This window comes from Hippopotamus amphibius, chromosome 15, assembly GCF_030028045.1.
Source record: "Hippopotamus amphibius kiboko isolate mHipAmp2 chromosome 15, mHipAmp2.hap2, whole genome shotgun sequence".
NCBI classification, from domain to species: Eukaryota; Metazoa; Chordata; class Mammalia; order Artiodactyla; family Hippopotamidae; genus Hippopotamus; species Hippopotamus amphibius.
Window position 1 is genome coordinate 16285172 of NC_080200.1, and position 139309 is coordinate 16424480.

Genomic DNA, 139309 nt, shown 5'->3' on the forward strand with positions numbered 1-139309 from the left:
CAACCTTCCCCTCCCACACAGAACTGGGCACCCAGGAGGTGTTCCAGCCAAACTGGCTGAGCCACAGGGCACAGAGTGAAGAGAGGACAAGAGGGGACCGGAAGTGCTTGAAGTCAGGATGTTCCTGTATTGAAACAAGGCTCAGAGAGGAGCAGGGCTTTCCCCAAGGCCATTCAGCATTAGATGATACCTTTTGGGCTTTCACCACTTCAGCTGAGGTTCCTGGGGTTCCGAGCCCAGTTGGAGTCTTGGGGTTGCATTTGGACCTTGCTCCATGCCAGGAGCTCGCCCCAGGTTTCCATGGATCAGGGAAAGGATAAAGTAGGTTCATATTGGGATTGGGGGGAGGGATATAACATTGAGGGACATCTTGGACAGAGCCAATCCCCCCTCAAACAGGACAGGGGCACAGTAAGAACACAAAGAAGAGCAGGGAGGGAAGGAGAGAAAGACAGACAGACAAAGGAAAAAATCAAAAGGGTAAGATCATGCCCAGATAGGGACAGCCAGAACTTTGAAATGGAGAGACAGAGATTCAGAGATGGGGAGATGCAGAGACAGAGAGGGGAGAAAAACCAGAAACAGGTTTCTAGAAGGAAGAGGGACCCCCTGCTCTCTCTGGGTCTCACCAGTCTGTCCTCGAAGGATTTACCTAAAATGAGGAGGCGCCCGGTCACATCCCCCAATCCTCTCAGGCTCCACAGCCTGAAACCTCACCATGCCCCCATCAGAGATGCAAAAAAACAAAACGAAACAAAACAAAACAACGTCGCCAACTAGAAATCCTTGGGACCTCTCTTGGCTGGGACCTCAGAGACCTTTCTGTCCCCCACCTCCAGTGCTGTCCATCTTACAGGTGGGAACACTGAGGCACGGGGCAGAGCTGAGACAGCCCGGAGTTGCCCCAACTCTGCTGTGCAGGCAGAAAGGGAGGGGCGCTCACTGGGGGGCTGGTCCACATCATGACCCCTGCGGTCCCCTGAGCATCCTTTCCTATGAATTGTCAAGGACCAAAGTCGTTTTCACTGACATGTGTTGCTTTTCTCTTTGCCTTTTTTTTTAAGAGACAAATCAAGTTGACGGTGTCAAGTAAGACCCCCCCCGTCCTCCCCCCACTGTCCCCCCTCCCCTTGGCCAGCCTCTCGAGGCACAGGTCACAGGTGGAGGGTCCCTATGCATCCCCGGCCACACAGCCAGGGGGACTCAGACCCCAACCCTGGCCTTGGTCCCCTGAGACCCCCAAACCCGGCCAAGCAGTCCAGGGAGGTTCTTCCTCCACACACCTTCTCTTAGCATGTGATTGCAAATGTGAACACAAAACACTGTTTGTTTGTCTGTTTTAATTCCATCCCGTCGGTCCGGCGTCTGCACAGATGCCCCCATTTCTCTGTAAATATGTGACTTGGAACAAATGTTTAAAATCAACGAGAAGTGGTCACGAATGCATGGTGTTGAGATGTTTTGCACTATTCTGACTTTTTGGTCTCTGTAAAAATATTTTATTAACAGCAGACATTAAAAAAAAGAAAAAGCACACAGCCTCGGATTCATGGTGCCCTCCTTTGCCTTCCCATATTGGCAAAAAAAAAAAAAAAAAAATCATGTAGCACCTACTATGAGCAGCCACTGTTGAATACACTTCCCACCCATGAACTCAACTCCTTCATAATTACCGTGGTCCCATTTTACAGAGAAGGAAAACAGGGCCAGAGAGGCAAGATATTTTGGAAGGGGCAGAGCCGGGCTCTGAGTCCAGGATACTGGGCAGCTGTTGCTCTTAGCTCAAGTAAGCTAGGACACAAATGCCAGGGCACACAGATTCCACCCACGCCCCCACGTTTGGAGGTTTTTTGTTTTGTTTTCTGATGTAGCAGGTGAGAATCTCATTTTGTAAACTTGGATGTGCAAGGAATGAAGCTTCATTTTTCTATAGCTGAATTTGACTTCTCTGTCGAGCCCCCATCCCACCAGGAAGCAGAAACAGAATCTCACTTGGCTCAGGGTTTCCTTGATAAAGTCAGGGTCTCCCCTCCTAAGGTCTGGAATTGTTTCTGCCTTTGAGTGGCCAGGGCAGGGGCTGTGGGATCCACCACTGGGAGTGAGTTTGATGAGTGCTTTTGGCTGCAAGTAACAGCCAAAGGGCTAAAAGTGAAATAGAACAGTAAGTGGCTAAACCACAGGGGGAACCTATAATTCAGCAACTCTGCCCTCAAGAGTCTCTTGCACGTGGGCAAGATTGGAAGCAGCCTCAGTGTTGTGAATCTTCACACATGGGGAATATTATACAGCTGTGAAATGGATAAGCCACAGGTGTCTGCATGATGTCAGAAGAGGCAAGCCCACAGGTCCTGAGTATCCCTGCACATTCTTGCTGACTGAACTATATTACTCCCAAGACCAAGCAGTTAAGCAGTTTCCATAGCTAAGCACATAGGCTATTCAGCATGACTTTTTTTTTTTTTTCCACACACTGTGCGGCATGCAGAATCTTAGTTCCCCAACCAGAGATCGAACCCGTGCCCCCTGCGGTGGAATTGCGGAGTCTTAACCACTGGGCCACCAGGGACCCTCCCACAGCATGACTTCTGCGTAACTGTTTGATCTCTGATGAAGGGAAGCTGGCTTGTTTGCTGCTTTCTATAAAAGGGGCTCAGCCCTTGACCCTGTGTCCCTCAGTATGTGGGGTCCATCGTGTTACCCATGGGGCTTGGGGACTGAGGCTCGCGCTGCTTGCTGCCCTGCGAGGAATAAACCGTCTTGCTGTGATGCACTGAGTCCCACAGTTGAATCCACACCTGTGGACGAGGGACAAGCTTACTCCTGCCATTCTCTAGGACATGAGCTGCTTCATTCTGACAAATGACATGAATGAAGTATGATGCTGAGTGGGAAAAAAAAGTCCCAGAAGGCTTCAAAGAGCATAACACTAAATTTATAAAGCTCAGAAGACGTACAAGATACACCCACAGAGATTTTGTTTAAGGATAATTAAGTGTGATTAACAAAAAAAATAATAAGCGTAAAACTAAGGGTTAAAAAGATTGAGGATTCTACCTCATACGCATCAGGCTACTATCAAAAAACAAAAACAAAACAAAACAGAAAACAAGTGTTGGCGAAGATGTGATGAAATTGGAGCCTCTGTGAGCTGTAAGTGGGAATGTGAAGTGATACAGTTGCTGTGGAAAACAGTATGGTGATTCCTCACAAGATCAAAAATACAGAATGTAAATTGGTGTAGCCACTATGGAGAAGAGTATGGAGGTTCCTTTAAAAACTAAAAATACTTCATCCCAGCTTTCCCTCCCCACCCCCACCTGTGTCCTCAAGTCTGTTCTCTACATTGGCATCTTTATTCCTGCCCTGCCCCTGGGTTCATCAGTACCATTTTTTTAGATTCCATATATATGCATTAGCATACGGTATGGAAGTGAGAGAGTAGCATTGACATATACACACTACCAAATGTAAAATAGATGGCTAATGGGAAGCTGCTGCATAACACAGGGAGATCAACTTGATGATGGGTGAGGACCCAGAGGGCTGGGATAGGGAGGGTGGGAGGGAGGCTCAAGAGGGAGGGGATATGGGGATATGTGTATAAATACAGCTGATTCACTTTGCTGTACAGCAGAAATTGGCACAACAGTGTAAAGCAATTATACTCCAATAAAGGTCTGAAAAAAATTTAAAAAATAAAAATAGAGTTACCATATGATCCTGCAATTCTACTTCTGGGCACGTATCTGGAAAAGAAAAAATTCTGATTCAAAAAGATACATGCACTCCAATGTTCATAGCAACACTATTTACAATAGCTAAGATATGGAAGCAACATGTGTCCATCGACAGATGCATGGATAAAGAAGATGTGGTATATATACACGATGGAATATTATTCAGCCATATAAAGAATGAAATAATGCCGTTTGCAGCAACTTGGATGGACCTACTGATTATAATACTAAGTGAAGTAAGTCAGAAATAGAAAGATGAATACTGTTTGATATCACTTATGTGGAATCTATAATATGACACAAATGAACTTATTTATAAAACAGAAATAGACTCACAGACATAGAAAACAAACTTATGGTTACCAAAGGGGAAGGGGGGGGGTCAAATTGGGAATTTGGGATGAAGAGATACACACTGCTATATATAAAATAAATAACAAGGACCTACTGTATAGCACAGGGAACTATAGTCAATAGCTTGTAAAAATCTATAATTGAAAAGAATCTGAAAAAGAATATATATATATATAAGAATATATACATAACTGAATCACTTTGCTGTACACCTGTAACACTGTAAATCAACCACACTTCAATTTAAAAAATTAAAAATAGAATTACCAAATGATCCAGCAATTCCACTTCTGGGTATATGTCCCAAAGAATAGAAAGCAGGGTCTCAAAAAGATATTTGTACAGCCATGTTCATAGCAGCATTATTCACGGTAGCTAAAACATGGAAGAAACCCAAGTGTCTATCACCAGCAGAATGGAGAATCAAAATGCTGTCCATCCAGTCAATGGAATATTATTCAGCCTTAAAAAGGGAAGAAATTCTGCAATATGCTACAACTGGATGAACCTTGAGGACATAGTGCTGAATGAAATAAGCCAGTCACAAAAAGACAAATACTAGGGCTTCCCTGGTGGCACCGTGGTTAAGAATCTGCCTGCAAATGCAGCGGACACAGGTTTGATCCCTGCTCCAGGAAGATCCCACATGCTGCACAGCAACTAAGTCCATGCACCACAACTATTGAGCTGTGTGCCACAACTACTGAAGCCCGTGCGCCTAGAGCCTGTGCTCTGCAACATGAGAAGCCACCTTGATGAGGAGCCCCCACTTGTTGCAACTAGAGAAAGCCCGTGTGCAGCAACAAAGACAAAACTCAGCTAATAAATAAATAAAAATTATTTATATATAAAAAAAAGACAAATACTGTATGATTCCACTTTTATGAGTTACTCAAGAGTAACCAAAATCATAGAGACAGAAAGTATAATGGTGGTTTCCAGGGGTGGGGGGGAGGGGGAGAATGGAGAGTTAGTGATTAATAAGTACAGAATTTCGGTTGTATAAGTGAAAAGAGTTCTGGAGACGGATGGTGGTGATGGTGCCACAACAGTGTGGATGTATTTAATACCACTGAACTGTATGCTTAAAAATGGTTTTAGGTTATATGTATTTTAGGTTATATGTATTTTAATACAAATTTTAGGTTATATGTATTTTAGGTTATATGTATTTTAATACAATTTTTAAGAATGGAGGATTAAAAAAAGAAACACAAAACCAAGGGCAGTTTTTGCCCTGGGGAATGGAGGAGGCAGGGAAGTGGGAGCAAGGAAGTGTGTGTGATGATATTGATGAAGACCTAATGCTGCAGTAGGCAATGGCTTTGTAGGAGTTAATTTTATAACATACAATATATATTTTTTGTGGTAGAGGTAGCTGGTAACGCACCCCACCCTCATACTTTTGTTCCCTTCTTCAGTATAACAGGAGCATCATTTGTGGATAAAAGTAGCCAAGCAGAGGCTATATTTCCCAGACTCCCTTGCAGCCACATATGGTCATGTGACCATTTCTGGCCAACGGGATGTGAACAGAAGCCAAATGGCCAAAACCAGATCATACCCTTAGAGAGGGCTAGGTCGATCCAAGTTTGGACAGAGTTTGCTATCTTTTCTCTGTTTCTACTGGGCTTTTTCTCAATCTCACGATGGCTGTCAAAGCTCCACAACTCCATTCATACACATTTCTTTTCATCAGGCAATTAAAGTTTTCCAGAAATCTCCTTTTGCACACCATTGGCTAGAACTGAGTCACATGCCCACACCTAAGCCAATTGCTGACAAGGGAGATGGGTCACCAGGGTTGGTATAGACCAATCAGGGCTCACCTTAGGGCTGGTTCCCATCTCCCACAAGGCTACCCAGCCCATGAAGCACACGGTAGCTCCTGGGTAAACAGCCCCCAGCGGCAGCCATGTTCATTGTCCTTGCTCCGTACTGGGATAGCCACTGTATTAGTTATCAACGGATGGCTGTGTAACAAACTGCCCCCAATGCAGCAACTTAGAACAACAAAGATTTATCATCTCACCATTTCTCTGAATCAGGGTATGCCTCTGCTTTGAAATCTCATACAGGCTGCAATTAAGACATTGGCCAAAGCTGTGGTCCCATGTGAAGGTGTAACTGTGGGAGGAGCTGCTTCCCAATTCACTCATGTGCTTGTTGGCGGGGTTCCGATCCTTGCTGAGCATCAGCTGGGGGATCCCCTCAGTTCCATGCCATATGGGCCTAAGCACAGGGCAGCTCACAACGGCAGCTGGCTTCATTACAAAGAGAGAGACAGAGACAGAGAGAAGTCCCAGTCTTTTGTAACCTAATCTCGGAAGTGATATCCCATTACTTTTGTCATAATCTATTGGTTAGAAGGGAGTCACTACGTCCAGCCCACATCAAGAGGAGAAGATTACACAAGGGCTTGAAGACCAGGCAGAGATGATTGGGGGCCACCTTGGGGGTTCCCTAACTATGGCCACATTCCCTTCGGTTTCAAATTCCTGCCCTAACCTTGAGGCCTACAGGACTTTGGTTTTTGAGCCTGCGGCATTTTGGTCTGCTTTTTCTGCTGGAACAAATGCATTGGAACTGAATGACAATAGAGCACAACCTGACATCAGAAATAGACTGGAAGGATAATCCTGCTACAGGTTTACAAGGGCTCCACTGATGATTTTCATTAAAAAAAGAAATGAGTTTTCTCTGTCAAAAAATAAAAGTAAAGCATTTGAGGACCCTGGCCTACCTAAAATGAAACGCTACACAAAGCCCAACTCTGAGCATATTAAAGATTTAAATGTGGAAAGCAAAATGATTAAGATTTTAGACGTCAATGTAAGACTAGCTTCATGCCTTGACACCAGGAAAAAATTTTAAACAAGACACAAAAGGCATAAAAATAAAATACAGGAAAAGAGGATCAATTCAACACCATTAAAATGAAGAATTTCTGTTCATCAAGACACTGTAAAGAGGGAGAAAATATTTGCAAACGAATCAACAGACAAAGGATTAATCTCCAAAATATATAAACAGTTCATCCAGCTCAATATCAAAAAACCAAACAATCCAATCAAAAAATGGGCAGAAGACCTAAATAGGCATTTCTCCAAAGAAGGCATACAGATGGCCAAGAGGCACATGAAAAGCTGCTCAACATCACTAATTATTAGAGAAATGCAAATCAGAACTACAAGGAGGTATCACCTCACACCGGTTAGAATGGGCATCATCAGAAAATCTACAAACAGTAAATGCTGGAGAGGGTGTGGAGAAAAGGGAACCCTCTTGCATTGTTCATGGGAATGTAAACTGATACAGCCACTATGGAGAACAGTATGGAGGTTCCTTGCAAAACTACAAATAGAACTACCATATGACCCAGCAATCTCACTGCTGGGCATATACCCAGAGAACACCATAATTCAAAAAGACACATGCACCCCAATGTTCATTGCAGCACTATTTGCAATAGCCAGGACATGGAAGCAACCTAAATGTCCATCAACAGAGGAATGGATAAAGAAGATGTGGTACATACATACAATGGAATATTGCTCAGCTGTAAAAAGGAATGAAATTGGGACGTTTGTAGAGACATGGATGGACCTAGAGACTGTCATACAGAGTGAAGTGAGTCAGAAAGAGAAAAACAAATATATAGTAACGCATATATGCCGAATCTAGAAAAATGGGACAGATCAACAGGTTTGCAAGGCAGGAATAGAGACACAGATGTAGTGAACAAATATATGGACACCAAGCGGGGCAAGTGGGGGTGGGGGAGGGAGGTTGGGTGGGGACGGAGGTTGGGTGGGGACGGAGGGTGGGGTGGGATGAATTTGGAGATTGGGATTGCCATATACACATTACTAATAAAAAATATCAAATTGTGCTCTTTAAATACACGCAGTTTGTGGCATGTCAATTACATCTCAATAAAAGTTCATAAAAAAGACACTGTAAAGGGAGTGACATGACAAGCCAAATATTGGGAGAAGATGTTTGCAACACATGTGACCAAGAAAAGAATAATATCTATAAAGAACTCTGAATCAATAAGGGACAGATCACATCCTGTAGAAAAATGAACTAAAGCACGAAGAGGCATTTCCTGAATGGCAAACTTGATGGCTGATACACATATGGAAAGACACCCACCTCTCCTGGTTATCAGAGAATGAAAATGAGAGCCACAATGAAATTGTATTACCAGGGCTGACGTGGCCACGTGGGACCATCTTTCCATCTTGCTTCTTCCACCTCAGGGTCCAAGATGGCTCTTCCAGCTGGTGGTAAAGGGGAAAGGCCTGAGGGAGGCAAATCTTGTCCCTCTAGGCAAGACTGAGAGGCTGACCATCACTTCCGTTAGGAGTCCTCAGACCAGAACCTCATTAACTGCGTGTGCCTAGTTGCAAAGCATGATGGGAAATGGTACTCTTTGCCCTGGGCAGCCATTTTCCCAACCAAAGTTATAGTTCTATAGGAGAAAAGAATGTTTATTGGGGCAAAACTAGAAGTTTCTACAACAAGGTCCTACTGTATATCACAGAGAACTATATTCAATATCTTATGATAAACCACAATGGAAAGGATAAAAAAAAAATACTGATTAAAAAAAACAGCTGAAAGTTTCTGCCAGCCGACCTAGCTCTCAAACTCAACCATCCAGCAGTCAACAAACTTTTTCTGAAAAGAGTCAAATAGTAAATATCTTAGGCCATACAGTTTCTGACACCACTCTTCAACTCTGCCAGTGGAGCATGAAAGCAGCCACACATAACTGAACAGCGGGGCTCGGTGCCAATAGAACTTTACTTGGAAAAACAAGCAGCTGTAGTCAAACAAATCCTTGTCCACACATGTTCAAGGCAGCACTGTTCACAATAGCCAAAGGTTGGAAACAACCCAGGTGTCCACCCCCAGCGGAGCGGATGTACAAAATGCAGTCCATCCACACTGTGGAATATTACTTGGCTTTAAAAAGGAATGAAGCACTGATGCATGCTATCATGTGGATGAACCTCAAAAACATGATGAGGGACTTCCTAGGTGGCGCAGTGGTTAAGAATCCGCCTGCCAATGCAGGGGACACGGGTTCGAGCCCTGCTCTAGGAAGATTCCACATGCCACGGAGCAACTAAGCCCGTGCGCCACAACTATTGAGCCTGTGCCAGAACTACTGAAGCCCATGTGCCTATAGCCCGTGCTGCACAACAAGAGAAGACACTGCAATGAGGAACCTGCGCACCACAATGTAGAGTAGCCCCCACTCGCCGCAACTAGAGAAAGCCCGTAGGCGGCAACGAAGACACAACACAGCCAATAAATAAATCAATTTATTAAAAAAAAACAACACATGATGAGTGAAAGAAACCAGACACAAAAGACCACATAGTGTATGATTCCACTCATATGAAATGTCCAGAGGAGGAGACAGAAAGCAGATTGCCAGGGGCTGCAGGGAGGGGGAACTGGGGAGTGACTGCTAATGGGTACAGGGTTTCCACTGGGGTGATGAGAATGTTCCAGAACTGGATAGAGATGATATTTGCATAACTTTGTGAATCTATGAAATGTCACTGAATCGTACATTTTATTATTTTTTAAATATTTATTTATTTATTTATTTATTTATTTATTTATTTGGCTGCCTTGGGTCTTAGTTGCAGCATGCAGGATCTTCATTGTGGTGTGTGGGCTCTGTGGTTGCAGCACTCAGGCTCTCTAGTTGTGACCTGTGTGCTCAGTAGTTGTGGCACACGGGCTTACTTGCCCCGTGGCATGTGGTATTCTAGTTCCCTGACCAGGGATTGAACCCATGTACCCTGCACTGAAAGGCGGATTCTTAACCACTGGACCACCAGGGAAGTCCCTGAATTGTGTACTTTAATTGCATAACTTGATATGATGTGAATTTCACCAAAATAAACGATAATAAATAATTTTTAAAAAGACATGTAGCAAGTATGGAACGCTGGATGAGAGTTCCTCAAAGACTTAAACATAGAATTACCATAAGATCCAGCAATACATTTCTGGGTGTATACCCAAAAGAACTGAAAGCAAATATGGAAGAGATACTTGTACACCTACGTTCATAGCAGCTTTATCCGGAATAGCCAAAAGGTGGAAGCAATCCAAGGGTCCACTGACGGATAAACGGGTAAACAAAGTGTGATTTATACTTACATGCAATGGAATTGAGGCAGGAGCTAAATGGGCCTTGGGCTGAGCAGCTGAAGTCTGAAGAGTATCTGTTCCCTGTGGACGGATACTCCAAGTTAAAGATAATGGCAGGGGCAGAGAGGAGCTGAGTTCTGCCCAGATAAAAGATAAAAAGAGACCACATAGTTCTCATTCTTGAGGTCAGGGAGACCTTCCAGACTACACATGCACAGAAAGCGTCCTCGGAGGCTGAAAGGGAGGGGAGCGCCACCTCATAACAGGTGGTGTCAACCTTCCCACAGGCCTCTGTGCTGGAATCCATCTTGGCTAAGACATGCGCCTGCACAGGGGAGGACCCTCAGTTATACCAAATACGGACTCAGAGCCAGGCAAAGCAAGATGATTGGCCAGAGAAAACCCGGAAGAAATGCCCCATGTAAGTGATTTGAACTACCACGAAGGCACAACTCTCTCTGAGCCCACCCGTGTGTGTCTATTCACACATACTGTTTTTTTCCTCCCAATAAACACTTTACCTGTTTGACTACTTTCCATCCCATTGTTGAAATTCATTTCTACAAAGCAGACACGCCAGGGCCTTGTCACTAGTCCCTGGTCCTCATGGTCTAGTACTTAGCATTCAGTGCGCGTGCGGCTGCGGCCTGGCTTCAATCTCTGATCAGGTAACTGAGATTCTGCTTCAAGCCACTGCCGACGTAGGCCACCCGAGATCAGAATATTATTCAGCCTTAAAAAGGAAGGCAGGGACTTCCCTGGTGGTGCAGTGGTTAAGAATCTGCCTGCCAAGGCAAGGGACACGGGTTCGAGCCCTGCTCCAGGAAGATCCCACATGCCTCGGAGCAACCAAGCCCGTGCACCACAACTACTGAAGCCCATGCACCTAGAGCTCGTGCTCTGCAATAAGAGAAACCACTGCAATGAGAGGCCCGTGAACTGCAACAAAGAGTGGCCCTCACTCTCCACAACTAGAGAAAGCCCACACGCTGCAAGGAAGACCCAATGAAGCCAAAATCAATCAATCAATCAATCTCTAAAAAGAAAAAAGGAAAGCAAGGAAGGCAATTCTGGCTCCTGCTACAACATGGATGAACCCGGAGGGCATTATGCTGAGTGAGAAGCTACAGACAAAATGACAATTACTGTATGATTCCACTTATATGAGGTCTCTGGAGTCATCAAATTCATGGAGACAGAACCTAGAATGGTGATTGCCAGGGGCTGGGGGAGGAGGGAATGGGGAGTTAGTCTTTACTGGGGGACAGAGTTCCAGTTTGGGAGGATGAAAAGGTTTGGAAATGGACAGTGGTGATGGCTGCGAAACAATGTGAGTACACTGAATGCCATGAGGTTGTACACTTGAATGTGGCTACTTTTATGTTACCTGAGTTTCACCTCAATAAAAAAATTTTTTTTTTTTTAAACAGCAAAACGTGGCTAGCCAGATTCAGGCCATCATTTGCCAGTCCTGACTTAATCCATTTTTCTACAACGTCCCCCTCTGTTTCTCCACACTTCTCCCAACCTTAGGCTAAACTCTAGCGCCTCCCTTATGTTTGCCCCACTCCCCCCTCCTCGACCCGCCTTAAACTACCGTACTTCCACCCCACCCCCCATTTTCCCAAGCCTCCCTCATCACGGACACCTGCCAACGTGGCAGGCCACCCAGGAAATGGCAACAAAATGCACACTCAGTTCCTGGAGGGTGTAACCCAATTATGTGATTCATGATCTACATAAGATTCCATTCCATTCCACAATTTGTCATATTGCATCCAAATTATTCTGCTCCTAATCCTGCAATTACATAGAACGATTTCTATGATTACGCAGCCGGCAGTTACACAACCATTCTTACCATCCCCACAACGTACGGTCATAAACGAGGGGGTGTGGTGGATGGACATCGGTCCCCACCCCCACCCCACCCCTTTCTGGGCAGAAGCTGCAAAACAACAACCACGCTCCCCTGCTCGAAGAAGTCCCTGCAGCTGCGCCAGTGCTCGGACCCCACTGGCCAGAGGTGTCCTAGGGTGGGGGGGGCAGGGTGGGGTTGGAAGGCAGAAGAAATCGGAGCTGTCTTGGTTTTGCTTCCTCTTCGCTCTGCCAGCAGCGGGGCATGGAAGCATCTGATATTTTGGAATCCAGATTCCCTTGTCCAGTGACGTGCTTGGAGGGCATTGAAGAACAGTTGTGATGGAGGCAAAGGCAGCATCCTATTTCTGAATCACAGGTACAGGGTGTGTGCCCCGAGCTGGAGGTTTCAAGGACCTCCCCGCTGCCCTCCTTCTGGGAGTGTGGGGAGCCTCAGTTCCCCTGGGGAGCCAGTTCTGTGGCGTCATTCCTGTAGGAACGTTCTAGAAGGAAGGATGCAGTTCTCCCGGACTTCCGGAGCGCAAAGGAGAGGTCAGAGTTAGATAACTGGATGGGGGCATCGCAATAAAACTCAGGTTCCCAGGCACCACCTCCAAGCTTCGACCCCTCCAGAAGGCAGAGCCTGAGAACCGACGTTTGAATGAGACATTTCACAGCAAAGCAAATTTCACTCATGCCACGAAGACTCTTCTAGAGATTCACGTCCTCAAGAGGCTGAATGGAATTGGGTGTAGGGACTGAAGATTTTGGGGGGCCTGATCATTCTTTGTTATGGGTCCCCCCTGTGCCCTGCAGGACGTTTAATTTCTGTCCACCGGATGCCAGCAGCACCCGCCCCCAGTCATGACAACCAGAAATGTCTCCAGACGTCGTCGCCAAACGTCCCTGAGGGACAAAATGCCCCCAGCTGAGATCCACCAGCTTAAAATAAAATTTGGAAACATCACATGTAACACATGAGAAACTACTCTAATGTCTATCAGAGGGGACTGGTTAATAAACTGTTATCATGCACCCTCACAGATACATGAGGGATAGTTAGGATTTAACAAGAAGAGTAAATAAGGCAGCCTCTACAGAAACTTCAAGTGCGCATTTCTGTTAATCCAGCAATCCCACCTGTATCAGTTTACCCAACTGAAACAAAAACTCCAGGAGGAAAGATGTATTTATTGTATAATACTGTTCACTGCCTGGCTGTGATATCCTTCCATCAGGGTGACCAAGTAAACGCTGGTCCATCCTGAACTCGGCATATTTTACTGTATGTAACATCCAAAAAGAGCTGGTAGACATCTGCGCTAACTAGAATGGCCACGATATGTTGTTAAATTTAAAAAGAAAATTGCTGAAAAAAGCCGGGTACAATTTGATCCAGTGTTTGTGAAATAAAAATGTGTTGTGTGGGAGGAAAAAAAAAAGCAGGTTGTAACAGAGTTTATGTAACACGAAACCTCTTTTTCAAAACATGTATATATTTGTACCGTGCAGATGGGTAAGACTGAAAGGTTTGTCACCAAAAAGTTAGGAGTTGTTGTCTCTGAAGACGTGTAATTTAATTTTGCTTTTTTGTTTGCTGAGCTGTATGTTCTCATTTTTCCACAAGGATCACACGCCATCTGTTATTTTGTAAAAGCCTCGGGTACGTGCCTGCACACTCTAAAAGGGCTTATGAATCTTGAGAACCCTTAAATATTTGACCAAGAAAATTCAAATGCTGTTGAGGGTGGATAAATGCCTCACCTCCCTCGCCCCTGGGGTGGGACCACTTTGAGGTGAGGGCTCTACACTGCCCGTCCCCCAGGTCCCCAGCTGCCCGCAGTCAGCTGGTCACCAGCACCCCCTGCAGGGCTTGCTCCCTCTCTGCCTCACGTCCCCACCGCCATCAGGGCTTCCTGGGGTCACCTCTTGGATAACTCAGATCGTCATCTTGGGGTCTGTTTTCTGGAGACGCCAAACTATGACAGCCCCCCTCCTCATTCTGTCATCTGAGACAATCCTGCAGTGGACCCCTCAGGACGGAGTGAGGTTGACCATCTGTCGTCCCTGGGCTATTCTGGGTAAGTTTTATGGGGCACGCTGGGACACCAGGCTCTCACTCCATCCATACCACCTCCTCCACTGGCTTCTCACCAGCACCTGGTTTCCTCCCATATCTTGGCCTGAAGCTGGGGTGGGGGTGGGGTGGGGAGTGTGGGTGGTGAGCAGAGCATCGGACCAAGAAGGGAACACAGATGTATGTGAAAACCAACCAGAAACATTTAATACAAAAATAAGCAAGTTATCCAGGACCCGACTCGGTCAGCAGTTAGTTATCCCTCAGGGAATGAGGCACCGCTGGCCGGCTCTGACATTCGTTTCAGGCTGAAGACACAGCTCGTCCTCCAGCCTGTGCCGGGGGACGTCCTGCCCAGGCCGTGGGTAGCGCCCCAGTGCAGCAGAGCCCGCGCAAAGCCCCAAACACATGATCCCACCCAAGGCTTGGACAGAGGAACGCCATCAAGCAGGCAGAGACCACACCTGAGATGCAGGGCAGGGCGGTCAAGCAACTGAGACCAGGGGTGGGCACGGGAGACCCCGCCTCCAGCTTCACCCCTCGCCCCCTCCAGGGGGGCTGGGTCTAGGGGGGCTTTGCCTGAGGACATGGGGTTGCTGGAACCCACGGCTGTCCCTGGCGACGGAGAGGCCCACAACTCCCTCTACTCCCCTCACCCCACCCCCGCTCCTGGGTGATGGCAGGCGATGTTATCTGCACACATTTCAGGTGATGGGGGCGGGGGGAGGCTGATAAGGAATCACTCAGTCAACCCCACTGGGAGTCCACGAGGTCAGGCACACAGCAGGCCCTCAATAAATGCCTGCTGCACGAAGAAATGAAAGGACTCATTCATCTCTGGGGGTGATCACATGCGGACTGAGCAGCTGTCATCCTGTGCTGTATCTAGTGCCCAGCACGGCACGCAGGAGATGCTCTCTGGATGTGTGGGCAGGAAACCGATTAAAAGAGTGGAAAGCACCTTGTTTATCTTCAGCCCTAGCACCAAGCTCAGCTCCCAGCACTCAATAAATGCATCGAGCCAGTATGAACTTTTGTGTCTCAAGTACCAGGCACGTAGTAGGTGCTCAATAGGTGTTTGAATAAATGAAAGTTTACCTCACTAGTCCCAGAGCCTGGAATGACGCCCAGTATAGAGTAGGCACTCAATAAATACCCGAATGAATTCAAACAGTGAATGTGTCTCACTAATGCCTGCTTCTTCATGAGGGATCGATACTGCTTGACAACTGGATCCCTCACTGATGGAGGGAATGATCAAGCCTCACTCACCGCCGGAACACAGGAACCTGGTACCCAGGAATCGCTTAAAAGCATTGGGCGCGCGAATTGTTCCCACCCAATCCACCTGTTCCCGGCATACAGTAGGCACTCCGTTAATGCTGCCTGCGTGCACGTGATTGCTGAGCAAGAGCTGGCTGGATGCTGCCCTGTGTGGGGAGCCCTCCTTGGCCTGCCAGGGGTCCACAGGGGCCCCGCTGTCCCCGGCGGGCGTGTGGGGGCCGGGCCAGCGACGGCTGCTTTGGCTTCGTGGCCACCGCCCCTCAGAGCTCTCAGAGCTCGTCCCGGGCAGTGCTGTCCAGCGGGGACTGGAGCACGTCTGAGTTCTTGGCCTCGCGGCTCAGGGCCTGCTGCTCCCGCATCTTCTGGGATTTGGCCCGGTCCCAGTCGGTCTTGACGTGCTCGTTGTTCCACACGACCGAGGTCTCCGTGTCGCTCACGTACCCGTCGTCCCCCGTGTAGTGCGTGGGGAAGACCAGCAGGGGCTCCACGGAGAAGGCGCGCAGGTCCCGAGGGGAGAAGTGGGCCTTGTATTCAGACCTGCAGGGGAGGAGGGGCGGGGGGGCAGCGGTGGGTCAGAGGGTCAGAGACAAATGGAGACACGCGTTGGCGGCGGGGTGGGGGGCTGCAGATGGAGACAGACGTGGGCGGCGAGGGGGACCCATGGAAGAAGAAGGAGGGAGAGGACAAGCCTCCTCCCCGGGACCCGCAGGCCTCATGCCCCGACCCAGGCCAGCTCCACAGCGAGACCCCAGCCCGCCTGCCCACTGCCGCCCCCTCTCACACTGGGTGCTTGTCGAACATGACCGGCAAGAACTCGTCCACGGGCAGCATCTTGGAGAGCGGCTGGGCAGCGAGCAGCTTGTGCGCGCCTTGCAGGGAGATCACGTAGGCCAGCGTCCAGTACGAGTAGTCGGCCTCCACCAGGTTCCTCACGCGGGGCACAGCCTTCTCGGGGTGCTCCACCTGCATGCGCTTCCGGCCCACGTAGCTGCGGTGCAGAATGGGGGCTCTGTCACCTTCCTCCCGCCGGCCCACCCGACACCACTAACCCGGAAAGTCGGGGATCCACTGAGCCCCGGTCAGGCTCTGGGGGGTGGGGAGCAATGAGGGGGCGGGTGCAACCAGACCCGGTGAGAGCAGGCCCACAGGAGTCTGGGGCCCGCAGGGAGGAGAGTGGACTTCTTCTGAGGGTGCCAGGGAGGATGTGGAGCTGGGGAGGGAGGGGTGCTTGGACATGCTCTGAGGCTGTGCCACGGGAAGGAGAGTGGGGCTGAGAGGGCAGCCGCTCTGGGCTCAGAGGGCTCTGGGGCAGGTGGGCAGGATGATGGGTACGGTGAGCAGTCGGGCGTGAAGGGAGCAGTCACTACTCATATCAGTCACATGGTCCTGAGTCTGAGGCCCAGAACCCGGATCAGGGCCCCGCACATGGGAGCGGAAGGAGGGGAGGAAGAACCAACCCACGTACGTGAGATTCCAGAGGACCGTTCCAGAAATATGCTGGCCACACTCCACCTAGCACTGGTCTAAGACCCAGGTTGCCTTGGCCATGCCTCACACTCAGCCAAGCCCCCAGGCTTCAGGCCCAGCTCCCAAGCCCTGACCACACCGACCCCAGGCCACACCCCAAGTTCCCTAGCCACGCCCACAGGCTTCTGGATCAAATCTCAGCCTTACTCTCCACCTCACAGGCCCCAGTCGAGTCTCCAAGCTCTGAAGGCGCGGGCAGGCTTCCACCAGGGCTTTAGACTTTCAGGTCAAGAATGTATCCTCCTGCCAAGCTCCCAAAAGTTGGCCCAAATTATTACCCTGCAGAGGCCCTCAGACCTAGAGGCTCTAGGCCACACCTCTGACTTCTGACCCAACCCAGGCCCCACTCACATGAGGTCCCAGTCCAGACCCTCCTGCTCCACATCCCGCATAAGGTTCATCAAGCGCCTCTTGAAGAAGATCTCGAAGCGCAGGTCGTCCTCGATCACGAGTGATTTCTGCAGCCCGCGGTCCACGACCTGAGGGAGGAGGCCCCGCTGAGATCTTGGAGAGATCGAGGCTGGGCCTGACCCCAAAGCCAGCTCTACTTAAGAGCTCTGGGGCACCAAGAGAAAAGCAACCCTCCTCGCCCCTGCCCCACCCCACTCTCTCTCTCTCTCTCACACACACACACACACACACACACACACAAACACACACACCACCACCACCACCACCAAGTTCAGATCTACCTTCTGGCCAAAACCTCCTGCTCACAACTTGGCAGCAGATTCTGCAGCCTCAGCCTGGCTGCTCCTTCCCACCCCAGGGACTCTGACCCAGAGCACCCTTCCCCCACACAGCAGCAGGTAGGTTTCCTCTCACCCTTCTGGCCTCAGCTCGCATGTCACCTACTCAAGAGGTCCTCCCTCTCATCCAAAGCTGTTAGTTGAGGATAATTCATAACCCTGGGCCTCTAATGTAGGTGCCTCTCACTTCTTTCATTGCTGTTCACTTCTCTGTGTGGATTACCATCAGCCTCCCCACCTCCCAAGGCTGTGAGCCCGCTGTGGTGGCTGGGTCTATCTTGGTGGCTGTTGTGTCCCCAACACCAGCAGTAGGCTGGGCACACAGTAGGTGCTTGACAAATGTTCCCTGAATGAATGAACTTGAGAATCTTCATGACTGCCCCTGAAGTTGTGACTCCATCATCTGGGGAAACTGAGGCTCAGATTGGGAAATGCCTTCCCTGCTCACAGAGTTCACCCCTCTCAGAGGCAGGGCTGGACTTGAACCTGCATCCCCTCTGGCTCCACGGCTACCTGGACACCGCAATCTCTGACCCATACTCTCCATGATGAGTATCAGAAAAGGAGGGCAACCTGGCTGAGAGCCCATTGCCTCAAACACCAAGTGCCCCATCTGGTCTCATGCCGGATGTTCCCAGGTTCGAGTCCCCACCTGCCATCCTTGTCCATCACAGCCCTTCCTTCCAAGGGAGTCTGATGAGCCGCTGGGGCGAATGCGGTACCAACGTGTGGGGTCTGCGTCAGTTAGCGTCACCATGGCTGTTACTCCTACTGGTAAGGTTTGGGCACAGTGCCCAGGCTCTAGATATCTGACAGTGACTGGGTGCAAAGAGGCTTCACTTGGAGGTCCTGGGCCTCAGACCCCACCTGTTTCGAGAGTCAGGCTCACCCCTCCCCAGATTCAGGCTCCACATCTGCACAGTAGAAGGACAGCAGCTGACCCACTCAGGAGTCAGGTGACACATTCACTAAAGAGAGGCCGGGTGTCCTGCTGTGGTTTTGGAAGCTTGTCTGGGGTAAGAGCGATTCCCTCCTCGAGCTGTTCAGAAGGCCAAGGGAGGCCCTGCCCCAGTCGGGGACCCACCTCCTTCCAGATGTTATAGTGGCTGAGGAAGCAGCCCAGCTCGCCCTTGGTGAGGGGCCGCCCATGGTAGGGATCCTGGTAGCCTGGCAGCATCTGGATGCCCAGTGCCTCCACCTGGCTGGTGTTCATGGCTCTGCAAGGGGGGGGAAAGGAGGGGTCCGTGGAAGCCTCTCTCCGCCTGCAATTCCACCATTAGAGATACGACCCCCTGCCACCGGCTCCACCCCGACCCGCACACCCCTCTTGGACCCACGTGGCCTGCCAGGGCGTGGCCTACAGCCTGCCTGCGCAGACCTGCCAGCACCCCCCATGCAGGGTTAGACTACTCCCTCCCGTCCCCCGCCCCATGGCCGCCGCCAGCGTGGTCTACACCCACACGTGGGGGCGCCCCTCCCCCACCGGGGTCGGACGCACTTGCCGTCCACAGCCTCCACCAGCCGGCACTCGATCTCCTGCTCCTGCAAAGCCCGCAGCATGCGTTCCCGCCGGTCCTGCCGCCGCTTCAGGTTGATCATGAAGACCTGCGGCCCAGAGCCTCGGTCGGACCCTCCAGGCCGGCCCCGGCCCCCGCCCCCACCCCCGGAGGGAAGGCCCGGCCTACCTCATCAAAGTCCATCTTGTCTGGCGTCTTGGCGGGCAGTGAGATGAACTGCGAGGGCTCCGCTGGGGGGTGCTTCACTGCGCGGCAGAGAGAAGCCGAGGGGTCACGGGGGTCATGGGGAAGGGGGGGCTCCAGCCTCTTTCCAATGTCCCCTCCCCACCCTCTGCGCGGCTCCCTGTCATCCCGAGCTCCTCAGCCTGGTGCTGGGGACCCTGTCTGACACGGTCCCACCCGCAACATCAGTGCTGGTCTCTCTCCTCCACTGCCTACACACTCTGGCTGTTGGCCCTGCTCCAGACTTACCCATCCCCCATTCCTACCTCTGGACCTTGTCACATGCTGGGCCTCTGCTGAAACCCCTTTCCTCCCTCCCCTCCTCCCCCTGAGTTATCAGCTGAGATGCTGTCTGTGCAGGGATTGAGGAGGTGCTCACAGCAGAGGAGTCTCCTGACCTCTTGAGGCTGAGCCAGGTACCACTTCCAGGGCCCCCACAGCACCTGGGCTTCCATCAAAGCCTCATCCTGCTGTCCTATCTCTCCGGCTCCCTGATTATCTCCCATGCGCTCCTCCAGACAGATAGCAGGCCTGTCCACTCACACTGGCTCCCTAGTGCCCAGCACAGAGCTCGGCACAAACTCATAAAATGAACAAAGGAATGACTTCCCTCATCTATAAAATGGGCTAATAAATCTCTCAGAGGTTGACGTCATGAAAAGATGCCATGAAATCACATACGCTGTTTTGGCTTAAACTGTGTTCCTCCGCAAAAAGATACTTTGGCATCTTGACCCCCGGTACCTCAGAATGTGACCTTATTTAGAAACAGGATCTTTAATGAGGTTGTTAGGGTGGGCCCTAATCCGTATGACTGGGCTCCTTATGAAAATGGGAAATTTGGATACAGAGACACACACAGAGGGCAGACGGTGTGAAGATGCACAGGGAGACGATGCCCATGTGACTGGAGTGACACATCTACAAGGTATGCCGAGAATTTCAGGGTGGTCATGACTGTTCCCCTTTTAGCTGCTGTGAGTAGCGCTCAGACCACTTCCCCGGGGCCCTGTCTCGGCACATCCCTGAGAGTTTCCCACAGACGGATCAGATCCACAGGAGACTGCGAGCCTGGTGAGGCTCCTGGTCGTTTACCAGGCTGGCCCAGAAAAGCCCAGACGGTGAGTGTGGCATCCGCCTCCCCAAGAACAAAAGCCCTGTGTCCACCTGAAGGACAGACACTGACCCGTCTGTCTGGGAGAGGCCTGGGTGATGGCCAGAGTCAACCTGGTACCTCCCACCTCGCAGCCTGGACCTCCTCCAGGGACACCATGCCCTGGGGTTTCTTCCGATCCAGGGCCTGTCACAGCTCCCTGCCACCCCCTGCCCTCCTCACAGGAGCCAGGGACCCAAAGGCAAGGCTTTGAGATCTGAAGACTCGACTTCAAATCCCAGGTGCCCTTTCCCTCTCTCTCAGCCTCTGCCTGACCCCTCGAGGTGTGGATGGTGAAAGGACCTGCCTATGGAAAGTGAGGGTATCTTTTCATCCCTTTTTTTTAATCAGTTCTGGGGAAACAGAATATATTAGGGTCCAGAAGGAGTAGCACACTACAGCCTTTCCAGAGAGCCACGTCACAGTGATGATAAAAATGTAACACCCTTAGGGGCTTCCCTGGTGGTGCAGTGGTTAAGAATCCGCCTGCCAATGCAGGGGACGTGGGTTTGATCCCTGGGCTGGGAAGATCCCACATGCCACAGAGCAACTAAGCCCATGCACCACAACTACTGAGCCTACACGCTGCAACTACTGAAGCCCGTGTGCCTAGAGCCCATGCTCCGCAACAAGAGAAGCCACTGCAATGGGAAACTGGCACACCGCAACGAAGAGTAGCCCCCCACTCGCCACAACTAGAGAAAGCCCGCGTGCAGCAACAAAGACCCAACGCAGCCAAAAAATATTAAAAAATAAATAATAAAAAATAAATCTTAAAAAAAAATAGTAGGACAATTTGAAAAAAAAAAATGTAACACACCCTTAGACCATCACAGAGTGAAGAATTAAACTTGACTACAGAGAGGTCTGGCATTTGCTTCTAGCTCCTGGGAGGCTGAAGCCCTTGGAAATGTCTTTGCTTATCTCAGGTCTTGGGCCATACTGCGTATGTATGCCAACAGTGTGATTTAGGGTGGGGGTCTTGGGCTACTTTGTATTGGCTAAATCTCCGCAGGGGTTGGAAATGGAGGTCAGCCACGTGGCAGTCAGCTCTGTCTCCCTGGTGGCGCAGTGGTTAAGAATCCGCCTGCCAACGCAGGGGACTTGGGTTCGATCCCTGGTCCAGGAAAATCCCACATGCCGCTGAGCAACTAAGCCCTTGAGCTCACGTGCCACAACTCCTGAAGCCCGAGTGCCTAGAGCCCATGCTCCGCAACAAGAGAAGCCGCTGCAATAAGAAGCCTGAGCACTGAAATGAAGGCTAGCCCCTGCTCTCCGCAAGCCTGCATGCAGCAATGAAGACCCAATGCAGCCAATAAATTCAATTGAGCCAGGTTTATGGGGTAGACTGGGAAAGACACCCCCATAGTCCACGAGCAGGTAGGGAAGGATGCAAGTTGCTGGGTTCCCTAAACACAAGAAGGCATCATTCCGAGCTTTCCTATAAGCTTGAAATTTCATTGTAAGAAAGATTTTTTGGGGGGTGGAGGCAAACTGTGTGGCTTGCAGGATCTTAGTTCCCTGACCAGGGATCGAACCTGTGCCCCCTGCAGTGGAAGCACCGAGTCTTAACCCCAGTGGACCACCAGGGAAGTCCCGAAAGACTTTTGAACACGTGAAAAATCACAGGCACAGCCCGGGACCAGGTACCCACACACAGGTAGAGAGAAAAGGTGGTTTTCACTAGAACTGCAAGGAAGGATTTGCACAAATAACTGAAACCTCCAGACCCTCCATCCGTCTGTTCTGTGTGATTTGCTCTGGCTCTTGAGAAACAGGAAAATATTCACGCTTCTGTTGTGCTTCAGCTTACAATGGCAGCGTGAATGGTTTTCTGACCAAATATAACAACAGAAATACACATGAAGATCTAAACTAGAAAAACTACGGCAGGCTGGAGACCCTTCTCAGGGTCTAATCACCCACAGGAGTTGGCAACAAGCAGAGACCCACTTCTTGTGACTACAGCCTGGTGGGGTCGCCTGGCTGAGCCTGGGCAACTGCATGGGACAGACACTCGGGTGTCGTGGGAGGGTCTTCACCCTGATGACCTTGCAGCCTCCAGGTGTCACCTCAAAAGACCCCAAAGCCCCCTCAAAACAAAGAAGGCAGGGTGTCATTCCATCTTTAGCCACAAGGGGGAGCCACAGACAGAACCTTCTAGAAACAGATGGGGGGTGGGTAGTGGGCAAGAACTCAGCCCCAAGGCAGGGGCCTGGCCCTCCAAGTGCCTCTCCACCTGTGCAGTGGGAGGAATGGCTGTGCTGCTTCACAGGCCTTCAGAGGCGGCTAGCACAGGGCAAGGTGCCCACGGAAGAGGAGGCGGTACCACGGTCCGGTTGCTTCAGAGACCCCCAACCGCGGTAGCTGCCCCCTCCTCAAACAGCCTCAATGGCAGCTCGGCCCTGTGCACTCAGCCCATCTCACCAGAGGCACAATTGCTAGTTTTAATAGTCTATGGGTTTATTTGTATCTGTGTTAGAAAGACACAAGCTTGCAACCACAGTAAAAATATGTAGTCTCCTTTTTAAAATGTATTCAAGTATTAATAATAAAAAAAGCATCCGTTAAGAAAGATATTAAACAAACAGCAGTGGGTCTGGGGGTTGGCAGGGGTGACAACACGGCCCCAAATGGCTGTGCCCTAGACACTGCCACGCACATGCAGGGCCATCAGTGAAACCTGCTGCTGTCCCTGCTCCCACACCCTCCATGGCTCCTGACTGCCCCGGGGAAAAAGGCCCACTCCTCAGCCCAGCGTCTGAGGCCCTGGCCCTGGCCGTGCCTGCCAGCCGTGCTGAGCTCACCAGCCCCACTTCTGCCCCGCTGACCTCTGCTGTTTCCTGAGCTCACAGCTCCTCCAGCCTCCTGGCCTTTGTATGTGCTGCTCCTTCGGTTCCAATCCTCTTTCCAACTAACTCCTCCTCACCCTTCATTTTAATGCCACCTCTGCCAGAAAGCCCACCCTGATTTCCCCACAAGCACGCCATGCACAGCTGCTTGCAAGCCAGTGCTCTGTGAGAGGGGGAAAACTGGCCACCTGTTCACGCTGGGTTCCCAGAGACCGGCGTCCAGCAGACACTCAGTCAGCGTTCACGGATAGATGCGAGATGGCAGGGAGAGGGAGGCGGCTCGGCCCTCCCAGGGTGGCGCGGGCAGACTCACCCATGACCTCCAGCTGCACGTGCATGAAGCTCTCGGCCTCATCCTGGAGGGTGCTGTGTGCCCGCAGTGGCACCGGCAGGAAGCCGTACACCTCCTTGTTGCAGACGTACATCTGGACCTCTGGGGCCGAGGAAACAACAGTCGAAATTGAAAACGGAGCAATGAGGCAGCGGAGGCAGCCTCCAAACACAGCAGCCGCCTCACAGCCCAGCGTGGGGCCGGAGCGTAAATGGGTCCAGCTGTTCCCAGCGATCGGCAGACCCCCGTGGCGCTCCATCTGGGAACTGGAGCCAGAACAGGGGTTCACGGCGCCAGAGATTCCAGAACTGTTAATGAGCGCCGTGCACCAATACTGACTCAGTCCCTGTAGGATTCCATGACAAAGCAAACCGCGTAACAGCGGGTGAACAGTAAAGATGCGCGTTTACGCACAAAAATTAGACGCAGCTGGACAAACCCTGAGTAACGTTACCTCTGTGTTTGTCCTTTTCTGAATGGTTTCAAATTTCATAATGAGTATATATATATTTTTAAAGTGATCAGCCAGGCGAAAACGATTTTCATTAAAGGGCCAAATGGTAAATGTTAAGGTTTGTGGGCCAAACAGTTCTGTCTCAACAGCTCAAGTCTGCCTTTGGACGGTGCCCAGAGAGGGTATGGAAGCTCTGCGCTCCTTTGCCCACACCTTGCCCTGTGCATCTCTTCCTTTGGGTTGTTCCTGAGTTATAATCTTTTATAATAAACAATAACCTAATGAGTAAATGGGTTTCCTGACCTCTGTGAGCTGCTCTTACAAATTAGCAGAACCCAAGGAAGGAGTCGCGGGAACATGTGATTTATAGCCATTTGGTCAGAAGCACACGTGACAACCTGCACTTGCAATCAGCATCTGAGGGGAGGGGCAGTTTTGTGGGACAGAGCCCTTAACCTGTGGAATCTGATGCAATCTCCAAGGAGACAGAGCCAGAACTGAGTCAGAATTGAGCTGAATTCTCAGACACCCTGCTGGTGTCCCAGAACCGCTTGTTGGTACGGGGAATCCACCCCGCACTGCCAACACACACACATGGGAATTGGGTCCAGGAACCCAAAAGACATTCTTAGCTTGTGTCCAACAGATGGTGGGCCGGATGTGGCCCATGGGCCACAGTTTGCTGACCCACGGCTTAAAATAAATGACAGGTCAGCATATGGCTATGTTCTCTTCCTCTTTCAACTTTTTTTTTACCCTAAATATACAATTAGGGAACAATTATGCTCAACTACAGATAATTGGGAGAAAACAGGAAAATATCAAGATGGAAATAACTTTCAATAAGCAGGTCTTAAAGACCTGGGGAGTGAAGCCACCCAGCAAAGCCAGGGCTGGAGAGAGAATGGGGCCTGGGGATATCATCTGAACACCTGGATGCAGCTGTACCTGAAGTCATTCCTGCACCCTGCAGTTTTGGTTCTGTGAACCTTCTCTGGGCTCAGCACTGGTCCCAAAGAAGCAGACAGACGCCCCATGATGGCAAACCCCCGTGGGCTCACCTGCCTGCTTGCAGGAGAAGGCAAAAACAATGATGTCATCGAAGGACCAGGTGTAGTCAGGGTGGGGAGGGTAGAATGCCAAGTTCCTGGATGCTGCCTTCCGCAGGTCGATTAGGAAGGTTGAGTGTACCATGGGGACTGCAAAGCAGCCCCGGCGGTCCCGCTTGCGGATGGGGATGTAGGCAGGGGTGCGCTTGTAGTAGCCCTGTGGGGAGGGGGGCAGAGTTCTGCACGGGGGTCTCTCAAGGTGAGGCTGGAGGCCTGGGACAACAGGAGGCACAGAACACCTGGACAGTAAGACTGGGTGCCAGCTTCTGGCTGCAGTGGGTATTCCTGAGAGCAGGGCTCTGAGCAGGGCATGTCAGTCTCCAACCCCAGAGCCTCAGTTGCTGGGCAGTGGCAGAGAAACACAGGGAACCAGTCACTCCTTGCAGACCCAGCTCAATACTTCTGATCAGAAAGGCAGCATTTGAGAAAGGAAATGAAAAAGCTGAAAAAGGGACTAGATATTTGAGATCCTTTGATTTTAAAATTAAACACAGAAGCGGGATTTCAAGAAAGCGGGGGTGGAGGGAGAGATCTTTTAGAAGAGAAGTCTTAAAAGCTTCTGGAACAATCTGGAGTTGTCTTCTTTCTTCCTTGTACCCTTTACAGATTGGAATTGTTAGCACGTAACATTTAGATTTCTATGACATACTTTGAAATATAGAAATCACTGAATTATTCACTTTAAAATGGTGAACTTTATATTCTATGAATTACACATTAATTCAAAACAAAAAGACACAAGGGAAAAGGATGGGTCAGCATCCTGGCTCTAACCAGCCAGCCCCCTTTCCCTGGCACAGCCCTGCTCTACACCAGCCCCTCACTCCCCTGGCTTTGCCTACAACCCACCCTCAACCCTGGGGCGAGACAATCAAAGTCTGCCACTTTCCTGGCTTCAGTAACTGGTTCAGGGGTAGGAGAAGACTGCACAAGGTTCAATCAGAGTGGACTTTGGCTGAATGCTTCTGGGATCATTCCCCAGGAGTTTGAAAATGAAGCCACCCAAGGGACAGAGGAAGACGAATGTTGTTTAAACACCTGGATCAAGCCATGCCTGAAGTCCCATTCTGGCACCACCACTTCATAGCTATGTGAGTGTAGGCAAGACACTTCCTCTCTCTGTATTTGTGTGTCTGCCTCAGTAACAAGTGTTGGTGGGCGTGGGGGGGGCCCACAATCGTACACCATCCCTCAACGGACTATTTAAGGACTATCACGATGGTGTTTATAAAATGTTCACCGTGAGGCAGTGTGTGATGACAACTTAGACTCCAAACCCAGCCCACACTTGCTCAGCCCAGCCCCTACCACCCCCAGTCCCCTGCCCTACCCTGGTAGCCCCCTGACCTGGGAAGTCATCCCACACCAGAAGTTGGAGTACGCAGCCCGGGAATCCAGCATTGGGGCCACCACTGTCTTGTTCTCGGCGATGAGCAGGCTCAGTGTGTCAGGGTGGAGGATCAGGTTGTCTGCGTCCACAAACTGCAAAACACCCGACATGGCATCAGCGTGGGCCACCGGAGGAAGATGGGCTAGGCCACGGCTTGGAACAGCTGGGGCAGAGGCCAGAGTCCTGGGATCTGGGGTACCTAGAATAGCACATGCAGCCCTGGCAGCCACCTGCTCTGCAACAGACAGCTCTGCCCTTAGTCGCCAGCAGAGTTCTGTTCACACAATGGAATACACTACACGGCAAGAGAAGGGACAGACCACACAGCACGAAGCAGTACAGATGGGTCCCACAGACACGGCGCTGGCAAGACACCGGAAGTGACAGCGAGTGCACCTCGTGGCTCCACGGAAGGGAATGTTTAAGATGGGCAGTGCTGGTCGATGAGGGGAACGGTCGGGGCAGAGGCCACCTCTGCAGGGAGTGACCAGGAGGAATACACTTTTTTTTTTCTATGTGAGTTAAATGCCAACAAAAAAATTCATAAAACTAGGAACTTTACATAAGGCTTTTTAACATCTTATATGTTGGGATAAAAAGATGGTAAGTTGTTTGCTGCAGCCTGGGTGGAAATTTACCAACCCGTGAACAGAGTCATTGGGGTGGGGGTGCCTGTGGGTCCCCCCAAAACTCTGTGTCACCAACACCTTCCAGAAAGGCCACACGAGAATATTCACTGCAGGACTGCTCACCACAGGAACTGGAAATGACCCAGGGGTGCAGCAGTGGAGAACCAGCTAAAGAAGTTCTGGCCCCGCCCCGCCGTCCCGCTGCAGAACCAGCCATGACACTTGAAAATCAAGCCGCAGAACACAGGTAAGAATGTTCCTGTCTACCAGGATGTGAAAACACACAGAGCACAATAGATTACAGAACTAGTAGGAGGTGTTTTTTTGCTTTGTTCTGTTTTGTTTTCTTAAATGTATCTGGTCCACCAACATGCTTTCCATTACCCATGCAGGGTTTTGTTTTATTTTTATTTTTTATTTTTATATTTATTATTTTTTTGGCCATACCACATGCCGTGCAGGATCCTAGTTCCCCGACCAGGGACCGAACCCAGGCCCTCAGCAGTGACAGTGTAGGGTCCTAACCACTGTAGCGCCAGGAAATTCCCCACACAGAGTTTTTAGAATGTTTGAATCACCTGGTGTAAACAACAGCAGAAACTAGAATCCCAGCCCTCTCCAGCAACTTGGGAATGGCATTCCCACATGGCAAGCCCCAGGTGGAGAAGGGAGGGGGCTGTCCCTTGGGACAAGCCATGCGGTCCTATTATGTTCCCCGCCCAGCCCCTGTGGATGTGTGAATTTGTGACCTTGGAATATATACGCAGTGAAAACAGCCAGAACACTCTGCAAGTTCCTCAGGAAGTGAAACATCGAGTTATAGCCACTCCACTCCCAGGTACAGACCGAGAGAAGTGGAAACAGGGTCTCGAACACACATCTGCACACCATGGTTATAGCGGCCTTATCCACAGAAGCCAAATGGTGGAAACAACCTACGTGTTCACTGACAGATGAAGGGGTAAACAAAATGTGGTCCATCTGTACAACGGAATATTACTCAGCCAGAAAGAGGAGTGAAGCCCTGACACACGCTACCACACGGATGAAGCCGAAAACATCAGGCTGGGGACTTCCCTGGTGGCGCGGTGGTTAAGAATCCGCCTGCCGGCACTATGTACAATAGCCAGGACATGGAAGCAACCTAAATGCCCATCAACAGATGAATGGATAAAGAAGATGTGGCACATATATACAATAGAATATTACTTAGCCATAAAAAGGAATGAAATGGAGTTATTTGTAGTGAGGTAGATGGACCTAGAATCTGTCATACAGAGTGAAGTAAGTCAGAAAGAGAAAAACAAATACCGTATGCTAACGCATATATACAGAATCTAAAAAAATGGTACTGATGAACCCAGTGACAGGGCAAGAATAAGGATGTAGATGGAGAGAATGGACTGGAGGACACGGGTTGGGGGCGGTGTGAAGGGGAAGCTGGGACAAAGTAAGAGAGTAGCACAGACACATATACACTACCAATAGTAAAACAGATAGCTAGTGGGAAATTGCTGTATAACAAAGGGAGATCAACTCAATGATGGGTGATGCCTTAGAGGGCCAGGACAGGGAGGGTGCGAGGGAGTCACGGGAGGGAGGTGATATGGGGATATAGGGGGATAGCTGAATCACTTTGGTGTACCTCAAAAACTGGTACAAGAGTGTAAAGCAATTATACTAATAACGAGCTTAAAAAAAAAAGGAATCCGCCTGCCAACGCAGGGTACACGGGTTCAAGCCCTGGTCCGGGAAGATCCCACATGCCGCAGAGCAACTAAGCCTGTGCACCACAACTACTGAGCCTGCACTCTAGAGCCCGTGAGCCACAACTACTGAAGCCTGAGTGCCTAGAGCCTGTGCTCCACATCAAAAGAAGCCACCGCAATGAGAAGCCCACGCACCACAACAAAGAGTAACCCCCTGCTCGCAGCAACTAGAGAAAGCCGGGGCAGCAACGAACACCCAACACAGCCAACAAATAAATTTATAAAAAAAAAAACCATCAGGCTGGGTGAAGCCAGGCCCAGAAGGCCACAAAGTTTGTGATCCTGTTAATGAGAAATGTCAAGAACAGGCAAATCCACAGAAACAGAGAGCAGATCAGTGGTCACCAGGGGCTGGGGAAAGGGGGATGGGGAGTGAGTGCACATGGGGACAGGGTTTCCTTTGGGGGTGATGGGAACTAGTTTTGGAACCAGACAGAGGTTGCGGTTGCAAAGCATGATGAACGTACTAAATGCCACTGAATTGTACACTGGAAAAGGGCTAATTTTATGTTGTGTGACTTGTACCTCAATTAAAAAACACAGCCGGGGAGTGAGCCTCTCTGGGAGGTAAGATTACAAGGTATGTTTTTTTCTTTCTTTCCTAGGCTTCTTGTTTCTTGCATATTTTGTTACAAGTAACACCCACAGTCTTTGTAAAAAGAGAAAGAAAAGAGGCCTTTTTCATAACAATTTAAAAACACTAGACAAATGATTTCACATTCCAGTGTGGATAACCAAAGTCCCCAATTACAGAAATATATCAGTGTGTCAAAAGCTGCTTTGAGTTCTGAACCAAAACCTTGAGTCCCACCTAGATTTGCTGAGTGATAAAAAGTGAAAACCAGCCAAGCTCAAACCACGAAAGCAAAACCCAGGGAGGCAGACAAGGTGACCCTGGGCTGGACGGTTCTGGGAGGTTCCTCTGTTCCTCACTGTTTCTGAGATCCCACCCAGCAGGCTGTCACTTCCCTCTCTAAGCCTCCACTCTCCCATCTATAAAATGCTCTGATGAGGCACCAACTCACAAGGAGCCCAGGAGAAGCCTGTTCCATCCTTCCTCCTCCTTCCGTCCTCCCCACAAGGCTCAGGCCAGGATGTGAGATCCTTCCAGCACCCACACATCCAGCAGGGCCTGACCCTTCAGGCTCAGAACACATCCTGAACCCACGGCCTCATATAGGGCCCCACTCTGGCCTCACACTGCCCCCACTCCTGCCCCAATACACCCTGCTCCCCGCAGCAGCCACGGAGACTTCTGAAAATCAGAACTCACACAGCCCTCCCCTGCTCACACACCCTCCATGGCTCCCCATTACCTTCAAAGTAAAAGCCACATCCCTCCCTTGGCCTGCACAGTCCAGCCCCCGCCTACCACTTCAGCATCACCCCCTCCATCACTCCAGTCTGGCTACACGGGCTCCTCACCAGTCCTTGAATGCCTCAAAGCTTGCTCCCTGCTCTGTTCCCTCTGCCTGGGACACTGGCCCCCAGCTTCCACTGAGGCTGGTTCCTTTGATCCTTCAGATCTCTGCTAGGGCCCCCTCCTAAGGGAGGCCCCCAACCCCTGGTACCTGGGACCATGACCTTATTTAGAAATAAGGTCTTTGCAGATGTAATTAAGATGTAAATGAAGACGGAGTTCCTCCCTCCTGCGCTGCTGGTGGGAATGTAAGTTGGTGCAGCCACTATGGAAAACAGTGTGGAGGTTCTTCAGAAAACTAAAGAGAGAATTACCATATGATCCAGCCATCCTACTCCTGGGCATACACCTGGACAAACCTATAATTCAAAAAGACACATGTACCCCTATGTTCACAGCAGCAATATTCACAACAGCCAGGTCACAGAAACAAACTAAATGTCCATCAACAGAAGAGTGAATGAAAAAGATGTGGTACACACAGACACTGGAATATTACTCAGCCATAAAAAAAGGAAAGAAATAATGTCATTTGCAGCAACATGGATGCAACTAGACCATGATCAGACTAAGTGAAGTCAGTCAGAAGAGAAAGACAAATATCATGTGGTATCACCTATATGTGGAATCTAAAATACGGCACAAATCTACAAAACAGAAACAGACTCGCAGACCTAGAGAACAGACTTGTGATTGCCAAGGGGGAAGGGGTGGGGGAGGGAAGGACTGGGAGTGTGGGACTAGCAGATGCAAACTATTATACATAGGATGGGTAGACAACAAGGTCCTACTGTAGAGCTCAGGCAACTATATTCAATATCCTGTGGTAAACCAGAATGGAAGAGAAAATAAAATAAACAAAATGATAATCACTTGAAAAAAGACAGGGTTCATATTGGATGAGGGTGGGCCCTAAATTCAGTGACTGGGGACCTCATAAGGAGAGGAGCCCACGTGACGACAAAAGCAGAGATTGGGGTGATGCGGCCACAAGCCAAGAACACCTGGAGCCCCCACAAGCTGGAAGAGGCAAGGAAGCATCCTCCCCTAGGGCGTGGCCCTGCCTACACCCTGATTCAGAGTGCTGGCCTCCAGAACTGTGAGACAACACACTTGCGTTGTTTCAAGCCCGCCAGTGTCGGTACTTCGTTACGGTGGCCCCAGGACACTGATATACCATCAAGTGCCTTTCACAGCACTGGCCGCCTTCTGATCTTTCCTCATTCAGTTTTGTTTGGTTTTTGGTCACATCCACCTCTCCTGGGACGCTAGGAAGGTGGGGCTCAGCCTGTGCTGATCCTCGCTGTGTCCCCAGGGCCTGGCATGAGGAGGGCACAGGGAGTGGATGACAGACATACGCTAACTAACACACTGAGAAGGTAAAGACCAAGGCTTGGGGTCTGGTAGATGGAAACCCACCACAGGCACTGTCAGGCTGGCATCACTGCATTCAACCTCCATGGCGAGCCAGGCTCAGCTGTCAATGCCTTGCCCATCGCACCAGGGGAGGGGACCATGCCAGGTCAAGGAGTCGGGCTTTAGGAGCTCAAAGAAGACCCGTGATCTGTGGGCATGTATCCCAACATTGCATTCAAACCTCAACCGGTCCCTTCCTCCCAGGGGCCCAGGAGGAGGAAGTGAAAGTCAGGGCTCAGCAGCTCCGTGTTGCCAATATCCCCCCCGCCCTGCCCCATCCTCCTGGGAGTGACCCAGAGGCTACTACTGTGGCTGCACAGAGATCTCAGATCCCTGGTGATGCTGATAAAAGTGGAGATGACCCCAGTGTCCAACCACAGGAGCCATCAGCTGGGGACACAAAAGCCCACTCGTTCCTGATGATTAAGAACCCAGGTAGCGCGGGATCGAACCCCAGCTCCTCCACGAACCAGCCGTGTCACCTCTGACCACTCACTTCCCCTCTCAGAGTGTCTCCCCCTCTGTAAAATGAGGTTAACGCTGGTCCCCGAATCCCGCCGCCCCGCCTTCCCTTGGATACCCCAGACCCTCTGCTGGGGACCCACGGGTCGGCTGGCCGAGAAACTCACCAGGATGTAATCGGCCCACATGTCCCGGGCCGATTTCAGGGCTGCTTGGCGTAACTTCATGACATGCTCATAGCGGGAATCAGACCAGTGTTTGGGGCCCTCCTCGTCTGGGTAGGACCTGTGGAGAGGCAGCTGTGATGTGAGAAGCACAGGGTACTGTCGGAGCCCAGAGAGGGTTGGAGCTGGCTAATGGGGGTGGTCAGGGAGGGCTTCTTGGAGGAGGCGATGATGTGTAAACTGGATCTGAAGGCTGGGAAGAAGCAAGGAGAAAATAGGAGGATGGAGGTGTGTCCCCAGTAGGCAGCACAGCCTCTGCAAAGGCCCAGATGGAAAGAAAGCTTAGAGAGGGAGGAAGGGGCCTCTACTGTCTTGCAGGGACATCCCTGAGGGTGAGGGGGAGCCGCTAGGAGAGAAGACGCAAAGCAGGAGAAAACTTGGAGCCTGTCCTCCCAGACTCCTAATCTGGTCTGAGCAGTGGCCGAGGAGAGAAATAAATCCTGAAAGAGTGAAAGGAACCGAAGTCCACATTACCCAGGGGCTCATGGGGAAGCAAAGCAGCAGAGCTGGTGTTGGGGCTGAGTGAGACCCGGAACAAAGCAGTGGGCGCCCACCAGAAAGACCAAGGAATGAAGGAATTCCAGGTGGAAGAAACGGCAGGGGTAAAGATTCAACAGGAGGAATATGACCCATTGGTGAAGCTGAGGTGGGGTCAGATTAGCCAGAGCCACTGCTTAAGGCTACAGTGCTGGGCTGGAGCATCAGAGGCTGAGGGCTGGGGTCTTGTCCCAGGATGATGGGGAGTCGTGGAGGGTGTGTGAGCAGGAGCACAGCCAAGCCCAACTGGAGGCGGGGATCAGGGCATCCTGGCGCTCACCTGGGCTCCTCTGCCGGCCTCCACTCCACAGAGTGGTACAAACTCTTCACGGCCACCAGCCATTCCCGAAGCATGGCTGACGTGTTGTCTGAGTTGTGGTCCGTGGCCACCCTGCAGACAGAGCAGGACAGTGAGTGAAGTTAGGGAGACCGAGGCAGGACAGACAGCAGCAAGGCAGCAATGGAACCCACGCCCCAGCGGGGCCTCCCTCCAGCTACACAGTCCTGGGCAAGACACTTCCTCGCTCCCTGCCCCAGTTTCTTCATCTGTAACATGGGGGTGAGGACAGGGCCCACTTCCCTGGGCTGCAGATGGGATTAAACATGCTAATTTTGTAAAGATACATTAGATGACATTAGTACTCTGGGGCACCTAGGATCTTATAACCATATTCACTACTAAATATGCAAGATTTAACAAAAATACATATATATCATGCAATCCTGCTCCACCTTCAACGCTCTCCTATGAACAATACCACCTTGGACTGGGCTGTGGTCACTCATTTATTCAACAAACATTTCTTAAGCACCAACTGTGTGCTTGGATTACCCTGGCTGGAATGAAAAGGAGTATTTGGGAGTCTAGCCTGACCATCAGCTGAGAGCTATTCTCCCAAATGGTTATTTAATCGACAATAAAGATAGGAACGATGGCAATAATAACAGTAATAATAATACCCACAGCTCCGGTCACTGGTGCCAGGCACAAGGACTTCACAGTCATTAACTCATCTTCAGAGACAACCCAATCAGAATTATATTAGCATCCCCATTTTCCAGATGAGGAAACTGAGGTAGGAAGCGGGAAGTCAGCAGTCAGACTTGCCCATGGCCCTGCCCCACTCTGCTTCTGGGAAGGATCCACTCCCCTTCACCCTCCATAGCCGTCCAGTACACCCACCCACCCACTCCAGCAGTCAGAAAGCAGGAGGGCTGATTCCGGCTGGGTTCAGGGACCGACACAACAGCAGGAGCGGAAAGACTTTCAGTTAGTAGAAGTGCAATGTGGGCCAGGGCAACGCCCCAATGGGGGCGCTGGGGTCTCAGGCTTGCCTTCCTCGAAGCTGTGTGCGCTCCCAAGTGGGTTAGGGGGTTAGTCCCAGGCAGCCCGGCGCGGGTGATCCCGGATATGCTCTAAGGAGGGATGCGGCGGGGGGCAGATGGCAGAGCAGGGGCCCGCCCCACCCTAAAGGGGCCAGCAGGCAAAGCGCGGTTCCGGCCGGTGCTCTTGGGACAGGCGGAAGGCAGGCAGGAAGGCACGCGTGGGTCTGGCCCGCCCTGATGGGGGGACAGCAGGCAGAGCGCGCGCGTGGGTCTGGCCCGCCCGATGGGCACAGCAAACGGAAGGCACGCGTGGGGCTGGCCGGCTCTGCCCGGGGCCAGGACGCAGCGTGCCCCCGCCGCGATGGGGTCAGCAGGCCGGATGCGGGGCCGGCGGGCGCCGTGCTCACCACAGGGCCGTGCGCTCCCGCGGGTGCCGCAGCCGCTCGAGCGCGCCCAGCGTGGCAGGCAGCGCGTGGGCCGCGTTGCGCGCCAGCAGCGCGATGAGCACGCGCGGCGCCTGCAGTGGCGACTCGGGGCTCCAGCGCTCCTCTGGGAAGTAGGCGGCGGCGCCCGGCGGGCCCCCCAAAGGCGGCAGCGCCAACAGCAGCAGCAGCAGCAGCGGCGGCACCGGGAGCGGCCGCCCGCGCCCCCGGCCCGCGCGTGGGGTCGCCGCCATCGCGCCACGCGTCGCCTTTAAGCCGCTTTTCTGCCGGCGGACGCGGGCCGCGCCTTAAAGGGGCCGTCGGGACCCCGCCCCTGCCGCGCGCCTTAAAGGGGAGGAGAGCTCCTGGCGGAATCGGCCGTCAGGGCCCGCCTCCAAACGGTCTTAAAGACGCAAAGTGCCTCCTACCCTCCGCGGCGGCCCGCTTGGAGTGACGTCACTCTGCAGGCCGGCTCGGGACGCCCCGCCTCCCCCCCCCAGCTCCGCCCTTCGAGACGCCCAGAGCTCTGAACTTGGGTTTGTACGCTAAAGGCGCGAGAACTCAGAATCTGCTCTGCCTCTGGGCAAATGCTCCTGCCAGGATCGCCGCCAGATTCGCCGTCCAACTTCCATTTGTATAACACCCGGCTGTGTCAGGAGGCGGACCTGGATAGTCAGTATCTGGTTTGGGACTCGTAGGGTCTGAGCCTCAGTTTCCTCTGCTGCAACATGGGTTTTACCATCCTAGTTCTCGACCTACCTGGGATGTCCTCAGGGGAATTGGGTACTAAGCGCATGGGCCCTGGCGTCCCCAGACCTGGCTTCAAATCCAGCCCCCGCGAGGGCTCGCTGTGTGAGCCTCAGTTTGTCCATCTCTGTAAAATGGAGTCCTAACAACCGCAGGGTTGCGTGAAGATGGAACATACTGAACTTGCGCACCGGAGGCGAGGTGGGCGTTTCCACAGAAGTGCTATGAGGGGACTGTTTTCCAATAATCTAATGTTTTCTAATTGGTCTTTTTTTGTGTCATTCTTAAAAATTGTTTTAAGAATGATGCTCAGATGTCTATTAACGTGAGCCGGGACGGGGCTCAATATTGTTAAGTAAAATTCAGGGCACAGATAGTTTGTCCTCAGCCTGCGCAAGGGACAGTAGAGCAAAAGTTAGGAAGGAAAGGCGAGGAAAATCTCATTGTCTTAGGGGAGGATGAAAATTCCAGAGCAGAATGGGAGGAAACCATGGAGTGTGCATGCCCTGCTCTGAAAGCTGAACTGAGAAAAACACTGGGGAAATCTCTCCTGGAACCTACTCAGGAAGCAGCTGGAAGGCTTGTGATGTGGAGAAACTGGCAACCTCCAGTGGACAGATGACTTTTCTGGCAAGCAGGGGAAGCCAGTAAAAGCTCTACTCTCAGCTGGGAAACTTGATACTAAGATTTTTGGAGCAAGTAAACAAATGCAAAGGCCCACAGCAAGCTTAGAAAAAAAAAATCTGTAGCCTGTATCACAAAGTGTTAATATCCTTAATATACAAAGTTATTAGAGATCAATAAGAAAAAGATAAACTCTCCTGAAGAGAAATGTAGGTAAACTCTATGAACAGGCAATTCACTAAAACAAAACATAGAAACACACAAACATATAAATGGCCCATAAACATATTTTTAGATTCAATGTAGTCATCAAAGAAATTTAAAATAAAACAATGCACTCTGTGTCTCTATCAAATTGGCAGTTTTTTCTTTTATGAAAAGTCCTAGTGTTTAGAAAGGAGAATATGCAAAAATGCTGCTGGTGGGAGTGTTAAAAGGCACAGCCTTTCTGGAGAGGACTAAGGCGGATGTGTGGGGATTATAAGAGCCTTGAAATGTACATATACTTTGACTCAGAAATTCCACTAGTAGACATTTATCCATTGAGAATGAAGATGAATGTGGGCAAAGCTTCAGCTCTGGAATGTCCCTGGAGAAGGCAGTGCGCAGAGTGGCTAGACCTCGGTGCTGGAGCCTGGTTGCCTGGAGCAAGCCCCTCTCCGAGTCTCAGTTTCCACATCTGTAAAATGGAAAGTGTCATAAGGATGCCAAAACATTTGCACACATCAAATGCCTGGCACATAATAAATACCCAGTAAATGGAAGCTTAGCAAGAATAATTTAATAGAAAGGTAAAAGCACCCAGAAGTTAAGTGGGCCATGGAGAGAAACAGAGGTTCACAGAGAAGCTCCTAAACATGAAAAGACCACCTCATCCCCAATTAGACATGCTCATTAAAATGATGCTGAGACGACATTTTTCACCCAGAAGATATGAGAAATCCCAAGTCAGCTGACAGCCTGTGGGGAAGTGGGCCACCTCCACACAGATGAGGGGGCATCAGCTGGGACCACGATGGTGGAGGGCACTCTGGAGACTGCTATAGAAATGACAAATACGCATGCTCTAAATCCTGAGATTTCACCTTGGGGGATTTACCCACTCACTTGAAAAGTATATAAAAGGTCATTCACTGTGGTGTTAGCTTTTAGTGCAAAAGATTAGAAGCAAAACCCCATCATCAGTTAGATTCTGATTAAATAGGTTAAAGAGCCCAACCACAATTCCTCATCCCCAGTTGCAAATCCCCCAAAGTTCTGACACCCAGAAGTCTTTCTAAGATTGTTTAATCTTCATTTATCCCAGTGAGTGTGAATATTCATCACTTTATCTGCAGCGATTGACTATGAGCTGTCCTAAATCAGCTGGGGAGTGTATTAGTTAGCTATTGCCACATAACAAATGACCCCAAGAGTTAGCCACTGAAAACTGCACGTTTATTATCTCAGAGTTTCTGTGGGTGAAGAATGTGGGAGCCACTTATCTGGGTGGATTCACAAAGCTCTCATAACAGTGATACCCAAGGGGGTTGAAGAGCTGTGAGCTGCTCCAGAATCCCTGCATCCTCTCTGGGTCCTGAACATCCAGATTATAAACAGCTTGCCCACTGGTCCGCTTCTAGTTGGACCAGTTGTTTTCTGTCCCATTTCAGGGAATTCCTCATTCTGTCTTAGGGCTGGAGTTCAGGATCCCTGCACCACCAGCAGTGTCAGCCTCAGCCCTACATGCATTTACTGCTGCAACAAGGAGCTCGCTGTAGGGTCCTCTAGAAGGAGGCCAGGCTGCCCTGGCCCTGAACACAGCTCCCTACACCCATTGTTCAAGGTGAACTCAAAGCTCCCATCACCACTACCTCCTCCACCAGTGTTGGGAACTGGTAGCCACTGGGAGAGGCCCTATAGAGGTCACAAATTCATATGTCACAAATTCATATGCATGTCAGAGGATACCTCTGTTGCTCAAGCACACTCTATGGCTCCCCATTGCCCTTGTTCACCATGAGCTTGCCTAACCCGGCCAAGTCAGGAGACAAGGTGCATGCTGTTCCATCCAGGAACCCACACCCACAACCATCTTGTACCCCCCTGCAGCCCCCCTCCCCCAGCAATTCATTGGCATGGGCCAAGCACCCGTGAGGTCCTCACCTGCTTTCTCCTGGTCCCATGGAGCCTCCGAGCAGCTATCCAGAGTGCAAGACATGTTGCTGGCACCAAGGGCATTTTTCAATTCTGAAATACGAAATAAACCCCTGCACCCATATGGATAAGCCCTGGAATCCCAGGGCTTCTATGAATTTTCCCAGAGAGGCCACAAGAGGGCAAAGGATGGAGGAAATGTCTCAACCAGGAACCCTAAACAAGTGACTCACATGAGGTTCTCTCCACACCTGTGCCCATGGCAGACATTGCTAGCTGATCCCCAGACCTTCACTGAGCCTGGATGCTACCTACCCCATGTTCTGACACAGTGCTTCAAGCACACATCACAAATCAATTGAAGATGGAAACACTTCATCCCCACCCCACCCACAGGACATGTGAAACTTCTAGGAATGGAAACCTGTTCCTGAAAATTTTTTTCCCATCAGAGATTAGCCTTTTACCATTTAAAATGCTCCCTCTTCTAAGGGAACTTGGTTCTTTTTGTCTGGCCAACCACAGAACAAGGACACTTCTCACCCTTACTTCCTGGCTCCCAGAACCCTGCTATCTCTGGGTTTCTCCCACCTCTCTGACTGCTCCTTCTGCATCCACTATTTCTCTTTGTATCCTTCAAATCCAGGCTCTTTGGCACTCCTCTCCTTTCTCTCCACGCCATCTCTAGGGTTGTGGTCCCTCCCGTGCACCCAGTGACACCCCAGGCCAACAACAACCTCTGACTTCTGACTCATCTTCATGCTTGCACTCCATCCCCTTGGTTGCTGCCCCTGCTCAAGTCCATCCTTTGCCCCCAAGGACCAGGCCTTCAGCCTCCTCCCTGGCTCCCAGTCTGGCCACAGTTGCCCTTTTGCTCACACACCCTCCCTGGCTCCCTACTGCCTGCCACAAAATGTCTAAACTCCTCCGCCTGTCATTCAAGCCCTGCACATCTGCCCCAAAAGCCTCCAGCCTCCTCTCCTTCCTTCTGTGTCAGCTGTGACATTCCCTGAATAACCATTACACATCGCTCATTCCCCTGTTAGTATGCATGTCTCAGCAGGCACAGGCATTGGGTCAGGAGGGAACAGACAAGGCAGGAGGGAGAAGAGACAGGTCAGGAGCCTCTTCCCAGCTCAGGAAATCCTAAAAGGCCCCCAAGTCCAAGTACTCTTGGGGCCTCAATGTCAGCCCAGAATAAAACATAGAGACGTTGTTGAATGAATAAATGTAAATGTCTATCCCCAGTTTTTAAACTTTGCCCCCCTTCTCTCATCCTAAGAATTCCTGCACATCCCTCACAGCCCCACTCCAATGCCTCCTCCTTCAGAGAGCTCCCATCACTGCCCCTCTAGGCTCGCCCACCCCAGACCCCCTCTGTCCCTTCGTCAAAGGGCTAGTGTTCACAGGCAGTGAGAGGTGGTGGGGACCCTTGTAGGGCTCCGAATAAACAGCCAGGGGTCACCAGGCTTCCCTGAGCTGTAGGGGACAGGGCTCACCGCGATTGATCCTCTGCAGCAGGACCCCCCTGATGACATCCTCGTAAATGCCCTCCATGGTCAGGGCAGGGCTGCCCACAGCAAGGACGTCCCCTTCGAACTCAGGCAGCTCCTGGAACCAAGGCAGGTGGGGGGCTGGGCTGGAGGGGTGGACTATGTGTGACATGGGTTTAAGCCCCTTCTCTGTCACTGATTAGCTGGGGAAACTTGGGCCTCCGTGTTCTCATCTTTAAAATGGACTCCTTGACTCATTATTCCCTCAGGTTGTTGTGAGAATTGGTGAAACAAAGCACATCGCACCTCAATGGGAATAGTACAGGTGTTCTTGCTGGGACCCCTCACAGCCACTTCCTGCCTGACCCCTGATACAGACCCCTTCATGGTGCCTCTAAGCCTGTGTAGCCAGGCCCCCATGACCTCTCCCCTTGTCTACTTCCTACCCCCTTACTCGCCAAGCTCCAGCCATACTCACCTCCTCACTGTTTCTCCAACACACTAGGCATAGACCTACCTCAGGACCTTTGCACATGCTGTACCCTCTGCCTGGAATACCCTTCCCTGGGACATGGCTCATGCCTTTAGTTCACTGCTTCTCAAGCATCATCTTCTCAGAGACAGCCTCCCTAACCACTCAGCGCCCCCCACCACACACACACACACACACACACACACACACACACACCCTCTCTGTCTCTCTCTCTCTGTCTCTCTCTCTCTCTCCCACTCTGCCTCCTCCTTTCTCTGAAGCCTGTATCACCTGCTGATATGTGATGCATGAGACCCCATGCCAGCTCTCAAATGGGCAGACACTGAGCATTGCCATGGGAGAAGCAGAGGGCATTGTGGGAGCCCAGAAGAGCCATCTGATTCAGCCCTAGGGCTCAGGGAACAAAAGTCTCTAATCATCAAGGTGGCTCTGTGAACCTTACAGAAAGATGCTTGGCTGCTCTATAGCACCCGTCCCCCATCAGCTCACCGCTTTGCAGCTCGGCTCCAGCTGGCTCAATACAAAGGGCAAGAAGATGCAGAGAAGCCAGCCACGGATGAACTTCCTCTGCGCTGAGCCACTATCCGACTGGAATTTCTGCAAGATACACACAACAGCTGGTCCGGCAACCACCTGAGCACCCAGGCCCACTGCTCTGCCCTCCCCGCAGACCTCACCTTCAGCACCCGCCCCCTGACTTTCTCCAGCTGCTGGGCGGCCTGGTTGCAGTCCAGGGCTGTGGTCAGACATTGGTCAGCCAGCTGCAGGAAGGTGGCCACGGCGTCAGCCATGAGCTGTGGGAGGAGATGCTGGGATGAGCCCCGGGAATCCATGCTCTTTCTGGGCCCTATGCCTGCCTACTTGAACCCTTCTCAGCATCCAGCCTGCCCTGACCAGCCACTTCCCCCAATTTCCTTCTTGTACCAAGAAACACAGAGTTCCGCCTCCTTTGCTGAGCACCCTTGTGCAGTACACAGATTGAACAACTGTGCCTGGTGGAACAACTGGGTCTTCTCAATCCCTGTCTCCTTCACTAACCATGTCCATTAGCAGGTCCCTTCCCCTTGGCCTTCAAAACACAGCCTGCTTCTCTCCACCAACCCATTCCAGCTCAGACCTCCTCCCTGCTTCCTCCACTTCTGCCCCTGACAGCCCGTGCTCCCCACGGCAGGCAGGGCTTTCAGAAAAACCTTGAATCTGGCCATGCCCCTCCCCAGCTCACACACCTTCCGTGGCTACCATTGCCCTTGAACACAACCCAGCCCCCTGAGCCCCGTACCCATCCATTCCCCTAGGTCGCTGGCATATCTCCCACATCTTTGCCCTCCCTAGAAATCTACAAGCCAATGTTTCTAAATTGCTTCACTTTCCCTAAATGTGGACAAGCTCTCTCACTTCCCAAGGCTTGTCCACACTGTTCCCTCCACCCAGACATGCCCTATTCCCATTCCTTCCCCGGCTGCCCCAGCCTGGCAGTCCTCTCCTCCTGGAAGCCCTCCCAACCCTGGAGATGGATCAGGTGCCTCCACAAGGTTCCCATAGCACCTTATGTGTCCCCATCACAGCCTTGTCCATCATGTGTGATTGCTGCCTGGTCAGGAGCTCATGTCTGCAGGACACTGGGAACCCAGTGAGGGAGGGCCAGGTCTGTCTGGGTCATTGTGGTCACTTTGGCACACACTTGGCAACTACTCATTGGAAGTTGCCATCCTTGCCTTGCCTCCTCCCAGCCTCCCATTCACCCTCACCTGCTGTGTGAGATCCTGGGCCCCAAACACCAGGCTCTGTGTGCCGAAGAAGCCAAATGGTGCTACCAACTGCCCCAGGCGCCCCCGGCTCCGCTCAGCCTCGTGGTAGCAGGTCTGCATCAGCTCTGGGTCCCATGGCATCTCCCCAAAGGAGTAAACCTGTGTTCCCATGGCAGTCAGGTAAGAAAAATACCACCAGCCAATGGAAGAGCAATGCTAAGGACCTCACACTCAATTCATCAAAGGAGAAACACAAATGGAAACACATTCCACCTCAGTTGTCACCAAAATAATGCATAATAAAAGTAACAGTGAAGTATGGTGTGATGGATATAAAATGGTAAAACTTGAAAAAATGATAACATGTGGTGCTGGCATGACTGAGGGGAAATGGGCACACTTAGCTCTTGTTGCACCAATGCCATCACCTGATGTTCTCTTTGTGCTAGGTCTTAGGGCTGTAGAAGTGGAAAAATCCAACATGGTATTTGCCCTCAGAGAGCTCATGGAAAAGTTAGGGGAGACAGATTATAGACAAATAGCTATAGTGGCATGTAAATGTTTCTGTGAGGAGGGAAGCACAGGCAGCTGTAGATGTAGAAAGGACCAGGGAAAATTCCCAGAGGAGGCGATTATGAAAAGGAGATGTGAAGATTAATAAAGGGGAACCTCATTTATAATGAAGTCATGGGAGTTCCCTGGAGGTCTAATGGTTAGGATTTGGCACATTCACTGCCGTTGCCCCAATTCAATCCCTGGTTGGGGAACTGAGATCCCACAAGTCATGTGGTGCAGCCAAATAAATAAGTAAATAAACAAGAAAATGAAGTTATTAAGCCCTGAAGGGTGAACTCTCATGCACTGTCACTGTTTGTGCTCTGCAGACCCGAAACAGGAAGATAGGTACCTTGCATCAGGAAGGTTACTACTTTACCACTCCAGCAGGAGGAAGATTTTCTCCTTACCCAGTAACAGCCCCATCAATGAGAAACTACCACCACTCAGCCAATGAGAAACTGTCACCACCCTGAACTCTTCACTTTCCACCAATGGACTTTCCTCCAAAGCCACCCCTCCCAATTTCCTCCTTTATCTCTATTATGTTCCCACCTGTTGTTTGGCAGACTTGCCTATGGTTTTGCCACAGCTTGCATGTCCCGAATTGCAGTTCCGATGCTGCCCCTGCCTTCCCAAAATGTTCTGCTGGTAAAATAACTGACTGTTTCATTTTAAAGATCAACAGACACAACGAGTTGAAGGTTTCTTGGCACACAGTAGGCTCTCATTTAATATCAGAAGAACTGAGCCGACCTGCATGGAGCAGAATTCTGTCTCAAGGGATGGGGTAGGCTGTGGCCAAACAGGGGAATGGGAGGAGGAAGAGTTTGAGAGGAAGGTGACTCCAGATTGATGTTCCTAAAATGTTAATCTTGTCATCTTACTCCTTCCCACACCCCATGTTATAAACCGTGCCCTGGTGACTATAGCATGGTGGTCCAATATAAGTAAAATGCAGCCTAGAAGAAAGTTCAGAGATTTTCAAAAGAAAAGGTTTTCAAACAAGAAAAATGCAAGGTTCACGCAATTCTTCTGTAAAGTTAACATACTACCCACAGGCCCGATAAACCCCGACCCACTGGAGCTCACCTCCTTCCGCAGCCGGGTGCTGGAGGCGCTACCACGCAGGTGGCGAGACAAGCAGTCCATGCCCTGGGTTAGGAGGGTCTGCACCGCCGCAAGTGCGGCTTCCACGGTACTCAGCAGCGTCTGTGTGACCCGGGACAGCTGCGCATCCACCTTCCTGCGCAGGCACGACTCGAGGGGGCCCTGGACCTTGGCTGCGAATGCGAGTGGATGACACTGGCCTGAATCTCCTCCTCGAGGTGCTTCGCAAATTGGGGGGGGTGGGGGTGGGGGCGGAGAAAGGGGGAGGGAGTGCGGCCATGGGCTCACCAGGGTGAGGTGGACGGGAGCGCTGACTCTGAGCACCCTCCTCTACCCCATTTCACAGAATAGAAAACCGAGGCCTGAAGTGCGAAGGGGTTCGGCTCAAAGTTGCGCACTGAGAGGCAGTTAGGATTCCAACACAGGTCTCTTTGTTACTGAGCTGAGCGGAAGCCATCTCCGCCGTCCGACTGGACAACCCACTATCGGGGTCAGGCCTGCGGCAGCCAACGCCTCTGCCCCTCTCCCCACCCAGTCTAGGTCTTGGGGCTCACCAATTCCATCCCCGGCGCCCCCAACCTCCCAAGGCTCCGCCCTCCCTCTTGACCCCGCCCTCGTCTCACCGCCTAAGCCACAAGGCCACCCCCACTTTCCCACGTAGGCTCCACCCTTTTCTTTTCCAGCCCTGCCAACACCTGGTCTTCGGGCCCCACACCATCCGCCCCGCCCCTCATACCCAGGCCACGCCCCGACAGGCCACGCCCCCGGACCGCACCCTGCAGCCTCCCTGAAACGCGCGCCCGCAACCGCAGCATTTGATCAACATCTGGGCGGATCGTCTTCTCCAAGGCAGCGAGCAGCTCGTCCTTTTCGGGCTGGAAGGCGCGGAGCCCAGCGGAGGCCCCGGCCAGGACTTCAGCGTGGACGGCGTCCAGTAGCTGCCCAGATGAGCCGAGGGGACCCCGCAGGGGCCAGGAGCGCGGTAGAGAGAAGAGATGGGGGTGGAGGTGGGAGGACAGAGAGACAGACAGACGCGCAGAGAGGCGGAGAGAGGTTGGGCGGCAGTCGCAGCGAGGGTGAAACTGAGCACCCAGGTCCAGCTCCTATCCCCCTCCGCGGCCTCCCTCGTGTCCCTGCCCCACCTCCTCGACCCCATGTATACCTTGATCCAGGCCCAGGCCCGGGCACGACCGGCCCCCCGCAGACCGGGCAGGGTCTGGGCTCTCAGCGCTGGCAGCAGCTCCCGCATCAGCACCGCGGTCAGCACCTGCGGGAGAGGCGACCGTGGGTGCTTCGGTGGGCCGCGAGGGGTCCTGGGGGTCCCGGGTGCGGCCTTGCGCGGCACTGACCTCGGCGTCCGAGCCTAGGATCACCTCGTCGTCGCCAAAGTGGCCTTGTTGCTGCCGGTAGAGCCGTATGGCGTCCAGGAAGGCACGGGCGGCGGGGGCTTGACTTCGCTGCAGGACTGAGGGGGAGGCTCCTCAGTGCCCGCCCACCCCTCCCCTTCTCTCAGGCTGCCTGGCTCCCCATCGCCTGAGAAGGAAGCCGTCCGCCTCCTCGCCAGGTCCCGAACAGCTAAGTCTCACCCACTTCCAGGCCTTTGTGCAAAGAAGTGCCCTCAGCAGGGAACATTCTCCCCTAAGATTATCACCGGCCCATAAGGTGCCTTTATACTATTGTGAAAAAGGCATACCCTTCAGGCAGTCACAGCCCAGATCCGCTGCAGTCTCCAGCTGCCTTTCCAGTTAGGTACGTTTGTTCAGTCAACACCCTGCCCAGCTGTGTCAGTCTTATTCCTCTTCTTCAAATGGCTGGCCCCTCATCTTTTTCAGACCCCAGTTTTGACATCCCCTTCCTGATCCCCCAGGCTAAGCTCCCATGGGGCTATGCCCTCATCACAGCCCTGGCCACACATAACTGCTTGTTGCCCCTATGTCCTCCCCCACAATCCATTTTATAAATAAGGAAACTGAGGCTTGGAGAGGATCCCACAGCCAGCAGCAGCAGAGCCATCTGACTCCAGCCTCTGCACCCCACCACTGCCTGCCCTTTCCCAGGACCCACCAGTGCCTCGAAGCCGGATGCCGCCCTGCAGGGCTAGCCTCCAGGCACGCTGCTCCTCCCCCCTGGCTGCAGAGAAACAGAGGTGCTGGCGGAAGGGGTGCTGCAGGAACAGAGGGAAACTAACAGGCGTTTCCAAGAGGGGGTCAGGCTCTTCCTGTGTATGGTCTCCTGAAAGCAGACAAGAGGTTGCACCTTCGTTCATTCATTCATTCATTCACTCTGAAGTCATTCATTCACTAGGAGACAATAGCCAAGAAATGCTTAGAGGATCCTTATTTCAGCTCAGTCTCAGGAGGAGGTGTGCCCAGGGCAGACATAAGCAATCCATCCCAGCATCGTTTCCCAACCTCAGCACCCTGCTTAAGACAGCAGACTAGGCAGCCACCAACAATCTGTCCAAGTGGGCATGTGATCTGAGCCCTGCTTGCTGTGGGGTGCTGGAGTCAGCTAGGCCCAGGTTCAAACCTGGCCAGACAATTTTCTAGCTCTTTGCACAGAATTTCACTTCCCTGAAAAAGCCTCAGTTTTCCTATCTGTAAAATGGGCTAAAAAGATACTAATGACCTAGAACTGTTGGGAGGACAAAAATGAGTGAATTTATTTCGATGAATTAAATTGGGATCTCCTAAATCCTCAGTGTTTTCTTCAGATTTCCAGAGTGATACATACAAAGTGCAGTAAAATGGAATAATGCAGAAAGAAATTGGACGTTCCTGGTCATCCAGCCCTGCACCTGCAGCCCCCAGAGATGACAATAGCTGTTAACAGCTTGGGGGACATCACTCCAGATTTTAAAATCCACACAAGGCTGTATGGGGTGCATTTTTTCAACAAGGTGGAGTTTTCTGGTTTATAACAGTTTTCTGGCTCCTGCATATGTCTGGGACACCTTCAGAGGCTGCACAGCTTTCCTTCCTAACGGTCAGGCTGTAATTTATTTAATCAGCCCCAAAGGATGGGTATTTGGGCGGATTCCAATGTTTTCAACATCAACATTTCTGCAGACTATTCTTGCTGCTACATCTTCCCATCATTAGGTAGCAGGATAGCCCTGCAGTGAAGCAAAGGGTGCAATTCTGTCTCTGTCCCTTACTAACTGTGTGACAGTCTTCAGTCTCAGTGTTCCCCTCTGTGAAATGGGGTGGTTAATGATGGGGCTGCCTGCTGGGCAAATTCAATGAGATGATGCAAGCCATCATTAGATGCATGCCAGCCCACTTATGCTGCTCCTTACCCTAGACAGAGAAGGAGGAGAAGGAGGGGGTGGAGGAGGGGGAGGGGGAAGAATTGGAGGAGGAGGAGGAGGAGGAGGGAGGGAGGGAGGGAAGGAGAACCCTCTTGGAAACACTGGACTGGACAGTTACACCCTACAATAAGTCTGTGCGATTTTCCTGCCCACCACTGCCCATCTCTCCACATGCTTGCTGACATCAGATTTTATCATTTTTACTCTTTGTTGTTTTGATTCTGGTTCGATGACGTAACCCCTTCACCATGACAAGAGTGGATGTTTCTCTTCCTAGAGCTGGAGTGCTCATCCAGAGGCAATGCTGCCCCCAGGGACACTTGGCAATGTCTGCAGATATATTTGGTTGTCACACTTGGGGTTCAGAGTGCTACTGGCAGCTGGTGGTTGGAGGCCAGGGATACTATTCAACATCCTGTGAAGCACAGGGCAGCCCCTACTGCAAAGAATGATGTGGCCCCAGTGTCAACAGTGCTGAAGTAGAGAAACTTGCTCTTGGGGTCTCAGGGAGCCTTACCTGAGGAGCCTGGGCAGAGAGTGTCCAACAGGTGGAGGTATTCACGCTGCGAAATTAGGACTGTGTACCCTGTCAGGGCCGTGGAGCCCAGGGGATGGTCCCCATTTTCATATTCCTGCAAAAGGCAACCAAAGAACCGTATTGGAGCAGGTCTAAGCTGTGGCTTCTATATCCCAATGTAGAATCAGGGGAAGGTTTGGGTTAATTGGGGAAGTCCTCCACCCCACCTCCATGCCTCCACCCCTTCCTCCTCCCCTCCCTCCCTGCCTCCCTTCTTTTCCTATAGGGAAAGGTGCTATATGAGGACTATCCCATCAAATCCTCACAGCCCCTTGTGGCATAGACCGTCGTCATCCCACTTCACAGAAGTGGAAACTGAGTCCCAGGGGGACAAGTGACCTGCCTGAATTCCCCAGCTGGGAAGCAGGACACGGGTGGGATGTGCAAAGGCCTCGCGTGGTTTCACCCTCAGCTCTGCTGATGACTAGGGCTGAGGCCTTACTCCTGGCTTGGGCCTCAGTTTACCCACCTGGCACAGCAGGAGATGGTCACTCACCTTGGCTCAAGCATGTGACTTCGATTCCTACTTGATGACTGAAGAAAGGTGGGGAGCTATGCTGGGAACTGAACCCCCAAACCCATACTGAGGAGGGTGAGATGGAGAGGCCAGAGGTAGATAGGCTGCAGGCCACTCACTCACCTCCCTGTGGTTGAACCATTCCAGGCGGCCATCCCCACGTAGGACACAAAAGATGGGCTGCCACTGGGGTGGGTGGCCCCACAGCTGGGTCAGGGGCCCTTGGTGCTCCCGGACTCGGGGCAGCTTCTGTGGGAGGAAGGGGGGCAGATGTCAGGGGCAAGGGCCAGTGTCCCAGTGTCCAGACCACTTGGACAGCTCCTTCTGTGTCCCAGGCACCACCAAGCACTGTACAGGGTGCTTGGGCACTGCTGCTGTGGTTTATAGTCTTTACCAAGCTCACTCACAACCTGCGCTTCCAAATATGCACTGAGGCAGACACTTTGTTATCTCTGATTTACTTGCAAGGGGACCCTTTCCCATTTGAGCCTCTGATGAGACCCCACCCCTGGCCAACATCTTGATTGCAGCCCATGAGAGAGCCTGAAAGAAAGGACTCAGCGAAGCCCCATCTAGATTCCTGACCCACAATAACTAAGATAACAGACGTGTATTGTTTGAAACACTGATTTTGTGGTGTATTGTTACACAGCACAACTAACTGATACAGGTGGGATTGCTAGGTCACGGAGCAAGTGTAGTTTAACTTTATGAGAAATGGCCAGGCCCCTGTCCACAGACCCCTCCCTCAGGCAGGATGTGACATCACCTTGTTATGCTTTCTTTGTTGCTCTTCCCACTACCTGGCCGCCTGAATTGTGTGTGTTTGTTTCACCACTGGTCCCAGTGTAGCTCCTGCTACACAGTTGGCGCTTGGTAAGTATTTGATGACTAAATAAACAACATTTGTGATGTTTTAAGTCTTTGGCAGGTAGTGGGAACTCAGGTGTTTGTTAACACCTAGGTCTCTCTTCCTAGGTCTGAGATTTTTCATAGTAATATCGTCAAAATGTTATTATAGAAATGATATACCTAACGCAAATAGATAAAACAAGTATTAAAGAAAAAGTTCCAAATGAAGCAAGGGGAAGTCCCTCCATGCTGCTTGAACTCCAACATCAGCTGTGCTCTGGCCCAGGTGGTTGGGACCGGCAGGTGGTGAAAGGTGCAGATGGGGTCAATTCCCAAGCACCGTGATGCCCGAAGTGGGACAGGGAGAGTCCCAGGTGGCAGGGGGCTCTGTGTCCATGGCACCATGGAGGCCTGATCCCAGGGCAGGTACAGCTAGGAGCAGGGGCTTCCAAAAGAGAAAATCTCAGAGCCCCGATTGGGACAAGGGACCCAGTGTCCCCTGTAAGGAGTGTGGGCTCTGGGTTCAAATCTCACTTCTGCCTCTTGCTGGCAGTGTGACCTCAGGCAGGTGACTTCACCTCTTTGTGCCTTGGTTTCCTCACTGGCCAAAGACCCACCCTCTGGGGTGATGAGAACTGAGTAATTTGTGCAAGGCATATGAAGACCCTGGACACCATTTGCCAGCTCAGGAGACCTTTGGAGCTGGGGCCGGGCAGCTCCAGGCTCTTTTGTTCCATCGACACTCTTCCTGAGCCCCTACTAAGCGCAGGTACCACATGGGCACAAGGGGTCAGGGGAAAACGGAGGTAAGGCTTGGACCCTGTCCTCACAAAGCAGACAAATGCAGGTGGCAGACGTGTGACCCGGGGCTGCACTGGAGAAGCAGACAGACAGGGGGTTGCAGAGGAGGTACCCAACTCAGGCAGAGGTGATGGTAATCAAGGAAGGCTTCTTGGAAGAAACAGCAGCCAAAGTATGGGATGGAATGGGGAGAGTGGCATGTGCAAAGGCTTGGGGGTCCAGTGGGCATGCTGTGTCCTTGGGTGCTGCACTCAGCCAGGCCACCCCTTTTCCAACTTCAGGGCTTTTGCAGCAGCTGTGCCCTCTGCCTAGAATGCCCTTCCCATTCTGGGCTCCAGGTCTGACTCCTCCCCATCCTTTACCTTTCAGCTCAGAGGGACCTTCCCACACCCCAGCTTCCTGCCCCCAGCACTGCCCTTCATTTTGTCTTCCTAGCACCTATCAGAAGTTATCCTACGTCATGATATGTTAACTTGATAACTAACTGGTCATCTCCCCCAGTTAGACTGTGAGCCCCAGAGGGCAGAGCCAGATCTGTCTCAGTCACTACTGTGTCCCCAGCATCCAGCCAGAGATGTGGCATGCGGTAGATGCCCAGTGAATGTTTGCTCAAAGAATGAATTTTTAATAGTCCCCCGAGGTCATGGTACCAGTGAGGGCAGAGGTGTGAGGAGGGACACACAAACGAACGAACAGCCCCCCCAGCCTCACCCACTCAGCACCCCCTTCCCCTTTACAGCACCCACTTTGCTGCGCAGCAGCTGACATCCGACTGGTTCCTGGGGGCCCAGCTCTTGGGAGATCTGCCGCAGGACCGAGGCTGCCAGCTGCCTGCGGTAGCAGGGCAGGAAGTTCCTCAACAAGGTGTCCACCTGGACTGCAGGGACAAGAGGATGGTTATGTGGCTGAATCAGGTCCCCCCACACCCATCCTGCCGGACGTGGAGGCAGAACAGGCAGAGAAGCCACTTATGGACTCCTATAGGCACCCCAAAGTTGCCCCAAAAGATGTGTTCCAATTCCATTCACCCTTAACCCTCCGTTGCCTGTTTTTAATCCATATGGGAGTTGGTGGGCGGGGCGCAGGGGAGTTAAAGGACTCAGGTTTAATTTACAGCTGATGTACAACACATCTTAATTGTATAAAGCAGAGAATTGAATGAGTTTGACACATGTACACACCCGTGACACCATCACCATGATCCAGATAAAGAACAGATCGATTACGCCCGAAAGTTTCCCTGTGCCCCTTGCCTGGGGAGATTTTCAAAATCTTTTAAAAACCTCACCCAGGACAAGGGAACTTTCTGGGGTGATAGAAGTGTTCTGATCCTGATCTAGGAGGTGATTACACAAGCGTTAAATTTCTTCAAGCTCTTCCCCTAGTATGTGTGCACCCGATTGGGTGTAAAACACATCCATCTTGCTGCCTGGAATATGGATCCAATGACTGGAGCTTCAGCAGCACTTCTGAGTCATGAAGTGACCTCAGGTACAGAAGCCACGCATGGTAGAAGCATGAGATGGAAGGGGTTAGGTTGTCTAACTTGTATCAGACTGCCTGCCACAGTTCCTCTTTATAGGAGAGAGAAGTAAATCTTTATCTTGTTTAAGCCACTACAGAAAAAAAAATTTCCAACACTTTGCAGTGAAACTTATTGAATCCATTTGTGTAATGATAACTTGACCTTGTTTCTTGGTCTAGATCCTGAGCCCCATCTCCCCCACATATCCCGCGTGCCCAGCACACAGTAAGTGCTTAACTGTGTGTACAGAAGATGGAGGACACTGGCCCTTCTTTGTCTCAAATCAAGAACTGTGACTCAGTCCCCAGGGTCCACACAGAGGGGCCTATTGGTCCTTGCCCACCTGGGAAGATCATCCCATAAGATCTGGCTGGGCTCGGGGCACTTTCCACCTGGCCCCATGCCCTCCACCCCAAACCCATGCCCTGGGTAGGGTTACTAGATTTACCAAATAAAAGTACACGACACCAATCACATCTGAATTTCAGGTAAATGAAGAATACCTGTTCAGCATAAGTATGCCTTCATGCAAAATTTGGGACGCACTTATTCTAAAAAAAGTATTCATTGCTTCTCTAGAATTCACATTCATAGGGCATCCTGTGTAGCTGACAACCCAGCCCTAATTCCCACCTGCCAAAATCTGGCTCCTTTCCATTCCACTCACCCCTCAGGTGCTGCTGCTGTTGCTTGTCCAGGGGGCTTGAGGGCCGTCCGCCCATCCTGCTACTGTGTCCTGGGCCCCCCGAGAGTGAAGCAAACACCCCCCTCCTCCCCACGACCCCCCAGGTTCCTCAGCTCAGGGGCACCCTGGGTGCAAGGTGAGCTGAGGGTTCTGGATGCTGAGGAGACCCGCCGCCTGGGGTCAGGAGCCAGAGCGTGGTCCTGGTGTGTGTGTGGGATGTCTGCTCCCCGCCTTGCCCCACCCCCTGCCCTGCCCCACCCTGCACCTGTGTCCTCCTGGTTCCCCCGAGGCCAAGTCCCCCAGAACTGGTGGTTTCTGTAGGGGCTGCCCCAGGGGTGGTGGTGGGAGACAAAAGTCCTAGCTGGCCTTGGAGGACGGATGCAGGGCAGGACCTGAGAGCAGTTCTTGGGATGGGGTGGCAGGGAAGGGGGACTGGGCAGGGATGGAGCATCTAAATCCTATACCCACTCCATGCTGGGTGACTCTGGGTTCCAGGAGGATCCAGCCCTGGCCCAGCCCCCAGTTGGGAAGATAGAACTGGACTGACACCTCCGGTCCCTGGGGTCAGTGCTGGGGCGGGGGGAGCGGGCGGGGAGCCACTGCTGTGTCCTAAACGGATGAGATGTGTCCCTTCGGTTCCTGCTTTACCATTCTGTTCTCTATCGGAGCATAAACACTGGACGGGGTCGGATTAGTTGGGTCTCCCGACCCCTTCACTTGTTTTTCCAGTGCCTGGCACAAAGCAGCCCTCAGTGTTTGGCAACAGAAGGAAGGGAGGGAGGGAGAGAAGAAGGGAGGGAAGACAGAAACGCAGGAAGGAAGGCAGGAAGGAGGGAAGGTCGGTCTATACTTCAGGCTGAAATGTGATCAAATGGGAGTTTCACAGGCTTTCAGATGAGGAGTGTCACGTTCCAGTGGGCGGAACACGGACATGACGGCTGGAGCACAAGCAGTCACTTTGGATCACGAGGTGAAACTCACATGATGACAATGGCACAACTATGATGTCATTTGGAGAGTCCCCAAAGAGTTCATGACATTCCTCCACCAGTTCCGGATGGCCTCCCTCCAAAGGAAGAGCTTAACCTCCATTTTGTTTAAACCACCAGGAACATCTGGTAATCTTCACCAGTACCCCAAGATTCATTTCTGCTTTCAACATCACTCTGTGCCAGCCCAAGAGCCATCCCTGAGCTAAGCACTGGGGATGCAGACGTGGGCAAAGCAGACCACAGCCCAGCCCCCACAGACCATTGGTTAGCACAACAACAAAACTGTCAGATAGTAAGTGTAAGGGAGAAAAATGGAAGAAATAGAAAATGCTAGGGGCAAAGAGGTGTCAGGGAGGTTATGTTGCACCAAGACCCGAAGGAAGTGAGGGCCAAACCATGCAAAAAGCTGGAGGAAAGAGGATACTGGGTGGCAGGCACAGCACATGCAAAGGCCCTGAGGTGGAAATGGGCTTGGTGGATTCCAGGAAGAGCACAAAAAGATGGATGGATTGGAGGAGAGTAAATGGGAAGCAGATGTTACATAGGAGGGTGGGGGGGTCGCAGGGGCCACACAGGGGCTTGTGGGTCAACTGAGAAGGGTGGGTTTCACTCAGAGGGCAAAGGGGAGTCACGGGCAGGTCTGGAGCGGGAACAGCTGCTGCTATGGGGAGAGGGGTACAGGAGAGGTGACACACTCCAGGCAGGGCCCCTCACATGGGGTCCCTGTACCTGTCTCATCACTTTCCCTCCACTTCTCGGGCCCCCTGCCCTGACCTCTGCCTGTGGCTTCAGGGGTCATGGCCCCTGCTGTTGCCCAAGGCCACGGCTGGGCTGCTCTCCTTCCAACCCTCACCTCTGCTTTTCTCACACTGTTTCCGCTCAGCCCCATCCCACTTCCTCACTCTCACATCTGAGTGATCAACCCGGACAAGAGGCTGAAGAAAACTTCACTTTCTGTGGTTTCGGCTTTGAGGTTTCAATTCCCACATGCCTCACCCACCAGGCTCCCAGGGTCCCTGGAACCAGGCAGAGCTGACAGGTGGGCCACGAGTAGACACACTCTGGGCAAATGCTGGAGCCCTGACTCAAAGAAGCAGGAGTCTCGGCACATTCAAGGCTCTGAGCAGGCCTGCAGCATGGCCAGGTGTGGAGGTCGTGACTGGCCCTGGGTGTGCAATGGGATCTCAGCCAAGTGAGTGTGTAGGGGGTTGAATGGTGTCCCCCAAAAGGATACGTCCACAGGCCACTATCAAAAAACCAGAAAACAAGTATTAGTGAGGATGTGGAGGAATTGGCACCCTTGTGCACTGTTGGTAGGAATGTAAAATGATACAACTGCTGTGGAAAACGGTATGGAGGGTCCTCCAAAAATTAAAAATAGAATTACCATATGCATATGACCCAGCAATTTCACTTCTGGACGTATATCCAAAAGAATTAAAAGTAGGCTCTCAAAGAGATACTCATCCACCCGCGTTCACAGCAGTGTAATTCACAATAGCTAAAATGCAGAAGCAACCCAAGTGGCCACTGACCAATGAATGGAGAGTAAAATGTGGTACATCTGTATCTTAAAGAGGAAGGAAGTCCACACACGCTACAACATGGATGAACTTTGAGGACTCATGCAGAGTGAAAGAAGCCCGTCACAAAAAGACAAATACTGTATGATCCCAACTACGTGAGGCACTTAAGAGTAGTGAAAATCATAAAGACAGAAAATAGAATGGTGGTTGCCAGGGCTGGGGCGGGGAGGGGAGAATGGGGAGTCGGTGTTTAATAAGCATAGAGTTTCTGATTTACAAGATGAAGAGTTACGGGGATGGATGGTGGTGACTGATGGCTGCTTAAAAACGTAAATGTATTTAGTACCACTGAACTGTAAACTTAAAAATAGTTAAGATGGTAAATTTTATGTTATGTGTACTTTATTTATTTATTTGCCTGTGCCGGTTCTTAGTTGTGGCATGCAGCATCTTCACTGCTGCAGGATCTTCGTTGCAGCATCTGAGATCTTCAGTTGTGGCATGTGGGATCTTTAGTTGCAGCATGCCAACTCTTAGTTGCGGCATGCGGGATCTTCATTTGCAGCATGTGGGATCTAGTTCCCTGACCAGGGACTGAACCCAGGCGTCCTACATTGGGAGCAAGGAGTCCCAACCACTGGACCACCAGGGAAGTCCCCTGTTATCTTTATTTTAACACAATTAAAAAAAAAAAAAAAAAAGGATATGTCCACATCCTTACCCCTGGAACCTCAGAATGTGATCTTATGTGGAATAAGCATCTTTACAGACATAATGAGTTAAGGATCTTGAGATGAGGTCATCCTGGGTTTAGGGTGGTCCTGTACCCAATGACAGGTGTCCTTATTAGAAGAGGACAGAAGGGAGTTCCCTGGAGGCCTTAGTGGTTAGGATTCTGGGCTTTCACTGCCATGGCCTGGGTTCAATCCCTGGTCTGGGAACTAAGATCCTGCAAGCCAAGTGGCATGGCTGAAAAAACAGACCAAAAAAACAAGACAAACCAAAAGAAGAAGAAGAAGAGGACAGGACACAGAGAGACACACAGAAAGAGAAGGCCCCATGACAAGAGAAGCAGAGATTGGAGCAATGTGTCTACAAGGCAAGGAAGACCAAGGACTGCTAGCAGCTACCAGAAGCCACGAGAGAGACCTGGGACAGGTTCTTCCGCAGAGCCTCTAGAAGGATCCAACCTTCCTGACACCTTGATTTCAGACTTCTGGCCTCATGAACTCTGAGGCAACAAATTTTGGTTGTTTGAAGCTACCCGGCTTGTGGTATTTGCTATGACAGCCCCAGGACACTCATCCAGGGTGCCCATCCCCGGTCTCCATGTGCTGGGATGAGCGCTGCAGGTCAGGCGCTCCACCTGGGGGCCCACGGTCCCACTGCCCACCAAGGACCATAAGACGGTGGAGACTTCAAAGAGATGTTCCTTTTAATAACTGAGTCACCCACAGCCACGGCCCATGGGCTGAGCCCCCAGCCAGGGCTGGTGGCCGGACCCTATCGGCTTCCATTGGCACCACTTGGCTTTTCTAAAATGAAGCCTGGAGTGGGCTGGCAGTGGGGCCCAGCCCTGGAAGGTCCTGGCCCACTCGGCTGTGCTTGGTCCCAGCTGCAGCATCTCTCGGCATCGGTTACAAAGTGGAATGCTTCTCGAAGGGCACGGTCAGGAGTCGGGCTGCTGCCTCGTCCAGGAACCAGCAAAGTTTCCCAGTGCGGGGCTGGACCAGGGCGGCGGGAAGCGGGTGTTCCTCCTTGTCCTCCAAAATGCGCTGTGTGGAGAGGGTAGGAGCGTGGGGCCCCACCTGCACCCCAGTACCCCTCGGACCTTTCCTACCCTCAAGAGGTGATATCCCCCTTCCCAGATGTCCTAGCTTCAAGCGATCAGCAGGGATGGGGTCTCTTCTACCATCTGTGACTGGTTAATAAGGGGGTCAGCACACCTGTTCTACAAAGACCAGAGAGTCCCTATGTCGGCTCTGCAGATCACACCCCGTTTCTATTGCAACTACTCAGCTCTGCTGTTACAGCGCAAAAGCAGAAGCAGATGACTTGTCACCAAGTGGGTGTGGCTGGGTGGCAACAAATCTTTATTGGTGGATACTGAAACTGAATTCCATAGAATTCTCACACATGAAGGAATATTCTTCTTTTGTTTTTTCTCTCCCAGCCGTTTACAAGGGCAAAAACCTTCTCAGTTGTTGGGATTTGCACCCTCCATCTCTGGTGTGCTGATCCCCTGATGTCACTTCATGACTAGCGGGCATTATAAATACTGCTTTCTGCCAGCTGGGCCTGCTCTAAGCCCTCTGAGTCATTAACTCTGACCACAGCCCTATGGGGTCGCCTCTATTCTCACCGCACTTTTTAGAGTCCGGGAAGCTGAGGCTGGGGGGAGCCTCCTGTGGGTAGATTCTGAGCTACAGCCACCTTGATCAACCCTCAGGAGGTCCACAGGGAGGGCCCCTCCTACCCCACCTTGCAGATGGGAACACTGAGGCCTGGGGGGTTAAGTGGCCACCTAAGGCCGTGCCGGGTATCACTGGCAGGGACACTGGGTGTGCTGGACTCTTGAGTCTGCACCCCAAACCCTAGCATGAGCCACCCTCATGAGGACATCTGGGCCCAACAGTTGGTGGGAGAATTGTTACTTATTTATCTCTAAAAACATTCCCAGTTTCTTCCATAGTCGTTGATCTTTTTCAGTGATGGTAATTAAAACATTTTTTTCATTTAGTTTACTCTTAATATCTTATGTAGTTTATATTTTCCTAAAATATTATGTATAACTATACCTTTTTTTCTCATTCCTACTTTTTTACTTATTCTTACTACATATGATCTTTCCCCAGCTTTGCCAGGGGTCTGTCTGTGCTATGGATCTATTTACCATTAAGTTTTTAAAAACATTAACCAATTCATTGACTTCAATTTCACTTATTCCTTCCACTGATTTTACTTAGACTTATGTTATTTTTACTTTGTTCTAATTCTGAAGTGCCCAATTTGCTTATTTCAATTATTTTCTGTTTAATAATTAAATATATATGTATATGCATTCAGTGCTACGAATTTACCTCTGAGCAGTTTTGGCCTCATCTCTTCACTTTTATTTCCTAATAGTTAACTCCTAACTAGCCTGTATTTGCAGTTTTCATCTCCCCTTCAACCCAAGAATTACTGCAATATCTTGGGACCTGGTGCTTTCAGCACAGTAGTGTCCAGGGCCATATTCTATGCCTACAACCTCCTTGGGAAGGGGGCCCTCAGCTGTTACCTTCAGAACAGCTGCCTTGCCTTCTCCAGTTGCCACAAAGATGACAGTGCGAGCTGCGTTCAGCACTGGAAGTGTGAGGGTGACACGCTGTGGAGGTGGCTTTGGGGAGTCACTGATGGGAGCCACAATCTTCTCCTGTTCCTGGGGGAGGGAGGCCCAAGGCAGAGACAGGAGGACAATGTCACTTGACCTCTTGAGTACTCACACATGCCAGGCATTGTCCATCCATCATTCCATCCCACCCTGCTAATCCTGCGGTACTTGATTTAAGGCCCCTGTTTTAAGATGGGTGAACCGAGGCTCGGAAGGGTCAAGCCCAGCAGGCATGCCTGTTGGCAGAGGCTGACTCACACCAGGCTGTAGGCACCCCCCAAACCTCTGGAAGCCCCAGATGGCAGAGGCTGGGGCTCAGACACAAGCTGGGCCTTTGTGGGTATGCTTACCTGCAGAAGGGGGTGGCCTGGGAAGAGTGAGCAGGTGTGGCCATCGGGACCCACACCCAGAATCAGCAGGTCGAAAACTGGGATGGTGTCCCCTTGGAAGGCCTAGATGGGGAAGGAAGACGGTCCCAAGAAATTGTGAGGGAAGGGCTCAGAGGACACAAAGAAACAGTTGTCAGAAAAACAAGTTGCTGTAACGCACTGAGCCATGCTCAGCCTCACCTGCAAAAAAAAAGGAACTCTCATCTACAAGGGTCCACATTTCACTATCCAGCTGGCTACCAGTGTGGGGATGCAACTCAACTGTCCCCAAGATGCGAAGACCCAGGCCCGTTACCAGGGTGCCAGAGGCCAGGCTGCCTTTGGGGTCCCCCAGGGCGGGGCTGTGGCCTCTCAGAGGGGGAGATCTTCAAAGGGGTCTGCCCAGGCTGAGGCTGAGTCTGCCAACTGTCCCCGGGGAGAGTGTCTGCCTGTGATGGCCCCTCAGTGCCATCAGCAGGGCTACTCCATCACCCTGGGGGAGGCCATTGGGTAGATGAGGTCTTCCTGCAGCCGCTCCAAGGGACTCACCTGTCTCAGCTTCTTGGCATAGTCCTCAGCCGCCGCTTCCACAGGCAGCTCGGGGTTAATGGTGATCACCTGGCTGTCAGGGACAGGCAGCCTGGAGAGCAGGTGGGTCTGCGGCAGATGGAGGCACAGGGTCACTAAGGGAAACACACAGTCTGTGCGGCGTGGGGTTGGCACCTATGACTACTACCTGGATCTTCCGGGGGAGGGCATGGCTGTCATTATACCCACCTCCTGAGTGAGGATCCCAGTGGATCCCAGTGGCATTCCGCCAGGGATCTTTCAAGTCCACGGTGACTGGGGGCCTCCAGCCTGCACCTGTTTGGCCACACCATGGCCCTGTTTCTAAACCCTCAGGGTGGGGGAAGCTGGGGGGGTGGGATGAACTGGGAGATTGGGACTGCATATATATGCTACTATGTATAAAACAGATAACTAATGAGAACCCACTGTATAGCACAAGGAACTCTATTCGGTGCTCTGTGGTGACCTAAATGGGAAGGAAATCCAAAAGAGAGGGGGTAGATGTATACGTATAGCTGATTCACTTTGCTGTACAGCAGAAACTGACACAATATTGTAAAGCAACTATACTCCAATAAAAATTAAAAGTATATAAATAAACCCCCCGAGTCCTCTGGCCTTCAGGATAAAACCGAGCCTCTCTCTGCCCTCCACGAGGCCCTGCTGACCTTCCTGCCTCAGCAAGTACACCAGCTGCTGACCCTGCCTGGGAAACTCTTACGCATCCCTCAAGCCTCAAGCCGCCTCCTCTGAGCAGCCACCCCTGCCTGCACCTCCCCCATACTGCTGCTTGGGGGCGTGACATGTAATTGTGATAAGCACTGACTTCTCTCCTGGGCTGTCACTACCGGTGAGCACGCCCAGCATTTAGCAGGTGCCCCAGGCTATGATCTGTGGGTTTAATGCAGAAGCACCTGGGGTCAAGCCTCCTGCGAGGAAGAGGGCTCTAGCCTTCTCCCACAGAGAGGAGCTCCAGAGCCTTGGATCTGCTCTGGGATAGATGCTGGCAACCCCCACTTCGGTGCCTCCCTTCAGGCAGGGACGAGCTCAGCAGAGGCAATGCTGAGCTGACCCTCAAAGTAAAAGCAGGTAAACAACGAAAATATAGTGTCTGGAGCAGAGGGGAAGGCGGCAGGGACATGGGGTAAACCTGCCAGCACTTATGGTGCTGACCCCCCCCCCCCCCGAATGCTGGCCCGAGGAGTGTGGGCTCTGCGTTGAGGGTAGTGGGGAGCCAAGGATGGCGTGAGAGCTGGGGAGAAGCGCCATCAGATCCATTGCTGGAAAGACCTGCTTTGTCTAAGGTCCCCATCTACACACACCCTTGGGGACTGTACTGAGCAAAGCCAGGAGGGAGCACAGGCGCCCCATTTCTGTCACCTGGGTCCCCTCCTTAGTTGCCCTCCCAGTACAGGGTCAGGCTGGGCTTCCAGGGAGCCCAAGGCTGGGCATTGGTTGGGCAGGTTCCTAGAAGCAGAACTGCCGGTTGATCAGCTGGGCTTTCTCTAAACACTTTGTAGGTGCTGAGGAACCATCCCCAGGAAGGTGGTTCCGCTAATGCTTCCAGCCTGGACAGCAGAAGGCCCATAGAGTAGAGTGAGCCGTTCACGCTTAGAGAGCCCCAAGGTGCCTGGGGTCCATCCTCAAGGAGAGCAACGTCTCTGCATCCCTGCAGCAGGGTGCTTAGTGGCCCCCCAAATTCACGTCCACCTGGAACCTCAGAATGTGGCTTTATCTAGAAAGAGGGGACTTCCCTGGTGGTCCAGTGGTTAAGACTCTGCACTCCCAATGCAGGGGGCCTGGGTTCGATCCCTGGTCAGGGAACTAGATCCCACGTGCATGCTGCAACTGAGAGTCTGCATGCCACAACTAAGGAGCCCGCCTGCTGCAACTAAGCCTAGGCACAACCAAATAAATAAATAAATAAATATTTAGGAAGGAAAAAAAAAAAAAGAGAGTCTTTGCAGTTGTCATTAGTTAAGATGAAGTCACAGTGCATTAGGATGGGCCCTAAATCCAATGACTGGTGTCCTTATAAGGGGAGGACACAAAGAGATTATCAGAGGATGGGCTTCCCTGGTGGTGCAGTGGTTAAGACTCCACTTGCTAATGCAGGGGACACGGGTTCGAGCCCTGGGCCGGGAAGATCCCACATACCACAGAACAACTAAGCCCGTGTGCCACAACTACTGAGCCTGTCCTCTAGAGCCCAGGAGCCACAACTACTGAGCCCACGTGCTGCAACTACTGAAGCCTGTGCGCCTAGAGCCCGTGCTCTGCAATAAGAGAAGCCACCCCAACGAGAAGCCCACACACTGCAATAAAGAGTAGTTCCCACTCTCTGCAATTACAGAAAGCCCGAGCGCGGCAACGAAGACCCAATGCAACCAATTAAATAAATAAATAAATAAATATATATATATATATATATATAAAAAGAGTATCAGAAGAGAAGATGATGTAGAAGCTGAGGCAGAGGTTGGAATGATACAGCCACAAGCCAAGAAACACCGGGAGCCACCAGAAGCTGGAAGAGGCAAGGAAGCATCCTCCCCTAGAGCCTATGGAGGGAGCGTAGCCTTGCCAACACCCTGACTTTGGACTTTTGGCCTTCAGAACTTGAGAGAATCGATTCCTGTTGTTTTAAGCTACCCATTTCGTGATACTTTGTTATGGCAGCCCCAGGGTACTAATATGATTCCCCTTGAGGGAACCGGCTGGAACAAATCCTCACCTCACATGTTCCCACCACACAGCGTTTGCTTCTGCTCCAGCTTACCTTGGCGGGCTCCTCACATCCTCCCAGTCACAGCCCAAACATCATCTTCTCAGAGCCCCCCCAATGCCCACCATCCTGGCTGAAGGATGCTCCCCCCTCTTCCCTGGCACTTCCTATCATCTCACACTACTATCTTTTGTCCAAACTGCAATACGTTATGGCTCTGAGTGGATTTTCCCTATTTATTGCTCTGTGTGCTGGTGCCCTCTGCCCCTCTAGCAGTCCTATGAGGGAACTGTCCCTAGCGCTGGATACATGGACACGCATTGAACATCCGTGCAACTTTCCGTTTTGTTAGAATTCTGCTACTTGAGCAAGGATGGCTTTTCTAGTTAAAAGTCTTTCAAAGTCACACAAAGTAAAAAGAAGCAAGAGCCCAGTTTTAAATTAAGCTCTGGGGGAAGACACACAAGAAAGCAGACTTAAGGGTGGCCCCTGGCCCTGAAATGTGTCCCAGGTGCTGTCTGGGGTGTTGGGTCAGGCAGGTTTATACCCTGGCTCCCTCCCTGGTCACTAGGTGACCCTCACCTTCCGGCCTCATAGTCTACTGTGGGGTGTCATGAGATGATGTGGATAAAGTGCTTGGTGATCAGTAAACCCTCCCGCTTATTACCAAAAACAAACAAACCCATCAGCTCAAGCTTCTTTGCAAGAGAACTCAACACATCCAGGACCTGAAGGACGTGAGGCTTCTGGCCAAACCCGCCCCTCCCACACCTCCCTGGGTGGCTTTTCCTTCTCTATCCAGGGCAGGAAGAGTTGACTTAGATGCGGTGGGGGACCGGGGCGGGGGCGGTGGAGGGCTCAGACCGCAGTTCCTCCAAGCCTCAGTTTCCCTGCTTGTAAAACAGGGGGGCGCTCCCCTGATTCTACAGGAGTCTGGGGCTCCAAGCCGAGGATAACTAGCCACGGAGTGATCAGCGTCAACAAGCTGCGTGGAGACCATCGAGAGCTCGTCCAGGTTAGAAACAGGGAACCCGAGGCCCAGGTTCCACACCAGATCCCTCCTACCTAACTCTGCCTTTGCACGCTACGAGCCTGCGGCGCCTGACCTTCTCTAGGTCCCTGGAATGGACCACTCTGCCTATGCCATTCCCTCTACCTGGCTATCGGATAAAGCATCAAGAGGGGCTCCAAGGTCCCCACCGGTCCCCTCGGGTGGCAGTGGAGGTGCAGCCCAGATGGGACTTCAGGGGACCCAGCAAACCATTCCCAGCTCCAGTCCAGATAGAGGCAGAGGGCACGGTGCGACCCTGCATAACCCCCGTAGCCGGGTTCGGGCGGTGGGCGCGGCCTTCTCGAAATGACCCCCGGTGGCCCCCGTAGCCGGGTTCAGGCGATGGGCGCGGCCCTCTTGGCGTGACCCCCGGCGGCCCCCGTAGCTCTCACCCGGTAGAGGCCGTACGTGCTCTCGGCGTGTTCGAAGGGCACGAGGCGCTCGTCGCAGAAGCCCAGCGTCCAGCGGGCGAGGCTGGCGGGCCCGGCGGGGGCAGCGGCGGCGGGCAGCTCGCGGGCCAGCATCGAGACGAGGCTGCCGCCCGACAGGCCGAGCGTGAAGCGGGCGCGGGCCCCCGCCAGGCAGCACGCTGCCTGCTGCGCCACCAGTTGCGCCAGCGACGCGCCCAGCTCCTGTGGGCTCGAGAAGACCGAGATGAGGCCGGGGGCCGGCGCGGCCATGGCGACGGAGGCGGCGGGGAGGCAGAAGCCCTCCCGGCAGCCGCCAGTGCGCCTGCGCGGAAACCTGCTGCACAATTCTCAGTGCCTGTGGGCGGTGGCCTGTAGCACATGCGCAGTCCCACGAGTGAAGTCCCAGAGGGGCCGGGCAAGTCGGTCGGGCTGTTCTCATTGATTCTTTGCACGTTGGTTGAGCTCTTTCCTGGGCTGGGCAGGCGGAGCAGGGGCAGTTGCGCGCAACCTGCAGATATCAGGGCGGGGCCACAGAGGGGAGTTCGGAGCTTCGAGGCTCGGGAAGAGCGGGACCTGGATGGGGTGGAGGGAGACTTCCTGGAGGAGGGTGCATTTGGGTGGACTTCCCAATTCCTGAACTTGTAACTTTGACTCACTTGAGGGTGAGTCAGAAATTATCCGCACTCTGGTTATGTTACAACTTCTATGAATGCTGCAGCCAGAGTGCGGATAATTTTTGACTCTTGTATATTTTCTTGTTGGCATTTGTTGTCTTTTTCTTTAAATAAAATATACGCTTGATGAGGACAAGGATATTTGTTTTGTTCACCGAGTTCTCGAAAGCTGCCCTGAACTGTGGCATAGGGAAGGGGCTGAAAATACCCTTGTTGAGTATTCTCTTACATATTCTCTCTGGAGATCTCTGTGTCTCTCAGGGGACTCAGAGGCGCCTCCACCCTGGCTCTTACTTGGGAGAAGCTCCCAGACTGAGGCAAGTGGGCCTTGGCTGGTAAGATAGAATATTGAGGGAATAACATGGGTGGGGAGGAGTGGAAGGGACAGGAGGCCTGGTGGGTCAGGGCAGCTGGACCACTTCTCAGAACCAGAGGGTTTAGGAGAGTGTAGTTACTGCAATGAGATTTGCATAGGTAGTGTATCTTTAAAAGAAGTAGCAAATAAAAAAAATCCCATTTACAATAGCATCAAAGAGAATAAAATAAGTTTAGCAAAAGAGGTGCAAGACTCGTACACTGTTAACTATAAAACTTTGCCGAGAAAGATTAAAGATGACTTAAATAAATGGAAAAAATCCGATGTTTGTGAATTGGAAGATTTCATATTAAGATAGCAACGCTCCCCCAATTGGACTATAGATACAATGCAATCCCTATCAAAATTCTGAGAGCCTTTTTTTGTAGATATTGACAAGCTGATCCTAAAATTCATATGGAATTGCAAGGGGCCCTGAATGGCCAACCAATCTTGAAAAAGAACTAAGTTGGAAGACTCACACTTCTTGATTTCATACTTACTGCAAAGCTACAGTCATCAAACTGTGTGGTATTGACATAAGGCTAGACATATATATCAGTGGAATAGAACTGAGATGAAAACAACAAACCGTATGTCTGTGATTAATGGATCTTCAACAAGGGTGCCAGAAACATTCGACGTGAAAAGAATAGTCTTCAACAGATGGTGCTGGGACAATTAGACAGTCACATGCAAAAGAGTGAAGTTGAACCTTTAGCAGGCAGAATGATGGTCCCCGTAAGGTGTCCACACCCCAATTCCCAAAACCTGTGAATGTTACAGGGAAGAGTTAAATCAGACTCCATGCTAGATCTGTTTGTTTTACATTAACCTTTGCACTCTATTGCTTTTGTTAAGTATAGAATGTTACTTTATAGCCTGAAATATGCAGGATAGCCCGTTCTCAAACCTCTGACCTTTAAAGTTGCAAAAGAGAGAATAACATTTGCCTTGTTGGAGGTTTACAGGAACACTATGACCTGACCTATGTGGACAGCTGCAAGAACAAAAGATTCTGGCACCAGGAAGTCTGCAATAACCAATAACACCCCCTCCCCTTTTTAGTATAAAAGAAGCCTGAATTCTAACTCAGGCAAGATGGTTTTTTGACAGACATGAGTCTGCCATCTTCTTGGTCTGCCAGCTTTCCAAATAAAGTTGTATTCCTTGCCTCAACACCTCGTCTCCAATTCATTGGCCTGTCGTGTGGCGAGCAGAGTGAGCTTGGACTCAGTAACATGAATATGTTAGGTTACTCGGCATGGGGGGAGTAAAGGTTGCAGATGGAATTAGGTTGCTACTCAGCTGTCCTTAAAAAAGATTACCTGGATGAGCATAATGTACTCACAGGGGTCACTAAAAATGGAAGGAGGAGGTAGAAGAAGGAGGACCAGAGAAATGACAGCATGAAAAAGACTCAACCCACTGTTGCAGGCTTTGAAGATGGAGGAAGAGGCTACGAGCCAAAGAATGTTGGCAGTATCTAAACCCTGGAAAAGGCAAGGAAATGGATTCCCTCAGAAGCTCCAGAAGGAATGCAGTCCTGCCAAACCTTGATTTTAATTAAGTAACATCCATTTCTGACTTCTCACCTTCAGAACTATAAGATAATTGGTGTGGTGATTTTGTTACAGTAGCACTAGAAAACTAATACAGATCCCTACTTCATACCATATACAAAATTTAAAATGGATCAAAGACCTAAATGTCAGAACTAAAACTAAAAAATTCATAGAAGAAAACAAATGCGTAAATCTTTATGTCCTTGGGTTAGACAGTGACTCCAAAAGCACGAGCAACAAAAGACAAATATGTGTTGACTGAACTTGGTGTACCCCCCCAAAAAAATAATAAATAAATAAAATTTAAAAAAAAAGTGAACTTCATCAAAATGAAAAACTTTTGTGTTTCAAAGGATACTACCAAGAGAGTGAAAAGACAACCCACAGGGTGGGAGAAATTTGCAAACCATATATCTTATAAGGGTTTAGTATACGGAATATATTAAGAATTCTTACAACTCTAAACAGACAACCCAATTAAAAATTGGGTACCAGGTCTGAATAGACATTTCTCCAAAGAAGGTATACAAATGGCCAATAAGCACATGACTATACTACAAGGCCACAGTGATCAAGACAGTGTGGTACTGGCACAAAAATAGAAAAGAAGATCAATGGAACAGAATAGAGAACCCAGAGGTAAACCCAAGCACATATGGGCACCTTATCTTTGACAAAGGAGGCAAGAATATACAATGGAAAAAAGACAGCCTCTCCAATAAGTGGTGCTGGGAAAATTGGACAGCAACATGGAAAAGAATGAAATTAGAACACTTCCTAACACCATACACAAAAATAAACTCAAAATGGATTAAAGACCTACATGTAAGGCCAGACACTGTAAAACTCCTAGAGGAAAACATAGGCAGAACACTCTATGACATACATCAAAGCAAGATCCTTTTTGACCCACCTCCTAAAACGTTGGAAATAAAATCAAGAATAAACAAATGGGACCTAATGAAACTTAAAAGCTCTTGCACAGCAAAAGAAACCATAAACAAGACAAGAAGACAACCATCAGAATGGGAGAAAATACTTGCCAATGAAGCAACGGACAAAGGATTAATCTCCAAAATATACAAGCAGCTCATTCAGCTTAATACCAAAAAAGCAAATAACCCAACCCACAAATGGGTGGAAGACCTAAATAGACATTTCTCCAAAGAAGACATGCAGATGGCCAACAAACACATGAAAAGATGCCCAACATCACTAATCATCAGAGAAATGCAAGTCAAAGCCACAATGAGGTATCACCTCACACCAGTCAGAATGGCCATCATCCAAAAATCTAGAAACAACAAATGTTGGAGAGGGTGTGGAGAAAAGGGAACTCTCCTGCATTCTTGGTGGGAATGTAAATTGGTAGAGCCACTATGGAAAACAGTTTGGAGGTTCCTTAGAAAACTAAAAATAGAACTACCACATGATCCAGCAATCCCACTACTGGGCATATACCCAGAGAAACCACAATTCAAAAAGAAATGTACCATAATGTTCACTGCAGCACTGTCTACAATAGCCAGGACATGGAAGCAACCTAAATGCCCATCAACAGGTGAATGGATAAAGAAGATGTAGCACATATATACAATGGAATATTACTCAGCCATAAAAAGGAATGAAATGGAGCTATATGTCATGAGGTGGATAGACCTAGAGTCGGTCATACAGAGTGAAGTAAGCCAGAAAGAGAAAAACAAATACTGCATGCTAACTTATATATTCAGAATCTAAAAAAAAAATGGTACTGGTGAACCCAGTCACAGGGCAAGAATAAGGATGCAGATGCAGAGAATGGACTGGAGGACACGGGGTTCGGGGGCGGCGCGAAGGGGAAGCTGGGATGAAGTGAGAGAGTAGCACAGACATATTTATGCTAGCAACTGTAAAATAGCTAGTGGGAAGTTGCTGTATAGCAAAGGGAGATCAGCTCGATGATGGGTGATGCCTTAGAGGGCCAGGACAGGGAGGGTGGAAGGGAGTCACGGGAGGGAGGGGATATGGGGATATATGTATATATACAGCTGATTCACTTTGGTGTACCTCAAAAGCTGGTACAAGAGTGTAAAGTAATTATATTCCAATAAAGAGCTTAAGAAAAAAATAAGCACATGAAAAGATGTCCTCCTTATTAGCCCTCAGGGAAATATGAATCAAAACTGCAATGAGATACCACGTCATACCCACTAGAATGACTACAATGAAAAAGACAAAATAAGAAGTGCTGACGAGGATGTGGGAAATTGGAACTCTCACACACTGCTGCTGGTGGGAATATAAAATGATGCAGTCACTGTGGAAAACAGTCTACCAGTTCCTCAAAAGATTAAACATGGAATTACCATGTGACCTAGCTTTTCCACACCTAGGTTTATACCCAAGAGAATTCAGGACATATGTTCACACAAAAACTTTTCTGTGAACGGTCACAGCAGCATTACTCACAATAACCAAAAAGTGGAAATAACTCAATGTCCATCAGCTGGTGAGTGGTTAAACAAAATATGGTGTAGCCATATAATGGTATATTGTTTGGCCATAAAAAGGAATGAGCCACAACTTGGATGAATCTTAAACACATGCTGAGTGAAATAAGTCAGACACCAAAAGCCACATATTATATGACTCCATTTCTATGAAGTGTCGAGAACAGATAAATCCATAGAGATGGAAAGCAGTAGTTGCCAGAGGCTGGAGAAGGGGGATGGGGAGTGACTTCTAAGGGACATGAGATCTCCTTTTGGGGTGATGAAATGTTCTGGAACTAGATAGGAGACGGTTGCATAACTTTGTGAATATACTAAAAGCCACTAAGTTGCACAGTTTAAAAGAGTGGATTGTATGGTATATGAATAGCTCAAATTAAAATAAATCAGTGATTCAGGCACAAAAGACAGCAGGAGCAAATGCACTGAGGCCAGCGCAGGCTGGAAATGACCATCCGTGGTGCAAGGAGAAGAGCCTGTGGTTTGGCAGTGCTAGCCAAAGAGCCTGGAATCTTCCCCAGAGTGATGGAGACCCTCAAAGGGTGTGGAGCAGGCACCCAGCCTGCAGCCGCCTGTCCTTGGGAGGCTCTTGGCCCCCAAACCTCCCCCTCCACATGCCTTCTTGGGCACCTGCTACTCCTTCCTGGTCCATGCACCACGCAGCCCTTGCCTCTCACAGCACACTTGTCGGCGCCAGGATGAGGCGTTTCTTTTCCCACATCACAAGTACAGACATCCCCTCTCTGCACATCCTTCCAGGGTCCCTCCAAAAAGGAGAGGCCCGGGGCAGAGCACCTTCAGATCCTGGCTTTCTTCCTGATTTACTGAGGGTCCCAGGGGCAAGTCACAGGGCTTCTCATTTGGTATAAAAAAAATACAGAGCTATCAAGCCATGAGAAGGCATAGAGGGACCTCAAATGCATCTTGCTAAGTGAAAGAAGCCAGTCTGAAAAGGCTGCATATGGTGTGATGCCAAGTCCATGACACTCTGGAAGAGACACAACTATGAAGACAGTAAAAAGGTCAGTGATTGCCAGGGGTTGGGGTAGGTGGGATGAAGGGATGGAACACGGGACTTTTAGGGCAGAGAAACTATTCTTTGTGATACTATAAAAGTGGATATATGCCATTATGCCTTTGTTGAAACCCATTGAATGTATAACTGAGAGAATCCAAATATAAACTGTGGACTTGGCTTAATAATAATGTATCAACGGTAGCTCATCAAGTATAACAAATGTAGCCCCCGAATGCGGATGTTAATAGTGGAAACAGTGGTGCAGGGGTGAGAGGGTATATGGGAACTCTCTGTATTTTCTGCTCATCTTTCTGTAAACCTAAAACTGCCCCAATGGACAAAATCAACTTAATTTTGTTTTTTATTATTATTCTTTTTGGGGGCTGTGCTGGGTCTTTGTTGTGGTGCACATTCTCTTCACTGAGGCACTTGGGCTTCTCTAGTTGTGGTGCGTGGGTTTCTCTAGTTGTGGTGTGTAGGCTCCAGAGCATCCAGCCTCTCTAACTGCAGCGTGCAGGCTCTAGAGCATACAGGCTCAGTAGTTGTGGCACGCTGGCTTAGTTGCCCCACAGCATGTGGGATCTTAGTTCCCCAACCAGGAAGCGAACCCACGTCCCCTGCATTGGAAGACGGGTTCTTAACCACTGGACCACCAGGGAGTCCCTATTAATTTTAAAAAGCAAACAAACAGAGAGCCCAATCCTAAGAGTCACTAGGATTATGTTCTTGCCAGTCTGGAGGGAACTTATGCTGCTGTGGCTGGCGTCACAGGCTTTGCGATGAGAAAGGTCCCCACTGAGCCACTTTCTCATCAGAGTCCCTGACAATGACTTCATTCCCCTCTCCGTGCCTTCAGTTTCCTCATCTGTACAGTGGGGACCATGGTGACACCTTTGGAGGTGGTCTGATGTCTGAAGAATACTCTTGCTTATCAACACAAGGGGCATCCCATCCCCACTGGCAAGATTCTTCTCCCACCCTCACTGGGCATCTCAAAGGCTATACCTTGCATCCTCTTTCTTGCAAGAAAGGACCAGCCCCCCACACATCAATGGTTCATCCACTCTTGAGCTGGTCAAGGACTCATCCATCCCTCCATCCCCAGGGTTGCCCCCTGGTGCCCCCTCCCAGCAAATGCTCCATCATCATAAGACTTTCTTCCTCTATCCCTTGGAAACAAGATGAATAGACACTGTAATTCTGGAGGGGGGAGAGGTGCGGCAGAAGGTGGGAGCTGAGAGTATGACCTCTGGAGCTCAATGTCCTGGGTTCAAATCCCAGCTCAGACAGCCACCCTCACAGGCTCAGTGGCTCTTACCCAGAACTACGGCCACATCTACTGGCCCCCCACACAGAGGGGCACCCTTCCTGGGACAGCCGGACATGCCAGGACAGGCCCTCTGTCCCGGGCCATCTTGTGCACCTGCCGGAACCCACAGGCAGATAGGCTGTCCCTCTCCTGGGACGACTGAGCTCAGCATGGGTCTATGGGAGGCCCCGGAGGCTGCAGGGAGGTGGCGAGAACACTCACTATGCCCCCTTGTCCCCAGCCCCCTGAGGCCTTGCAGGTAGAACAGGCAACAGGAGCTGTAAGTAAAGGCCGAGTGTTTTGCTCGTGTCTGGCGATCATGTATCCCCCGGTGAGGGTCCTGCTTTCTGAAACTTACAGGGTTCTGGGCCACGTGGGGCCAAATGGTGAGTGACTGAGCTTCCATCACGCACCACTCTGCACGTTTATTTCTTAAACTCAACTAGGAAACAAAACCTCAGTGCTTGGAAAGGCCCATCCAAAGCAGCGCGGGGTCATTTGCTACCGCCCTTGCTGTTCTAGGTGCTGGACGGTGCTGCCAGAGGGAGGGACAGAGGGACAGTCTGGGTGGCCAGCCCCAACAATGGGTGTCTGGGATGAGCCACCAACGAAGCTGATGAGGCTGTCTGAGCCATCCTGGTGGGGTTGTCTTGGGATGTCACCAACCCAGGGTCCAAGCTGTCACTAGAAAAGCCAGCAGGACATTCAACAGGCTGGAACCCCTGAGGCCCAAGAGGCCATTTCAGATGCCACCCCTGGCCTGGAGGCTTCCCCCAACCCCACTGCTGCCACTTCCACGGGTCCCACCAGCAGCCACACCAGGTAGGGTCCCCAAGAGGCCTCCGCCAGGGTTACCATCTGAGCACTGGACCGAGTAGCCACCTAGAGCCGTCTTTAGGGCACCTCTGGGGGGAGCTCCGTGGAGACGCCTGAACGGGGACATCTGGGCTGGGGCAACGTCCGAGTGGTCACAGTCAGTTTCAGAAGTTTCTGGGGCATCGGGAAGGGCAGACGAAGCAAGGGAGCCCCACCAGGCACAGGAAGTGCAAAAGGCAATTGGCCCTGCCAGGGAGAGATTTCCCGCTGACCTGGAGGTCCCTGGCCAAGGTCCCCCCTGCACCCGGGTTGGCCAGGCAGACCACCCCCAGGTCCTCAAGTTCAGCAAGGCGGGCGGAGGGTCTGCCTGGAGGCCCGGGCTGGGTGGGGCTTGTTAAGGCACAGCTGAGAGGGAAGTGGAGAGGCCCCACTCCGGGTTTACCACCCAGTGGGGTGGACCTGCGGAGGCCCCCAGGGAAGCTGGCCCTCCACACAGACCGCAGCTCCCAGGAAATGTCTGTTCTACTTTTGGCAGGGAAGAGGGCAGGGGAGGAGAGATGGAGGAGAGAGGTGAGGGCAGTCAGGGACAGCAGGGAGGCCAAAAAGCAGAGAACAGACACACACACACACACACACACACACACACACACACACACACACACACAGGAGCAGAAGACAGGCAGGCAGGGGGCGGGGGACAACCAGACGGGGAGAGGGGGAGGGTGAAGGCGGGACACACGTGCTCCTCCCAGGATGCAGCTTCTGCGCCCCAGGACAGGTCAGGGCTGTCTGGCTCAAGCCCGCCTCGCTTGTTGGGCCTGGCGTGACGTTTCTGGCGGGCAGAGGAGACGTGTCAGAGGGCGAAGGCGCCCGAGCAGATGCGGGTGTAGACACCCTGATCCAGGGGCAGGTAGTGGCCCTGCTTCAGGTCCAGGAAGAAGAGCCGGTCTGAGGTCTGGCGTGGGTCGAAGCCCTCGTGCTGCAGCCGTGTCTTCTGAATCTTGAAGGTGCCTGTAGGGATGAGGGTGGAAGTGGGGGTGGGGTGGGGACTGGGCAAGGGGCTTCCAGGAACTCCCCCCTTAACTCTTCAACCTCTCCTGTACCTACAGGTCTCTGAATAGGTCTCCGCCAGGAATATTCTTCCCCATTTTGCCCACCTGATTCCCACTTGGCCTTTGGATCTCAGCTTTATGCCCTCTCCTCCAGGGAGGCCTCCCTGACCAGCCCCATCGTGGCCTGAAACTATGTACACCCTGTCTGGTCACATGTCCTCCCCCCACAAGACCAAGAAGGTGACAGAGCTGGGTCTGTCACACAGTAGGTCAGGGATCAGCAACTTATAGGCCCGTGGCCCACCCCACGGGTCAAATTCAGCCCACCATCCGAGGAAGCCGTGCCCATTCACGTACACGGTGTTTATTTCTACTGCAGCTTTTGCCTTACAGCTGCAGAGCTGAATTACTGCTGCAGAGGCTGTAGCCTGCAACTGAAAATATCTACTATCTGGGTCTTTAAGAACAAGTTTGCATTCCCTGCGATGGGTGATTAAAGAAGAGTTTTGTGAAAGACAGGGTTAGGGTTGGTGGAAAAAAAAAATCCAAGGAGAATCCCTGCGTGCTCTTGAGTTGGGAAGGTTTTTTGTTGTTGTTTTTGATTTTTTGAAGTGAAACTTCAAAAGCACGAACTGGTGTGCACTGCTGGTATAGTGGTGAGTATATCTGCCTTCCAAAAGCACAAACCACAGAATTGAAAAAGCAGGGGTGGTGGTGGTGGTGGTGTTTAAATTTGTATCAAAGTTAGAGGCTTCTTTTCAATAAAGGGAACCATGGACAAAGTTAACAGTTAGACTCCAAAATAGAAGAGATTTAGAATGTCTGAAACTGCTAAGGAATTAACATCTAGACTATTACGGGAGATTCCCATAAACCACAAAGAAAGAATAAGGCAAGAGAAAGACGGGTCAAAGATACGAAAAAGGGACTTCCCAGGTGACGCAGTGGTTAAGAATCCGCCTGCCAATACAGGGGACACGGGTTCTATCCCTGGTTGGGGAAGATCTCACATGCCGTGGAACAACTAAGCCCATGCGCCACAGCTACTGAGCCTGCGTGCTGCAACAGCTGAAGCCCATGTGCCTAGAGCCTGTGCTCCACAATAAGAGAAGCCACCGCAAAGAGAAGCCCATGCACCACAACGAAGAGTAGCCCCTCCTTGCCACAACTCGAGAAAGCCCACACGCAGCAACAAAGACCCAATGAAGCCAAAAAAAAAAAAAAAAAAAAAAAGATACGAAGAAGGGTGATTTACAGAAGAGGAAATTTCAGAGGTGTGAGATGATTTGCTCAAATTTCCTAAGTCATCAGGAAAAAATGCTGAAAATGAAGAAAGGCACCAAATACTGCAGGATGCCCAGTGGGAGCGAGGAATGGAAAGAAATAAGTACCTAGTAGTGCGAGAACAGCACTGACAAATATACACTACCAAATGTAAAACAGATGGCTAGTGGGAAGCTGCTGCAGAGATCAGCTTGATGCTCTGTGAAGACCTAAAGGGGTGGGATAGGGAGGGTGGGAGGGAGGCTCAAGAGGGAGGGGATATAGGGATATATGTATGCGTATAGCTGGTTCACTTTGTTGTACAGCAGCTAACACAACACTGTAAAGCAATTATATGCCAATAAAGATGAAGAAGAAAAAAAAAAACCACCACCAACACCAAAAAAGCCAAAAAATCAAAAAAAAGAAATAAGTATGTAAATAAAACAAGAGAAGGGTTTAGCCCACGGTGCCGGCTGGCCATGAACCATTGTCAGACTTGGCACAGGGACTGAACCAGGACAAATAAGTAAATGACTAGCAGACAGATGCATAGATGGAGAGGCGGGGGGGCCGCACCTGTGGTGTCCACCTGGGGCAGGAGGCGCAGGAAGATGGGCCGTGCGTAGGGTGCCAGCACCTTCTGCAGCTCCTGGTACAGCGCATTGGGGTTCAGCTGGCTGTGGGGGTCCGCAATGGCCGCCATGCCTGCTTTGCCCTCCACTCCTGGAGACAGAGGTTTGGCTGAGACCACCACCCCTCGCCCCACCATGGGGCCAGTTCCACCCTCCAACAGTGGCCCCTGGGCTCTGATCTCCAGTCCATTCCACCTGCGATAATGCTCGCTGAAGCAGCAAACATTTTACGGAGCTCCTGCTGCACTTCCTGCAACCCTGAGCCATAGCGGATTTCACGAGCCCATTTTCTGGATGAGGAAACTGAGGCTAAACATCAGGCAGGAGAAGCGATTCCAGATCCAGGTGCTGTTGTCCCAGTCGTGCACTGCTTTAGGTCCTGCTTACAAGGGTACCTGTACCTCCAAGCTCCTCCTGGCTGGGCTCTTCTGGGGCTGCCCCTAGGACCCTAGGACCACCCTCAGAGCCCCAGCTTGCCTGGCACAGCCACCCCGTACACAGCCACATCTGTCTGGCCCAGCAGGCGACTCAGCACGCCCTCTATCTCGGTGGTAGAGACGTTCTCCCCACGCCAGCGGAAGGTGTCCCCACTGCGGTCCCGGAAGTACATGTAGCCCAGCTCATCCATCACTAGCACGTCACCTGTTAGAGGGGAGAAGGGGAGGTAAGATGGCGACCCGCCATCCCTACAGCCAGCCCCCAGGGTCTGCACACCTGAAAGGTAGGCGCTGTCACCCTTGCGGAAGACACTTTGGGCGATTTTCTTGTTGGTGGCGTTCTCGCTGATGTAGCCATCGAAGCGACGCAGCGGGTCCTGCTGGTTGATCTGGCCCACGAGAAGGCCAGGCTCCCCTAGGGAGGAGGCGGTGCTCAGGCTGTGCTGGGCGGGCAGGAGGGGGTGGGGGTGGGGGCAGCTCCCCAGGGGACTGGGTGGGACGCTGCTCACCGGCCTGGCACGGGATACAGAGGCCCTGGGCATCCCGCTGTAGTTCCATGGTGTCCTCATTGACCTTCACCAGTCGGATGGGGTACACTTGGGGCAGGATGCGGCTGTTGAAGCCACAGGAACCGACCTAGGGTGGGGCCAACACAGTCAGCGAGGAACCCAGGGGTGACACGATGTCCTCCCCCACGCACACACACACACACACCTTGCCTCTCCTGCCCCAGGGCCTGGAATTAGCACACCTTGTGTCACTCAACTCTGAGACCTTGGATGATCTGAAAGAAGGGGGTATTAAGAACAGCATCCCACCAGGAATCGTGCCCCCTTTCCCACCTTCCCAGCGTCCCTTGAAGTCATGTGAGGAGACCTACAGGCCAGCCACCACTTCCTGGTCCTTAAAATTTTCCAGGCTGGCAGGAAGTGGGTGCCTGGAGTGACTCTGAAGCCGTGTAGGGATACTGGCAGAGCTTCTGTCTGCTGCCTGCTGCCTGTCACCCTGCCTGGCTCAGTTCTATGCGCAGAAATGCCTGTCTAAAGGATTAATCTCCAAAATATATGGACAGTTCATCCAGCTCAATAGCAAAAAACAACCCAATCCAAAAATGGGCAGAAGACCTAAATAGGCATTTCTCCAAACAAGACATACAGATGGCCAAGAGGCACATGAAAAGCTGCTCAACATCACTAATTATTAGAGAAATGCAAATCAAAACTACAATGAGGTATCACCTCACACCAGTCAGAATGGGCATCATCAGAAAATCTACAAACACTAAACGTTGGAGAGGGTGTGGAGAAAAGGGAATACTCTTGCACTGTTGGTGGGAATGTAAATTGATACAGCCACTATGGAGAACAGTATGGAGGTTCCTTGAAAACTAAAAATAGAGTTACCATATGACCCAGCAATCCCACTGCTGGGCATATACCCAGAGAACACCATAATTCAAAAAGACACATGCACCCCAATGTTCATTGCAGCACTATTTACAATAGCCAGGACATGGAAGCAACCTAAATGTCCATCAACAAATGAATGGATAAAAAAGATGTGGAATATTACTCAGCTGTAAAAAGCAATGAAACTGGGACATTTGTAGAGACATGGATGGACCTAGAGGCTGTCATACAGAGTGAAGTGAGTCAGAAAAACAAATATCGTATATTAACACATATATGCAGAATGTAGAAAAATGGTACAAATCAACCGGTTTGCAAGGCAGAAATAGAGACACAGATGTAGAGAACAAACATATGGACACCAAGTGGGGAAAGCGGGGAGGGTTGTGGGGGAATGAATTGGGAGATTGGGATACCAAATTGTACAGTCTAAATACATGCAGTTTATTGTATGTTAACTATCTCAATAAAAGTTCTTAAAAATAAACAAATAAATATATGCAGTTTATTATATGTTAACTGTATCTCAATAAAAGTTCTTAAAAAAAAAAGTCTGTCTAATAGGTTTCTGCCACTGCACACAGTTGGGTATGTCTGTTACGGCAGCAACCACTGCTGGTGTGGCCAGAGTGTGCTCTGGGGCTGTGCATTCAACAGATGTGCATGGTGGGGACTGTGCCTTGTCCTCAGGTGCTGGGGACCCAGCAGCAAGAGACAGAAAAGAATCTCTGAGACTTGCTAGGTAGTGCAGTGGTTAAGAATCTGTCTGCCAGTGCAGGGGACATGGGTTCAATCCCTGCTCCAGGAAGATCCCACATGCTGCGGAGCAACTAAGCCCATGAGCCATAACTATTGAGCCCGTGCGCCACAACTACTGAAGCCCATGCCCTGAAACAAGAGAAGCCATGGCAGTGAGGAGCCCCCGAACTACAATGAAGAGTAGCCCCTGCTTGCTGCAACTAGAGAAAGCCCGTATGCAGCAACGAAGACCCAATGCAGCTAATAAATAAATGGATAAATAAATAAAAATTTTAAAAGAAGAAAAAAAAGAAAAGAAAAGAATCCCTGACCCTAGGGGGCTTGCTTTATTATTCTCATTTTCCGTTCCTGACTTTGGGTGGGAAGGGCTTGATGAGGGAGAAGGAGGGTCTGCGAGGGCAGAGTGGAGATAATAATTGCTAATCATAAAAGCATCTGTTTGGAGAGAGCCTACTGCCCCCCGGGAAGGGGTGCTGTGCTGAGCTTATGATGTTGGGTGGTCAGGACAAACTTAATAAGTCGTTAACCCCATTTACTGATGAGGAAACCAAGACCCAAGAAGTCTGAGTGACTTGCTCACTAGGAGGATATCAGCACCCCATTTCTGGCCCTGGATCCCCCAGAGCCCTATTCTCCCCTGCCACGAATTGAGGCTCTGAAAGGCTGAGGCACTTGCCCAGGGCACACAGTCACGCTGTGAATTTGAACTCAGGGACGACAGTCATGTAACTGGGCAAGCGGGAAGAAGGCAGCCGAGTGCCCTGGCCAAGCTTCCCACCACAATCCAGGCTGTCCTTTAGGAACACGGGCCAGCGAGGCACAGGTAGCAGCGATCCCTGAACCCCGAGACCTGCCCGCGGCCGCCCGGCCCGCGCTCACCTTCCCGTCCATGTTGGCGATGCTGCAGTTGCACTCGGTGGCCCCGTAGAACTCGCCGATCTGGCGCACCCCGAAGCGCTCGGTGAACTCCTCCCAGATGGCCGGCCGCAGCCCGTTGCCCACGGCCAGGCGCACGCGGTGCCGCCCTTCGGCCTCGCGCACGGGCTGCTTCAGCAGGTAGCGGCAGATCTCCCCGATGTACTGGACCACCTAGGGGGGTGGGAAGTGAGCAGTGGGCGCCTGCGCTGCAGCGGAGAGGAGCCGGCTCGGGGCAGAGGCTGCCGCGGGCCGGGGATCCCCAGACCCAGCGACCTTCCCACTCCAACCTGGGTGCTAAGAACAAAACGGCCTTGAACTCGATGATTGGGGATGACTTTGAGGGGTAGGATAGGGAGGGTGGGAATGAGTCGTGGGAGAGAGGGGATATGGGGATATATGTATAAATACAGCTGATTCACTTTGTTGTACAGCAGAAACTGGCACAACAGTGCAGAGCAATTATACTCCAATAAAGAGCTTAAAAAAAAAAAAAAAAAAGGCCTTTAAGATGATAGTTGTAAGGAAACGGCCCAGGCCGTTTACATCTAGCCACTAGCTAAATCCCCAACGCGCCTTCTATCTGAGTGGATGCATCGTGGCCCCCACGCCCCTCCGAGGTCTCTCTATCCCCTCCGCTGCTCTCTGGGGACACCACGTGTGTGCACGCAGGCAGAAGGTGAGCCGCGGTATTGACACTCCCAAGGGCCACCCTTAGCCCAGAGGCGATGTGCTCTACATCGTCCCCCAGAGCCCCAACCATCCGAGCTCAGGCTGCTCACAGTCCCGACCCTGGCAGGGGACCGCTCTCAGGTGCATACCCTTCCGCTGCCTCCCTGAGGTCACAGCAGGGACCCAGCCCCTGTTACCCATGGAGTCACCTACTCACGACCCCACCCCCCACCCAGGGCTCCTTCCCTCCCTGTCTTGTGGTTCTAGCCCCTGGGGTCATGTCCCAGATACCCCAGGTGCCCTTGAGTCCTCATCTAAAGGTAGGCTTCTGAATGATACCCTCCCCATTTTACAGATGGAGAAACTGAGGCTCACAGACAGGAATTAACCACGAAGGCTGATAATGTGGTAAAATTTGATATGAATCTGGGCATCCCGGCTCCAGAGTCTCAATGAAGCAGTTACATGTTCAGAATTAACCACCATGGCAATCAGTACAGCTTCAAAGTATTCACGAGATAAAGTACAAAATCTGACCTGTGATCAACTCCATCTGGCCCCGTCGCCCTCACAGCCTCACTCGGCTTTGCCACATGGGTCTCCTCCTCAGGGCCTTTGCACATACTGTGCCCTCTGCCTAGAGCACTCCTCCCCCAGATGCACCTGGGTCCTCAGGTCTCGGCTCAAATGTTATGGTGGCTGAGAGTCCTTGAGCAGGACTTGATAAGTATTTGATGAATACAAGCAGCGCTGAGCACTCACTACCCACCAAGCACAGAGCTCATCTGTTTAATCTTCCCGAAACTCCATATAGAAGATGAAGGCAATGAGACCCAGAGAGGGGATACAGGTGACCCAAGATCACCAGCTGCTGACCAGGAGGCAAGCCCTGGGCAAGACAAGATCAGGGACCCATGACAGTTTCTCTCCGTCGGCCCCCAGGTTCCCTCATGTGCTTTGGGTGTGGCCCAGCCCACCCCATCTCCAGGACAGAACAAGTCATACAGCCTAGCCAATCAGTCCAGTCCATCCCCAGACACTGACTGGTTCAAGGGTAAGCATGGGACCACAGCTCGGCCAATGAGATTCAGCCCTGAGACTTTTAATAGACTGGTGGGAAGACAGGCTCTTTCTCAACTAGAGCTGCTAGGAACCCTTCTGGAGAAGCAGGTGGGGAGGAAGCCACCCGCTGAGGAAAGAAGAAAACAAGAGGAAGAGGAAAACGAGGCGGGGGGGGCTCTCCTTTATGAAGGCATGCCTGAAGCTGTCCACCGTGTGGCCTCCTCAGTTCCTTAAGCTAATAAATCCCTTGCCTCAAGAAAGTCAGAGTCTAGGTTAGGGCTGGGTTTAGGGTTTTGGTTTCACCTGTCAACTGACAAAGTGCTACCTAAATACAGAGCTGCCCTCCAGACCATCACAGGTAGTCCCAGCCACACTCTGAGCTGCTCTTGGCTGTCATCTTCAGAAATCAGGCTGGGGAGGGGACAACGCAGCCACAATTGAGGTAGCTGAAGGTGACAATGACGTCCCCATGACCCTGAGGCCACACCTACGTACTGAGAGCCAAACAGCTGATCTTTACTGTGGCTCGGAACTTTGGACAGACCCAGGGCTGAAGGGAAGACAACTTCAGGTCAGCTCAGAGAGGCAGGCACCAGGTGCCCCATGCCGAGACCTCCAGCCTGCAGGGCAGCACCTGGACAGAAGCTGGGAGTGAATTGTCAACCTGGGACCCTCACCACAACTCCCAAGTCAGGGCGATCTCGTACACCAGATATACACACCCAAGTGGGTATAGGGAGACACAGGAACCGTACCCCCATGGATGGATGATGGGTTGACTTGCCTATAGCCTGCACATCTGCTTTATGCAATAAGAAAGCGGAGTTCTAGATTATGGCCTGCTGCCTCCCATGAGGATGGCTGCGCGGTTGATCTGGGCCAGCGCCCACTGCTGCAAAGAAAACAGGCGCACAGTTTCCCCCATCCGACAGCCAGCCACGAGATGGGATTTCTAAACCCAAATGCATGCCCTTAAGTCTTTTCAGCATCCTTGTTAAACTTGACCTTTGAGGATTCCATCCTCTACTCCTTAAAGAGCTCCTCAGTGCCTTCTCTTGGTCACAGAAATACCTCTTCAAGGAAGCAGAATGGAATTTCAGGGGCCCCGAGAGAGTGAACAAAGCCCGATGCAACAGAGCACGTCAAAGACAAAGAAAGGGACCGCCAGATACCACAGCCCTCCCAGTGGAGGACATGACACCACACATAGGGAACCCTTGCCAAAAATGTGGAACTGGAAGTTCTCAATCACGGTCAAGGCACTTGACAATGTCTGGACACATTTTTAATTATCACAGTTGGGAGGTGGGGTGCTAGTGACATCCAGTGATTTTAGGCCATAAATGCTGTTAAATATCCTACACTGCACAGGACGGCCCCCAGGACAGAAATGATGGAGCTCCAAATGTCCACAGCACTGTGGTTGAGAAATGCTGTGCTTCCACTATGGAGAACAGTACAGAGAGTCCTCAAAAAGCTAAAAATAGGACTTCCCTAGTGGTGCGGTGGTTAAGAATCCACCTGCCCATGCAGGGGACACAGGTTCAATCCCTGCTCCGGGATGATCCCACAAGCCGCAGAGCAACTAAGCCCGTGTGCCACAACTACTGAGCCTACGCTCCAGAGCCCGCGAGCCACAACTACTGAGCCCATATGCCGCAACTACTGAAGCCCACATGCCTACAGCCCGTGCTCTGCAACAAGAGAAGCCACCGCAATGAGAACCCCACACACCGCCAAGAAGAGTAGCCCCTGCTCTCTGCAACTAGAGAAAGCCCGTGCACAGCAATGAAGACCCAACACAGCCAATAAATAAATTCATTTAAAAAAACAACTAAAAATAGAGCTATCATGATCCTGCAATCCAATTCCTTGGCATATATCTGGACTTGAAAAGATACATGCACCCCAATATTCAGAGTAGCACTATTTACAGTAGCCAAGACATGGAAGCAACCCTCATGTCCATTGACAGATAAATGGATAAAGAAGATGTGGTGCAGATATACAATGGAATATTACTCAGCCATAAAAAAGAATGAAATAATGCCATTTGCAGCAACATGGATGGACCTAGAGATTATCGTACAAAGTGAAGTAAGTCAAACGGAGAAAGACAAATATCATATGATATCACTTCTGGGTGGACTCTTTAAAAATGATAGACATGAACTTGTTTACAAAACAGAAATAGACTCACAGACATAGGAAACAAACTTATAGTTACCAAAGGGATGGGGAGGGGAGGTAAATTAGGAGTTTGGGGTCAACATATACACACTACTATATATAAAAGAGTTAAACAACAGGGACCCACTGTATATATAGCACAGGGAACTACATTCAATATCTTGTAATAGCCTATAGTGAAAAATGGAAAATAACCTGAAAAAGAATATATATATTATATATATTATATATATTTATACATATATAACTGAATCACTTCGTTGCAACCTGAAACTAACACAACATCGTATAAATTAACTACATGTCAATTTTTTAAAATGGTTAAAAAAAAAACCCAAAACCAAAAACACCATGCTTGACCCTACTCCCAAGGTATAGGAAATGTCAGGGAGAGAGAAGCGTGTCACAGGACCTCCCAGCAATACCCAGGCTGGGAAAACAACAGGACAAACACCATTTCTCCAGTAAATAAATTACAAGGCAGGGGTGGGAGGAGAATGTGGGAGAGACAAGGGGCACCTGCACACAAAAAGATTCTTATAAGAAACATCAACTAGTTGCAATGTGTGGGTCTTCTCTAAAAACTGATTTAAAAAAAAAAAAAAACATAGAAACAAAAAACCCCCTACATTTTTGACACCGTAAAACACTGGGGATCAGGCTATTGTCCGGATTCCTGCTGATTGAGAAATCAATGGCACTTTTGTGTTTGTGGGGTTTTTTTCCTTTTTTTTTTTACTCTTTCTTTTATTGGGATAACATACATATGATATAAAATTTACCATCTTAGCCATTTTTCCCCCATCTTAGCCATTTTTAGGTGTACAGTTCAGGGTATTAAATACATTCACATTGTTGACGTCACCACCACCCATCACCATCACCCATCACCATAACCCTTCTCATCTTGTAAACCGGAAACTCTATCCCCAACGAACACTAACTCACCATTCTCCCCTCTCCTGGCCCTTGGCAACCACCACCCTACTTTCTGTCTATAATTTCAGCTACCGTGAGTACCTAATATAAGTGGAATCATGCAGTATTTGTCTTTTTTTGATTGGCTTGTTTCATTTAGCGTAATGTCCTCAGCATTCATCCATGTTGTCGCCTGTGTCAGAATTTCCTTCCTTTTTAAGGCTAAATAATATTCCATTGCAGGGATGAACCACATTTTGCTTATTCATTCCTCTGTTGATGGACACTTAGATTGCTTCCGTGTTTTGTTTACTGTGAATACTCTGCTGTGAACATGGGTGTACAAATATCTCTTCGAGACCCTGCTTTCAAGTCTCTTGCTTTAAAAACAACCCTTGCCAGACACAAAAGGCCACACAGAGATCCCATTTACAAGAACTGTCCAGAACGGGCAGACCCACAGAGACAGAAAGTGGATTCGCAGTTACCAGGGGCAGGGGGAGGGGGGAACGGGGAGTGACTGCCAATGGGGACAGGATGTCCTTTTGGGGTGATGGAAATGTTCTGGAACCACATAGAGATGGTGGTTGTACAACACTGTAAATGGACTAAATGCTGCTGAAGTGTCCACTTTAAAACAGCTCATCTTACGTGAGTTTTACATCAATTTAAAAAAAAACAATCCTCATCTTTCAGAGGTTATACTGACATACTTATGCAGGAAACACGCTGCTGCCTGGGGTTGCTTCACAGCAACACAGAAGGAGGGAGGGGGGAGGGGGAGGAAGGGTATCTGATATCCTCTGGGGCCGAGTGATGGATACCTGGGAATCCCCTAAACTTTTCTGTCCACATTTATGTATATTTACAACTCTCAATAATTAAGTTAATAAACGGACTGTTTTCCATTTCAAGATTCAGATTAGCAATTTTCCCCAGACCCCCACCCCCACCCCAAGCAGCACGTGAAATCCTCAAAAGCAGAGCAGGGCAAAGTCATCACCCTGAGGGATCCCCAGGGATCCCCAGCCCAGCGCCCCCACCACACAGCCGTGTGACCTGTGCAAGTGGCTGAACCTCTCTGGGTCCCACCTCTTCAAGGTGGTGTCAGCAACTGCCAATCTGCCTGTCCCTGGACACACCCCCTTCTCTCCCCTCCTCACTCCTCCTTCCACCTGGAGGAAGGTATGAGCTCCAGTATTTCCACCCCCACCACAGCACTGAAACCCTCGGCCTGGTCTCCTCTCCCTGTGGAAGGAAGAGGAGAGGAGGGGACTCATCTGAACCCCTACCTGCTCTGCAGGACAGTGGATGCCCTCCACCTCTGCCTCGTGCTTATCCCCTCCCCCCCCCCCCGCCCCGCCCCAGGGAAGTCCTGGGCTTTGTGGCCTTAATCAGCCCAGCGCGGTGACTGCACCCATTTCCCTGCAGCCACCAGCAGGGAAGACCTCCGGGGCACAGGGCATGGGGAAGGCGGTGCCTTAAAGAGCTCAGGCGGTCTGCGTCCAATCCCAGCTGCATTAGAAGCCTCAGTTTCCCCACCCGCAAAATGGGTATGACGCCTTTGCCCGCTCCCAAGGAGCTATGAGGATCCAGTGAGTTTACATGTTGAAAGTGTAGGCTCGGGCTGGACATAGAGCACGAAGCACTGACTGCCCCCTCCCAGCTCCCCACGTCCCCGGGAGGCAGCCTTTCAGAGCCGTAACGGTGGACGGGTGGGCGGAGCGCAGGAGATGCGCGAGGGGGAGGGGCCTGACCGTGCAGTTGTACTTGACGCAGTCATCCCAGAAGCGGCTGGCTGAAAACTTCCGGCGGAGGACCACGGTCAGACCGTAGATGAGACACTGACCCACGCCAATGATGTTCCCTGCAGAGAGTGGGCTCGATGAGGGGTCCCCAGTCCCCCCACCCCCTCCCCCACCCGCGGTGCCCTGCGGTACCTGCCGAGTGGTACAGGGGCAGACAGTCGTAGAGCACATCTGCTGCGCGCATGCTGTAGGAGTGGTGGCCAAATGCCGCCATGCGGTAGTACCTGCAGGGGCAGGGGGTGCAGGGGCTGGGACCCACATCCCCCAAAAAACCACGGGCGCGGGGAGAGTGTGCTGGGTACTGGGGCAGAGCCAGCCCAGCTCAGAGGGGCCTTACAGGCTGGCAGCAGAGGAACATGCAACAAATAAAGAAAATGCCGTTAAGGATATAACAGAGCAAAGGGACAGAGAGAGGCTGGAGAGGACGAAGCCAGGGAGGTTGGGGTATCCTGAGGTGACACATGAGCTGAGGCCCGGCAAGAAGGAGCTGTGGGGTTAGCGAGGAAAGGGCTCCCAGGAGACGGGCAGAGCATATGCAAAGGTCCTGAGGCCAGAAGGAGCCTGACAGGTTTGAGGAAATGTGAGGGGTCGAGGAGGCAGCAGTGAGCGAGAGGCGGAGAGGAGAAGAATGACATCACAGAAGTGGCAGGCACTGCACAAACGCGAATGCAGCTTTTATTCTGAGGGCCAAGGCGGGTACAGGGAGGTTTGGCACAGGGGAGGTCTGATTTAGGATTTTAAACCCTTCTACGGGTCGCTGAGGAGAGGAGGGCTGTTGGGGGCGGGAGCGGGGACAGGAGAAGGCTGAAGAGGGGCAGAGGGTAGCACGGTGTCCTGAGATGGACTGTGAGTTTTACCTGGTTCGGATCAAGATACCCACAAGACCCCAACAGAAGCTGCGGTGGGGGTGGGGGGGATCAGGCGGTAGAGATGACCTGGAGTCGCTCTCCTGTGCTGGGGGCAACGCCCACGGGCCCCTCACCTGCTGTGCACGATGATGGCAGCCTTGGGCAGACCCGTAGTCCCGGACGTATAGATGTAGAAGAGTCGATCTGTGAGAGATGTGGGTGTCGGGGAGCGGGGGCTGGGGTGCGTGGGACGAGGGGACAGGGTGGACATCGGCAGGGGGGATCCCACCTGGACTCACCATCCATGCCCTTGCCAGGAGGCTGGGCCAGCGGGGCTGTGGAGGCCTCCTTCAGCAGCGGGTCCAGGAGCTGGGTGTCCGGCAAGATGCCCTCGGGCCCCAAGTCTCCAGAACAGAACTTGATCAGGCTCTTACCCAGCTGTCCGCTCACCTCGGCCACCGCTGCGGCCCGAAACATATGTCACAGTCAAGGATGGGTAGGTCCCCTCCTAGGGCTGGGGAAGCACCTACTCCCTGGCCCCACCGAGATGCCGCCCACACCCGGCCTCACCCGCCGCCAGCTCCCCTCCGAAGACCAGGGCCTTGGCACCCGAGGTGCCCAGGCAGAAGGCCAGGGGCTCCCGTCGCAGGTTCACATTGAGCAGCGCAGCCTCCACGCCCGCCTTGGCCAGGCCCAGCCACAGCCCCACAAACTCAGGCCGGCCCTCCAGGAAGAGGGCCACCACATCGCCTGGCGCAAAGCCCAGCTGGCGGAAGACATTGGCCACGGCGTTGGAGTAGGCGTCCAGCTGCGCGAAGGTCCAGCAGGCGCCACTGCCCGCATCCACCAGCGCCAGGCGCTCGGGCTGCCGCCGTGCCACCGCCTGGAAGATCTGTGGGATGTTGTGGCAAGCTCGCTGGTGCCCCCGCAGCTCCAGGCGCACGCGCACCAGCACGGAGAGGCCACTGGGGGGGGGGGGGGACAAGGGGATGGCATCACTGGACATCCTGTCTGGTTTCCAGGAGACCACCCCAAACCTCAGCATCCCCACGTGGAGAGAGCAGAGGAAAAGGTCCCTGTATTCCCAAGGGTGGCGAGCGTTCCATGAGAACCCTTGGGTTGCTGAGTCTCTTGGGGAAATGTAGGGCAAAGGGACATTTACCAGCCAGCCCAGAAGGAGGCCGATCTTCAGAGTCGGTCAGGCCATGCAGGGTAAATTAGAGTCACCCTGTCCTCCTCCACCACAGCTCGCCTGGTGACCCTGAGGTGGCCAGGCCCAGTCCTGTCCTCGTTTTTCTCTTCTGCGGTGGCCTGAGTGCCCCATGCTGACCTCCCCTACTGCCTCCAGGGGATCAAGCCAGGACTTCTCATGCCCCACCTGCCTCAACCGGGCCCTGGGGTCCACCCCAAGCTGGGTGGCTGTCCCACTCCCAAGTCACTCAATGGCACTAGGCACAGACGACTGAGCCATCTAGCATGTGTGCCCCCACCCAGGGGAGGAGCTGCCTCTGCCCCAGGTGGGGTCAGGAGACAGGCTAGCAAGAGGCCCTGATGGCAGGTGTCTTGCTCCTGTCCCCATCTTCTAGTAGACACAAGGGATCAGAGGTCCCAGGGGAAAGCGGAACCCCAGAAGGAGCCAGGTTCCTGAATGACCCTGTGCAGATGAGCAGCCATTGCCGAGGCCAGGCTGTCAGACGAGTGAGACATGAACTTGTCTGTGTTGTTGTAAGCAAACAGAAATGGCTTTAGATCACGGAACCAAGAAAGCCAGAATTTCTCAGTGCAGGAGCTCAAGAAACAAGTAGTCTCCTGGCTTTATCTGGCTCCCTGCCCCGCCACCCAGAACCCCTGGCTCTGAGAGGTAACTCTGTGCTGCATTAAGTCACTGCCAAGTGGGAACCTGTTTGTTACAGCAGCTTGCTCTGCCCTGACTGATACAGGTGGTCTTGACTCTGCCCTCTCTTTAGGCTTCATCTGGCTACTGTGTCCCACCAGCTTTAGCATCACATTGGTTATCAGATCCATCCTTTGCACTCCCCACCCCGCCACTGCCTCCTCTGTGCTTCCTTGATTCCCTGCAATGGCTTCCTCACATTCCTGAACTTAACAGGTCCACAGCAGACCTCGGCACTGACATTCATTCATTTCCTCCCTCCCTCCCTCCTTCATTCATGCAGACAGGTGATGTGTATCGGGGCCTACTATTTTTGTTGTTGTTGTTAATTTGAAGATCTAATCAGCTTTATTTATATTTTAATTGGAAGGTCTAACTGGCTTTATTTTTGAGTGTTCGGGTGCGTGTGTTGGGGTTTCTGTTGGTATCATCGGCCACTGCAGGCTTGGCTCTGAGATGACCAGAGGCTCACAGTCTTCCTAGGAGAGAGCACCCCTCCACGTACATGAGTGAGCATGTGGAAAGTGCTGGACAATGACAAGGCCGTGACAGGGGATGCAGTCAGAGTGACATGGGCCAGAGCGGGGTCAGTGGTGGCCATGGAGAGAGCCGGGTGGGTGAGGTCTACGTAGGGCCTCAGAAGCAAAAAGGAGTGGCTGTGGGTGTAAAGCCAGGGGCATGGCCAGTGCAAAGGCCCTGGGGTAGGACTGGACCTGGGGAATGGAAGAAGACAGGGTCCTGGGCGGGCAGGGAAGGTCTGTTAGAGGAGAGGATGGATGGGAGCCACACAGCCACCTGCATGAGCAGTTTTTAAAAACAAGGGGTCTGTTCTGATGAGATTTATGAGACTTTCTGCTTGGGTCAAACTGCTTATCCTGGGAGCCCCTGGAAGGCCCCTCCAGCTGCCCCTGGGAAGGGACCAGGATTCTGTGGCCCTTGTGACTTGGCTCAAGTATAGAACCTGCACACATGCCACCTGCCAGCACACTGAGCTGTGCACAGCCCTACACACCTGCTCATTCACTGGGCTCCTGCCGGCATCCTCATCACCTCCCCCAGGTAGCCCTCCAGGGCTCGGCCCCTGCGCTGTGCCCACTGCTCCCCCATCACATCCCCAAATGGGGCCAGACTGGGTTGGGCACTGGCTGGGCTCAGGGAATGTTCTTTTGTCCACCTCAAGAGCCCTCCCTGCCCCACTTTACTCCCTCATCAGAACGACCGTGTGAAGCCACCCAGTTGTGAGTCTTTTCCCTCCAAAGTCATGAGTGTCCCGGGAAGTTACATCTGCACGAGCCAAGGAGCCTTAGTGTGTAGTAGGTGCTCAGTAAACAGAAACCGGATAACTGTGTTCTTGCCTGAGCCCAGAACCCAGTGTATCTTCCCTCTCTAGCAGCCAGCACAGGGGCACAGCCTCTTCCATTCAACTCCCCAAATGGTGAGCACCTAGTGTGTACCAGGCCAACTCTGGATGATACCCAGTGGTGATGGAGACCAACCCTCCTCCCCCTCCATCCTCCCCAAACATTTCCCTCTCACTCCCTCACTCCAGCCTCCTCACTGTTCCTTGAACACACCTGGCACGCTTCGACCTCAGGGCCTTTGCACAGGCTGTGCCCTCTGCCTGGACCACTCTTCTCCCAATGTCCACAGGGCCTCTCCCCCACCTCTGTAAGGTCTTGGCTCAAATGCCACCCTCTCAGGTGGCCATTCCTGGACTCCCAACTGTTACTGCATCACTCCCTCCTTTCCTTCTCTGGTCCCTGCTTTGTTTTTGTTTTGATTTTTTTTTTTTCTTTTCTTTTTTTTCTTGGTCACGCTGCGCAGCTTGTGGAATCTCAGTTCCCTGCAGGAACTGAACCTGGGCCATGGGAGTGAGAGCCTGGAATCATAACCACTAGGCCCGCTGCTTTGTTTTTTTAACACAGACTTAAGGACTTCAAATGCCAAATGCAGTTAACTCATTTACCATTTGCCTCTGGGCTGTCTCTCGCTGCTCTGGGTGGACAGGACTTGTGTCTGTTTCATTCTAGGCCCGGGAGAGACAGCAGTGGAGGAGACAGACCAAGGCCCCGCCCTCCTGCCACAAATAATCCCACAGGACAGACTTGGAGGGAGAGAGGCGTCTGGGCCTCCCAGGCCAGGCATGAACCTTGCAGCCAAAGGAAGCAGCTGGCCAGGCCCTGGCTAGATCCTTGGTAAGGATGGGGGCAGCCATACATGAGCAAGGTCTCGGGGCAATGCCAGAAATATAGGGGCCAGAAATAGGGACAGATGTGAAGAACAAGGACAAGGGGTCCTGGGCAGGTTCCTGCCCACCAAGTCCCTTTGGGGGCCCTGGTACTCTCGGTTGCCAGATGGGTCCTTTTAGGTGAACATCTCCAGTCATAGAGTTCCCTTCATCAAAGCCCCTGTTCGTAGCAACCTGGTGAGAGGGCCCAGGGGAAGTGACACCCTCTACATCTGACCAGGAGCTTGGCACATAGTAGGTGCTCAGTAAATAGAAGTTGAGTGACTGTATTCACGCCCTTGAACCCAGAGCCCAGCATCCCTCCCCTTCCTGGCAGCCAGTACAAAGGCACAGCTTCCGTCATTCATCCGCAAAACAGGGAGCACCTGATGTGTACAGGCGAAGCTGATCTGGTGTGAGAAGTCAGATCAGTGCGGGCCTGGGGTACAGGGCAGGGACACCAACAGCAAAGGGACAGGAGAGGTCTTTGGGGAGATGGGGATATTCTATATCTTGATGGTGGTGGTTACCTGGGTGTGGTACCCCAAACCCCAGCTGTACACTTAGAATGGGTGCCTGTTACTATATGTAAATTACACCTCGAAAACAACCCATGAAGACAGAGCAGATTGGTGGTTACTAGGAGCTGGGGGAGGGGGAATGGGGAGTGACTGCTAACGGGGACAGGGTTTCCTTCTGGGGTGATGGGAATGATCTAGAACTAGATAGAGGTTATGGCTGCACGACACTGTGAATGTACTCAATATCGCTAAGGGTAAATTTTATATTTTATGTGTTTTACTAGGCATGAATGAATGAAACTCACAAAGACAGTCTATGGCAAGGTTAAGAACTGGAGTCCTAAAAAGAAAAAAAAAAAAAACGGGAGTCCTTTCCTTCCAGATCTACACTCTGGAAAACTAACAAAAAGATGTGCCACTGAGATTCAGACAGAGGAGGAAGTGGGTAGAGATGAGAAAACAATCATATGACGATCACGGAGGCTGGGGGAATGGGCGTGTGGGTTTATTACATTATTCTCTCTACTTCTGTAGGCTGGAAATTTTCCATAGTAAAATATTTTTTAACACAGATTTTAAAAAAATAAAATAATAAAATAAATTTAAAAAATAAAAACAATTTAAATAAAAAATAAAAAACTTTAAAAATCAAAATTTTTTAAATTAAACTTTTTTTAATTAAAAATTTTTTTTAATTTTTAAATTTTTCCTTTTTTTTTTTTTTTTTGGCCATGCTGCGTGGCTTGCAGGATCTTAGCTCCCTGACCAGGGATGGAACTTGGGCCCCCTGCAGTGGAAGCGTGGAGTCCTAACCCCTGGACTGCCCAGGGAATTCCCCAAAGTTTTAAAAATTAAAAAAATCAAAGATCAAATTTTTTTCCTTTAAATAATGTTTTAACCCTCCAAAGGCTCCCATTGTTTCTTTTCGATCAAGTGCCTTCCCTGTGGCCTGTGAGGGCCAGCATGGCCCAGCCCCATGCATCCGCCCACCTCATCACCCTCCAGTCCCCCAGCTTGCTCTTGCCTCCTTCCTCGATCTTCAGCACGGCAAAGGTTCCTGCCCCAGGGCCTTTGCCTAGCTCCCACTGCCTGAAACACTCTGCCCCAGGCCCCTCATCTCAGATCCTTCTCATCCTTCACCTCTCAGCTCCAATGACACCTGTTCGGAGAGGCCCTCCCAGCCCTGCCCAGCTTGGATCAATATGGTTATTTTAAAATATCCCTGCGAACCCTTTGCCAGTCCTCCCTTCAAAAGGTGGGTTCTGTTTCCCACACCCTTGAGTGTGGGCAGACTGAGGGGCTTGCTTCTAAGGAAGAGAATGTGGCAGAAGTGATGCTGTGTGACTTCTGAGATTGGGGCACAAAGAGGGCACACCCTCTTCCTGGCACATAGGTGCCCTTCTGCCCTCTCGCTCTTCCTCTCTCTCAGGACACTGGCCCTGGGAACCCAGCACCGAGTTGTTAGTAAGTCTAGACATAGGAGATGATAAGCGCCTAGGCTCAGGGGTAATTTGTTACAAAGCCATCGGTAACTGATACATTCCCAGCCCCTCCCCCCCATTATTCCTTCAGAGCAATTATCACAACCTAAAACTGCCATCTTCCTTTGTGGGTTTGCTGAATTTTTTATCTGTTTCCATGAGAGTAGGCACTCTGTCTGTCTATTGTGTCCAGGGCTGTAGTCCCAGCACTAAAAACAGGGCCTAGAATGTAAAGATGATGCTGGTGTCCCACAGCCTGGCTCAAATGCAGCCCAGTCTCTCTGTCTATGTGACTGTACTTGTTGAAAAGTGTCCCCGAAAATTCATGTACACCCAGAACCTCAGACTGTGACCTTACATGGAAATAGAGTCTTTGCAGATATAATTAAGGTAAGCATGAGAAGAGGTCATTCTGATCACCTAGGTGGGCCCTAAATCCAATGACAGGCAACTTTATAAGAAGCGAGAACACAGAGACACAAGACAGAAGGCCCTGTGAAGACAGAGGCAGAGACTGGAGTGATGCAGCCACAAGCAAAGGACTCCTGGAACCCCCAGAAGTTGATTTTGGGCTTCTTGTCTCCAGAACTTTGAGACAACAAATTTCTTTTAAGCTACTAAGATTGTGGTAATTTGTTACAGCAGCCCCAGGACACTCATACAGTGGGCATGGATGGGCCTATCCCTCTCTGGGCCTCCCGGTTAATGGGGACAGTAAGATCCCATGCCTTCCAGGTCACTGGGGGATAAAAGAGATGGATAGAGACTTCTAAGAACAGGGCCTCGTGTGTCCTACATTCTCAATAAACTATGTTGCTATCCTCCTCCCGGGGAGGTATGCACTGTCTGTAAGAAATCAGAATTGAAGCACTTCCCTGGTGGCACAGTGATTGGGAATCCGCCTGCCAGTGTGAGGGGCACGGGTTTGAGCCCTGGTCCAGGAGGATCCCACATACCCCGGAGTGACGAAGCACATGCACCAAAACTACTGAGCCTGTGTGCCACAACTTTTGAAGCCCGTGTGCCTAGAGCCCCTGCTCTGCAACAAGAGAAGCCACCGCAGTGAGAAGCCCACCCACCGCAACAAAGAGTAGCCTCCACTCACCACAACTAGAGAAAGCCTGTACATAGCAATGAAAACCCAACGCAGCCAATAAATAAACAAATAAATAAATAAATAAACAGAAATCAGAATTGAATTAGCATTTTATCTGCCCAGCAACCTGACTCATACCCACCCTACAAGGAAGAAAGAGGAAAAAGCAAGTTCCAAGAGCGGGGGCCAGCCCAGGAAGTCCCCTGAGGCTAATGGTCCAGGGGAGGTGGCAGGACATCATATGAGGGCCTTGTGCAAACACTGATTCCTCAAGTGTCTGGCCCCGAGCTGTGAGTCCCAGCAGAGCCCAGAGGAAAGGCAAAGTGGCCTGGAGTCAATAGTCTTGGTTCAAATCCTAGTCCACCACCTATCAGCTGTGGCACTTGGTCAGACCTTGCCTTCTCTGGGCCTCAGTTTCTTTACTTAGAATATCAGGAGACTGAACATAACAACCTCCAAGGTGTTCTCCAGCTCAACAAAGTGTAGGTACTTCCATTGCCCTATTTACAAACAGGAAGCAGGGCCCAGAACAGCAATCCATCTGTAAATGGGGGAACAGTGGGAGGCTCGCCTTAATACCTGTCAAGTGTATTAAGTACCCGACCAAGAAGAAGGGTTGAATAAGAGGGATTCATGATCACTCTGCCCAGGAGGGTCCTGCCTCTGGGCTTTGCATCTTCTGTTCCCTCTGCCTGGAGCACTCTTCCTTCCCTCAGGTCTTTGCAAGGTTGGCTCCTTCTGATCCGACCACTTGTGCCAGGTGCCCCACACTGACCGCCCTGGCTTGAAGTAGCCATGCGCTATCCCTGCCTCTCCCACATATGCTGTATCCTTCTTGTCACTTTCTGAGGTTTAAATTATTTCCTCATTTCCTTCTCAAGCATCCTTCTCCCTCATTAGGCTGTGGGCTCCGTAGGACAGGAAAAGCATCTTATGCATTCATGGTGACCATGGCACCTCTGAAGCCCAGAAGGGGTGTGGGGCCCAAGAGGTCCTCTAGGATGGGTAGAACCAATGACTTTCTCCAATGCAGACTAGCCGGAATCCAATTATCTCACCGGTACAGCCAAGGCCCCACCATCACAGGCCTGAAACAGTGCAGTCACCTCCTCCTTGTCTCCTGCCTCCATCCTGGGCCAGGCCCCATTCTCTGTGTAGTGGGGTGAATGGTGGCCCCCAAAAGATACATCCAAGCCCTGATCTTCCAAATTTGTGAATGAGCCCTTGAGTGGAAAAAGCGTCTTTGCAGATGTAACTAAGTTGAGGATCTTCAGATGAGATCATCCTGGATTTAGGGTGGGCCCTAAATCCAATGACAAGTGTCCCTCTAAGAGATGGAAGAAGAGACACAGACGTGGAGAAGAAGGCCATGCGAAGACGGAGGCAGAGATTGGAGTGAGTGATGCAATCACAAGCCAAGGAACTGCCAAGGATTGCTGGAAGCCACCAGAAGCTAGGAGAGAGCCATGGAACAGATTCTCCCTTGGAGCCTCCAGAAGGAACCAACCCTGCCCACACCTTGATTTCAGATTTCATGCCTCCACAACTATGGCAGAATAAATTTCTGTTGTTTTAAGTTGTAGTACTTTGTTATGACAGCCAGTGGTTAAGAATCCACCGGCCAATGCAGGGGACATGGGTTCGAGCCCTAGTCCAGGAAGATCCCACATGCCATGGAGCAACTAAGCCTGTGCACCACAACTACTGAGCCCACGTGCTGCAACTACTGAAGCCCACATGCGTAGAGCCCATGCTCCACAACAAGAGAGGCCACCGCAATAAGAAGCCCGAGCACCACAGTGAAGAGTAGCCCCCGCTCGCCGCAACTAGAGAAAGCCCATGTGCAGCAGCATAGACCCAACACAGCCAAAAAATAAAATAAACTTAAAAAAAAAAAAAAAGAAACTAACACACTTTGCTTCATCTCCAGACTTTGTCTATCTTCCCTACTGCTCTCACCCCAGTGTCCCATTCAAGGGGGGAGAGGGGCATGTGTCTCCAATCCTACTGTCTGGAAACAAGTGCACTTCCTGCCTGGCTGCCCCAAACCTCCTCACCAAGCCACCCTCCTCCTCCAAGCAGGCCAGACTGGCTGTGCTGCTTCCCTGTTCAGAACCCTTCCCTGGGAACATAATACTCTCTTCTGCTCAGTGTTCAAAGCTCTGGAAATCTGGCTCTAACTCCAACACTGCCCAACTCAGAGACCTCCTGCCATCATAATAACCCCTCTCATACTCCCTGCAACATGGGACCTGGTAGTCCCATGCTCCCTTTCTTCTGTTGGCATGTGACGGCTGATGCCACAGCAGCCAATCTAAGACCATGAGGGTAACCAGCTGGCGATGCCAAGCCTCTGCAGCAAGGATGCCAGAGCAGAAAGGCACAAGGAACCTGAGTCAATGATAACATGCTGAACACAAACTGATCGACCTGAAGTCATCTCATGTCCCAATATCCTATTGCACGTGGCTATAAACGTGCCTTACTGTTGATGCCACCTCTGGTTGGTATTCCTGCTACTTGCAGCTGAGAGCTTCCTCACGGAGAATGCCTCCCTGGAGGTGCAGCGCACCTCCATGAAGCACCACCACATGCTGGACATCATGACAGGAATGGGGACACACAGGTGACCAAGGTAGGCGTGATCCCTGCCGCTATGTGTTTGCAGTTAATAATCAAGGAGAAAGCAAAAAAAACAATGGTAGTTTTATACATTTCCTAAGAAAAAAGCATGATGTGATCAAGCACAACCAGGACAGACTTCACCCATGGGGGCAGGGGAGGCTTGCCTGAGGAAGTAACATTTGCATTGAACTTTGAAGGATGAGAAGGCACCAGCTGCCGGTAAAGCTCGAGGGAAAGAATTCCAGAGGGAGGGCACCACGAGTGCAAAGACCTGGAGGCAGGAAGGAGACTGGCAGGTTTAAAAGAGAGCTGGGCTTCCCTGGTGGTGCAGTGGTTAAGAATCCACCTGCCAATGCAGGGGACAAGGGTTTGAGCCCTGGGCAGGAAAGATCCCACATGCCGTGGAGCAACTAAGCCCGTGCGCCACAACTACTGAGCCTGTGCTCTAGAGCCCGCAAGCCACAACTACTGAGCCCACACACCGCAATTACTGAAGCCCGCGTGCCTAGAGCCCACACTCTGCAACAAGAGAAGCCACTGCAATAAGAAGCCTGTGCACTGAAATGAAGAATAGCCCCTGCTCTCTGCAACTACAGAAAGCCCGTGGGCAGCAACGAAGACCCAACGCATACAATAAAAAAGGTAATAACAAATTAATTGACTAATTAATTTTTAAAATTATTTATTTATTTACTTATTTAATTTATTAGCTGTTTTGGGTCTTTGTGGCTGCGCATATGCTTTCTCTTTTTGCAGAGAGTGGGGGCTACTCTTTGTTGCAGTGCGCAGGCTTCTCATTGCGGTGTCTTCTCTTGTTGCAGAGCACAGGCTCTAGGTGTGCAAGCTTCAGTAGTTGCGATGCATAGGCTCAGCAGTTGTGGCACACGGGCTTAGTTGCTCTGCAGCATGTGGGAATCTTCCTGGACCAGGGCTCGAACCCATGTCCCCTGCATTGGCAGGCGCATCCTTAACCACTTCGCCACCAGGGAAGCCCCTGATTAATTAATTTTAAAAAAATAAAAGAGAGTAAAGGCCAGCAGGCTGGGGAGGAATGAGTGAAGAAGAGAGTGGGAGGAGACAGCACAGGGTGGGGAATGTCTCTCCATGGCTCTGAATCGCCCTGGTAACTGGCGTATTGATTTTGGCACGTTAAAGTCACATGGGGGAAACGACGGCGCATTATTCATTGTGGCTTCCGAAGAGCAGAGGGTGTTAAAGAATCCAGACTTCCTGCAGTAGGCGGGGTGGGGCTTGTCCTTACAATGCAAGGCTGCGTGGAGGACGGCGCCCACCCTCTCCGATCCCCCACCCCGCCCCGCCCCGCTGCAAGGGATGAGGAAGGACCCTCAAGGTAAATGGGAAAAGTCACTGCTGATCTCGTGGCAAAGATGGCAGATTGAGCACCCAGACACTGAGTGATCACGGTGCCTCCCTGCATCCCCCAAAATGGCTACTAAAGGGATGTAAGTGTGAACTGAAAAGGACTGGAAAAATGGGAGTGGAGACCAAATCACCCCACTTTGAGAAGCTGGCGAGCAGTAGATGAGAGGTGGAGGCCCCAGGAGATGGGAGAAGGCAGAACCCTGGGCTGCAGTGGGGGATTGATGGAAACCTGTTTAAGAAGCCCCTCTGTGAAATAAATGTCATGCGGGTGTAATGTACAACATGGTGACTATAGTTAATAATATCTCATGGCATATTTGCGGGGGGTTTTTTTGGTTTTTTTTTAATTAAAAAAAACTTTATTTTTATTTTTGTCTGCACTGGGTCTTCATTGCTGCTCGTGGGCTTTCTCTAGTTGCGGTGCGCGGGCTTCTCATTGTGGTGGCTTTTCTTGTTGTGGAGCACAGGCTCTAGGCACGTGTGCTTCAGTAGTTGCCGCATGTGGGCTTAGTTGCTCTGCAGCATGTGGGATCTTCCCAGACCAAGGCTCGAACCTGTGTCCCCTGCATTGGCAGGTGGATTCTCAACCACTGCGCCACCAGGGAAGTCCCTCCATTTCATCTTTGAAAGCTGCTAAGAGAGTAGATCTTAAAAGTTCTCATCACAAGAAAAAAATGTTTATACTTACGTATGGTAATGGATGTTAACTAGACTTACTGTGGTGATCAGTTCACAATATACAAGTGTCCCCTACTTTTCAAAAATTCACTTTAACGCCACTTTGCTTTTGAGAAAGACCTAAATCAGTACCTGTTTTTGCTAGCCAAAAGAAATCCAGAGAGGGTTTTCGCTTTTCCAATAAAAGGCAAAAAGTAAAAATAGCGTTGCATGTTTGTTCTGCAAGGAGCTGCCAAGGGGGCAGCGTGCATCCAAAGCGGTGAGAGAGGCACCGCCGAGCTCAGCATCCCGGCTTCAAGCCACCATAGCTCTGAACTGTGTCTGTGAACATCTGAATTTTGTCTCAATCTATTTTGTGAGCAAGATGCATCCTAAGGTCATTGCTTCTTCCCATTACACCATTTCGGCTTATGAAAGGATACACAGGAATGCTCTGTTTTCGGATAGCAAGAGAAACCTTTAGGCAGATAGCAAACCATTATGTTGCCCACTTGAAACTAATAGAGTGTTATTTGTCAGTATCTCAATTTTTTAAAAAATGGCCCCCTTGCCACCCAGGAGGAGATTGAAAGTCCATCCACAGGAGGGTTTCTGAGTGGGGCACCTCCCTGCAAATGGGTGTTCAGTGAATGTTTACCTGCCAGATGCTGAGCCTCCAGCCCTCATCCCCTCTGTGTTCCTGGGATGCTGCTGGTGGGGCCTGTGCCCTCCAGGCAGAAGAGCAGAAGAACTACCTATGGGGAATGTGGCCAGGCCCAGAGGAAAGACCCAAACACCCTGCACTGGACTTTCCCCAAAACACCACCTGGGCAGGTGGCCCCATCATGAAGCTCCGTTGACAAGACCTCCTCACCCCCTACACACATCCATGCTGAGAGCTTCTAATTGACTTTACAACCAAGGACGACCAGACTCCTGGGGATTTCCTCTAATAGGGGTGATGGAGACTAAAATAAACAAAGAAGAAAATCTTTGAGGAAAAAGAGAAAAAAAACGACTAAAGTCGTTAATATCCCTGAAGAGGTAAGAAGATATATTGTACCCATGAAATAAGAATAGAAGGCTATAAAAAAAGCTCTCAGGGACGTCCCTGGTGGTGCAGTGAATAGGACTCCACACTCCCAATGCAGGGGGCCCATGTTCAATCCCTGGTCAGGAAACTAAGTCCCACAGGCATGCCACAACTAAGAGTTTGCATGCCACAACTAGGGAGTCAGCAAGCCACAACTAAGGAGCCTGCCTGACACAACTAAGACCCTGGTGCAATCAAATAAGTAAATAAATAAATAAAAATTTTTTTTAAATCACACACATATTAAAAAAAAAGCTTTCAGGGAATGAAGAAACAAATCCTGGAAAATTCAAATGTAAGGGCACCATAAAATGTACAACACACAACATGAACCCTAATGAAAAATATGGGACTTAGTTAATAATAATGTATCAATAATGACTCATCAATTGTAACAAGCGTGCTACACTAATACAAGATCTTAAAAATAGGGAAAACTGCAGGGAAGAGGAAAGGGGTATATGGGAGTTCTCTGTACTTTCTACTCAATTTCTGTAAACCTAAAACTGATAATAAAAAATGAAGTCTTTATGAAAAAGAAAAAACATAATTTAAAAAACAATAAAAAATAGCCTATTAATTTGAATAATCATAATAAAAATTTAAATGTGAGAGCATAAGTTAAACATTAATAGGAGGGTTATAAGATATATTTGAAGAAATACCATAGAAAGTAGGGTAAAAAGACATATATGGAAAATAAAAAAGATAAGAAAATTATAGAAACAGCCCCGAAGGTCCAACATCATAGTTATTTAATAAGTAGTTATCAAGCTAGACATCGCTCCAGGCATTTAACAACAGGAGTTCCAAGAAAAACAAAGGAAATAAAAGTGAGGAAATCACCAGTGATAACGTTCAAAAAAACTTCCTTGGGCTTCCTAGGTGGCGCAGTGGTTGAGAATCTGCCTACCAATGCAGGGGACATGGGTTCGATCCCTGCTCCAGGAAGATCCCTTAAAAAACAAACAAACAAACAAAAAAAAACTTCCTTGACCTGAGATTCACCATCAGATCATAAAATGGATGGAAATAGCCCACCATCTTTAAAAGATCCAATAAGCTTCCAGAAACAAAACAAAACAAAACACATTACTACAAAGGATCAGGAATCAGAGGGTTTTAGACTTCTCAACAATAACCATGATGTGAGAAGAAAATAAGAAACGCCTTCAGGGACTTCCCTGGTGGTGCAGTGGTTAAGAATCTGCCTGTCAATGCAGGGGACATGGGTTCAATCCCTGGTCGGGGAAGATCCCACATGCTGTGGAGCAACTAAGCCCATGGGCCACAACTACTGAGCCCGTGTTCTAGAGCCCATGAGCCACAACTACTGAGCCCACACACCACAACTCCTGAAGCCCGTGAACCTAGAGCCTATGCTCCGCAACAAGAGAAGCCACCGCAATGAGAAGCCTGCACACCATAATGAAGAGTAGCCCCTGCTCACCACAACTAAAGAAAGCCCACACACACCAACAAAGACCCAACACAGCCAAAAAAATAAAAAAGAAAAGAAAAAGAAATGCCTTCAATTCTGAAGGAAAATAATATCCAACCTAGATGTCTATACCCCGATGATCAGTCAAGTGTGAGGGTGAAAATAAAGATATTTTCATACATGGAGGAGTCTCGAAAAATTAAATTCCCAAGCATAATTTCTCCCAAAGCTAATAAAGATGTGCTCCAACTAAATAAAGGAATAAACCAAGGAAGAGGACTACCAGGGGCCCAGGAAACAGAGTATCCAACCCAAGACAAAAGTGATGCTAATTCTCAGGAAGATGGCTAGGAGCAAGCCTGGGGTGATGGTTGCACACCAGGTGGAGAGGGGAATTAGCCCAGTTTGGACAGATTGGAGGATAGAAGAGAGACTTCTCAAAAAAGGTAAAACCAAAAGCCCCTCTGATTCTATAAACATGAGAAAAGAGAGAGACAAACATGTGGAGTTTGAGCTTGAAGTAGAGATAAATACATAGAAAACTAACAAATATAAAGGCAATCAACAACTTCAGAGAAAATACATAAAGTTGTTTAGCTCATATTGTAAGCAAGCTTCCTTTCGGCAGTCTATTAAATGCCATGGTTTTTGTATTTCTGTGCTTTTCATTGGTGATTTTTCTGTTTAAAATGGGCCCTAGGCATAATGCTGAAATGGTGTCTAGTGTTCCTAAGTACAAGAAGGCTGTGATGTACCTTATGGAGAAGATACACATATTAGATAAGACTTTGTTCACACATGAGTTGTTGGCAGTGAGTTCAACGGTAATAAACAACAACACACATTAAATTAGGTGTCTTTAAACAGAACACACATAAAACAAGATTATGGATTGACTGGTTGATGAAAATGTTATGATCAGAGGCTTGCAGGAAACTAACCCTGTATTTTCCCTAGGAACAATGGTTCAGTGCGTGCTAGTTCAATGTCTGCAGCAACTTTGTAGAATAAAACTACCACAAATAGTGAGAGTCAACTATAATAAATATTGAAACAATGAAGGGACAGAAGAACATATGTGTCTGTGTATGTATGAGGGGTGGGTATGTGTGTGACATGCACAGGGACAGGAAGAGAATGAGGACAGGGATGAGAAAGGAATGAATAATCCTCATCTTCCACAGAGGGAGATGAGAGATCAAGTCTCAAAGTGAAAAAATGCAGATAATGTCACATAAGCCATTTAGAGATGTGGAGGTGAAGTCCAAAAGATTCAGATAAGAGGTAAGACTCATTCCTGGCAGGACAGGGAAAATGTGAGTAGAGGGTGGGTCAGGCAGCTGCCACTTGAGGTAGAAGGCTTAGAGTCTTTCATCTTGAAGCTGACATGACTTCAGTAAAAGTAAAAATTTCAAGTTAAAGTGGAGAGAAGAAAGCAAGCAGGAGGTGAAGAATATGATGGAGAATGTGTGCCCATTTGTGAGCACCAAAAACAAGAAGTCTGCGTATATTTCTGCCACTGTATCTTGGGAAAGAGACACAACACGCCTCTGAGGAGGGGAATTGAAGGGCTGGGGGCAGCAGAGAGAGGACAACATTGACTACAAACCCCCTCTAACGTTTGAATTTTGTACCTGTGTTATGTATTAACCATTACAAAAAAATAAGTGAAACTGTAAAATATTAAAAGTTAGCTGTTTAGGGACTTCCCTGGTGGTCAAGTGGTAAAGAATCCACCTTCCAATGCAGGGAATGTGGGTTTGATCCGTGGTCGGGGAACTAAGATCCCACATGCCACGGGGCAACTAAGCCTGCACGCCTCAATGAGAGAGCCCACGTGCTGCAAACTACAGAGCCTGCACATCACAACTGCAAAGCCCACGCGCCCTGGAGCCCACATGCCACAACTAGGGAGAAAAAACCCCGCACGCCACAACTGAAAGAAGCCCGCGTGCTATAACAAAAGAGACCATGCACCCCAACAAAACATCCTGCATGCCTCAATGAAGATCCCGTGTGCTTCAACTAAGACCCAATGCAGCCAAAAAAACACAAAAAACAAAAAACAAAGTTAGCTGTTTATACATCCATTTCCTCTCTGGTCAGATCCTGTTATCTCAACCATTTAACTAATAAATACAGTTGCTACAACAAGCAGCCTCAGTGTTTATTTACTGAGTTAAGCTTATGGCCACCCTCCAAAGTAGAGTTCTAAAATCTCCATGTCAGATGGTGGATGAGTTGGGAGCTCAGAGAGGTGAATGAACACACCCAAGGTCACACAGCAAGTAGAGGACAGTACAACCCAGAACCAGGCCCCCTGGCAGGGTCCCTCTGCTCCTCCTCAGGCTTCCCCCAAAGCATTTATCAAACATTCACCATGTACCACATGGCAGGCCAAGTGCCCATGCTGCACACAGCAGGTGCTCAATTCATGTTTTCTTGAAGGAGGGGTGCTGCACAAGGTGTACTCTTACAGTTGAAGGAACTGAGACTCAGAGGGTGTTGTTCCACAGGGTGGCAAGGGGACAGAGAGGGCCACAGCTAGACACTCTGACTCCAGCCACCAAGCTCCTACCTCCCAAGATACCAACTGCCGGCTGAAGGCAATTAGTACCAACACGTCTGAGCACCTACTCTGTGCCCAGCTCTCCTTTAAGAGCTTCCTGTGAGAATTCGATAGAGCACCCCAAGAACCCCACGAAGGGGTACTGGTGTTACAGCCACGGGGACAGGGCCATCAGCTAGGGTGGGGACCCCAGGAAGCAGTCCCCCCCTTCTCCCAAGGATGCTCCTGTCCACAGACACAGCAAAGAAACACAAACTGAGGCTACAGTGGCTCGTGCTCAGGTTACTAGAGCATTCACAGCGGAGCCGGGCCTTCACGGCCTGTTCCTCCCGTCCTCGCCCCCAGACTCTCTGGAGCACACCCACGCGGGAGGGCAGTGGACTTCAGCGCCGGGCTCCAGCCACATGCCTGGGCTGCCCTCCTTGGCAGCAGCACAAGTCACCCCCACCCCGGAGACAAAGAAGCCACTGTCCATCTTTAGGCCCTTCCTGAGGCCTCTTCTTGTCCTTCTGTTCCTTCTGCCCCTTCCTGTTTTCACCCTAAGCTCCAGGGCACTGGGGCAGGAAGAAATAAACGAGGATGAATGTGATCAGATTTCATAATGAAAATAGAGAATGAGTTGGAAGAACTGGGGCAGGGTACTTAAATATTTCTGAACCTAGGTTCTAAATGCAGCCAGCCACTACCACCACCCCCGCCACAACACAGCAGCTAAGAACACAGACTCTGGAGTCCTGCCCCTACCTGGCTGTGTGTTCTTAGGCAAATGACCTCCCCTCTCTGTGCATTGCTTCATCAACCACAAAATGGGATTCTTAAGTCCTTACAGGACTGTGAGAACACTAGAACAAAGCCTGGTACAGAGAGGGGTGGGTGTTATACCAGCTGCATTAGTTAGCTATTGCTGTGTAACAAATTACCCCCAAATTACTGGCTGGAAATAGCAGACATTTATTATCTCATAGTTTCTGTGGGTCAGGAATCCAGGAGCAGCTTAGCTGGGCAGTTCTGGCTCACAGTCTCTTGTGAGGCTTAATCAAGGTGTAAGGTGGGGCTGTTGTCACCTCAAGGTTTCACTGGGAGAGAATCCACTTTCAAGTTCACTCATGTGAGACTCTCCACAGAGCTGCCTCACGTCACAGCAGCCGGCTTTCCCCAGAGGGAGTGATCCACGAGAAAGCACCCAAGGAGGAAGCCACGGTCTTTTTTATTACCTAATCTCAGAAGTAATATCCTATTGCTTTTGTTGCACTCTGTTCATTAGAAGTGAGTGTATAGGTCCAGCTCACACTCAAAGGGAAGGGATTATCACAGGGTGTGAAGACCAGGAAATGGGGCCATCTTCCAGGCTGTCTCCTATAGGAAGTGTGTCAAGCTCTGTGTCGGGGACTTGGAGTTGACCCAGCTCCTGCCCTGTCCCATGGGAGACAGGGCTGGGCACAGATATCTCATGCCCCATGGAGCAGAGCTGTGGCCTGGGCGAGCCCAAGAAGGGAGACAAAGCTTGCCAGCCAAAAAATATACCCTGCACACCTGCTGTGTGCCACCCTGATGGGAGACCAGGGCCACAGGGACACAAAGTCCAACACAGTCTCTATCTGTGCCGCCCCGCCCCCGACAAGGTCCACAGTTTAGTGGGGGTGGAAAGAGACCCCAAAATTAAAAGGCAAGAAAGCAGACACATAAGATAATTACAAGTGACTGATGCTGCTAGTGGTTACAAGTCAAGCTCTGGAGCCACACTGCCTGGGTTCCAATCCTGCCCCCACCACTGGCCAGCTGTGTGACCCTGGACAAGTGACAAAACTATCCTGTGCCTCAGTTTGCTCATCTGTAAGATGGGACAAGAGAGGACCCACCTCTCAGGGTGGTTAGGAGCCCTGTGTAAATCTTAACCATTCTGCTAGAGAGCAACAAGGTGGCAGGTTCTACAGAGACACAGGGTCGGGGAGGGCTGTCTGACAAGGTGACATTTAAGCCATGGCATGCTGAAATGAAGAGCAGAGGAAGAGTGATCTGGGCAGAGGGAACAGCAAGTGCAAAGGCCCTGGGGCTGGAACAAATACAAAAGTGTTTAGGAACAGCAAGGAGGCCAGTGTAGCTGGAAGAGTGACAAAGGAAAGGACAGAAGGGACTTTCCTGGTGGCTCAGTAGTTCAGAATCCGCCAATGCAGGGGACACGGGTTTGAACCCTTGTCTGGGAGGATCCCACATGCCGCGGAGCAACAAAGCCCCTGCGCCACAACTACTGAGCCTGCGCTCTAGAGCCCATGCCACAACTACTAAGCCTGCGTGCCACAACTACTGAAGCCCATGTGCCTAGAGCCTGTGCTCCGCAACAAGAGAAGCCACCGCAATGAGAAGCCTGTGCACTGCAGCAAAGACCCCGCTCATCGTAGCTAGAGAAAGCCCGCACACAGCAACAAAGACCCAATGCAGCCAAAAATAGATAAGTTAATTAATTTAAAAAGAGAAAGAAAGAAGGAAAGAAAGAAAGGGCAGAAGGTTGGGAACATGGTCAGAAACCTCATGTGGTCTAGATTCTAAGAGCAACAAGGAGCCAAGGGAGGCTGCTAAGCAGGAAAATTCAGCAAAGGGTCCCCTGAGGGAGGCAACATCATAAGGCGTCACCAGGCAAAAGGAGGGCCAGTGTATTCCAGAGAGAGGAAGCAGACTGAGCCTGACAAGGCAAGCTGATTTGGGGGCCTGGTGAACCTATGGAGAGTTGGGGAGTGGCAAGTGGGCAGGGGATAGATTGGCAGGACCTCAAGAACCCAGCTGGAGGCTGAGTCTTTTCTGCTGCAGAGGATGGAGGTCGTGGAAGGTGCCTGAACACAGGGCACAGTCCGATCTGCATGTCAGAAAATCAAGGGCAGGAGTAGGGACCAGGGCACGGCTAGGAAAGGACATGTTCTAGAAGGTTCAGAACCAGTCCATTTGCAGTGGAACTCTTCCCAGCTGCACACCATCCCGGCTGCTCACAGAGCCTCAGTTTCTTCACCCTTACAATGGGTTAGTTCTCCCACCTCCCCATGGGCACCAAGACTGGCAGACCCATAGCAAGTGCTCAAGGACTTCCACATGGAGGCTCTTGCTGAGATTTGCTCCGACGGGAATGTCCAGAGACACTATTTCACCCCAGGAGGGCTCCCAACAGCTTCTCTGAGCAAGCCCCTCACAGATACCCCAGAGACCTTCCAAGGATGCCTGCAAACACCACCAGAATCCCCTCCCCAGAGATTCTCAGTCACCAGAGAGCCCGCAAGTCTTGGAATACACAGCAACCTCTCCACAAGACCCGGAACAACCCCAATGTCACGACAGACCTCAAACTCTCAAAGAGCACCCCGACCAGAGAGACTTGTAAATGGCCCTTCAAAGACCCTAAAAGCCCTTTACACATGCCCCAGGAAGCCCTCTCATTCTTCCCGAGAAAGTCCGCCTGAGACCCCTACGGACCTACTGGAGTCCCTGAAGAGCCCCCAGAGTCCTCCCACAGTCACCAAAGCCTCACAGAGACCCCCCCCAAACACGCACGACCTCCCAATCAGCCTCAGCTCTCTCTGGAAGTCCTACTCGCTGCCCTAATACCCCCCAAAGTTGCCGTCCAGCACCCTGACGTCACCCACGCAGCCTCAAGGACACTGAAACCTACACATCTCCCTCCAGGGACCCTCAAGATCTCCCCTGCTGGTGCCCCAGAATCCCCCAACCCACTCTTTTCAGACCCCAGCCCCGCCCCTAGCTCCGCCCTCACCCAAACCCCGCCCCCAGTCTCCGAAACCTCTTTCCCCCAAGCCCGCAGGGTCCCCCAAGCCGCCCTTTCAGCCTCCTCTGTTCGCCCCCCCCCGCCCCCGGGCACTCACCCCGACCCCGACCCCAGCCCTTGTACCAGGCCCAGGCTGCACTCACAAGAGGTCCCGCCTCGCGGTTTTGCAGACGATCCGCAGGAAACGCCAGCCGCCGCTGCCCACGTACACGCCGAACGCCGCCGCTGTGCTCCATGTCCACGGCAGCCCGAGCAACCGTAGCAGCACCAAAGAGGCCACGGAGGCCGAACCCGCACCTGGAGCCCGCATCCTGGGGAGGTGGAGAGCTCTGAGGCCGCGGGCCGCCCGGGCCCCGCCCCATGGCCAACCCAGCCCCGCCCCCAGGTCGAGCTCCGCCCCCGCTTCGAGCCAGGCCCCGCCCACCTGAGTGGGATTGGGCATGTCTCGGACAGTCTCAGCCCCGTCCCAAACTGGGCACAAGCCTCCACGCTCCTAGCCCGGCCCAGGCTTTTCTGCCAATCATTAGTGTACCTCCACGCCCCCCGACGCAGCTCTTACATTCCGTCAATCTCTGACAAGCCCCACCCCATGACTTAGCGGCGGGACCCTGGACCCAAGCCCCACCCTAACGACTGGGGCCCCCAAGCCTAGGCTCCACCTTAGCGCCACTGCAGACCCAGGTCCTGGGCTTTCCTCCAGGTCCCGCCTCTACCCGCCCCCTCCACTCACTTGATCCCGCCCCAGATTAGGCCTCTGGCCCCGTCCACAAGCATCAGCCCTGTTCCAGAGCCCCGCCTGCCCTGGACCAGGTTCGGTCCCTGGGTTAGGCCTATGGCCCCGCCCACACGCACAGGCCCCACCCACTCTGGATCAGGCCCCGCCCCGGTAGCGCAAGCCCCGCCTCCAGTCCTGGACTTAGACCATATTCCCAGGCCCAAGTTCCACCCCGGCCACCAGCCCCGCCCTCAGGCTTTGGCCCGGTCACCACCCTCTGGGTCTCACTCCGGCCCACCTAGCACCCTAGGCCCCGCCCCACCTGCTCTCCCAGGCCGGTTCTCTTCCGACCTGTCTGACTTAGAGCCCTTCTGCAGGCCCGCCTCCTTCCGGAGGCCACGACCATAGAGAGGTCCCCCCGGCCAGAGTGACGACGGCCAACGAGAGCCAGCGGCTAGAACGCCCTGGCGAAGACGGCTGCCGTCTCCATGACAACCAAACCTCCGCCGGCTTCCAGCTGCGCCCCCCCCCCCCCCCGCCCTCTCGGCCTGGAGATTAGGAAACACGTGCGTCCCTCAGCCAAGAGGCGTGGCTGCCGGGCGCTCCCGGCTCTAGCCCTAGATGGCAACCAGAATTCCTACCCCGGGGGACTAGAGAAAGTCTCAGTTCACACTCAGGGCCTACCCGAACTGGGTTATTGCCCCAGTTTATTCTAAATACAACCCCCAAAGCGTCTTCCGTTTTAAACACACATTCCAGGGACGTGGGGAGTCCTAAACTCATACCTGGGGCCCCAGAATATCCAACCCCTATCTCAGTCTTAAAGATATATTCCAAGGACCCAACTAATCCCAAATCCATATCCCCAAATCTTGTGAGTTAAGTCTCAGTGTAGCACCCCAGCAGCCCAGGAAGGACAAAATCCACCCACACACCGGGTCCCCTCATTCTTCCACAGAAAGCTACACCGGGTCCCTTATTTGCATCCCAAGGTCCTAAATGCTCACCTAAAGACCCTAAAGCCCTCCCCGAGATCAAGTGCGGGCCAGTGCTGGCCTTGCTGCCCGCCACCCTGTTCCCTGGCTGACCTGGAGCAGCTCACAGACCCTCCGGCTTTGGCGGCTCTGTCGCAGGCTCCCAGGAGCTCAGGCAGTAGGCGGGCAGGGACACTGAGGCCAAGACAGAGGATCCCCCTCTGGGGCTTCTGGTTCTGCAGACTCCTGGGGCCTGCTCCGACTGCATTGTGCCCACGTGGGCTTCTGCCTTGAATCCCTCTCTCCAAGCTCCCCCTTCCTCTGCCCCCCCACCCCCACCCCAACCCTGCGTGTTTTCTGCGCTGCTTGGCCGACCTTCTCAGCACTCTCTCCTTGGGAGGCAGCCAGGGCCTGCTTCCAGTACCATTTAGAGGACAGAACTGGGCAGGCACTCCCCCCGCCCTATGCTGCCCTTGGTGCCTGCAGGCCACCTAGGGTGGGTGAAATGGGGACGAGGAGGCAGATCCGGCGGACAGGCCCAGAGCCAGCCACTGGTCCCTTACTTTCTCAGCCAGGGGTCAGCAATGCCCAATAACTACAGCAGCAGTCTTATCCTGCCGGGTAGCGCTATTGTGATCACCCCATTTTACAGGTAAAGAAACTGAGGCCTGGAGGAGTTAAGGTTCATTCATTCACAAATGTGAGCAGAGAGCTTGCTCCCCTTCCTTGCCCTCCTCCTCCTCTTCCTTATACTTCTCCTCCCTCTTCTCCATCTTGCCCTGATTCCTCCTACATCCCCTGCCTCCTCCCTCTTTCCCCCTCCCCCATTCTCCTTCCCCTATTCAAGTTTCTCCCCCCCTCCAGCCTTCCTCCACTTCCCTCTTTGTTCACCTTCTACCCTTTCTCCTCCCCCCCACTCCTCTTTCCCTCCCCCCCTCGTCTTCCCTCCTCCCCTCTTCTTCTTCCTCTTTCTTCTCCTTACCTTCTCCCTCTTCCCCCTTTCTTCCCTCTCCTCCTTCCTCCCCATTACCAAGTTTACTGAGCCCTGACTAAATAGAGCACATAACAGTCTGTTCTGGGACTTCCCTGGTGATGCAGTGGTTAAGAATCTGCCTGCCAGTGCAGGGGACATGGTTCAATCCCTAGCCTGGGAAGATCCCACATGCCTTAGAGCAACTAAGCCTGTGAGCCACAACTACTGAAGCCCACACACCTAGAGCCCATGCTCTGCAACAAGAGAAGCCCCTGCAATGAGAAGCCCGTGCATCGCAGCGAAGAGTAGCCCACACTTGCTGCAACTATGGAAAGCCCACATGCAGCAACGAAGACCCAACGCAGCCAATATAAATAATTAATTTAAAAAAAAAGAAACCAAACAATCTCTTCCAACTCTCCCTACAGCTCCCGGAGATACTCTTCTGGGCCCTCAGTCAGCAACCTCCAAATCCAAAAGCCTCTGGAAACCCAACTTTTTCTTAAGGTGCTGCTAGCACTCCAGTGGAGGGACCTCTTCCCTGGCACTGACCCAGGCTGTTTTCAGTAGTCAGTGATGCCTTTTTGCCCCTGTTTATTTTTTATTTATCACTTTACACAGAGGCTTCCCCACACCCCCAAGGACATCACAGAACACATGGCATCTTTCACTCTGTTACCTTCCTAAGATCTGAAAAATTCCCAATTCCAAAAACATAATTGTCCCCAGGGATTCCAGATGGCTGATAAAGGAACAGTCCTGTCCCGGTTTCACAGAAGGGAAAACTGAGGCCTGGACAGGGGGACAGAACTCAGGTTTCAGGGCCAAAGCAGGCTCTGAGCCTCTCCAGCTGGGTGGCCTTGGGCTGGTCAGCTCTCTCCTCTGCACATTGGTTGCCCTCTGGGTGATAACACCCGCCTCCCAGGCGCTCTGCACAAAGGCTCACAAGGGGCTTCTCATCTGGAGAGTGAACGGGCACACAGGAGGTGGGAGGCACAGAATGATGGATGTCTCCCTCCTCCAGGTGACCACATGGGTCTGCAGGCCACAGCAAAGGGAGTTCTTGGAACTTTCTGGAAGAATGAGAGAAACGACGCACAGGTTGAAATAAAATAACGGGAAGATCAAAGCGTGGGAGTTGCACTATTGGTAGAACATGGGCACCGTGTGAGAAGGAGCAATTTCTCTTGGCCAAGTTCAAGTGCCCACCGCGGGGGGGGGTATTAGTTTATTGGGGCTGCCAAGACAAGGTACCACAAACTGAGTAGCTTAAAGAAACAGAAAGGGATTGTCTCACAGTTCTTCCTGAAGCCGGGGGTCAGAAATCAACGTGTCAACCGCCTCACTCCCTCTGGATGTCCTAGGGATCCTTCCTTGCCTCTTCCAACTTGTGGTGGCATTCCTCGGCTTGTGGCCACATTGCTCCAGTCTCTGCCTCCGTCTTCACATGGCCTTCTCCCTGTGTGTCTGTGCCCTCTCCTCTTCCGCCTTTTTTTTTTTTTAAAGTCAAAGTTGTCCTGGAGCATGTGTTTTTATAGATCAGTGCTTCTCCAGCTATCCATAGTGAAAGACAAGGTTTGGTCTTTTTTTTCCTCCAATCAGTCCTGGACTAAAGCCTCTGATCTCTACCCTTTTCTTTTCTCATTTATTTATTTTGGCTGCGTTGGGTCTTCATTGCTGCGTGCAGGCTTTCTCTCGTTGCAGCAAGGGGGATGCTACTCTTTGTTGCAGTGCGTAGGCTTCTTATTGCCATGGCTTCTCCTCTGGAGCACGGGCTCTAGGCACGTGGGCATGGGCTTCAGTAATTGTGGTTCGCAGGTTCTAGAGGACAGGTTTAGTAGTTGTGGCCTATGGGCTTAGTTGCTCCATGACATGTGGGATCTTCCCGGACCAGGGCTCGAACCCATGCCCCCTGCATTGGCAGGTGGATTCTTAACCACTGGGCCACCAGGGAAGTCCTCTTCTGCCTCTTATAAGGACACTTGTTATTTGATTTAGGACCTACCTAGATAATCCAGGATGATCTCTTCTTGAGATCCTTGATTTAATTACATCTGCAAAGACCCTATTTCCAAATAAGGTCACAGTCACAGGTTCTGAGGGTTAGGACTTGGACAGATCTCTTTAAGGGCCACCTGTCAACCCAATAACAGCAAGGTAACCAGTTAAGAGCAGTGATTTTCAACTAGGGGGTGATCCTGCCCCCTTTGGACACTTGGTGACACCTGGAGATATTTTTAATTGTTACAGCATGGGACCAGGTATGGTGGGGGGGGGGGGGTTACAGCATCTAGTGAGTCGAGGCCAGGGATGCTGTTAAATGTCCTGCACTGGATAAAGAAGATGTGGCATATATACACAATGGAATATTACTCAGCTATAAAAAGGGATGAGATGGAGCTATATGTAATGAGGTGGATAGAACTACAATCTGTCATACAGAGTGAAGTAAGTCAGAAAGAGAAGGACAAATATTGTATGCTAACTCACATATACGGAATCTAAAAATGGTACTGATGAACTCAGTGACAAGAACAAGGATGCAGATACAGAAAATGGACTGGAGAACTCAAGGTATGGGAGGGGGCGGGGGGTGAAGGGGAAACTGAGATGAAGCGAGAGAGTAGCACAGACATATATATACTACCAACTGTAAAATAGATAGTCAGTGGGAAGTTGTTGTATAACAAAGGGAGTCCAACTCGAGGATGGAAGATGCCTTAGAGGACTGGGGCGGGGAGGGTGGGGGGGACTCGAGGGGGGGGAGTCAAGGAAGGGAGGGAATACGGGGATATGTGTATAAAAACAGATGATTGAACTTGGTGTACCCCCAAAAAAATAAAAATAAAAAAATGTCCTGCACTGTTCAGGACAGCCCCCACACCACAAAGAATGATCTGGCCCCAAATGGCAAGGATGCTACAGTTCAGAAATTCTGGGATAGCTCAAAGGCCCGGTCAAGTTGGAATAGGCTCTGCAGCCTAACAGACATCATTTGCTGGGTGACTTCTCCCAGGCTCCGTGCTTAAAATGGAATAAAACCACACAGGCCTTTTAGGGCTGTTCTGAGAACACAAGCCTGACACCTCTGTTGATCTTAAAAATAAAACAGTTATTTTAGGACTTCCCTGGTGGTGCAGTGGTTAAGAATCCACCTGCCAGGGCTTCCTAGGTGGTGCAGTGGATAAGAATCCACCTGCCAATGCAGGGGACACGGGTTCGATCCCTGCTCCAGGAAGATCCCACATGCCGCGAGCAACTAAGCCCGTATGCCACAACTATTGAGCCTGTGCTTTAGAGCCCTTGAGCCACAACTATTGAGCCCATGTGCTGCAGCTACTGAAGCCCATGTGCCTAGAGCCCGTGCTCCACAACAAGAGAAGCCACGGCAATGAGGAGCCCACGCACCACAACAGAGTAGCCCCCACTCACCACAACTAAAAAGAAAGCCCGTGCACAGCAAAAAAGACCCAACACAGCCAATAAATAAATAAATTAATTAATTAATTTAAAAAAAATTAAAAAAAAGAATCCACCTGCCAAAGCAGGGGACGCGGGTTTGATCCCTGGTCCGGGAAGATTCCATATACCTCGGAGCAACTAAACCCATGCGCCACAACTACTGAGCCCATGCACCTAGAGCCCATGCTCTGCAAGAAAAGAAGCCACCATAATGAGAAGCTCGAGCACCGCAATGAGAGTAGCCTCCACTTGCCACAACTAGAGAAAGCCAACGTGCAGCAACAAAGACCCAACGCAGCCAAAATTAAAAAACAAAACAAAACAAAAACAAAACCCAAAAAACAGTTATTTTACCAGCAAAGATGGATTTATGGGGGAATAGCATGGAATTGCAATCCAGGACAAGCAACCTACAGCAAAAACCATAGACAAGTCCAATAACAACAACAACAAAAAGGAGAGAAACATTATTTATAAAGAAAAAGAAGGCAGTTGAGGCATTGTTTGGAAGGAAAATCCATTAGAGAAAAGTGAGAGTTCAGGGTGACAACAGTTTCTCATTGGCTAAGTTCCTGGGGTAGTTGATTTCCTGTACCAAATGCGATGTACATCTTTTCTTGTGAGTGCCTGTAACTGATGATTCTTTCCTGTTGATGATTCTTCTGTTGGGGCCTGTAATTGACAGTTCTTGCTGTAACTGACCTTGAATGGTACTGCATGAGCGCTCCCGCTCCTGGCCTCCCAACTCCATTTAAGCAAGGTTTCTGTATAGAAGAGTTGTCCATTGTTGAGATCATTTTGCTCTCAGTAACCTCTTGAATTCACAGTCAGTTGGGACTTCCCACAGTTCTGGCAGAGTGAGGAAAATCTGACCAGGAAATTGCTTCTTCTTTTTTTTTAAAAATATTTATTTATTTATTGGCTGTGTTGAGTCTTAGTTGGGGCACATGGGATCTTTCGTTGCAGCTCACGGGCTTCTCTCTAGTTGTGGCGCGTGGGCTCTTTAGTTGTGGCACATGGGCTTAGTTGCTCCGCATTATGTGGGAATCTTAGTTCCCTGACCAGGGATCGAACCCGAGTCCCCTGCATTGGAAGGTGGATTCTCAACCACTGGACCACCAGGGAAGTCCCAGGAAATTGTTTCTAAATGGAATTGAAGCCAGACACCTCAGTTGGGACTCCAACCCACAATCTCCCAGCTGAAGCCTCACACCTGGTCTCAGGGCTTACTGCAGTTCAGGCTCTTTTATCTCAGCACAGAAAGAATTTAACAAGAGGCAAAGTGATAGGCAAGAAGGGGATTTATTTATTTATTTTTACAATTTAGTTTTATTTATTTTGGCTTCCCGGGTCTTGGTTGCGGCATGCGGGCTCCCTAATTGTGGCATGCATGTGGGATCTAGTTCCCCAACCAGGGATCGAACCCAGGCCCCCTCATTGGGAGCTCGGAGTCTTACCCCTGAGGCCCCAGGGAAGTCCCAAGAGGTGGATTTAATAGTATAGAACTCTTGTGAAGGATAGAAGCAGGCAGGCAAAAGAGCTCTGCTGTCCTGAGAACAAAGGGGGCTACCTTTTCACAATGAAAGAAAAAGTAGGGAAGAAAAAGACCCCCTTCTTCCTCATTCTCGTGTAGATGTCAAGGCTTACCTCATTAGCTCCTCCTTTAACCTTATATGGTCTAACTGGGACTGTCATAGCGCTACTTAAATCATATGTATTGGGTTGGCCAAAGAGTTCGTTCAGGTCTTTCCATACCATCTTACGGCAAAACCAGAACTTTTTGGCCAACCCAGTATATTAATTAAAAAAAGGTGGTAACATATCCAGCTCAATATCAAAAAAACAAACAAAAGAATCAAAAAATGGGCAGAAGACCTAAATAGGCATTTCTCCAAACAAGACATGCAGATGGCCAAGAGGCACATGAAAAGCTGCTCAACATCACTAATTATTAGAGAAATGCAAATCAAAACTACAATGAGGTATCACCTCACACCGGTCAGAATGGGCATCATCAGAAAATCTACAAACAGTAAATGCTGGAGAGGGTGTGGAGAAAAGGGGACGCTCTTGCACTGCTGGTGGGAATGTAAATTAATACAGCCACTGTGGAGAACAATATGGAGGTTCCTTGCAAAACTAAAAATAGAACTACCATATGACCCAGCAATCTCACTGCTGGGCATATACCCAGAGAACACCATCATTCAAAAAGACACATGCACCCCAATGTTAATTGCAGCACTATTTACAATAGCCAGGACGTGGAAGCAACCTAAATGTCCATCAACAGATGAATGGATAAAGAAGATGTGGTACATACATACAATGGAATATTGCTCAGCTGTAAAAAGCAATGAAACTGGGACATTTGTAGAGACATGGATGGACCTAGAGACTGTCCTACAGAGTGAAGTGAGTCAGAAAGAGAAAAACAAATATCTCATATTAACACGTATATGCGGAATGTAGAAAAATGGTACAAATCAACCGGTTTGCAAAGCAGAAATAGAGACCCAGATGCAGAGGACAAACATATGGACACCAAGTGGGGAAAGCGGGGAGGGTTGAGGGGGGGGATGAATTGGGAGATTGGGAATACCAAATTGTACACTCTAAACATATGCAGTTTATTGTAAAAACTTAAAAATTGAAGAAAAAAAAAGGCGGTAACATATACTAAAATATGATCATTCATCTCAGGATTCAGTGTAATGTCACCTTTCCCCTAGTTTCTTTCACCTTTCCCCCATATTCCTGTGTAAGCTGCATGCAGGAACGCAAGTTTTCCAGGGTCATTGCCTTACAGACCTCACAAGGCCAAGCAAAGGCAAGTCTTGTATCCATTTTTCTGTGGTAGTGGCCTAAGTCATTCTGTTTAGTTTCAAAATGTTCTGATTGTGGCTTAGCTGTCAGATACTCTGGGCATTTCCTGGTTGGTGTCTAGTTTACAGTGACCTTCTGAAGGCCCTGTCTATCTGTTGTCCCCTAGTGGGATTTCTAGCTGTGGAACTGTTTTACTCTGCCCCATCAGAATGAAACAGGGAGAAATCAGGGATGGGCCTGGTCCCAAAGCCTTGATAAGGGAAATTAAACTCTTGAGAGTAAGGATTTTGTGGTTTTCTTCTTTATTGTTGAATGTCAATACTAAGTTTCTTTCAGAGACTTTCACGTCTCCCTAGGTCCAGAAAAATCCTTAAAACCTGGTGTTCTGGTTCCCTATTACTGTATAACAAATCACCCCAAACTGAGTAGCTTCCTACAAGGGTCTTCAACTATTTCTCAGGATCCCATAGGTTGCCTGTGAGACTGGCTGGGACCTGGGATCTGAGACTCTTTGCTGCCGGGCTTGTACCTGGACAAACGTCTCCTCAAGCAACAAAATATTAATACAAAGAAACTATAAGGGACTAAAAATAACTGTGTGCATGCACCCTTGGGGCAAACTATGGACAACAAGATACAAAAAGACCAAAAAACCCCAATTGCCACTTGTGAAGAGCTGGGAGCAAAAGTGGGATGTCAGATGGAAAAGCAGAGGACTACACATGGTCCCTGCACACACCACCACCGCCACCACCACCAAAGGGATGGGCAAACCACCAAAGCCACCCCTCCGGCCCACCCCCTGGATACACCCCATCCTCGCCCCATATAAGGAACCAGCTCGCACCCCCTTCAGGGATGGAGGCAGCAAGGGAAACTGTTACTTGTTCTCACTCCCTCTGCTGCAGCAGGGGCCCCAAGAAAGGCTTGCCTGAACTTCTGGTCTGGCCTCTGATCAATTTCTATTGTTGAAGGAGGCCAAGAGCCCTGGTCAGTAACACCCAGGCAGTCCCTCTGCTGGTCTCACATGGCCCAGTCATTCTCCTGCATTCTGCCAGTGGCTGGGCTGGAAGATCGCGTGTGGTGCAGCTGGTGCTGGCTGTTGGCTGGGCGTCCAGCTCTCTTTTATGTGGCCTCTCAACCAATAGGCTAGAACAGGAGTCACAGGCCAAATCCTGCTCTCTGTGGGCTAAAGAATGGTTTTTACATTTTTGAATGGTTGAAAAAAAAAAATCAAAAGTTTGCTCTTTTTTTTAATTTATTTTTTTGTTTTTTGGCTCTTTATTGGAACATAATTGCTTTACACTCTTGTACCAGTTTTTGAGGTACACCAAAGTCAATCAGCCGTATTTATACACATATCCCCATATTCCCTCCCTCCTGCGACTCTCCCCCACCCTCCCTGGTAAGTTTGCTCTCTTATGACATGAAATTTTTATGAAATTCAGATTTCAGTGTCTGTAAATACAGTTTTAATTCATTTACATATTGTCCAGAGACGCTTTTCCACAATGAGAGACTTTGAAGTTGTAGCAGAGACTGTATGGCCTACAATGATGAAAATATTTATTCCTTGGCCCTTTACATAAAAAGTTTGCCAACCTCTGGGCTAGATCAGCTTCCTTACATGGGGTGTCTGGAGGCTGCATTCCAAAAGAGTGAAAGTTGGAGGCGAGAAGAAGTCTTACCCTGTGAACTCACACCTTCTGTCACGTTCTGTTGGTCAAAGCAAGTTAGGAGCCAGCCTGGCTTCAAGGAGAGGGGACCTAGTTCCCAGCGCTTGATGGGAGGGGCTGCAAAATACCGTCACCATGATTTTCACGCTTACACACCACGGGATCTTAGGGTGGGCTGTCCAGACAGAATTCAGGAGGATGGAAGGGGGAGAAAAAGTATATTCTCTTAAATTTCTAACTGGAATTCAGCATGTTTTCTCATGTCCTGCCAAGCAGATAGCGGCCAGCTCTGTGACTTCGTCGCCCGTGTAAATCAAAGATAATTTCACAGCACATCCTGGTCATGGCAGGCAGACACCCTGAAATATCATTTAAGCTCACCTTGACTTAGAAATCACGGTCATTCATTAGCAGAGCCCTTGTGATTTAGGATTACCGAATGCATTCATGAAGAAGCACGTATCCTTTTACATCACAATTGAATAAAATATTTTCACACCAGTATGTCAGTCTGACGAGTTTTTTTGTTTTTGTTTTTTTGATGCCTTTGCAGTTGTCTCCTGAGACAGACCTGTGAGTAGCAGGCCCCCCTAAACCAAAGAATCAGGTCGAGGTTTAGGCAGATTAGTGAGATCCTAAACTGGCCTCCTAAAGATTCCTAATCCTGGGACAGCAGCCAGCCAGCAGGCTCGGGGTCACACGAGGTCCTTTGGCCCTGTCCCCAGCACCCAGCCAGGGTTGCCATGGCCTCCCTGTTCTCTGGCCGTGTCCTGATCCGAAACAACAGTGACCGGGATGAGCTGGACACGGAGGGTGAGCTCAGTCGCCGGCTGGAAAACCGGCTGGTACTGCTGTTCTTCGGTGCCGGGTCGTGCCCGAAGTGCCAGGCCTTTGCACCCATCCTCAGGGACTTCTTCGTGCGGCTCACGGATGAGTTCTACGTCCTGCGGGCAGCCCAGCTGGCCCTGGTGTACGTATCCCAGGACCCGACGGAGGAGCAGCAGGACCTGTTCCTTAGGGACATGCCCAAGAAGTGGCTCTTCTTGCCCTTCGAAGATGACCTGAGGAGGTGAGACGAGAGGAGAGGTCAGGGAGGGCTTCCTGGAGGAGGGACTGTTTCTACTGAAAGTGAAGTATTTTTTACTGATGTATCTGTTCCATCTGAAGTTGATGAGCACCCTCCGTGGACCAATCAGAACAGAGAACTCAGGGGAGGGGTGGGGGTGGGGTACACATGTCCATTTCCATCCAGCTCCCCTGGGAGTTTACAACACACATGAAACAAAGCCTCAAACACTCAAATAAATACAGAATAACAAACTGCAGTAGTTCCCAAGGACAAAGGGAGGATGTCATGTGGAAATATAATGGGGAGACCTTGCTGAGATTTGGGGCTCAGGGCATGATTCCCAGAGGAAATGGCTTTAAAGAGAGACCCCCCCCCAAGGGCAGGGAGGGTAGGAGGGTAAAGATTGAGGAAAGGGAAGTGTTTCCAGGGAAGAGGACACAGCACAAAGGCTCCCAGGATTTCAGAGAAAGAACAACCAATTCAGGGAACTGTAATACCAGGCGTAAGAAGCCAGCTGGCACCATGTGCAGCAGCACCCCAGATGCCACCGAAAGAGTGTGGATGTGATCCGCAGAGTAGCTGGGAGCCATGGAGGGCACTGGAGCTGAGAGAGAGAGAGAGGTGGCTGGGTTCAAGCTTTCCAATGTGCTGCCCAATAAACAGTGTGATCATTTGTGGCTATGTTCGAACTTCCCCTTTTCTGCAGTAACACTTTCACTCTTTTTAAACCCCAACGTTTTACTGTGAAAAATTTCCTCAAGCCATGTGGCACGGCCAACAAAAAAAAGAAAAGAAAAATTTCAAAGGTACCCAAAAGTCGGAAGGAGCACACAAAACCCATGGGAATTGTTAACATTTTGCCATGTGTTTTATGTCCACGCGTGTGGGGTTTGGGCGGAACCACTTGAAAGTGAGTGGCAGGCTTCGTGACATTTTACTGATCTCATCCATTTTGTTTCAAAACTTAGACGTTTCTGGTCACGGAGCCCTTCATCACCACCTAATATCATTAGCGTTTGCGTACTTGCTCACTCCCACAGCCTTCTGCAGCTGAGAAGGTTCTGTTCCCCAAATGGCAAACATCTCCCTCCCCCCCACCCCACCCCCCCGCGCTCCGGGAAGAAATGCCAGCTGCAAGGGCATCATAGCCGAACACTGACCTTGTTTGGGGCAGAGTCCTCTCAACAAAACCTTCACCCAGGCAGGTATGCGGACAGAGAGTGCACGAGTCCCCACCCGCCCACCCCTCCCACACACAGGGCTGCCAGACAAAAGACAGGATACCCAGTTCAATATGAATGTCACATAAATAATGAAGAATTTTGAGTATAAGTATGTCCCATATAATGCAAGGACATATACGCGGTTGAGTCAAAAATTATCCGCATTCCGGTTATGTTAGAACGTCTGTTGGCCGCACTGTCTTATCAGCACTTTCCGTTCAAGGCCACTGTCTCTCCAGTCACAGCTGTGCAGGTGTGAACATGTTACATCAGTTCATTTGTAACTGCCATTCGAGCAAAACTGGATGCCCCACCTGTGATCTGCACAAAAGAAGAGCAGTATGCAGTGATTCGTTTTTTGTGATCTGAGGGTGTACCTGATACCATTATTTATCGAAGACTTGGTGTGCAGTATGGAGAAAGTGTTTTGTCACGAAGAAGTGTGTATGAATGGATAGAGAAGTTGCTCTGTTGGACTTTCACCTGTTTGGTCCTCTGAAAGCAGCCCTTCGAGGACAAAGATTCACTTCTGATGAAGTGAAGACAGCAGTGCATTCGTGGCCCGCAGCTCAGCCTAAAACATTTTTTAACGAGGGACTATAAAAGCTTGTTGACAGATGGACACAGTGTATTGAAAAACAAGGAGATTACGTCAAAAAATGAGGTATGTGTCTTTTCTAAAAGTTAATTAAAATAAGTTCTACAGCCAGTGCGGATAATTTTTGACTCACCCTTGTAAAAAAGTTCTTTGTTGTTTACATGAAATTCAAATTCACTCATACCAGGTATCCTGTATTTCTAGTTGCTAAGCCTGGAAACCTACTCTTGTGGGATTTTGCAAGTACCATGTGTTCTCTGTGTGGATGACTGGAAAAGGGCCACCCAAGAAGCCCATGGGTGGAAGTTAAGAATCACGGGTGATGGGCCCAGTCTGTCAGCCTCTTCCATTCCGTGATGGCTGTGTGGGATTTTGGCCTAGATGGGAGATTTGGTCTGGGGTCTCCTGTGGGTGGCTTCCAACTGGCTCCCTATTATACAGAAAACAAAATCAAAAACTCCTTACCATAGCCCTGCAGGGCCTTTATGATCAAGGTTGCACTCCAATCTCCCTCCAATCTCCAGACCTTTGCACAAATTGTGCCCTCTGCATGGGAAAACTTTCCCCAGTTCACCCCTTCCTCATCCTGCAAATCTCAGCTCCAAGGTCACCTCCTTAGAAAGGCCCTCTTTGACCATAAGTCCTTTACCCAGTTTAACATCTCTATGAGATTTATCAGTATGTATTCATTCATCCCACACACATTTCCTGAGTATATACTATGTGCTCGGCACTATTTCAGGCACTGAGGACACTCGTGAATAGAGACAGAAATCCGCGCCCTAGTGAAGCTACTTTCTATTGTGGGAGAAAATGACAAACAGGAGAAATAAACTATGCAGTGTGTTGGATGCTGAGAGCCCAGCAACAGTACAGAGAAAGAGAGGCGCTGAGATTTGAGGTTGGGTGTCTGCACCATACAGGGTCTGAATCCGCAGATGTATGGGGAGAGTGCTCCAGGCAGAGGACATGACCAGTGCAAAGGCTCTGTGGTGGGAACATGTCTGGGGCACAGACCGGGGGCCAGTGTGGCCCGGCCCGTCTTGGTTCCTGGGCATCCCCAGAGGCCAGCAGGGGACGGTGCACACAGAAGGCGCTCAGTAAGTACTGGGAGGAGGGATGCAGGGCTCCTCGGCTCGGGGTCAAGGACGAGGGTCCGGCCTGACCGATCCGCCCGTCGCGCAGGGACCTCGGGCGCCGGTTCTCCGTAGAGCGCCTGCCGGCGGTCGTGGTGCTCAAGCCGAGCGGGGATGTGCTCACGCTCGACGCGGCCGACGAGATCCGACGCCTGGGCCCTGCCTGCTTCGCCAACTGGCAGGAGGCGGCTGAGGTGCTGGACCGCAGCTTCCTGCAGCCCGAGGACCTGGACGACCCCGCGCCGCGGAGCCTCACGGAGCCACTGCGCCGCCGCAAGTACCGCGTGGACCCGGCTGCGCGGGGAGAACGAGGCCCGGGGAGAGAGGGCGGCCCTGGGCAGGAGGGCGGGGCCGAGGGCGGGGCCGAAGGACTGTTCTGACCCTTGGAGGGGTGCACAGGACTGGGGGTTCTCTGATGAAACCCCCAAGAGGAGGGGCGGGGGCGGGGCCGGGGCGGAAGCCTGCTGTTCTCATCCCTTTGGTGGGAGAGACCAGAGAGGGGCGGGTCTATGATGAGTCCTTCCCCCTCCCCTAGGGCAGGAGGGGCTGGGGGCTGGGAGGCTGTTCTGAACCCCCGGTAAGAGAGATCCGACCAACTGTGGGTCTGTGATGAGCGCTCATACCCCTCTTCCGGGCGGGACCGGGACTGTTCTGAGCCCCGAAGATGGAAGGCTGGCAGGCAGAGCAAGCCGAATCCCTGGGGAAACCCAACAGGGCGGGAAGTGGGACGGGGGAGCGGAAGGGACCGTTCTGAATTCAGGCCAGGAGGAGGGAGGGGACGCAGCTTCGGGCTGGAGCTTAGGGCTGGTGGGGGGGGGGGAGGCTGTCTCTATTCTGAACCCACCCCCAGGAGCAGAGGGGAGATGGGGTGGGGCTGCTCTGAGCTACCCAGATGCAGAGTAAAGGCCGAGAAGTGGGGAGTAGGAAGGATCTTTTTGAGGTCCACCCACCCCTGGAGTGAGAGAGGGCGAGGGGGTGCGTGATGAGATGGTGGGGGAGAAGCAGGGAGGGACCCGAGGGAGCCAGTTCTGAACCCCCCCCCCCCCCCCCCACACACACAGGTGGACAGGGACGATGATGGAGATTTCTGTGTGAGACCTCCCCCAGGACCTGGCGGCCCCAGGGCCTGTCTTGGTTCTCCAGCGGCATGTCTGAGCCTTCCCGGCCTGGGTGGTGAAGCGGGGAGAGCTTTTCAAGGGCCTCTTGAAATATGTTTTAAGACTTGGGGAGGTGAGGTGGTTAATAGTTCCAAAATGGGAAAATACAAACTAAAATTGAATGATCAGTGCTGAGAACGGTCAGCCCATCGTACACTGAATGAGTTGTTCACATATCTCATGCGCAGAATTATAACAGTCCTTTAACAGCAGATTTGTAGCTTACACGGGATGCAGTTCAATAGTTGACGGCATATGCCCTGGGTCCCAGACCTCCAGCGAGGGCTCAGAGTCTCCCTGTCCTTGGTGAACCCCGGGGATTCAAGAGGGAGTCCGTAGAATTTAGAAATCAAAAACTCCAGTCTGGAGCCCCTTCCCGGCTGTGTGACAGTCACCTCCCCTTTCTAAGCCTCTTTTCTTTCCTCTGAAAAATGACAGTAAGACAAGGTCCTACCTGGCAGGTCAGCCAAGGAGCGAGAGCAAGAGCTCGCTCCCCGCACCAACCACTTCACTTTGCCTCTGGCGCCGCCTGGCGGCGGTACGGGGAGGTGCGTCCCCGGGGCGGGGCCAAACATGCAAATGAGATGGACTCCACACCTGCTCCCAGTCTCCAGAAAGGATGTGCTAGGAAGGCACCGCGACTCTGGGATTTGGGAGGCCCTAGAGGCCTGGGGACTGGATAAGGGCCTCATTACATGCTCACCCCCTAACCGCCAATCTCCAGGTGAGGAAATTGAGGCTCAGGTCCGCGATACCGCCTGCTCAGGTTCCAGCCACAACTTTGCCGACCTATTAGGCCTATCTGTGAAATGGGTGTTCAATCGTGTGTGATAAAGGCTCTTAAATTTTGTGCACCTAATATTAGGCCTCTGTCTCACCGGCAGCCTTTAAAAGAAGTTAAAAAACGTCCTTCCTGAGAGCAGACCACAGGACACACAACCTATCCGTATCTTTACTGTTATTCCAGCCAGCAAGGAATAAGAATGGCTGGCGTTCTCCACTTGGGCAGTGAGGCAAGGAAGTCCACTCCCTGTCCCTGTCGGGCTGTGTGATATAGGCAGGTTGCTGTCCCTCTCTGAGTCACCCTCCCTGGGGCTAAGGTGAGGAAGGGATAGCTTGGTGCCTGGCCAGGGCAGACGAGATCATTCTCCGAGTGTCACCTATAGAGTGCTGCCAACTTGCAGAGTTAACTTTCCAAATTGAAACCAGACCCCCCAAGCCAGAGAATCACCCCCACATGCGAAGGGAGTGCCAGATCTTGGTATCTGTGACTGTACCGCTACCCCCCCGCCCCAGCCTCCATCAAATAAATGTGAAATCTAAGAGAGGGCTGTAGTGACCTTTGGCCATTGCATGGAATTGCCCCTTTATGTGCCTAGTTTAGTGTGTGTTTTCATCTCCACCCCAGAAGGGCAAGCTGGACCTACCTTTGTCACCACTGGGCCCCCAGAGCCAGGCATGCACAGGTTGCCATCAACCATGTTTGTCAAATGAATAAATGCTGGTATCTTACATCTGGGAACAGTTGGGACTCTGTTCCAAATGAATCACTGAGCCCCAGCTATCCCAATTTGAGACTTTCTCTTACCTGTAAAATATGGAAAATTCACTCTAACTTCGGTGATGATGAAAAAGGCTGGGTGTGTTGGGCCAAAGCCTGGTGAATAAATGAATGAATGAAGTGATTCCTGTTACAGATGAGGAAGCCCAGAGAGGTTAAGGGATTTACCCAAAGCCACACAGCAAAGGAAGAGGCCACCTGTTGCTGAAGGATCACTCTGTACTCTCCCCTTGGATCATTTTACACATCAGGCACTGGGCTAAGGGCTTAAGGCCCACAAACTTTTCCCAGAAGACCCCAAAATTCTGAAACCTAAAAAAAATGACTCCCCAAATCAGAGAAGAGACCCGGAAATTCAAAACCAGTAGGATCTATAACATTTCTTTTTTTTTTAATTTATTTTGAAATGCAATTCTCCATTAGTTATCTATTTTATTCATATTAGCATATATATGTCAACCCCAATCTCCCAATTCATCCCACTATAACATTTCTGGGAAGCAATATAAAGCAGTGGTTGGGGGCCAGGCTCTCTGTGCTTGCTGTGTGACCTAGGGAGTCGCTGAACCTCTCTGTGCCCCAGTTTCTTCATCTGTAAAGCCTTGCTGATGACTACGTCATCTTTCAGGCCTGAATGCATTAAGACAGGGCCCTGTTTGCAGGAGGCCCTGTTGACCTCGTTCATTCTTATATTCTGGATCTATCAGGAATGTTACCTTTGAAACCATTTTCAAACTTTGCAAGAATTCTGGAGCAGGAGAACAAGGTGATCCGTTCACCTGTGGGTGCAGCAAGCATTTACTGAGGGTCTACCGTGTGCGGGGTGCAGGCTCAGACACAAAGGGAACACAGCAGCCGGGCCTTGAAGCAGACGGTCCTGGAGCAGCCACTCCACCCCCCAGCACTGGGACACGGATAGCGGGAAAGCACACACGCTGCCGGAGATGCAAGTGCTTCAGGAAAGCCAGAAGACAAACAACCCCAGTGAGCAAAGGATATGAAGAGACATTTCGCCAAAGAAGACACACAAATGGCCAACAGATGCATGAAAGGACAGCCTGCATCCGTGGCTATTATGGAAATGCAAATCAAAACAGAAAAATAACAAGTGTTGGTGGGGAAATGAAGAAATTGGAACCCTGGTGCACTACTGGTGGGAATGTAAAATGATGCGACCGCTGTGGAAAACAGGCAGTTCCCCAATAAATTAAATATATAGTTACCATATAACCGAGCCATTCCACTCTAGGTATAGACCCAAAAGAAGTGAAAACAGGGACACAAACGCATCGTTGTGTGTGCGTGTTCATAACAGCACTATTCACAATTGACAAAAGGTGGAAACAACGCAAATGTCCATCAACAGATAAATGGACAAACGAAAGGTGGTCCACCCACACAATGGAATATTATTCAGCCAGAAAAAGGAATGAAGGCCTGAGACGTGCTACAGCCTGGATGAGCCTTAAAAACCTTATGCTCAGGGAAAGAAGCCAGACACAAAAGGCCATATGTTGTCTGGTTTTGTTTACATGAAATGTCCAGAAAAGACAAACCCAGAGACACAGAAAGTGGATTAGTGGTTACCAGGGGCTGAGCAAGGGGGAATGGGAAGTGACTGCTCATGGGGGAGGGGGAATGGAAATTACAGAACTAAATAGAGGTGATGGTTGCACAGCGTTGTGTACGTACTAAATACTACTGAGTTGTTCACTTTCAAATGGTAAATTTCATGTAATGTCAATTTCACCTCAATTTTTAAAACTTGAAAATAAACACGTAATAACCCCCAAAAATGTGCCGTGGGAAGAACAAAATCTAGCAGCAACGGACAGGTGTGGTCCTTGGGGAGGGAGTCTAGGAGGGCCTCGTCGAGGTGGCGACGTTTCTGCGAAGCCTTGAAAGAAGGTGAGCAGAGCGGACATCCCAGCCAATTGCCAGGGCCGCGGGTAGAGACCACATATCAAAGTGAATTGTTTAAAAATTCGTTCAAGTTTCTTTTCTTTTAAAAGACAACAATTAAACAGGTGCTTGGGGCAGCGTGGCGGGGGGGCGAGTTGGGGGGCGGATGGAGGGCAGTTTAATAAGTTTAGGGACCTGTCAGGCTTCCTGGATGTAGCCACTGAGCCCTTATCCCACGTGGGACCGCCTCCGCCCCTTCTTCGCCCCGCCCCTCGCCGACCCCGCCCCCTCCAACCCGGAGGCCCGGAGCTGGCGCCCGCAGGGCCCCCAGGGAGAGGAGAAAAGACTTTGTCTCAAGTGTTCCCGGAGCTTCCTCGTCCCCGCCGTCACTGGCATCCCAAGCCCTCTGCGGCCCCCCCAACTTTCAGACACCGCCCGCACCCCCGCACCCTTCGGGATCCCCTGGGGGCCCTCGGACACCCCCCAACTCCCCTGCCCCCTAAAATCTTTTTGATTCCTCAGCTGTCCCCGAGGCCCGCAGGACCCCCTCCATGGCCAGGTCGTACGGCGGCCGGGTGCTGGCCGCGATGATCCTCTTGGGCATCCCCGCGGCGGTGCTGGCGGCGCTGGGCGCGCAGCTGCTGTTCCAGCTGCAGGCGGGCCGCGCGGAGCTTCGAGGACCGCGAATCGACGTGCTGGGCCCGGAGCTGGGCGCCGGCCCCGGGCTGCCGGAGGACGCGGCCGGGGCCCTGCTGCCGTTGGCAGCCGCGCTGGCCGCGCTCGCCCTGGTGCTGGGTCTCACCTGCCTGCTGCTCGCCGCGCTCTGCGGCCATCTGGGAGCCGAGATGGCGCGGGGACCCGGCCCCGGCAGGTAGGAGGACCCGCTCCTCTGCCCAGCTCGGGACTGGACGAGCCCGGGAGAGCTGCTGCCCTTCTCTGGGCCTCAGACTGGAGGAGAGTTTTCCTCCCTCAGTCCCTCCATCCACATCTTTCCCTTCCTTCTTTCTTCCATCCCTCCCACCCTCTCGTTTTCATTCTCTCCATCCCCCCCTCCCTCCATCCTATATGTGTTGAAAATTTACAGCAGGTACAACTACTGCAGCACCCCATCTTTTACAATGTGGAAACTGAGGCTCACAGAGGGCCTGGGGTCAGCTAGCCCCGGTGTTGATAGCGTTTGTCATCTAAGGAACCCTAAGCTCTAGGTGCCCCCTACCTCAGGTAATTAGCGCAGTGAAAACCCCTGGGCGTCTGTTCCTTTTTAACTGCGTCTCAGACAGGAGAGGCTGCTCTCTCCAGGCTGCCAGGATTGGAAGCGGGTGGGCTGGATTTGAACTTGAATCTGGTAGAGCCAGAACCTGTGCCCTGGCCTGGGGTAGGGTTCCTTGTCAGGCACCCGAGCTCAGGGACATGGACACTGGACTGGGGGCGGGGTGCGTGTGGAGTGAGGAACCTTCCTTGAGCCAAGAACTCGGCTGTCCCATATCTGAGTGTTTCCTTCCAGGATGCTGGGGGAGGGGAGCTGAGATCCTGGGCCAGGATTCCATAGATTTGAGTGGATGGGAAATTCCATCATTTGATCCCCTCCAAACCATGCACCCTCCGTCTGATAGTTCAAGGCATGCTGAAAAGTGTGCATTCTGTCAGCTGACAAATGTGTTGGGCGCCTGCTGGGAGCTGAGCCCAGCATTGAGTATTGGTGACCCAGCAGGAACCAGGCGGACCTGGACCCACCTTCATGGGGACACAGAAATGAAGAAACAAAACAGATCAATAATGTCAAATGGTGATGAATGTTGGAAAGGGACGAAAATGGGGTGGTATGGTGGAGGAGGACAGGGTGGGGGGTGGGATGGGATCCTTAGGGGAGGCCTGAGTTGAGACCTGAAGGAGGAAAGGAGGCAGAAAATCTCAGGAACTGTGATCCAGGCAGAGGAAGCAGCATGTGCAAAGGCCCTGGGGCAGGAATGAGTTCAGGGTGTTAGAAAGCGATAGAGGTGATTGGTGTGGCTGGAGCATAGATAAGGGAGATGAGGACCAGGAAGAGAGAGGTACTAGATTTTTTTGGGGGGGGGCATCACATGGCATCACACATGTGTGACCTTAGCTCCCCAACCAGGGATTGAACCCATACCCCCTGCAGTGGACTCGTGGAGTCTTAACCACTGGACCACCAGGGAAGCCCGAGAGGTACTGGATTATATAGGGCTTTCTGTGCTATGGTGAAGGCCTTGGGTTTTACTCTGCCTGAGAGAGTTGTGAGCCAGGAGGGACGTGATCTGACTTAAGTTTGAAAGAACCCACTGTGGTCACTGTACAGAAAAGGAGTCAGGAGGGGAGTTGGAAGGGAGACCACGGAGGAAGCCATTTCCGTTGTACTGGTGGGAGGTGAGTGACGATAGAAGCTCTCAGAGCTTCCTTTTCCTGATCTCACAGGACTGGAGAAGGGTGTGCACATAGCAGAAGCACTTAGCACAGGGGCCGGGCTCAAAACTACGTCCTCAATCTGGGTCAGCTCTTGGGAATCTCTGTTTCTATTGTCGCTGATAACAAGTTGGCCTCAGTTTCGTCACCCCCAAACAGGCTTATGATCTGTAAAACAGTGGAAGTCAGGTGTCTACTAGGTGTCTATACGCAGTGGCTGCTTCATGAGTGTGGGATTTTTCGAATGGACAGATGTATTTGGATGGGTCATGGGGGAGGGGAATGGAATGGATGGTGACTGGATGGATGAATGGACAGATGGATGGTTGGTTGGCTTGATGGATGGATGAGTGGTGGGGGGGAGGGATGGAGGGATGAATGGATGGATGAATAGATGGGTGGCAAATGGCAAATGGATGAATGGATGATGGCGGCTGTTTAAGTGGGTGGATGGATTAACACAACATGGTTAAATGGATGGATGGCTGTATGGTTGACTAATCAGTGGAGATGGATGGATGGTAAATGGTGGTGGACGGTAAAGGATGAACGAGTGGGGGAATAGACAGGTGGGTGGCTGGGTCCTCACACAGATCTCCAGTTCTCCATAGAGGGACCATTCCCCCTCCCTCCCCTCCCCAGCCTTCTTCCACCAGCTCTGCCTCCTGATCCCATTTTCTTCCTGCCCCCCTCCCTGCCAGGTCTGATTGGTTTCTCTATGACTGCCGCCTCCTCAGACATGTGGCCCTCGGCCTCTTCTGTTGTGGGGTCTCCGTCTACTTAGCAGGTATGTGCTCAGGGTGGAACATGAGGTGTAGGGCCCTGGGTTGGGGTGACCAGGGGTACTGGACCCACAACTGGGGTCAGCTCTGGAGCCAGCCTGCCTGTTTCACTCTTGGGTCTGACACTTTAGCCCGTGGCTGGCATCTCATCCCAGTGGGGATTCCATAAGTGGCAGTTGTCTTCAGAACACTTCTGATTCATCAGTTTTCTACATGTGGTTTGAATAAAAGTGTCCAAATCCTTGGTGGTTTCGGGAGATAGTGTTTCACAGGTTGGCCTTAGCAAAAACTGTTTTGGTCACAAATATCAGAATCCAGTTCAAGAATGGCTTAAGAAATACACTTCATAAACCAGAAATGCAATTTTAAGTTCCAAAATACATAGCAGAGTAAAAACTAATAACCTGAGTGCCAGAAGGACACACCACACTGTCTTGTAACTTTTCTTTGATCAATGTTCTCTCACCCACACATGCTGGTAAAGGAATCAAATCATCACGTTTCTTTAAAGAGACTCCTGACATCCTGTATGTCGTTCCAACCTTGAGAGACTCAGCGCTGAATCCTACTTAGATTCCCGGCAGCCCTATAAGCAACCTGTTTCACTGGAAGAAAAAAAATTCAGCTGACTGAAAAACAAGGATTTGCTGTTACTGTTTTTTCCTTTGTACCACAATAGAGAAATAGAAGTTTAGAAGACATATTGAAAAGATTTACTTATGAGATATGAGCCTAGGGTTCATTGTGGGAATTTGTATAAACAGTGCAGCGAACTCTGCATAACTTTTGTTGTTTGACTTAATAAAATGCTCTGGATGTGTGGGACTTCCCTGCGGTCCAGTGGTTAAGACTGTGCTTCCACTGCAGGGGGCGCGGGTTTGATCCCTGGTCAGGGAACTAAGATCCTATGTGCCGTGTGGCCAAAAACAAAACAAAAAATGCTCCGGATGTGAGTTTTTTTTAAAGGAGACGGATGGAGTGACTCGTGTATCTGAAAAGATGAGGGGTTATTGGCCTCAGGTATGGCTGGATCCAGGTACTCAAATGAGGTCTTTAGAAATGCTTCTCACGTCATCTCTTCACCTGCTGTGCTCTGAGAAATATGCCTGTATCTGTAACTGCTTTCAACACAATACCTATTACCTCAAGCCTTTTCGCAGGCTGATAAAAGTGTTGGAGACTTGGAGAATAAAATATCCTCATTCTAAAATACAAGAAAACTCACAAAGGGCAAAAAAAGGTAACTATGTCAGCCTCATTAAGCATTAAATTAGAAATATGTTCAGCTCCCATTTAGATTCTTTTTGAGGCTATGTGACCTCACTCAGTAAGAATTTCTGAGCATGTCCAGCCAATCATTCATTCATTGCTAGCCAGAGCCAAAATAATAATTATAAAGACCTTTCAAAAATGTTTAGAGCAAAAAAAGCCCTTGGCCTCACTTTAATATGTCAGACATGATGCAGTGTGGCATCTTCAAAAGCAAGAGTGCAGAGCTGGAGAAAGCTTTAAAAACAGCCCACAAAGTGCCAAGAAGTCCTCCATCAGCTCTGGGCTTCTCTCCTCCCAATTCCCTAATTGCTGCAATAAGAAAATTCCCCTGTTCCCATAGCCCAAGCAAAGGTCCCAGGGCTGACTCTGATTGGCTGAGGTTGGGTCATGTGATAGCCATGCACCAATCAGTATAATCAGGGGAAGCAATGCTCTTAGCCAAGCCTAGGGTCATACACATCACTGATGCCAGAGAGGTGGGTCAGTCCTCCTAGACCAGTGACCAGGGTCGGGGTAGGGACTGGACCAGCACTTCTCAATGGGGACTGATGCTTCCCCTGAGGGGACATTTGGCAATCAATATCTGGAGACATTTTTTGGTTGTCACAATAGAGCAAGGGTAGGGTACTACTGGTATCTGGTGGGTAGAAGCTGCTAAATGTCCTGCAAAGCACAGGACAGTCCCCACCAAAAAGAATGGTGCCAACGGGGCATTGGACAGGGCAACAGAGAACCAGTACGGGTCCTCAAGGTCAGGTCACCAACTGTCTTTTTTTTTTAATTCTTTTTTTAAAATATTTAATTATTTACTTATTTGGTTGCTCTGAGTCTTAGTTGTGGCAGGGTGGCTCCTTAGCTGCGGCATGCAGACGCTTAGTTGCAACATGTGAACTCAGTTGTGGCGTGCATGTGGGATCTAGTTCCCTGAACAGGGATCAAACCCAGGCCCCCTGCATTGGGAATGTGGAGTCTTAACCACTGTGCCACCACAGAAATCCCTTTTTTTAAAGATTTATTTTTACCCCCCAAAATAATAAATAAATAAATAAAATTTAAAAAAAATAAAATAAAAAAATAAAAAGCTGTGAGGTATAAAAAAAAAAGATTTATTTTTATTTATTTATTTTGGCTGCACTGTGTCTTAGTTGTGGCACATGAGACCTTCATTGTGGCATGCAGGGTCTTTTTTAGTGGTGGCATGTGAATGCTTAGCTGTGGCATGCATGCAGGATCTAGCTCTCTGACCAGGGATCGAACCCGGGCCCCATGAATTGGGAGCTCAGAGTCTTACCCATCAGGGTAAGTCCCTGCCAACTGTCTTCTTGTTCAGATCAGCAAACTGAGTCCAGAGAGGGACTGTGATTCACTCAAGGTCAATCACAGGGGTTCAGAAAGCCTGAGATCTGGGTAGTTTCAATTGTGGTAAAGTACACACAACACTCAATTTACCATTTTATAGTAAAATAGATGTGATGACGATGTACTGGTCGGGTATGGAAGGATTAGGTGGGTTAGTCTATATGCCCATCATAATGTACAATTTTCTATGTGTGCCCTCCACTTGGGGGAGCTCTCCCAGGACTTGGGGGAATAAACACTGAATAAGAGCTGTTTCCTTCCCCAGCCCTGTCTATCTACGCCTTGCTGCTCTTCGAGATCGAGGCAGGTGCAGCAGCTGCCTCCATCCTTGGCTTGGGCGCTCTGATCCTGGTGGCGGTGTTGACCCACACTCTACTCCGGGCTGCCCGGGCCACCCGCCGTGGCCTCCATGAGCTGTCCCCACCGCACTTTGGGGACGACCCTGTCCGCCCTGCTGACATCTCCAAGGCCAGCCCCAGGGCTCAGCGCCAGCAGGGTACCCACCACTGGACCCCCTACTCATCCTGCCCAAAACCTGGGGACTCTATCAGACCCACGGTTCCTGCCACAGCACCTGCAGCCATGGAGGGAGGCTGGGAGGGCAGCCTGCCCGCATCCCGCATGCACCGCACACTGTCTGCCAGTGAGGGGTACTGGGAAGAGGTCACACATGAGATGCGCAGTATCCTGAGCCACAGGCCAGGTGGGTCAGGGAAGGACTCCACCCTGGTGTGAGCCAAAAGATCAGGGATAGAGACCTAGTGTCAGGCAGCAGGAAGAGGATTCTTGTAGAGACAGCACCGTGTTCAACCACAGTAGCATTACAACTTGATTTCTCTCTCAGTTCACAGCATCCCTGACTTTTGTCCTCAGGGTTGCCTCATGGCACAAAATGGCTACCAGGGCTCCAACCTTTACCTCTTCACTCAGAGAGAAAGGCAGAGGCCAGGACTGGCTCAGGAGATTTTAGAAGTCTTCCTGGGAGGCCTTGGGACCCTTCTGCTTATACCTCACCAGCCAGAATAGTCATGTGGCCACACTTCCATATAGAGGAGACAAGGAAATGTAGCTGCCCAGAATGAATAAAATTCTGTTATAGGCAGGAGGGGAGGGGAGAGCGTAGGCAGGAGGGGAGGGGAGAGCGTAGGCAGCAGTTCTCTAAACATCTCCGTCCATTTTACAGATGAGGAAACCGAGGCCCAGAGAGGGGCAGTGACTCCCCAAGGGTCCCACGGCCAGTACTGAGCATCAGAGCCAGGATTCGAACCCGGGTCCTGTAACCCCTCATGCTGCTGATAGTGCAAGTCTCAGACTCTGCAACTCCTTCCGGGCTGTGAGCATTTGAAACCTGTGTGTGCCAAGCTCAGAGCAGCCCAGGGCCACGGATGCACCTGGAGGCCTGGACTCAGACTCCTGGCCGTGGGCCTGTGGCTGAGGGCTTCACCACTCTGTGTCTCAGTTTTCTGTTCTGTAAGATGGGAATGGAAGCGATCCCTCTTCCTAAGGCTCCCGTGAGACTCCATGTGAGCCATTCCAGGGGCCTGTGCACAGCCAATCCTCAGTGCTTGTCAACCTGAGCTTCTGTCAGTCAGGATGCCTGGTGGCAGGAAAAAGTGGGTTGATGGTGACTTTCTGGGACTCTTGGGGTCTCCAGAGGCCCTGGCCCCGCCCCCATACTGCACAACCTGAAAATAAACTCTGTGTCACTCTCTCTATGTCACTTGAGCCACATCCAAGCATGCTGCATGGCCAAGTTCAGGTCAAGGGTGAGGGGATGGAGAGACAGGGGTGGGGGGGTGGGGCGGGCAGGAGTTGGGGGGCAGGGAATGTGCCCCTTATAGACCCAAGTCTGGGGTCCATGCCCCTCAAATCTCCGTGCATATACATTTCACAGGGGGTGGGGATGGCCTGGTCCCTGCCCCCACCCCAAATGGATACATGTCACTAGAAGTCTCCCAGACTGTCCCTTCCCGGGCCACACAGGGACTCAGGGATGGAGGAAGCTCAGCCACACAGTGACCTGAAGCCCCCCAGGACCCGTCCCCATGGACAGAGAGGTGGCAGCGCCCAGCAGGGAGGCTCGTCCCCAAGCCTGACCTTGGGTATGGATTCTGATGATCAGGTACAGACCCGAGTGCCCCTTGGCCTGGGGGTGGCCTGGGTCCTCCTTCCTGAGCCCCCAGGAGGCTGCACAGGCCTCCTCCTCCCATGTGGCCCCTGTCACAGGGGGTGCCCAGGAAGCATAGGCTCTTGGTGAGCATGAAAACATCAACAAAGAGGGTAAAGTAAGAACGAATGTGCTGTCACATGCCTGGTACCGCCGACATGCACCAGGCACTTCCTGGCCTTAGTTAATCCTTAGGACAACCCCACTCACAGATGGGGAAACTGAGGTCGGAGAAGCGAGGCCACTCCTGTGAGAACACAAGGCAGTGGTGTTCGCTGGAACCCTGTAGCTCTGTCATGTAGGGCTTCAGGACAGCAAGTGCCTGGGACACACTGGAGACTCCAGTTTCTGAGAACTCTCTGAAATGTGGGAGGCCCTGGGGACTCTGAGGGTGGGCAAGAGAGTTGAGGAGGAAGGACCCAAGCTGGCTGTAGGTGAGGAGTGCCCCCTGGACTGGGCAGGGGAATTAGAAGCTGGACCTATAGGCTTCATCCCCAAAGCCAGGATGAGGATGCGGGTGCCAAATATTTAAGGAGGCTCAAAAGAATTGAAAACTGGTGTTCAGACAAATCCTTGTACATGTGTGTTCTTAGCAGCGCTGATCACAATCACCAAAACATGGAAACAACCCAAATGTCCATCAATAGATGAAGGAGAAAACAAAAAGTGGTCCATCCGTACAGTAGAATATTAACCATAAAAAGGAATGAAGCTCTGACACGTGCTACAGCACGGATGAACCCTGAAAACGTGATGCTGAGTGAAAGAAGCCAGACGTGAGAGGCCACATAGTGTATGATCCCACTTACATGAAATGTCCAGAACAGGCAAATCTATAAAGATGTAAAGTAGATTAGTGGTTGCCAGGGGCTGGGGGAGGAGGAACGGGAAGTGATGGCTAATAGGGATGAGGTCTCCTTTGGGGTGATGGAAATGTTCTGGAACTAGATAGAGGTGATGGTTGCACAGCGTTCATGCACTAAATGCCACTGAACTGTACATTTTTTAATGGTGAATTTGGGACTTCCCTGGCAGTGCAGTGGTTAAGCCTGTGCGTTCTCTGCCCTGGTCGTGGAACTAAGACAATGAAGAGGCCAAAAAAAAAAAAAAAAAAAAGTGAATTTAATGCTAAGTGAATTTCACCTCGACTTTAAAAAAAAAAAAAGAGAAAATTTAAGGAGGCACTCACTCTGAGGTTCCTTCAGGTGCAGGTGGGCCCCTGAGTTTGAAGCGAGCACCTCCTTAAATGGTGCATCTTGCGTGCTTACTAGCCTCTCCCCAGTCTGATCTCTGTGCATCCTGCTGGGACCAAGAACTGGAGCCCTGGAAACTCTGCAAGGTTCCAACGTGGGAGGCTGGCTGAAGTGCTGCCCACAGTCCCTGCTGAAACCTGGCCCTGTTGTCAGCACCGCCCTGGATGGGGAGCCGAGCACCTTTGTATTTTGATGAGAATCTGGAGAGGAGAGAAGAGACTGGTCCTGGGGCTGGAGCCAGACGCTCCCTGTCCCGCGCACCTGATGAGAGTTTGGTGTTCCAAGAACCATCTGGGACAGACCTGGCTCAGGCAGCAGTCGTGCAACCTGCACCTCAGTTTCTTTCTTTATTAAATAGGGCTAATCCCCTAAGCCCATCATAGCACAGCTGTGAGGACCAAATCAGAAAAAGGTGTCAATGACTCCGTTAGCCCCACAGTCCTCACCAACACAAGCAGCTGTTGGCATCCTCGTACATTTTAAGGTGTAGACAACATCTGTCAAAGATGTTGCCTTGGTTTGGGGTCACCAGAACCAAAGGCGGAGATGATTGCTGAGATGTGATTTACCTGGGAAGTGACCCCAGGAAGCCCCGGAACCTGGTGGGGGGCACCAGTGTGCAGACGGGGCGCTGAGGGCCACATGGGGCTCCATCCCACTGGGGATTCCAGGGAGACAGCACGGAGCACACGTGGCAGTTAGTCCCACCCCAGGGGTGAGGGGGCTGGGGTATTTATCCTCTTATCCCCATCAGGCATTAGCTGAGAGCTGTTCCTGGAGAGATTGACCCCTCACACTTCTGGCCTTCCCTGTGCACTAGCTGGACAGGCTCCTGTGGTCACAGGAAGCCCCAGGGAGGGTCATAGGTATTTTCTGTGGAGGAGAGGGAAGCACAGATAGCATCAGCTGCAGCTTCATGGCATTTTTGCAACAGCAGGCATAAATGGGATACTGAAAGCACTAACTGTGCTATTTGCGGTTGAGAAGAGCTACTGATTTTTGGATGCCTGCCACGTGCCAACACCTTGCCTAACTCACACAAGCATCATCGTTGTTGCGCCCTCAATACACCCACTGGTCTCTCTCCTTTACTTCTGCAGGTAAAATCTTCTGAAAGTGGCAGATGGAGTTGGGGTCCTCTGTGCTGGTGACATTTAGAACAGTAGGCCAGATACCACCTTGAGGGAGGTTGCTCAGAGCAACAAGGGGCCCATTTCTGCTAGAGAACATTTTATTAAAAACCCTTTACAACATATTTTGGGTGAAATAAGAATTTGGAAAAGACTTCATGAGCCCTCCATCTTCAGGATGGTTTTAGGTTTGGGGCAGATGGAACCTTAGGCTCAGAAGACCACCTGAGATACCAAACTGAGTTTATTAGGATAAATGGAGCAAGAATGACAAAGATGGTACCTGAAAACCCAGCACATTTTCTTTCTTTCCCTGACTTAAATATATTTGTCATTTGTATCAGTTAGCTATTGCTGCATAACAAATGATCCCCAAAATTTAACAGCTCAAAACAACACACATTTCTTATCTGACAGTTTCTGTGGGTCAGGAATCTGGGCATGGCTCTCCTGGGTCCTCCTATGCACACTGCAATCAAGATTCAAGCAGAGTAGGATCTGCTTTCAAGTTCACTTTATGGTTGTTGGCAGGATTCAATTCCCTATGAGCTGTAGAATTGAGGCCCTTGGTTCCTTGTTGGCTGTTGGCCAGAGGCTGCCCTCAGTTCCGTGACATATGCGTCTCTTTACAGGACAGTGTGTGTCATTGAAGCCAGCAAGAGAGAGTCTGCAACAAGATGGAAGTCATGTATTTTAAACCTACTCACAGAAGCGAAGTCCCATCACACTTACTGTATTCTATTGGTTAGAAGTAAGTCTACACTAGATCCAGCCTATCCTCAAGTGGAGGATTACATAGGCCTGAACACCAGGATACCATGACAAAAGGTTCCCAAAGGGAACCATCTCAGAAGCTATTTAATGTCCTGTAAATTCCCTGTTGGCTCTTTCCAACAACAAATAAAAAGGGCAGGTGAATAAGGAAGATGAGAAAGGGGTGTTTTCTATACAACATGGGTCAGCCTTTTCAGTTTGGATTTCTAAGCTGGCAAGAGTATACAGGATAGCTAAGAAATTCAAACTGGTGAGGCAAATGGCCAAAATTAACAAAACTGACAATGCCAAGTGTTGGTGAAGATGTGGAGCCACTGGAATTCTCATTTGCTGTGGGTGGGGGGGTAAACTGGTGCAACGGTCTTAGAAGTCTGCTTGGCTGTATCTGCTTAAGCTGAAGATAGGCTTCCCTTACCACTCAGAATTTCCATTCAGGCTATTTACCCAAGAGGAATGAGTGTGTATTCATCCAAAGGCACGTACAAGAGTGCTCAGAGCAGTTTCATTCAATGGCCAAGAACTGGGGACATTCCAAACATCCACTAACAGGTAAACAGACTGTGGTACATCCACACAATGGAATACTACTCAACAATTAACAAGAGGGAATTACCCATGCAAGCAACACCCCGGATGAGTGTCTTGAACACAACTGTGAACATAACTAGCCAGGCTCCAAAGAGAAGAGGACTCATTGGGGCATTGCACTTAGATCTAAGTTCAAGAACAGGCAGAATGAATGATGGGGTAGAAGTCAGTAGCTTTGGGGGTTTGGCTGGGAGGGGGCCAGAGGGGATGCTCAAGGCTGGCAGAGATCAGTGGGGTGGAGAGAGAAGCAGGGGCCACAGCTGGGCTCTGCAACATTTGAATACAGGAAGTGTGGCATTTGCCACAAGCAGAGGCCATTAGGACTTGTAACTTTCACCCGCTGTGCTTGGATGCGGGGCTGCAGAAACCTTCCAGCTGGAAAGGACTTTCAGAGCCAGGAAGCATTTTTGCAATGGTCAGCAGGGGCAGCGGAGAGACACAGCCCCACAGGAGTTAAACCTCAGAACTACAAAGCGAGGTGAAGACTGCTGAGCTTCCCATTGTAAAGATGGACAAACTGAAGTACAGAGAGATTAAGCCGCTGCTCTGGGTCACCAGCTAGTGAGCACTGGAGATGGGACAACATCTCTCCAGAAATGTCACTCTCAGCACCAGGCCCCTGCAATGCCGGGTCTCAGTGCCCAGGAGCAGGCAAAAGGCGGAAGGATGTCTTCTTCTTCTTCTCCCTTCCCTATAGCCTGAGATGATGAAAGCTCAGTTGGAGCTGTGAGGATTGATGTGGCCCAAATTAGGAGTTGGGGGCTAGGGGGACAGGCTCCTTTGGGACTTTCTGGCCCCTTTGTGAGGCTGTCCCCAGGTCCTGTGGGGCTCAGAGGGTTGGGATTTTGCAGTCAGTGACCCAGCAATGATGGTTGGTCCAGTTGGACCCAAGGCCAGCACGGGTCATCTGGGGGCCTTGGTCACACACAGTTGCCCTGGAAAGCGATCTGGGGTTGGTTTCAGGGTGGCCAAGATCACAACCAGGGAGAACAAACAGCCTTTGCTTCCCAGCTGGATCAGATTCCATGGCCGGCGCCAGAGCAACCTGGGTGGGACCTGGCAGGTGCTGGCTGTGCCCAGAGTGGGGAGATCTGGGGAGATATCTTGGCACCGGAGGCCTAGTTTTTCCATGGCAGCCGAAGTGTGTGGGGGAGGGGGTACATTTTACAGTCTCCCCCCAATCCAACCCTCCAGGATAATTCACTGTCTCCACCCTCAGACCACAGAGCAGGGCTTTGCCTCTTCCCGCAGACCCCTGGGCAGCGGACTCCCTTCCCTCAGATCCCTGTGCAGGGCAATGTCTCCCCTCTCAGGTCCCCAGGGCAGTTTCATTAGACACAAATGCCTGGGGTGGTGGCACGTCCCCTTGGGACCCCATGTGACCCCTTCTGGCCAATGAACTGTGAACAGAACTTAGACAAGGCACTTCCAGGCCAGAGCATTTAACTGACAGCAGGAGACCTTTTTAAGTCCATGCCCACTATCTGGGAGAGATGCCGGCTACCACTTCCGGTGTGTTGACCAGCAGCCAGCTACAGAAACAAGCCTCAGCCTTCCTACGCTGCAGAGATCTGGGGAATGTTCCTGATGGTAGGGGAACTGGGCCACCCTGATGCTATGGGTACCCTGGGGAAGAGAGAGCAGAAAAGGAAGCACACGCATGGGAGAGATGGTATAAGCCTGGGATGGTTCGTTTCACAAATACAGTTTGACCCTCATTGTTTGCAGAGTCTGTATTTGCCAATTCTCCTACGGGCTCAAATCTGTGGCCCTCAAATCAATACTCACAGTGCTTTTGTGGTCACTGGAGGACACACAGTGCTGGAGAAAAAAAACTTTTTTGGGCCACACTGCATGGTTTATGGGATCTTGTTTCCCCGACAAGGGATTGAACCCAGGCCACCGCAGTGAAAGCACCAAATCCTAACCACTGGACTGCCAGGGAATTCCCAGTGCAGGGAAAAATTTGAGTCACCAGAGGTACATGTTTCCAGCTCTGGTGGGACAAGGCAGTGCTATGCCTTCCTGTTCCAGCTCTCAGACTGTAAACAGGCGTCCTTCTTGAGGTCTAGCTAGTGGCACGTTTTTCAGTTTTGTGCTTTTTCATTGGTGATTTTTGCTGTTTGAAAGGGCCCCCAAGTGTACTACT

General features: G+C 51.0%; 7 protein-coding genes and 1 non-coding gene across 13 annotated transcripts in view; 3 read left to right on the forward strand and 5 right to left on the reverse strand.

The window, feature by feature from the left end:
* Positions 1 to 14386: 14386 nt before the first annotated feature.
* COLGALT1 (collagen beta(1-O)galactosyltransferase 1) lies at positions 14387 to 35311 on the reverse strand. Of its 3 annotated transcripts, none has more exons than XM_057709336.1 (12): positions 34984 to 35310; positions 33531 to 33641; positions 32657 to 32774; positions 26751 to 26885; positions 25356 to 25560; positions 23823 to 23942; positions 19451 to 19527; positions 19264 to 19370; positions 18850 to 18982; positions 17368 to 17495; positions 16271 to 16477; positions 14387 to 16026 (listed from the first exon to the last, which is right to left on the reverse strand). In XM_057709336.1, exons 1-12 carry the CDS (start codon positions 35250 to 35252, stop codon positions 15759 to 15761), a joined length of 1878 nt encoding a protein of 625 aa, XP_057565319.1. In that variant the 5' UTR covers positions 35253 to 35310; the 3' UTR covers positions 14387 to 15758. The 3 variants fall into 3 exon arrangements, with proteins under 3 accessions (XP_057565319.1, XP_057565321.1, XP_057565320.1); XM_057709338.1 differs by lacking the exon at positions 34984 to 35310 and adding an exon at positions 34215 to 34313; XM_057709337.1 differs by lacking the exon at positions 26751 to 26885 and having other exon boundaries at positions 34984 to 35311.
* A 1251-nt stretch (positions 35312 to 36562) lies between these two features.
* NIBAN3 (niban apoptosis regulator 3) lies at positions 36563 to 52208 on the reverse strand. 2 transcript variants are annotated; one of them, XM_057709356.1, is made up of 15 exons: positions 52154 to 52208; positions 50708 to 50838; positions 48432 to 48557; positions 47732 to 47846; positions 45969 to 46136; positions 45254 to 45369; positions 45067 to 45171; positions 44680 to 44842; positions 43887 to 44077; positions 42240 to 42398; positions 41169 to 41285; positions 40981 to 41088; positions 40005 to 40116; positions 38515 to 38598; positions 36563 to 37048 (listed from the first exon to the last, which is right to left on the reverse strand). In XM_057709356.1, exons 1-15 carry the CDS (start codon positions 52206 to 52208, stop codon positions 36984 to 36986), a joined length of 1815 nt encoding a protein of 604 aa, XP_057565339.1. In that variant the 3' UTR covers positions 36563 to 36983. The 2 variants fall into 2 exon arrangements, with proteins under 2 accessions (XP_057565339.1, XP_057565340.1); XM_057709357.1 differs by lacking the exon at positions 40981 to 41088.
* Positions 52209 to 56103: 3895 nt separating this feature from the next.
* On the reverse strand, positions 56104 to 63529 carry PGLS (6-phosphogluconolactonase). The gene is made up of 5 exons (XM_057710501.1): positions 63169 to 63529; positions 58980 to 59087; positions 58413 to 58514; positions 57970 to 58110; positions 56104 to 56464 (listed from the first exon to the last, which is right to left on the reverse strand). Exons 1-5 carry the CDS (start codon positions 63454 to 63456, stop codon positions 56327 to 56329), a joined length of 777 nt encoding a protein of 258 aa, XP_057566484.1. The 5' UTR covers positions 63457 to 63529; the 3' UTR covers positions 56104 to 56326.
* On the forward strand, positions 60752 to 60824 carry TRNAG-CCC (transfer RNA glycine (anticodon CCC)). The gene has a single exon. It is a non-coding gene; the product is annotated as a tRNA-Gly (tRNA).
* Positions 63530 to 70858: 7329 nt separating the features above from the next.
* On the reverse strand, positions 70859 to 106482 carry SLC27A1 (solute carrier family 27 member 1). 3 transcript variants are annotated; one of them, XM_057709747.1, is made up of 12 exons: positions 106283 to 106482; positions 85954 to 86348; positions 85683 to 85844; positions 85518 to 85587; positions 84668 to 84759; positions 84485 to 84594; positions 77850 to 78059; positions 75312 to 75438; positions 75101 to 75217; positions 74843 to 75007; positions 74310 to 74456; positions 70859 to 72426 (listed from the first exon to the last, which is right to left on the reverse strand). In XM_057709747.1, the coding sequence occupies exons 1-12, from the start codon at positions 106447 to 106449 to the stop codon at positions 72269 to 72271; spliced, it is 1920 nt and encodes a 639-aa protein (XP_057565730.1). In that variant the 5' UTR covers positions 106450 to 106482; the 3' UTR covers positions 70859 to 72268. The 3 variants fall into 3 exon arrangements, with proteins under 3 accessions (XP_057565730.1, XP_057565728.1, XP_057565729.1); XM_057709746.1 differs by having other exon boundaries at positions 70860 to 72426; positions 75080 to 75217; XM_057709745.1 differs by having other exon boundaries at positions 74843 to 75217.
* An 11026-nt stretch (positions 106483 to 117508) lies between these two features.
* Positions 117509 to 121171, forward strand: NXNL1 (nucleoredoxin like 1). Its single transcript, XM_057709748.1, has 2 exons — positions 117509 to 117834; positions 120841 to 121171. The coding sequence occupies exons 1-2, from the start codon at positions 117509 to 117511 to the stop codon at positions 121169 to 121171; spliced, it is 657 nt and encodes a 218-aa protein (XP_057565731.1).
* Positions 121172 to 125789: 4618 nt separating this feature from the next.
* Positions 125790 to 132279, forward strand: TMEM221 (transmembrane protein 221). The gene is made up of 3 exons (XM_057709749.1): positions 125790 to 126282; positions 128537 to 128622; positions 131514 to 132279. The coding sequence occupies exons 1-3, from the start codon at positions 125963 to 125965 to the stop codon at positions 131981 to 131983; spliced, it is 876 nt and encodes a 291-aa protein (XP_057565732.1). The 5' UTR covers positions 125790 to 125962; the 3' UTR covers positions 131984 to 132279.
* Positions 132280 to 136043: 3764 nt separating this feature from the next.
* The window catches only part of MVB12A (multivesicular body subunit 12A), a 7733-nt gene continuing 4467 nt past the window's right edge, over positions 136044 to 139309 (reverse strand). Inside the window, exon 8 of the mRNA XM_057710381.1 lies at positions 136044 to 136465. Within this exon, the coding sequence (XP_057566364.1) occupies positions 136442 to 136465 (24 nt within the window). The 3' untranslated portion in view covers positions 136044 to 136441. The remainder of the gene's footprint in view (positions 136466 to 139309) is intronic.

What these genes read in the sequence shown, in the direction of transcription:
- NIBAN3 (XM_057709356.1), bottom strand. Translation starts at nt 52,208, where the DNA reads ATGGGCGGACGGCCCTCAAGCCCCCTGGACAAGCAACAGCAGCAGCAC. An exon ending in GTCAGCTGCTGCGCAGCAAA is followed by an intron (nt 48,558 to 50,707) that starts GTGGGTGCTGTA and finishes TTCCTCCCACAG; the next exon opens with AAGCTGCCCCGAGTCCGGGA. An exon ending in GCTGCAGAGGATCAATCGCG is followed by an intron (nt 38,599 to 40,004) that starts GTGAGCCCTGTC and finishes TTCGTATTTCAG; the next exon opens with AATTGAAAAATGCCCTTGGT.
- TMEM221 (XM_057709749.1), top strand. Translation starts at nt 125,963, where the DNA reads ATGGCCAGGTCGTACGGCGGCCGGGTGCTGGCCGCGATGATCCTCTTG. An exon ending in CGGGGACCCGGCCCCGGCAG is followed by an intron (nt 126,283 to 128,536) that starts GTAGGAGGACCC and finishes CCTCCCTGCCAG; the next exon opens with GTCTGATTGGTTTCTCTATG. An exon ending in GGTCTCCGTCTACTTAGCAG is followed by an intron (nt 128,623 to 131,513) that starts GTATGTGCTCAG and finishes TTCCTTCCCCAG; the next exon opens with CCCTGTCTATCTACGCCTTG.
- NXNL1 (XM_057709748.1), top strand. Translation starts at nt 117,509, where the DNA reads ATGGCCTCCCTGTTCTCTGGCCGTGTCCTGATCCGAAACAACAGTGAC. An exon ending in TTCGAAGATGACCTGAGGAG is followed by an intron (nt 117,835 to 120,840) that starts GTGAGACGAGAG and finishes CCCGTCGCGCAG; the next exon opens with GGACCTCGGGCGCCGGTTCT.
- COLGALT1 (XM_057709336.1), bottom strand. Translation starts at nt 35,252, where the DNA reads ATGGCGGCGACCCCACGCGCGGGCCGGGGGCGCGGGCGGCCGCTCCCG. An exon ending in GGTGTGGGATGACTTCCCAG is followed by an intron (nt 25,561 to 26,750) that starts GTCAGGGGGCTA and finishes CCCTCCCCACAG; the next exon opens with GGCTACTACAAGCGCACCCC. An exon ending in CGTGCAGCTGGAGGTCATGG is followed by an intron (nt 19,528 to 23,822) that starts GTGAGTCTGCCC and finishes TCTGCCGCGCAG; the next exon opens with TGAAGCACCCCCCAGCGGAG.
- SLC27A1 (XM_057709745.1), bottom strand. Translation starts at nt 106,449, where the DNA reads ATGCGGGCTCCAGGTGCGGGTTCGGCCTCCGTGGCCTCTTTGGTGCTG. An exon ending in TCCTGGCAAGGGCATGGATG is followed by an intron (nt 85,588 to 85,682) that starts GTGAGTCCAGGT and finishes CATCTCTCACAG; the next exon opens with ATCGACTCTTCTACATCTAT. An exon ending in TCGCCAACATGGACGGGAAG is followed by an intron (nt 75,439 to 77,849) that starts GTGAGCGCGGGC and finishes GCCCCACCCTAG; the next exon opens with GTCGGTTCCTGTGGCTTCAA.
- PGLS (XM_057710501.1), bottom strand. Translation starts at nt 63,456, where the DNA reads ATGGCCGCGCCGGCCCCCGGCCTCATCTCGGTCTTCTCGAGCCCACAG. An exon ending in GCACGTACGGCCTCTACCGG is followed by an intron (nt 59,088 to 63,168) that starts GTGAGAGCTACG and finishes CATCTGCCGCAG; the next exon opens with ACCCACCTGCTCTCCAGGCT. An exon ending in ATGCCAAGAAGCTGAGACAG is followed by an intron (nt 58,515 to 58,979) that starts GTGAGTCCCTTG and finishes TTCCCCATCTAG; the next exon opens with GCCTTCCAAGGGGACACCAT.